At 41.5% G+C, this 114,090-nt stretch overlaps 2 long non-coding RNA genes across 7 annotated transcripts; one reads left to right on the top strand and one right to left on the bottom strand.

Annotated features, from left to right (window-relative positions):
- Positions 1 to 13,981: 13,981 nt before the first annotated feature.
- Positions 13,982 to 101,967, bottom strand: LOC132382513 (uncharacterized). The gene is made up of 4 exons (XR_009508372.1): positions 101,759 to 101,967; positions 99,699 to 99,826; positions 99,246 to 99,325; positions 13,982 to 14,312 (listed from the first exon to the last, which is right to left on the bottom strand). It is a non-coding gene; the product is annotated as an uncharacterized LOC132382513 (long non-coding RNA).
- On the top strand, positions 49,559 to 109,540 carry LOC132382511 (uncharacterized). 6 transcript variants are annotated; one of them, XR_009508368.1, is made up of 5 exons: positions 49,559 to 49,857; positions 69,964 to 70,092; positions 73,763 to 73,954; positions 103,921 to 104,013; positions 106,307 to 109,540. It is a non-coding gene; the product is annotated as an uncharacterized LOC132382511 (long non-coding RNA). The 6 variants fall into 6 exon arrangements; XR_009508369.1 differs by lacking the exons at positions 103,921 to 104,013; positions 106,307 to 109,540 and adding exons at positions 77,434 to 77,477; positions 81,990 to 89,010; XR_009508366.1 differs by lacking the exons at positions 103,921 to 104,013; positions 106,307 to 109,540 and adding exons at positions 77,434 to 77,477; positions 82,769 to 89,008.
- The last annotated feature ends 4,550 nt before the right edge of the window (positions 109,541 to 114,090 follow it).

Below are 114,090 nucleotides of genomic sequence, written 5' to 3' on the forward strand. Positions count from 1 at the left end.
CACTTTAATGAGAATCCAAAGGGTTATATGGAAAAAAAGATGCCAGGTTTAAAGATACACAAAAGTGAGAATTGAGAAACAAGGAAATGATAACAGGGAAGGAGAGATGTATTACCTGAAAACAGTTTGATATAGCAACCTGCTGAAAGTGCAAAACAAACAAAAGTAATGACCAATGTTGGGATATATGAAACACTGTTAACCAGAACAAACTTGATTAGTGTCAGTTGAGGACATTTGTAGATATTTTTTAAGTATTCGTGCATACAACTGATGATGGCATTTTGTCAACTCTTTGATATTCTCACAAAATAGGCACATCCCAAAATGTTGACTCTTTACTCTTTTCCATAGATCCTGCCTGAGCTGCTGAGTCCCTCCAGCATGTTGTGTGTGTTGCATACGATCTCTGGTAGGATGGAGTTCAGAATCAGAATCAGGTTTAATATTACCAGCATGTGACGTGAAATTTGTTAACTTAGCAGAAGCAGTTCAATGCAATACATATATAGAAAAAAATGAAATAAAAATAATAACAATAATAAAAAATAAATAAGCACATCAATTACAGTATACATATATTGAATAGATTCAAAAATGTGCAAAAGACAGAACTACTGTATAGAACATAGAACATAGAATAGTACAGCACATTACAGACCCTTTGGCCCACAATGTTGTGCTGACCCTCAAACCCTGCCTCCCATATAGCCCCCCCACCTTACATTCCTCCATATACCTGTCTAGTAGTCTCTTAAACTTCACTAGTGTATCTGCCTCCACCACTGACTCAGGCAGTGCATTCCACACACCAACCACTCTCTGAGTGAAAAACCTTCCTCTAATATCCCCTTTGAACTTCCCTCCCCTTACCTTAAAGCCATGTCCTCTTGTACTGAGCAGTGGTGCCCTGGGGAAGAGGCGCTGGCTGTCCACTCTATCTATTCCTCTTAATATCTTGTACCCCTCTATCATGTCTCCTCTCATCCTCCTTCTCTCCAAAGAGTAAAGCCCTAGCCCTAGCCCTAGTATATTATAAAAGTGAGGTAGCGTCCAAGGGTTCAATGCCCATTTAGGAATCTGATGGCAGAGGGGAAGAAGCTGTTCCTGTTCCAGTGAGAAAAGGGCATGCCCTGGGTGCTGGAGGTCCTTAATAATGGATGCTGCCTTTCTGAGATACTGCTGCTTAAAGATGTCCTGTGTACTGGTAGGCTAGTATCCAAGATAGAGCTAACTAGATTTATAACCCTCTGCAGCTTCTTTCGGTCCTGTGCAGTAAGTAGCCCCTCCGTACCAGACAGTGATGCAGCCTGTCAGAATGCTCTATAGTTGTACCATGGAGAAGTTTTTGCGTGTACTTGTTGACATGCCAAATCTCTTCAAACTCCGAATGAAATATAGCCGCTGCTTTGCCTTCTTTCTAACTGCATCGATATGTTGGGACCAGGTTAGGTCCTCTGAGATCTTGACACCCAGGAACTTGAAACTGCTCACCCTCTCCACTTCTGATCCCTTTATGAGGATTGGTATGTGTTCCTTCATCTTACTCTCCTGAAGTCCACAATCAGCTCTTTTGTCTTACTGACGTTGAGTGCCAGGTTGTTGCTCCAGCACCACTCCACTAGTTGGCATATCTCACTCCCGTACGCCCTCTCGTCACCACCCGAGATCCTACCAACAATGGTTGTATCGAGATGTGGAACTAGGAATGTTAACTTCTCAAAAGAAATTTTGTAAATGAATTTTTTTAATAGCATAGAAAGATGCTGTTAACATTTTTCATTTCCAGCATTTTTTGCAGGTTTTCTTTTGGACTTTCATTTTATAATGACTGTTGTAGATTCACAGATTATCAGGAAAATGTTTCTTCTCTGAAATGCGCTGCTGAACATTTTTGTTAGGAACAATCTGGATTTACAGTAATTCAGTACTGCTCAGGGTTGATGTGGATAAACCTATAAAGGCCACTCCCAAGCACCTGAATAGATATTCCCCCCACACACGCAATTGTATGTGACTGATACTAGTTAGAAACTGCTCAGCAACAGTCTTCTATCCCAATTATGCGGCAGAGAGTCCCAAATAAATGAAGAGAATTGTGTTAATTTTCTCGATTAGTTCCTGTTCTTTAAGATTTGTTCCAAATAAGTGGCTGCCCCGATTACCAATGGACCAATTAATGTGAATCCACTGTATTTGATTCTTTGGAATATTTTGGGGTAGAAGGTTGTCTTTGAAGATCATGGATGGATAAGGGAAGAAAGAGTAAGAAGTGTTTTACCTCATAGTAAGGCCAACAGACATTTTACCCACCGTAAAATCACATTCTCTTACTTTCAGACTTTCAGGAATTTTCTTTGACATAAGAAGAAGCTGATATTTTCTTCTGAGTCTGAAAAATTCAAACGAAGTGGATAGAACTGGCTCCAGGATTAAAAATTTTCTGTGAAAGCACAGTAGCTGAAATCATCTTCATTGTCGTTGATACCACTACTATGAAATGACTACCTTCTGTAGGTGAAGTGGATTAAGCACGTTCCAATTAAAATTGTCAATGAGTAGTCTTCACGTCAAGTCAGTGTTCTTTCAGAAACATCTGTGTCCAAAATGTGCATGCTATATTGATCATCATCATCATCAGTGACCACTTTCTTCCATTGCGATCTGTCGGCAGACAAACCTCTCACATCTCTGGCGGTGAGGCTGGTCCACTTCTTGATGTTGTTGATCCAGGTTGTCCTCTGTCTGCCTTGGCAGCAGCTTCCTTCTACTCTGCCTTCAAGCACAGGACATTCCAGTGTGTTGCCAGTTCTTGAGATGTGTCCAATATAGCGAAGTTTCCTTTGGATAACGTTTTCCAGAAGTATTGGTTTCATGCCAATCTTTTCTAGGATGAAATTGTTGGATCTCCTCTCAATGTATGATACCCTGAGGATCCATCAATTGGAAAGCATTTATAACATCCAATGTCCGACTCTATCCGAACACTGAATGAACATCTTAAACCTTTCAGCACAGATCAGCATGACAAAATTACCAGTCTGGAGATGAAGTTAGCTCATTAGTCCATAGTGGGTTTCTGAGGCTGATATTGTAAGGGTTCTGGAACTTCGTGAATATTTAACTGGTAATAATGTAAGGTACAAGTATAGCTTATATCCAAGGTTTTGCTACCAGGTGTGTGGCTGTAATGGATTTACAGTATGTCATTTTGTTAGAACTATGCATCACCATCACCTTCCTCCAGATCACAAAGGTGGGATTATTCCAACAGGTGCCCAAACCAGTACCAGTCCCATGACATGAGCCCAGTATAATCTTACGGTGGTTCTTTAGTCTGAGTCTATGGCAACTACCAAGAACCCATTTACACTAATCCTACTGAAGTTCTATATTATTCTTCTCATCTTCCCATTATCAACAGTGGGCCTTACTTAGCTGCACATGGCAGCTACTAACCTACCATTCTTCCTAGGGTTGTGGGAGAAAGATAAGGAAACCCATGTGATCTCAGGGAACGTGCAGACTCCACACAGACAGCAGTGGAGGTCAGGACTGAACCCAGGGCTGTGCAGTTATGGAAAGCTCTGCTTTAATAGCTGCTCCACAATGTAGACCATCATCGTGAATGGGAAGTCTGGGAATTGCGCCTGTAACACACACATCATACAATCAGTTGGCTTTGAATGGTATTTAGTTATTTATTGAGATCCAGTGCAGAACAGGCCCTTCCAGCCCTTTGAGCCATGCCGTCCAGCAGCCCCCAATTTAGCCTAGACAGGGGGCAATTTACAACGACCAATTAGCCTACCAATCAGTACATATTTGGACAGTGGGAGAAGACCGAAACACCCGGAGGAAACATGCACGTTCATGGAGAGAATGTACAAATTCCTTACAGGCAGCGGCTGGAATTGAACCTGAGTCGGTAGTGTAAAGCATTCTGCTAACCACTACGTTACTGTTGGTGTCCCAATGCCCACTCATTGTTACTGCCCACTCAACAGCCTTCCCAATCCCAGTTCTTTGATTTCAACAAAAACTACCCCAGCACCTTTCCTCTTTCCCCCAGCCCTCACCCAATCTGCACCATTGCTAAATCCTAAGGCATCATTGCTGGAAGTAGAGGAGTTTCTAATCTATTTGAATATTTCACTGTGAAGCCCGGTTTGTCTCTGTATAACAGCATTTCCAAGAGTGAATGGCTAAGGCAGACAGAACAGGAAAGAGATGACATTCCCATTCCCACTTGTTACCCAGTGAAACAAACAAATGAAAATTATAGGGAAGGATAGGATGTGAATTCCTGCAGGATTCATGACACATCTGCTCTTAATGTTAAAATTCACAGTCAATTTACATGCACCTGAGGGAGTTGCCAGTACTAATTGGGGTGCATGGTCCACTGCCATAGTAGGATATCGGTGTCTTCTGAGAGGAAGAGAAATGGCCTGAGGTCAAAGAGGAAGAGGGGGAAAAAACTCACCTTTACTTCTTTTTTCATAAAACAGGAAACTTTCTTTGGTTTCATATTATGAAACCCAGTTGCTGAGGGCAAACCGGGAACAAAGGCAGTCCTGAACTACTGGCATCATGTGGCCCCATGAATAAATAATGGCCTCTTTGATCTGACATTTGCAACCAAGCATGAAATGTAATTTTCTCCCTTATTACCTGACCTCCACATGGAGGTGTATATTATGTCAGTGCTCACTGGCATTTGAAGAGTGAAGACGTTTCATTTATTAAAAAGAGAAAAAGAAGTTTTATATAATCTGTATATACAGTAGAACATCGAATGTTGAACAGTACTACACAGGAACAAGCTCTTTGGCTCACAATGTTTTGCCAAACCAATTCAATTAGTAATCAAATGGCTGACTAAACCAATCTCTTCTGCCTACACAATGCCCATTTCCTTCCACTTTCCTGACATTCATGTGCTTATCTAACTCTCTTAGAAATCTCTAATGTTTCTGCCTCTACCATCACCCCAGGCAGTGCATTCCAGACACCCCCCACGCTATGTGTAAAGAACTTGCCCCCTCACATTTCCTTTCAAATTACCTCCTCCTAACTTCAATAGCATGCCCTCTGCTATTAGACTCCAAACTCTGGGAGAAGATATTGTCTGTCTACTCTATCTATGCCACTCATAATCTTATGAATCTCCAGCAGTTCTCCACTCAGTCTCCGCCGCTACAGAGAAAACAACCAAAGTCTGTCGAACCTCTTGTCATATCACGTGTCTTCAAATCCAGGGAACATCTTGCTAAACCACTTCTGCACCCTCTCCAAAGCCTTCCTACAATGGGCTGGCAGGAACTGCATGCAATACTCCAGGTGCATCCTAATTAGAGTTTTATAAAGCTGCAATATAACTTTTTGACTTTTGATCTCAATGCTTTGACTAATAAAGGCAAGAATGCCAAATGCCTTCTTACCACCCAATCAACATAAGTAGCTACTTTCAGGGAGCTATGAAGTTGGACACCAAGATCCCTCCGATCAACAATAGGTTTAAGGATCTTACCCTTAACAGTGCACTGTCTCTTTGCAGTTGACCTATCAAGGTGCAACACTTGACATTCGCCCACGTTAAACTCCATCTGCCATAACTCTGCCTTTATCTGCTACTGATCTATATCTTGCTGTATTATATGCCAATCTTTTACACTAGCCACAATGCCACCAATCTTCGTATCATCTGAAAACTTACTAACCTACCCATCGACAGTACATTTTCATCCAGGTCATTCATATACATCACAAGCATCAGAAGTCCCAGTACAGATCCCTGTGGAACACCAAGGGACACTAATCAATAAATAAATGTATATTTATATATATATCAAAAACAGCAACTGTATGCTCCCATTTAGGGCTTATGGAAGTCCCAAAGAACTTTGCATCTGATTAGATGTCTTTTGACCTTAGTCGCTGTTATGCAGGAAATTAAGCAGCCAATTGGCTCACAACTTCCAAAAAGCATCAATTTGGTAATAACAGATCTACTGGCTGTTGGTAATATTGCAGAAAGGCCTGGATCGATTCTGTGGAAATCTCTAGCTGGTGGAAATGGAGCTGGGGACTGGGGCATGGGCCTGGTGTGCAGTTGGAATTGAGGGTCCAGATGGGACTAATATGCGGTTAAATGGGATTAATGCATGATTCATGTAAATTGATGGTTGGTGTGGAGAAAAGTTAATAAATTTCACGACATAGGCCGGTGATATTAAATCTGATTCTGACTCAGTGGCCACAAGGACCTGCTTCCACACGGTATTTCTCTATGACTCTCTCTGTGAGCCAGGTTTGCGACACTGTAGCGTAGTGGTTACCGCAACACTTCACGGAGCCGGGTGTAAGGTCAAGGTTCAATACCTGCCTCTGCCTGTACGGAGCTTGTATATTCTCCTCATGACCTCTGGGTGCTCCAGTTTCCAGTTTATGGTTATGGTTAGTGAGTTCTGGGCATGCTATGTTGGTGCCACAAGCAGGAAGCCCAGCACAATCCTCGCTGATGCAAATGATGGATTTCACCATATTTTTGGACGCACATGTGACAAATAAAGCTAATAAAGATAAAGCTTATAAAGCTATGAAATCGGAGCTGCGCATTACAAGGTGGGCCAGGTGTGTGGGAATGAGCTTTCAAGTCAGGAATTCGGACGGAGTTGGGAATTGGAAAGCGAGCTGGGTGCAAGTTCAGTGTCTGGGGTCAGTATGTGGGGTCTACTGTATGGCTGATTTGGGACTCCTGAAACATGGGTTTGATGTGCCGGGATCCAAAGCTTGAGTAGGTTTGCTGTGGGAGTAAGGGAACAGGAATGTGGAGTGGTATGAGGTTGCAGCTAGTGACTGAGTGAGTAATAAGGAGGGAGGCAGCAGGTAAGGGTGAGATGGTCATAGCCAGTTCAAAATTAACAAGGCTATGGACCCCACACGGTCATCCTGAAGCACAACAATGAAGATCTTCAGTTTTAAATCCAAAATCTCATTACCTACATCTCAGAAGAGGAGGATATTCCAAAGATTCAGTCAACATGCCCATCTGCATGGTAGGTGACCTGTCCGACTGTGTTGTCTACAGAGGAGTCTCTCAACTCTCTGCCACAAGCAAAGAAATCTCAAGGCCCTCCTCAATCAGTGATGATGAAACTCACCAAGGTCTTCAATGAGTTAGCACATCCTTGGCTTACTGGAGGAAAAGCAAATATGTGAATCAAGACCTCAGACTTGATACAAAGTTCATGGTCTACCAGGCAACGCATATTTCAGAGATAGGTCTACTTGTTGCAGATATCTCAAGGCACCGGCAAAATACTACCAATGATGTCTTTCTAAAATCCTCCAGATTCATTGGAGGGATAAGCAAGCTAACATCAATGTCCTCTCCTGTGTCTACATGGAGAGCCTAATTATACTCAGACAGCTATGTTAGACATATTGATCACATTCTCAACAGCAGAGAGCTCAGTTACAGGATTAAGATCCTTGAATCCATGCAGAAGTGGCAGAGGGTGTGCAACTTTTCATAAATGGTATACACACACACACCTACTGTCCTATCTATGGCAGAGTCTGCAGTTCCCAAATCAGCCTCATCAAAGTCAAAGTAAATTTATTATCAAAGTACGTGCATATCTCCATAAACTACCTTGAGATTCATTTTCTTTTAGGTATTTACAGGAAAAATAAAGAAATACAATAGAACTTGTGAAAAACTATACTTAAACAAAGATTAACGAATAGCCAATGTGAAAAAAAGCAATTTATGAAAATAAAAATAAATAATACTGAGAACATAGAGTGAGTCCTTGGAAGTGAGTCCTTAAAAGTTTGCTTATCCCTTCATAGGTTGTGGAATCAGGTCAGAGTTGAGGTGAGTGAAGTTATCCAGGGTTGTAGGATAATAATTGTTTCTGAACCTGGTGGTATGAAACCTAAGGCTCTTGTACTTCCTATCTGATGACAGTAGAAGAGAGCTTGGCTTAGATGATGGGGGCCCTTGCTGATGGATGCTACTTTCTGAGCGACACTCCTTCTAAATGTGCTCAATGGTGTAGCTTGTAATGTTACCTTTCCATATGTTCCTCGAGCAGAAATTCCAGAAATAATAAAAAAAAACACTTCCACTAGGTATGAAAGACCATCACACTGTGATGTTGAATTTTGAAATGCAGAAAACCACATTTGTGGTCTTCATTTCTGTTGAAAACATCCCAGCTGCTGGGAGCTTCCCACTAGCAGCTGCAGTGCAGTCTTTCCGAGATCACAAGATCTGTCCTGTCAACCTGGGCGCCTCTGGAGATGGTTGTGTAACTGCACTCTGCCTGACATTGGAAGCAGAGTAAAGGTTAAACAAAATTGATTTTAATATTTGAACACCCAGCCAACCACATGATGAAAATTATATATTCAAAATGATTTGTGAGTTGATGTGTGAAATCTGATATATTCAATATTACTTTTGTATTCTGAAATGGCACTTTACATTATCCTCACACGTACTACAGCTTTACTACTGAGAACCACAAGGAGCACTGCACACATATTAAAGAGCAATTCCTCTCACACTGATTAATAATTGTGCCTTGCTTCAATTATACGAAAAAGCAGTTGCGTTGGTAAATTTCAGTTAGTTTGCCACCAAGGTATTATAATGACCCTCCGGATTCCTGGGTATTTTGCAGAATTTTTTTGAATCGTAATGATCATTCTGATTCCTCACTTTGCGCCATAGGAATGACTCTAAGCACAAGAGGTTCTGCAGATGCAGGACATCCAGAGCAACACCTACAACATGCTGGAGTAACTCAGCAGGATAGGCAGCATCCATGGAAGGGAATAAACAGGTTTCGTTTCTGGCCAAGTCCCTCCGTCAGGATTGGGAAGGTGGGGGGGGGGGGAGCGGAAGCCACAATAAGAAAGAAGGAGGAAGAGAAGGCGTACAAGCTTGCAGATGATAGGTGAAACCAAGTGAGAGGGTAAGCTGGAGAGGGGGCAATGAAGTGAGAAGCTGGTAGTTGGAATGGGTAAATGGCTGAAGAAGGAGGGATCTGATTGGGGAGGAGAGTGGATCATGGGAAAAAGGGAAGGAGGAAGGGCACCAGAGGAAGTTGATGGGCAGGTAAGGAGAAAAGAAGGGATAAGAAGGAAGCCAGAATGCAAAATGGAAAAAGAGAGATGGGGAGGGGGTAAAAATGACCAGAAGTTAGAGAAATTGATATTCATGTCATTAAAAAGCATTCTATCTGGGTGTATAATGGCTTGGTATGGCAACTACTCTTGGAAATGACTGCACAAAACCACAGAGGGCTTTGGACACAGCTCAGTGTATCATGTTTACCCCTCTATAGACCATACTTGTTGCTGCTTCAGTAAAGCAGCCAGCAAAATCAAAGATCCCACCCTCCCCAGATCATTCTTTTCACACCTACTTCCTACTTTCTTAGAGGTTTGCATGGATCTGGCATGACCACAAAATCTTTGACAAACTTGCGGTAGACACACAGAGGAGAGTTTTGTAACTGGTTGCACCATGACCTGGTATAGAAACATCAATCCCCAGGAATGGAAGATTCTACAAAAGGTTGTCTGTACACAGATGAAACCCTCCACAAGAAAGGAACTTCCATCATCAAAGACTCTCACCACCCTCTTTTCATTACTACCACCAGGCAGGATATCCAGAAGCCTTTAGTCCCACACTTCCAGGTTCTGGAGCAGTTATTACCCCACAACCAGCAGGTTCCTGAACCAGAGTGGATAACGTCATTCGCCTCTACTCTGTACTGATCCTGTGACTTAGAAACTCACTTTCAAGGACTCTTTGAAACTTCTGTTCTCAGTGTTATTTTTACTTACACAGCTCGTCTTCTTTTGCACGTTGGTGTTTGTCAGCCTTTATCAGTTTATCTCTAGTTTCTGAAAAATTTTATTCTAGTTTTTCCCTGTAACTGCCTGCATGTAAATGATCTCAAGGTAAGATGTGATAACATATACATATTTTGATAATAAATTTACTTTGAACTTTCTGTTGTTTTCTTATGTTCTTCTGTGAATATTGAGAAATGAAGAGTGATTTGAAATAACACAAACAGTGAAAAGCAAGTGTCAACCTCACCCATTACTACCTCACAGAGAGAGGGCCTGATCCTGCTGAACAATTGGGAATGGCCATAGTGATGGATTCCTCCAAGACGACCACAACCTTGTCATAGTTTAGAGGCTTGTGTGCCTTAATAACCCAAAGAGTCGTGTTGGCTGGAGTCAGGGCTTTATGCTTTGCTACTTGTTAGGGTAACCCATGCCAAACTGGTCAAAGGGCAGAGGGCAGACTAGTAGTGGTCCGCCAGTCCTCCAGGTTCCAGGGGTCAGCTCAGGGCTAACAACCTTGAGTGGTAAAACAAATCTGTTCCAGCAACAGCGATGAAGAACCCTGTGACATCTGAGTGCAACGGTGTTCCTGGGTCTCCATCTGGGACTTGCATGACTGACAGTAAACCGAGAGGGAGCCACGGACACGATGAAAGAAGCCCTGAACACCGGAGAGATGGAAGACCTTCACTGCTGCCCTAAACGCCAATGGCATAATGGGCAGTAAGTAGATAAGCTATATTGTGATGGATTCCTCTAGAGGGTAAAGGCAGAGTGGCCCACAGTAATCTGAGACAAATAGACAGATAGATATAAGGAACTAGGAACAGGTATATACCCAATCAGCCCTTCTATGAAATAAATGGTCTATGATCTACCCCCTAGACTGATAGACAGACAAATAATAGTTAGAGAATCAGATTGTTAAGAGGCAGACAATAAGGTTAATATATCACCCTGACCTGATAGAGGTGTATAAAATTATGAACAATTTCAAATGGGTTAATGCACATAGTCTTTTTCCCAGGGAAACATAATCAAAAAGTAGAGCGCAGAGATTGAAAGTAAGAGAGGGAAAGATTTGAAGTGGATCTGAGGAGCAATTTCTGCAGAGAGGACATTGGTAATATGGGATGAGCTGCCCATAGAAACAAGGTACAAAAACAATATTTCAAACGCATTTGGACAGGTGCATTGGTAGGAAAGGAATAGAGGAACATGGGCCAGATGCAGAAGAACAGGGTTAGCATTGATAAGCATCTTGCTTGTAATGAATGTGTTAGGCTGAAGGGCCTGTTTTGGAGCTGTATAAGATCAGCAGATAGAGTACTTCCAGTTACATTTAGGCATATATGTATATTTCTGTGGGGTGAATCTTATAGCCAGGTATGTCATCTGGGCTAGATGCATTTATGGATTTACCTTCCTGAAGGATGCCTAGTCATCAATCTCAGAGAGTGAAATTGTAGAGTCATTTAGAGCCCAGTAGGCTCATGTTCGTATGTAATAGTTCTCCCTATCAATCCATGAATAAAAGGCTTAAGATTCCAACTTACTTTTCTCTGGAAATCTTGTCCTTGAGCTTATTTTCCTGAAATATGCTTCCTTCTGTAAAGTTGAGTATGATGTATTTTTGTAGTCCGAATGGGAAGCATTTCATGGTGGAGCCATCTTTTCTATCATACTGGTATGATTGCACAGGAAGAATACTAATTTGTGATTATCAAAAATGATTTGCTTCATTAAACTTGATGCTTGACTCTGAGTGACTCCGAGGATTTTGTGTCAATAAAAATCAAGGTAGAGACTATTGATTTACATTGTTATTTACCAGGTCTTTAATTATTCCCTCCAGATACTCATGGGGTTCAAAGTTCAAAGCAAATTTACTAATAAAGTATGTATACTGTATCTCACTGTGAGATTCATTTTCTTGCAAGCATTTATGGGAAAATAAGGAAATACAATAGAACTTCTGAAACAATTGCACATAACAGAGACAGACAAATTTGGGGATCTGACGAGGTTAAAATCCAACAGGAACTTCATAGGAAACTTGAGGAAAACAAAATGAACAAAAGCAAGGTGTAGTAAGATCCTAACCAATCAGAACCTAAACATAATATTTAGAAATTTTCCCATACAGACCCAACAATCTCAAACCTGCTTCGATATGCTTGAAGACTAATCATCCTAACTTGGACAAATTATATGCAAGTGGTTCTGCAGATGCTGGAAGTCTTGAGCAAAACACACAAAATGCTGGGGAGCTTATCTATGGCCAGCATCTACGGTGGGAAAAAAAAGAGTGGAAATGTGAAGCACAATTGAAATGGCTCGCTATAGGGTGATCTGGTTCTTAAGGCAGACAGAGCAAAAGTACTTGATGAAGCATTCCCCCCAATCTGCATCGTGTCTCACTAACATAGAGAAGGCCACACCTGGAGTATTGGATACAGTAGATGAATCCAACAGGCTCACAGGAGAAGCGCCACCTCAGCTGAATGGACTGTTTTGGGCCCAGAATGAGGTTTAGAGAAGGATGTACCACTTAGCAATTAGCACAGTTCCATGCTAAGCTAACCTGATCAAGCCCAACCCACCCATCCCAACAAGGTTCCAGTGAAATGGAGATACTATTGATAGGACTGAAAGGACTTTATCTGTGTTCTACCATCTATGGATCTCTACAGATTAGTGAGGACTGTCTTTGATGAGATGTGCAATTGGGAATGAAAGAACTCTCCAATACATCTTTGTCAGCATGCAGTCTAGTGCAGGAAGTAGCTGACTTCATTACTTGAGACATGAATATGTTGAAGCAGGAGCATCAATTGAATCAAAAGAAAAGAATGTTCTTTTTTCTAAAGGCTGCCAAAGCAAAGTAGCCATCATCTTAGTATGGTTTAGTTTATCTTGGAAGGTCTCCTTTATCCATTAATGTCAATGCATAATTAATCTCCAAGGGTTGGAACAATTCCCCCATGAGTTGCTTTACTCGAGAACCCCAGAGGCAATCCTGAGCCACAATACTACTTCTTCATTGTGAAATTTATACTCTTTTCCTTAGAAGGTATAGCCATGGAGCAAGCAACATGATTCCCAAGTGTAGCTTCAAAGCATTTCCACCCAATGTTCTCGCCATGATTAATAGAGTTGCTATTATTGGATTTAAGTTGAGTACCCGTGTTCTTTGTACCTTGTGAAGGATGAAAATTGCCCCTGAAGGCTTTCTCTAAACACAATGCAAGACATAATAATGACTCATGCTGTCTACAACAAACTTGATTTTCGTCTTGCCCTCAAAAAGCATGGTGTCTTGCTTTGACTTTGTAACAATGCAGCTGCCCAAATGTAACTACTCATGATCAAAATCTATAAAGTCCAGCAGTTCCAAGAAGGAAAATTTCATTTATGTTACTTAAATGAAAAGGAAAAAGAAAAAAAGTCTAATTTTGTCCCTTAGAAAAATCCAGAGGTGGTCTCCACCCTTAGTCCTACATCCTGTTATCAGACATCTAGAGGTCAGCTGTTTGATTCACAGCAATAACTAAAATGTTGGAGGAACTCAGTGGGTCAGCCAGCATCTCTGGAGGGAAATGGATGTTAACTTTTTAAATCAAGGCCCCTCATCTGGGCTGAAAGATAGATAGGAAAGAAAAATGACCGGTGAGGAGCAAGTTACCTCAGACTGGAGATTTCAAATGGTTGAGTTTGCTGTGTCACTGCTCATGCCAGGCTGTGATGCAATCAGCCAATATAATCTCCACCATGCATCGATAGAAGTTTGCCAAAGTTTAATCAAGGAGAAATATACAGAAAGGTGCCAGAAAAAAAGGCCAGCAATATCAGAAAGCATCCCACCCAACCTGTTCATGGACTATTTGTCCCACTCCTTCAGGGAAGAGCCTATATAGCAACCATCAGACTCAAAATCACTTACTTTCCCCAAACAGTAAGTCTGATCAACACCTCCACCCACTAACACACCCCACCATCATATTATCATTTCCTATCAGTCATCTTATGTACAGACACTCCTGTACCTAGTATCACTTTATCTACAGTACATACAATCAACGCATGTTTATAAGGCATCTTAAATATTTACATTTATTGTGTTTTATTGTGTTCTTTATCTTGGTGTCTTTCTTATATGCTGCATTGCATCCAGAGTAACAATTATTTTATTATCCTTAACAACTGTACACTGGAAATGACATTAAACAATCTTGATCTTGATCTTGATGAGGAACTACTGACAGATGGAGTGTGTCTGGCCGGGAGGGTGCAATCACTGCCCCTCCCACTGCAGAGGGTCCAGCAAAGAAGCAGAGCACTGCATTGCAGAATTCCTTCCTTCAGTTTTCACAGTATGGCTGAGCAACTCTTCTCATTCTTGTTCAGAAGGTGCACAGCAAGGCTATTAACTAGAAGAATAGATCTAAATTAATTAGTAGCAATTTTTCATTCAGTGACTAGGGAACTCTTTCCCTTGAAGAGTGGTGGAGACAGAAGCAATGGCCACAATTAAGAAGCAACTGAATGAACACTTGAATCATTAGGTCCATTCATAAGACTATAAGACATTGGAGCAGAAGTAAGTCATACAGCCCATTGAGTCTGCTCCACCATTCCATCACAGCTGATTTATTATCCCTCTCAACCCCATTCTCCTTCCTTCTTCCCGTAATCTTTGACACCCTTACTAATCAAGAACATATCAACCTCCACTTTAAGTATGTCCAATGACTTGGCCTCCACAGCCATCTATGCCAATATAATTTTCTCCTCATCTATGTTCTAAAGGGACATCCTTGAGAGAGGCTGTGCTCTCTGGTCCTAGACTCCCCCACCATATGAAACATCTTCTCTACATCCACCCTATCTAGACCTTTCAGTATTCAATACGTTTCAATGAGATCAAGTGCTCTGCACATGTTAACCCTTTCATTCCTGGTATCATTCTTGTGAACCTATTGACCAAGAGCTAGAAAGAGTCGTGGTTTCTTGTGCCCCACAAATGACCAGGAGATGCAGAAGATTCTTCAAGAAGTGTTAAACTTTAATTTGCAAATCAAAGCTGAGACAGTCAGTGAGCTAGTCGCTGATTGCCCACCGATCCTTGTACATAGCATTTTTTATAGCAATCTCCTGGTTTAGTTGCATCAGCATATCCAATTGGTCTACAGTGTCTACAGTTGGGTATCACCAGTACATCAGTTCCCGACTTTCCATTATTGTTTCTACCCATTAACTTAATCATGTTCTAATCTACTTTTTGGGCCATGTGTTACCTCATCCCTGGCCACAGTTATCTCTTAGCTAGTCTCTCATTAACACACCATTATCTTCTTATTTGGCTACATTCTTAAGTTACTGATGTGCTCAATAGTACAGAGACAATATAGAGATTTCATTCTCCTACTAAATTGGATACATACATAGCAAATAGTAAATACAAAGCTGACTACATAATTTTGGTTACCCAGCAAACAATGCAACTTTTATACTCCAATAAAAGAAAGACTGATTTAACATTCACTTTTGGATGGCATAGATATAATCAACGCCATATCCTGTGACCTTCACCAAAGTGAATTCTTCCAAACTGCCAGAACATTCATGTGGGAAGTGTTACATTTGTGGCCGTGAATAATACACATGAGAGATGGAGAGGAGAGGAACAAATGTGCGCTGTTTATTTTGCTTGCAGGTCAATGACCCAGAATGCTCTCTCATTGCATTCAGTACATAAGATACAGCAAAGCTTGATAGCAATCTGTACGGGTAAAAATGTACATGAATACATCATGGGAAGAAGCTGATGGTTCTCTCCTTAGTAAAGTTCAGTGATGTAATGGTCCTATTCATATTGAGCATTTGTCAGCACCAGTGTCAACGTATTTATATAGACACTTTTATCATAGCAAAACATCCCGAGGTGAGTCATAGGAATGTTATCAAACAAAACATTGGAGCCAAGCCACATTTAAGTATTAGAGTAGGTGTGCAAATATTTGGTCCAAAGAGGGACGGATTAGGAGCACCTTGAGAGAGGAGAGAGGTGAGAAGTGGGGATTTTGTGGAATGAAGCATAAGGAATTTGGATATTGGAGTTTAGCAGTGATGACAGGGACACTGAGGGTCAGACATTGAGAACATGCCAGTCTGCAATATTCGGGCCCTTGCAGTGGAAGACCATCAAGATTCAGGCAGACTAGAGGATGCCTTTCACCAAGCTGAGTATTTTACAAAACAGTTGATGTTTGGTCCAATACTCATCCCTGAGAGCAGGTCCTGGGTTATGCAGCTTTTTGGGTTGAACCTTGACAAAGGACATCGCATCTTTTTCCCAGCCCTCTGTCAAATGCACTTTCCAAAACTAGATACACTATGACTCAACCACACAGCAGTCACCTTGAGACAGTGAAGGGTTGTTTTGAAACTCTGCCTAAGCATGAAAAATCTGACATGGAGGATTCCTTCTCACTAAGAGCCAGACAAGATTGAGAGCAGAGGCATTCTGCCAGATGTTTTTAATAATCTGCTTGGAGAACCACCCAATGTGACACGTCATTCTCTTCCTCTGCAAAGCCTTGAAGGCATTCTGAGCAAACCATGGCCTGACTGACTTGCGGTCAAAGGGGTTCTCTTGCACTGAGTCATCCATGATGGGCAGGTGGTGGAGCACAGTCCAACTTAATGGGATGTTATACAGGAAAAATGGTCTGACCCATACACAAAACACAGTGACAAGATAGCTTCTTAGTGAATAGTGACACTTTATATGTTTGTACCCCAATCAATGTACTGCTTTATACAATTACACACATTCAGGGTGATGGCCACATTTAATACATTTCTCTCCACCTCACTTCATAGATCTGTATACCACATCCTTATTCTTCACTTAAAGTTGAGGCAAGGTTGAAAGGTAAGGGTTGAAGCAACAGAAAGCCAACTACATCAACCACTCAAGCTCTACTAACCAACAAAACCCAGACAAAGTACTTCAGGATACTTGGAAACATTCAAAGGAGTCTTATTTTAATTCCTTACTTCATGTAAGATCATAAGACCATAAGACATAGGAGCATTGAGTCTGCTCCACTATTCCACCATGGCTGATCCTGGATCCCACCCAACCCCATAAAATTGACTTCCCACCATAACCTTCGACGTAATAACCAATCAGTAAACTATCAATTTTTAATTATCAATGTAAGATTGTATTAGCAGTTTGTCAGACATCATGTTATATAAAAAACTGCAAATGCTGTAAATCCAAAATAAAAATTATAAGATAGAGAGAGGCATAGGTGGGTAGACAGTCAGGGTAGAAATATTAACTCAGAATCAAAATCAGGGACATGCATTAAAGTTGAAAAGGTGAAAGTTTAAAGGAAATGTGTGGGCAAGATTTTTTACATAGAGAGTGGTGGGTGTTTGGAACAGGCTGCTGGGGGGGGTGGGGTGGGGGGAGGAAAGCACATACAATAATGGTATTTAAGAGGCCGTGAGACAGACGGATGAGAATGCAAGAAATAGATGGCGCCGCATGGATCATGTACAGGCAGAGGAGAAGTAGTTTAATCCAGCACAGACATTGTGGATCTATTTCCATGTGGTAATGTTCTATGGTCTACGTAGACAGAAAAGTGTTGGAATTCAACAGGTCAAACAGTACCTCTGTCAATGTTTCAGACTGGAGATCCTTCATCAGGTTCCATAATGGCACTTGATTTCAACATATTTTGATGGTTTTTTTTCAATCATTGTTATAAAAACAGGAGTCCAGCTCAAGATGATACTGACAGCTCCATAAAGAATTGAATGAGGGAGTATTGGAGGGATCAGATTTTGCCAGGTTCGCTCTGAAATATCACTACTCTGTGAACAGTTAACTTGTTAGCAATGAGAATAATGACAAACTCTTTTCTCTTCCTACAATGCAAGGGCACCACAAGCATATTTCTGCATTTTACTTCTTGTTCAGGTTCAGTCGATAAGATGCGGCTTGACCTTTATCACAAAATTACTATTTGGAGATGTTCATCTATGTGCTGCGATCAAAAATAATGCAAGTTTCCCACGTACACTTTGAATTTGAGGGTTATGTTAAGTAGAAATATCTTTATTTTTGATCCCAACAAACAGATGGGCATATACTAGCCTTGTTTTAGGGATCTCCCATGCCCTCGAGGGAGGAAAACAGTATATTACACTTCCCAATCATGCCAACTATTGTTTGAGTATGGTGGGTATTGGAGGACTGGAAGGCACCAATTCATAAAAGGGAATAATGTGATAGATTAAGTAATTTATAGAACGGTTTGTACTAATGTTCGTGTTGGGCAAACTAATGGAAAACATTCTGAATTACTGCATAAAGCAGCAATACTGGTTAATCCGACACGGCCAGTGTGAATCTGTTCATAAAGTGTCTTATCTAACAATTGAAATTATTGAGGGAATAATAAGGGGAAATGAAAAAGCAGCAGTTTTAATAAAGTCAGCATGAACATTAGCAAAATGTTTGATCAAGTCCCAGGAATGCAAAACAGAGAAAAGTATCTACATATCAATCAATCAATCAATCTTGAATATACTTGCAAGTCCATCTATCTGGAGAACAGAACAGTGATAACCTACAGTGGTAGAAAGTGGAAATGGACCAAACTGTCTAAACAGCTTTTTCTCCCGCTGCTTGCTGAACGGCATGGTTTTGTGTCAAAAGAATTTTATGATGACAGTAAGTCACACTGTTCGGTGGCTTCATGTAATCCTAAATAGCTATGGTAAAAATGGCAGTTGCTGAACAGTACCAATGAACTCTCGGTGGTTTGGACCAGTCTATCTGAAGGGCTTTCACTGCTAAACCTCACTCTTCACTTAGGAAGTGAGCTCTGATACAGAGTTTTAGAATGGCAACATGTGTCAAGCTACTTCCCAGACGTGCAACCAGTCATAGAGCACTACAGCTTAGAAAAAGACTGTTTGGTCCATCTAATCTGTGTTGACCTGGTCTTCTACTTAGTCCCACCTACAGTTCTTACACCCAGACCATAGCCCTCCATACCCCACTCACCCATGAATCTATCCAAACTTCTCTTAAATGTTACAACTGAGCCCACATCTACCACTTCTGCTGGTAGCTCGTTCCACATGCCCACCCCTCTCGGAGTGAAAAAATTGCTCCTCAGATTCCCGTTAAGTGGTTCACCTTTCATCCTCTACAATAAGTTATTTTCCAATTGTTCTATTTTCACCCAACCTGAGCGGAGAAAGCCTGCAGGAATTCACCTGTACCCTGCATAATTTTTGTGTAGCTCTGTAAGATCTCCTTTCAATCTCCTCTGCTCCAGGGAATAAAGTCTTAATTTATTCAACCTTTCCTTATTACTCAGGTCCTCTAGTCCCAGCAACATCTTTGTAATTTTTCTCCGCACTCTTTCAAGTTTATTGACATTTTTCCTGTAGGCATATCTTTCAGTCATAAAGTGAACCTTTACAATAGAATGAGACATTAGGGCAGGCAGGTAAATGTTTGGTCATAGATTTTACCCTGCAGCTTCAAGCTTCAGCACTGTCTTATCTAAATTGCTAAAGATCTGAGAGTAACTTAAATATCACAGACTGATTCATCCGGAGAAGCTGACACACACCCCAGCTTTAATAGAGTAGGCTGACTTTTACAGAAATGACCGAGATCTGTTTTTCAAGCACAGAGTGCTGTTCTGTGAAAAGTTTCAACAGCTGTGTTAGATTTGGAGAAACCTCAGCATTCCAGTCATTCAAGGCTTTTAAAAGCAAACTTGTTGATGCTGATCTTCTTCTCCAAGGCCCAAAAGTGGCGCAAAGTCCCACAAGTTTATTACCCCCCAGGTTAAGAAAAGTCAGATTAACATTTGAAGTCTGCCTCATCATTGGAATTGCAAAGGGCCACACTCAACGCTTCAACACATTCAACCGCAGTTTAGCATCTGTTTTTGTCAGAAAGAGTTCAACCCACCTTGAAGGGTTAATTATAACCAACAGATTAACAGATTTCTGAGAACCTTGTCCATCACATTGTATTTCATGTGCACTTGAACTTGAAGGAACAGCCTAAATACTCCAGAGTTTTATTTAACACAGTAGTGCAGAATGGTGCCAGATCCAAAGTCCAATGAGGAGCTTATTGGAGTTTAGAATTTCAGTGTAATTAAGTTGCTGACTTTAACACCACATGGTCATCTTCATCATATTTCTCAAAGCTTTCTCATGAAGTATGTTCATTAAAGGTTGCACTGTGAATAAGCAGATTCACAGCAGATATACAGGAGTGAAACTAAGCTGGACTTGTGACTCCGCCAGGGGAAATTTTATCATTAAGATAATTGCAGCATAATTACAGCAATTATGTTCAGTGCTTAAAGATATAACCATAGACTGGAAATACATAAAGTTGGCATGGGAATAAGGAAACCAGCAACTCTATACTTCAGTTTTTAAGATGTTGAACATCAAGTTTAAATGCAGAACTGAGCAAATTTCAGAAGTGAATATCCACACATTCCAATGTTTGATCCCTGGGATTATACTTTCATTATATTTGAAATGAAATTGAGAATCTCGTGCAGAGGAATTGCTTTAATATTGTTATTCTATGCAGCAGTTATAAAACTTTCAATATTATATACTGAATATATAAAGTCAAGATGGACTATTGACCTCACAATCTACCAGGTCATGACCCATGCACTATATTGCCTGCATGGTATTTACCCTGTATATATAACACTATATCCTCCATTCTGTTATTGCTTATCCCTTGAGCTACCTCAATGCACTGAAGTGGTGAAATGAACTGATTGGGTGGCATGCAAAACAAAGTTTTTCACCCCGCACTTCAGTACCTGTTACAATATTAACCCAATTATCAATCACCAAATTTCAGAAGACATACTATCTACAGGACCTTCAAAAGTGTGTGGTGTGGCACGACACCGAATGCTTCAGATAGGGAAGTTGAGAGATTCTAATGGTGCTCGCAGATATCCAATCTCTAGACTTGAAGCTGCATGAATCAGAATCAGAATTGGGTTTCTTATTGCTGACATGTGTCATGAAATTTGTTTTGAGGCGTCAGTATAGTGCAAGACATAAAAAAAATTGCTATAAGTTACAAAAAGAAACAAGGAGTGTGAGAGAGGAGTAGCAAATTGGCCATCATGGGCTCACGGGTCATTCAGAAATCCGATGGCAGAGAGGAAGAACTTTTTGAATATATCTTGACGGCAGAGAGGATTGTCTCCTTGGTGGAACTGGTTTACCACCCTCTGCAGCCTCTTGCAACCCTGCGCATTAGCTGCGATGTAACTAGCCAGAAAGCCCTCCAGTGTACATCTGTAGAAATTTGCAAGGGTCTATGGTTTCATACCAAACACGCCTTCTTAATGATTTCATCAGTGCGTTGGGCCTAAGGTTGATCCTCGGAGATGTTGACACCCAAGAACTTGAAGCTGCTCACCCTTTCTACCACTGATCCTTCAATGAGGATTAGTAAATGTTCTCCTGACTTCCCCTTCCTGTAGATCACAATCAATTCCTTGGTCTTGCTGATGTTGAATGTGGAATTGTTCTGCAAGGTTGTTGTTGTGACTCCACTTAACCAGTCGATCTATCTCATTCCTGTGCTCCATCACCATCTCCACTCATCTCATCATCTTCAGACAGAAGCCAATCCAGTCTCCAATTGTTACACCAACCACCTCCACCTGGCAGAAGTAAGGGAAGTCAAAACAAATGTTCAGTAAAATTAAGTTTTCCCCAGTGCTGAGGGCGGGGTGTGTACATGTTTTGTACCAAATGAATTATATTTGCCTTAATGGTCCTTCACTTTCATCAAGTTCTGTCTTCTTTTGCATTGCTAGTAGCCAGATCTTGAGATTGTCCAAGACACAGACTTCAATTAGGCACATGTGCAGCTAGGCACACGGGTTGTTCTTGGATGGACTTTCATTTCTAATGATTCAGAGCTTGTTCCAGAATCCCTGGAACCCCAGGAATTGGCATAACATACCCGAGTCTCTGAAACAAATCCTGAGAGTCACCAGAGCTGAAAGTAAGCTAGCCCAGTGTACCAGGAAGAAAGTGGTCAATGCAATCAATACAAATGAATTAAATCAGCAACATTAACGAGATGACAGTAGCTAAAAGAAGCGTATGTACCTTTCACCCATGTGCTTGCCCCACTTTATTCCCAAATCCGCAGCTAATAGCAATTTGCTAAAATACATTAAATGCCATCAACTTGATGAAACAAAATGAACACCTTACTGGTAGCTAGGAATTTATTCCCAGCCAGTAGTGGCAATCTCAACATATATGAGCAGCATCACATTGTACTTTGCCTCAAAATTCAGGTCTCTGACTTGCACGTTTAACAAATCCAACTGAGAGCAATTGTTGCCCATTCTCTGGCATTTCAGCTGTGCCCAAACCACACACCACATTTATCACAATAACCAAAGATAATGACTTGACTTCAAAGAGCAGTGCACTGAATATGAAGCTCATCAATATGTTCTGACTGTTCAAATAAGATGTCGTTATATTCTCTGTTCAGCCAACAGGGAGTCGACACAAAACATCGACAATTCCTTTTCTCTGCAGATGCTGCTCAGCCCCCTGAGCTTCTCCAGTACTTTGTTTGCTAATGCAGATTCCAGCAAGAGCAGCCTCCTGTGTCTCTGTCACAAAGGAAATGTCATGTCGTGAAGAACACTGTATAATATTTTTACTTATAAAGATATCTTCTTTCTCTGCCTATTAATTTTCAAAGTTCAAAGTAAATTTTATTATCACAGTACATATATGTCTACGTATACAACCCTGAGATTCATTTTATTGCGGTCATACCCAGCAAATTTATAAAATAATAACTATAGCAGGATCAGTGAAAGATCAAGTAGTGTGCAGAAGACATCAAACTCTGCAAATGCAAATAAATAATGAGAACACGAAATAACCGGATAAAGAGTCCCTAAAGAGCAGACCTTGGTTGTAGCAGTACCACAATGGATGGGCAAGTAGGTATAGTTATCCCTTTTTGTTCAAGGGCCAGATGATTGAAGGGGTAGTTATTGTTCTTAAACCTAGTGGTGCGAGTCCTGAGACTCATGTACCTTCTGCCTGATGGCAGCAGTGAGAAAAGAGCGTGGCCTGGGTGGTGAGGATCTCCGATGATGGATGCTACTTTCCTACAACAGTGTTTCATGTAGATGTGCTCAGTGGTTGCGAGGGCTTTATCTGCATGTACTGGGCTGAATGCACTTCATATTGTCATGACATAGATGGGAAGCATTCAGCCCATTGAATATATGACAACTCTAAGCAAAATGCAATCAATCGCACTCACTCAGTTATTTCCCACTAACCTTCTATCACCAGATGCCCATGATACCCTTCTACTTAACAATCAAATTCCCTCTGAACCTCCTACAAACCATCACACACCAAGCAAATGAGAAGAATCATTTAACACATCAGCCTGGGGTCGAGAGGACTCTGACACCCTCCTCACGTCAGGCTGCCACCAGAAGACCTCTACTGGAAAGGAGGGAAGGTCAAGCCGGATGCCACAAGGCAAATGTTGTATTGGGAGATAGGGTGGCTTATTTTTTCAGTGCATCCAAGTCTCGAGGTCCAGCCAATCAAATTTCCGCGGTAGTCTTTCCATTATGGTCAGATGCAACCTGGCTGGTGAGTAGCAATGGAAGGTGATGGCCAATGGACTGGAACCTGCAGGCATAATCCCTTGCAAATGGGTATTTATAGTAGGAAGGCGGGAGGTGAGGCCGTCTTTCCTCCCACTGAGCTGTCCTGGAATGACAATTCTAAGTCTTATCACTTGATTGTAAGCTCTAATGGTGAAGAATTCTGCTTGGTCTGCTTGGGAAACACCTGACAGGATCCATTATCTCCTTTTTTGCGCAGGGCCCTGGTGTATAAATGGCGGGCTGTGAACAGAAGGCAAATGAAAGCAGTGAAGATGGAAGGGACTAGCTTATAGGTGTTAAATTCCTAGTTTAATTAGTTTGTCACAATATCATGGGCCAATAGGCCTGTTCCCGTGCTGAACTGTTCAATGATCTGCGTTCTAGTAAAATGCAGGATAGACCCCAGCATTCTGCTGAATGCTCTCGGAAAGGTCAGGCAGCATCGTGGTATCGTACCTCCTGTCCATGGCCCTTCACAACTGATCAGAGTCGTTCAGGTGCCTCATCATTGCTGCGAAATGTTAACATTATTTACTGTATAACTTTACAGCTCTTATTTTCTCTGCTGTGTACTTCCAGCAATTCCTGTTCATATTTTCCAGCATTCATATATCTTGCCTTTTGCAGCAGATCCTCAGAATTGGAATCAGGTTTAATATCACCAGCATATGACGTAAAATTTGTGTTCTTTGTACAGAAGTACACTGCAACACATAATAATAGAAAGAGCAAACACAAATTACAGTAAGTATATGTAATATAAAATAATTAAAGTAAGTAGTGCAAAAATAGAAATATAAAAGTAGTGAGGTAGTGTTCATGGGTTCAATGTCCATTCAGAAATCTGATGGCAGAGGAGAAGAAGCTTTTCCTGAATCACTGAGTGTGTGCCTTCAGGCTTCTGTATCTCCTTCCTGATGGTAGCAATGAGAACAAGGCATGACCTGGGTGATGGGGTCCTTAATGATGGATGTTGCCTTTTTGAGGCATCGCTCCTTGAAGATGTCCTGGATACAACCAAGGCTAATTGCACATATTACATTGATGTGCTGTCACCATAATCTGCATGAATCCATAAACTGCAAGAATCCAAATGTCTTTCTGCATGTGGACCCAGCAAGAATTTAACAAGACACTATCAGAAAGTTGTGCTCCTTTAAGCAGTGATTATCTTGAATAGATAGGGTTCATGGTCATGTTCTTAGGTTGAGGTTGGAGATGGGTGGAGAAACCACTGAATGTGCAAAAATAGTTACCAAGGTACCTCAACTGAGCAAATGTACAGGGTAAATACAAAGGTTATAACATGGTCTTGTTAGTTCTTGAATCAGTGTTTGTTTTGCAAAGATACCCCGGAAGAGCCTCTAATACTCAATAAAAAAGATGATTATGGATACAGTTGTCATGTATCAAACTTAACTGAGACCAAATAACAAAGGGCGTCACAGCAACAGGTCTCTTAGAACCACTGACAACCAACTCCAGCGACTCAGATATGATCCTAACCTCTGAGTTTGCATGTCCTCCCTTTGACCTCATGGCTTTCCTCCCACATCCTGAGACATGCTGATTGGTAGGTTAATTGGCCACTGTAAGTTGCCCCTTGTGTGAGTGAGTTATACTTCCTGGGGTGGGGGTGAGGGGCAAGATGGAGAAATGTGAGGAGAATAAAATGGGCTAGGATAGGACTGGAGCAAAAGGGTGGTTAATACCAAGATGGATGCGGTGGAGGAAACAGCCTGTGCCCATGTTGACCTTTCTATGACTCTAGAACTGCTTAGCTGAGGTCTTTGGCACAAAAATTAAAATCTAATTGTGGAGTGAACTTTTTGTTCTGTTGACTGAGGGGTTTGAAGCAACACTTAAGCAAGTGCAGTGGTGTCTGCCAGCTCAGTCACCCTCAGATTCCAGTGCTGACTGTAATCGGAGCTCTTTCCAATTTGGGATGCTGCTTGTGAAGGAATATTAGAATCAAGTTTATTATCCCTAACTTACAGTATACGATGTGAAGTTTGTTGCACTTTTGTAGTAGTGTAAAGACATAAAAATTACCATAAATTAAAAAAAAGAAAAATAATGCAAAATAGGGAAAAACAAGATAGTGTTCATTGTTCATGGACCATTCAGAAATCTGAGGGTGGAGGGGAGAAGCTGTCACTATCTCATTGGGTGTGGGTCTTCAGGCTCCTGTATTTCCACCCTATTGGAAATAATGAGAAAAGGGGGTTGCTTAGTCATGGATACTGCCTTCTTTAGGCACTGTTTCTTGAAGATGTCCTTGATGGTGGGAAGCATTGTGCCCATGATTGAGCTGGGCTCTTTGCAGCCTCCTTCAATGCTGTGCATTGGAACCTCCGTGCCAGGACGCAGTGCAGCCAATCAGAATGCCGTCTGTGCTTCATACACCTGTAGGGATTTGCAAGAGGCAGTCAAATCTCCACAAACTCCAAACGAACTGCAGCCGCAAGCATTCCTTCTTTGTGACTGCATCAATATGTTGGACTCAGGAACTTGGAGCTGTTCATCCATCCTGCTGTTGACCTCCTTTGTGAGGACTGGCATTACGTTCTCCTTTAAGTCTACGATCAATTCCTTAGTCTTGCTGATGACGTGTGCATTGTTGTTGCCACACCAATATCAATAATTACTATTGTTGCCCCACTGAAAGTAGGGTGGAGTTGTGCGTGGTGGTTGACAGACAACTATTACCACTGATATGAATAATAAATACCTGACAGTTCAATTCCTTGGTATTTTTTATCTCAAGAACTGTTTTTAAAATTGACCCTTAAATGCTAGATAATGGGAGGAGGTTATAGAAGTTGCAGATAATAAACTGACAGTGGGCTGGTACTCATTATGAATACCCTGTACTGACAAAATGGAATCAGGTATTTGCTGGATCAATCCTCTCTACCCACACTGACTACAGAAGAGAGGGAATTGTCAAAATAATTGTCCACCATATCCAGCCTCCCAGAATACATAAACCTATGAGTAAAAATATAGTGGTCTCGACTGGGTGGCAGTGGGGGAGGGTTCCTTCCCATTAGTGAATAATTTGATGCCAAGCACATTGTTCTTAGGTTCTAAGGACTTTCCTCGATGTGTTTGGCTTGAATGGCCGACCTTAGCCTGGCAGGGCATTCTGCACATTGGCCCCTGAGTGGTAGACTATAATTGGGAGAGCTATATCTGGTATGGCTATCTGATCATTCCACAGCTCTGAGATCTTGCCTGTAATCTGAACCCAAACCAGGCATGCTGCTGACTCATAGTTAGCAACTCATATCTTCGAGGGGAGAGCGAAGCTCTGTGAATTCCACATTAACAATCTTACTGTCAGTCTTTCTCCTGTATATGTACCATTCTGCTTGTTAGCTTGTCACATGGATTTCCTCGATACATCTCCTTCCTTATGAAACAACTGCAACCGGCAGGAAAATCCAAGAACTGGTTCCAGATTTTATGTCAGGGAGGATGAGTGCAAAGAATTTCAGGATGTAAATTGTATACATTTCTCTGACTTTAAATGTACCTATTGAATCCTGTTGCAGTGCCCTGTTGCTACTAAGTCAAGCAAATCAGAAACACTTCATTGTCAGGTCTTGGTTGTGCTGGGAAGGGCAATGTTAGGGACTGAAGTTGAGCTCTCAGTGAGAAAGAAGCAACATGATCAGGACTCCTGCTCCTAGCTTCAGAGAAATCATGAGTCACAGTCATATTCTATGAAAAAGACATCAAATGTTCTTGGAAATGAGCTGGACACAGTCGCTGCAGTAACACAAATAGAGTTTTAGGAATTTTGCAGAATGTGACTGTGGTAATCCTGATCAAACAATGGACCATGTAACAACACTCTGCCCTCTTTACATGTAAAGTTTATAGGGAGACCGAGGAAAAGATTCAACGATGTGCTCAAAGACTCTCATCAGAAATGTAGCATCTCCGCCAGGATATCTAGGACTCCCTGCCCCTAGGGGAACTGAGAATCAACCAAATTGATGGGTTTGAAGTCATAAGTAAGGCTGACCCAAAGAGATAACTGCTTCTCTTCCATATATACTGCCTAACTTACCAAGAGTCTTCATTGCTTATGCTTTTATTTCAGAGGTTTTTGATTTTCTCTGCTGGACGTAATTTGACACAGGAAAGACTGCCTAGGTTTGTAACCCATCAAGCCATACAGCACAAAAGGAGACCCTTTGACCACCATGTTTGTGCTGGTCATCAAAAACCTTTCTTTGCCAATCCCATTTAGCCTTCTCTGCCTGGTGTTTCAAGAGCTTAGCTAAATACTCCCTAAATGTGAGAGTGCTCACCGCCAACACCACCTCATTTCATCCATCTTTGGGATGAAAAAAATATTCATCAGGTAATTTCTAAACCCCCAATTCCTTGCCTTAAACCTCTATTCTTAAGTCATGGATAACTCCGCTGAGATGAAAAGTTTCTCATCATCTATTCCATCTACGGTGGTGGGGTGGAAGTGTAAAGGAAATGTAAGGCACATTACCAAAAGAAGTGTAAGGCACTTCTTCCCTGCACTAGCCCGCGGGTCACCCTTGAGCAAGGTGTAGCACCTGCTTAGCCCCCCGATCAAGGTCATTTGAAGCCATGGGAGCAGGTGGTGGATGGTTGTTATGAGCAGCTGGTGCATATCACAAGTCCTGATTATGTGACCACTGATGCCAGGCAGAGAATCTCTGAAGAGTATTGATAATGGTAGAGGTCACCAATCTGGTCACTGCCTAGAAGAAGGCAATGGTTAACTACTTCTGTAGAAAAATTTGCTAAGAACAACCATGGTCCTGGAAAGACCATTATTGCCCATGTCTTAGACATGGCACATAACATAGAAACGTAGAAACACAGAAAACCTACAGCACAATACAGGATCTTCGGCCCACAAAGCTGTGCCCAACATGTCCTTACCTTAGAAATTACTAGACTTACCTATAGCCCTCTATTTTTCTGAGCTCCATATACCTGTCCAGAGTCTCTTAAAAGACCCTATCGTATCCGCCTCCACCACTGTTGCTGGCAGCCCATTACACGCACTCACCACTCTCTGCATAAAAAGCTTACATCTTGGCATCTCCTGACATCTTGATATCCTGACATCTCCTCTGTACCTACTTCCATGCACCTTAAAACTGTGCCCTCTCGTGCTAGCCGTTTCACTCCTGGGAAAAAGCCTCTGACTATCCACATAATCAATGCCTCTCATTATCTTATGTACTTTTGTCAAGTCACCTCTCATCCCCCGTTGCTCCAAGGAGAAAAGGACAAGTTCATTCAATCTATTCTCTTAAGGCATGCTCCCCAATCCAGGCAATAGCCTTGTAAATCTCCTCTGCACCCTTTCTATAGTTTCCACATCCTTCCTGTAGTGAGGTGATCAGAACTGAGCACAGTACTCCAAGTGGGGTCTGAGCAGGGTCCTTTATAGCTGCAACATTACCTCTCGGCTCTTGAACTCAATCCCACGGTTGATGAAAGCCAATACACCGTATGCCTTCTTAACCACACAGACAACCTGCGCAGCTGCTTTGAGCGTCCTATGGACTTGGACCCCAAGATCCTTCTGACCTTCCACACTGCCAAGAGCTTTACCATTAATACTTATCATATTTGACCTACCAAAATGAACCACCTCGCACTTATCAGATGAACAATTCCATCTACACCCCTCATAACTTTGTACACAGTAATCAGTCAAGTCCCACCTCGTATTCTCTGCTCCAAAGAAACCAAATCCAGCCTATCTAGTCTCTCCTCATAACTGAAGCCCATTATCTCTGGCAGCATCCTGGTGAATCTTCTTTCAGCCTTCTCCAGTGCAATCATATCTTTCCTATCATCAGCAGATTCTGCAGATGCTCAGAATCTTGGTGAACACACACAAAATGCCAGGAGAACTCAGCAAGTCAGGCAGCATCTATGGAGGAGAATAAATATTCTGGGCCAAGATCCTTCATCAGGACATGAAAGATTGACTATATATTCCCCTCCTCAGATGCTGCCTGACTTGCTGATGTTCTTCTTATCATGTGACCAGAACTGCACATAATTCTCCACCCATGGTTTAACTGATATTTTATATAACTATATATTATCCTCTTCCTTCTTTTATTCTTTGTCATGGCTGATGAAAATAGATATCTCTTATGCCTTAAAGTCAAGTTTATTGTCATTTGCACAAATATGCGCACGTGCAGGTGCGATGCAAAGCTTACTTGCAGCAGTGTCGTACAAGAAGCCTTCACAGGAGAAACGTAAATTAAGCAGAACACTGTAAGAACAAAAACAGATTGACTTTAGTGCAAACTGTTCAAAGTGTTCATAATGTTGCCAAATTGCAGTTGAGTTGGCCGGTTTGAAAACCAAATGATTGAAAGGAAGTAGCTGCTCTTGAACTTGGTAATGTGGGATGGCATGGTTCCATACTTCATGCCCAGTGGTTGTTGCAGACCAATGGCGTGGCCAGATGAGGACCTTTGATAATAGATGTTGCCCTCTTGAGGCAGCATCTCAGGTAGATGCCACCGATGGTGTGGAGAGATATACCGATGATAAATTCACCTGAGACTACTATGCTCTGCTACTTCTAACATTGCTGTAGTTTCAAATTGCATACCAGACCACAATACAACCTGGGCTTGGGTCCAACACACAGAATCAATCACAACGAAGGCATGCCAGCGGCTATTGTTCATTAGGAGTCTGAGAAGATTTGGTATGTTACCAAAGACTAGTGTTACGTACCCCGTAACTGGGTCACTTACCAGCAAAGACAGAGAGGTCCATTGAAGTCTGATGGTACTATTTTTAACAGTATTTATTGATAAAAATACACAAAAATAATATCAATGCAAACATACAGATAATATACGTCGTCAATACTAAATCTAAAAGCGCGGGTATAATAATAATCAATAAGAAATAGCTCTATCGTTGTCTAGGGGATAATGTATTGTCCGATGGAAATATAAAAGTCACTTCAGTTCATTCAGGCTGCAGCTTTTGGTTGGAGAGAGAGATGAATTTTTTTTTACTTGCCCGTTTTCCTTTTTATGATGTCGATCCTTCGAAATGTCGTCGGTGGTGATCTCTTCTTTAGCTAAGCCGTCTTCCGTGGTAAGGCCCCAATCCCGGGCACCGGAAAAGGACACACGTGGGCCCTCCACCAGCTGTCGCTATTAAACTTTGTCACAGGATTTCTAGCGTTTCTCCTGGTGCGTCTAAAGGGGTCGTTCCCCAGACCCTCTTTTATCCTTACTCACGGGGTCTCAGATGTCAATCAGGTTGGGATGGTGCCATCCCTCAACCCAGCCCACTTTGGTCATTCCCTGAGGGCTTCAAATAAATGGTACAGTACTCAATACACAATTCAGTCTCCAAGAGACAATGGCCATTTCCCGTAGCTTTGTATTGCTGAGGGGCCAGGACATTCCAAACCCCTTGTGGATTCTGCGTGTCTTTCTCTCATTTCCTGGGTCTCCTGACCTGAATTAATAGCGATCTTGCGATTCTCAAAAAGGAGGGGGCTACTTTGTACCCTTCGGCCCCTCAGAGTTGGGGCACAGGCGTAACACCCCCTTTCTTCAATGCGTTTTTACCATCAGTAAAAACGAAGTAATACAGAGTCTTACAGGATTTTAGAATCTAACACAATACAAAAGTTTTTTTTTCACTACAGAGTAATACAGTTATTCATTCAATTCAGCATCTAAACAGTTAACGATTACATTGTCACTTCCTTTAATATCTTAACATCTTGTATCTTACTAAAGTCTTGTAGCATCAGACTCCAATTTAATAACCACCTATTATTGAATTTTTTTTATTTTCTTTCCTTCAGCAAACAAAAACTAAAGAATTGTGACCTTAGCTTATGTGTATACTACAGAAGTTCATGCAAAATACTAATCTTTAGGTTACTTTCAAACTTAACAGTCAAGCTTCCATGGGGGGGGTTGTCTTTATTATTCACATGCTTTGTCAAAATCCCTTAAGACCGGCTTCTGCTATTTAAAAATGGCGTCCCACTAATCCTTGCCTCTTTTCCAGTTAATTCCCATGTGGTGAGCTTGTGCACCCTGGCGAAATAGGCTTTCGTCCGCTCCTTTCATAGGAGTTATTTTATCAACGATGTGTTCTAAACTTAGACCATTTTCCGAATTTCCACACAATTCTTTAATTTTACGCAAGTTGCTAGTTTTCTCTTCAGGATCCTTCAGGCGATTAGTTCTCAATGCCAGCGATCGCTCTTTGTTCAAACAGCATTTCGAATTCTGCGGTTTCACATCACACTCTGGAATAACAATAGCATGTGGGGCCCCTTTACCTTCCAACTCAACCTGTAATTGATTCACAGGCACCGTGGTACCAAGCCATTTTCTCTATAGCCTGGTTGCTGCGTCTGACATCAATCCAGACTTTAAATTTTCTTCATTTGATTTGGAAACTACACTTTTCCCTTTTCCTGCAATAATATTCACCTCACCACCTGTTATCTCCTCACTAACTTTTAAAATAACTTCGAGCACAAACTCTTGGGAACTCTCACTTCCCACTATTACCAAGGTTAACCCTTTCTTCACTGAACGAAGTCCATCTGACCCACAAGGACTGCATTCCTTTTCAACTGAATCAAATACCTCAGACTTTTTCTGAGCTCCATTACTAGGTTCAGTACCACGTGCATCCACATCTTGAACACACTCAAATGGGACATTTGCCTCTTCCAGGCTTTCAACGCCCGTACCCTGTTCAAATTCTAAATTCCCCTGATCCCCCCAGCTACTCTCTGGGCAACTCCCTTCCGGAGTAAACTCAACCCCGCGGGCTGAAACAACCTCATCTGCCAACCCAGCAGACTTCTTCAAGGTAAGGGCATCCTTTTCATCTAGGACTGCCCTCATTTCATTATCGGGAACACCTTTAGAATTTTCAACTTCTTCAAACAGTTCTGCCAAACCAGACAGATCATCCATGTCCAACCATGGACCTTTTAACAGCTTTATCTGTTTCTCATCTTTATTTCATGCCTCTATAAATTTTCTCCTCGCTGAGGGCAGGTTTACCTCCTCTCCCTTACTCTCTTTCACTTTACTACTCTTCGTTTTACCACCCTCTAAACCCTCGTGGTACAGGGTTGGTAAAAACGTCTCGGCCAAATCAAAACTGGCCAGATTTAAACTGCTCTCATTCTCAGCTGCCTTTCTCGACATGCTGCGAGTGATCGCACATGCGGGATAGATCTTGGAATCTAGGGGCGGGACCTCAACACTCACAGGCTGGCTCGTCAGCTTCATTGCTGACCAAACCTTACCACTGGCTAAATCATTACCCAGAAGGACGTCCGCGTCAGTTCTCGGGAATGCTGAGCGCACCCCCATTTCAACTGGTCCAGATACCAGCTCACAATTCATAATGATCCTATGCAAGGGCACTGTTTCTGTCCCTTTTCCTATTCCTTTCACAGCTACCATTCCCGTCTTGCGACCAAAATCCAGAACCTTACTGTTAATCAAGGACAGTTCAGCTCCCGTGTCTCTCCAGATCCGCACTGGAACTGGTGGGTCTCCCTCTCTCACAGACACGGTTCTGTTTGACATACAAGTCTCAGACCCTTCTTGTACTTTGTCAACCCTGGGCTCTCTTGTTGATTTACTGATTACCACGGCACATCCTATAGGGACTGCTGCTTTCCCTTTTCCTGTCTCCTTCCTCGGAGCAAAGCACCTAGATGGAATATGTCCCCCCCTTTCCACAATTAAAACAGGTCAAGCCCGAAAATCTCTGGCTGTCTTGCCTCTCCCCCTCAATCTTACCACTAGCTCCCGGCGGGACCTCTGCCTCAGCCGGTGGGCTTCCTCTATCGTTCCCACGGTCTCTCTGGTAACCTTTATTCGAGGAAAACTTTGTCTTGTGGGTTAGGGCATATTCATCTGCGAACCTAGCAAATTCGGAGATGGACTTATTTGGCTTCTCATTCAAATACATCCGGATATCCTCCGAAACACAACCTTTAAATTCCTCAATCAGAATTAACTCCCTGTGTAGTGTTCTCGCTTGGGTGTAACAGAACGCCGAACTAAACACCGAGATAAACCGTTGTCAATGAAGACAGGATCACAGTAAGATTAACTGTTTACTGTTCACTCTTCCATATTAACGTATGGTGACAACTGTTGATAAAACAATACAAGATTTGTACAGCATTTGTTTCCTTCTTGATATTACATTTACATCGTAAATACTTGCAAAAGTAAAACTACAACAACTACATTACATTAAAGTGCAGCATAGTCAGAATCTACCTATGCCATTGACTGCTTTAAATACACTTCAACGCAAACTATTCGCAACTCTTTAACTAATGAAAACATAAACCTTATCGACCGTCGTTACTTTTAACAGGATTGGCGTTAACATTTTAATTCAACATATCGATTATCTCATGACTTACGGCGTTGCTCTCACTATGTTCCTAGTGCGTAGAAAGACAACCTTTCTTGTGCTGGACTCGCACATGTGTGGCCCCCACCTTCCCGTTTCTCCAAACCGGTATTTTCCCGCAGGACGCGGCGAAACCGGATGTGACATCATTGCATGCCATGATATATCACAGACAACGAATTTACTTTAAACAATCCTAACTTTAACTAGAATGCTAACAAACGAATTACTACGTGAAAATATTATAAACTAAATAACTGCCATAAAGGCAACACACCCTGAGACGCCAAAAATCCTTTTCCGCTGTTTCTGCTGTACACCAACGATCCAAGAGCACACCCTTCTCATAGGCAAACTCGGCATACGTCTGATTCCACCCTTTCTTTAAATTTCTGAACTTTTGTCTATATGCTTCAGGTACCAATTCATAAGTCCGAAGAATGGCCTCGTTTACTTTGTCATAATTCTCCGCCTCTTCCTCCTCCATGGACAACGCTGCATATGCCCATTGTGCCTTCCCTTTTAACACACTTTGTAACAACGCCACCTACTGCTCTTTGGGCCACTTCTGATTCACTGCCACCTTTTCAAAAAGCAAGAAATAACTATCAACATCCGTTTCTTCAAACGGAGGTACTAACCTCAACTCCCGACTAACATTAAACCGCTCCTCTCAGTCTGACCCTTGAACTCTTTGCTCTTGCCTTAACTTCTCCATGACCTAGTCATGTTGCCTCTGTTTCTCTTTCTCAGCTCTCTCCCTCTCTTTTTCAGCGGCTTCCAGCTGTTTTAACTGAATTTCATGCTCTCTTTGCTTCTCAGCTCTGTCCTGCTCTTTTTCACCTCTAAATCCTTTAGCTGGAGCTCATGCTCCCGTTTCACCTCTAACTCCTTTAGCTGGAGCGCATGCTCCCTTTGTTTGTCGGCCCTTTCTTTTTCTCTCTCGGCCCTTTCTTTCTCCTTCTCAGCTGCTTCCAGCTGCTTTAACTTAATTGCATGTTCCAACCATAATTTCTCCAACTCTAACTGAGCCGTCCCACTAGCTGGTATCTTTTCAGGGATATTTTCCAATATCTCAGCTGCAAACACATTCTTCCCAATATAATACTGAGTTATGGCCCTTCGCACCTCCCACTTTTTCATTGACAACCTCACCTCTGCAAGGTTTAGTCCCTACGCCATATTTATCAAGTCCGATTTGGTGGCCGCCTCTAGCGCCTCCAGAGTCGGGTTTTCTATAAATTCATCCACGTCCATCTTTGCTGGTTTCCCTTCTGGCTACCCGCGTACCAGATCCAAGTTTGGACTTACAAGCCCGATTCACTGGCCTCCCAATTTGGTATCAAATCCCGAGATGAGAACCCCAAGTTGTTACATACCCCCGTAACTGGGTCACTTACCAGCAAAGTTAGAGAGGTCCGTTGAAGTCTGATGGTACTATTTTTAACAGTATTTATTGATAAAAATACAAAAAAATAGTATCAATGCAAACATACAGATAATATACGTCTTCAATACTAAATCTAAAAGTGCGGGTATAATAATAATCAATAAGAAATAGCTCTATCGTTGTCTAGGCGATAATGTATTGTCCGATGGAAATATAAAAGTCACTTCAGTTCATTCAGGCTGCAGCTTTTGGTTGGAGAGAGACGGATTTTTATTTTTACTTGCCCGTTTTCCTTTTTATAATGTCGATCCTTCGAAATGTCATCGGTGGTGATTTCTTCTTTAGCTAAGCCATCTTCCGTGGTAAGGCCTCAATCCCGGGCACCGGAAAAGGACACACGTGGGCCCTCCACCAGCTGTCGCTATTAAACTTTGTCACGGGATTTCTAGCGTTTCTCCTGGTGCGTCTAAAGGGGTTGTTCCCCAGACCCTCTTTTATCCTTACTCACGGGGTCTCAGATGTCAATCAGGTTGGGATGGTGCCATCCCTCAACCCAGCCCACTTTGGTCATTCCCTGAGGGCTTCAAATAAATGGTACAGTACACAATACACAATTCCGTCTCCAAGAGACAATGGCCGTTTCCCGTGGCTTTGTTTCGCTGAGGGGCCAGGACATTCCAAACCCCTTGTGGATTCTGCATGTCTTTCTCTCATTTCCTGGGTCTCCTGACCTGAAGTAATAGTGATCTTGCGATTCTCAAAAAGGAGGGGGCTACTTTGTACCCTTCGGCCCCTCAGAGTTGGGGCACAGGCGTAACACTAGCAAATTTCTATAGATGTATATTCTGACTGGTTGCATCACTGCCTGGCGTGGGGGCTCCAATGCCCAGGGTTGAACGAGACTGCAGAGCGTGAAGACTCAGCCATCTTCATTATGGGCACGGGTCTCCCCAGCACTGAGGACATCTTCAAAAGGCAATGCCTCAAGAAGACAGCATCCACCAAAAAAGACCCTCACAATTCAGGACAAGCCACCTTCTCATTACTGCCTTCAAGGAGGAGATGTAGGAGCCTGAAGATGCACACTCAATGTTTTAGGAACAACCTTTTCCTCTCTGTCATCAGATTTCTAAATGGCCCACGAACCTATGAACATTGTTTCACTATTTCCCTTTTCACACTACTTATTTCTTTGCTTGTCTTTTGTAACATAGTTTTTTTAATGTCTTGCAGCACACTGCTGCCACAAAAGATTTCACAGTGATAATCAATCTGATTCTAAGTTTCATCAGTACTTTATCAGTACAGAAGTTTGTGAGAGAGTTTGAAGTCATGCCAAATCCCCTTACCTTCCAAGGAAGTACAGATGCTGGCATGACTTCTGCCTTTAAATATACCTGTGGGGTTGCCTTCAGAGATCCTTTGACATGAAAACCAAAGCTCCTCTATTTCTTGGTACATACCACTCATCGTGTATATCCAAGCTATAGGATCAGAGTCAGAATCAGGTTTATTATCACTGCAATATGTCGTGAAATTTGTTGCAGTACGATACAATACATCAAAGTTACTGTATATTACAGGAAGAATATTAAAAAAATAGATAAGTGAAGCAAAAAGAGAGCAATATAGTGAAGCAGTGGATTCATAAATCATTCAGAAATCTGATGGCGGAGCAGAAGAAGCTGCTGCCAGTATGCTGATTACTCTTCCCTTACTTTTTCAGGAATAAATGCCACTGCGTAATTTCTCAGTGTCAAGGATTAACCTGTCCATTTTGAAAAGTGTCTTTTTTTGCTGAAGTCAAACTGTGCACTGTTCAGCTAAATGCTGAAGCACATAACCCCAGTGCACAAATGTTCCTGGGCAGTTAATGAAGGATAACCTCCAGGGCAGTCAGCTTTGCTTTACATGGTGACTAGAAATAAATCCTTTAAGTACAAGTACTTTAAGTTTGGGACCACTTGCATAATGCACCTGCCTTGATTATGCCTTTCGATGCTAAGATAATTAAGAGCATAATCAAGGCACTCAAATGCTAAATGCAGTCACAGGAGCTCAAATCAATTGTATTCAAATGCCTCTTAGTTGTACTAAAAATAGGCAGACCTGACTGCTTGACTGATGTACCCTGAGTCCTCAAAATGTTGTCAACAAGAACTTATGTGAAGCTCATTATAACATGGTACTTGACGCACTTCAAGCCTTTACTGCTAGTTAGTTACAAAAGGACATCTGTCATTCTCTTAGGAAGGTATGAAAATGGCCAGCTGGACAAACCTATTGGTTTTAGCAGCCTATTCCACTCAGCTGTGGGACCTTCCCAACTTCCACACACACCCTGAACTTTGTCTGCAACATCACATTGAACAGGAAGTTCAGGTTCCCTCCAAAACTCTTCAGGAGTCTCAAGGAGAAAGACCGAGCTGTTACTGACGTTTCGGACCACGGCCCTTTATCAGGTTGAATGAAGAGTCTTGGTCCTAAACATTGACTGTTTATTCCCCTTCATCAATGCTGCCTGATGCCGAGTTCCTCCTGCATTTTGTATGTGTGTGTTGTGCAGGATTTCCAAAAACTGCAGAATTATTTGTATCTAGAGATTCTAATGCTCCATATTGACGCATCGGATGCATCATTTTTCACTTCAGGATTGAGGATGAGTGGCTTCCACCCTGGTTTTGAGGGTTCTGATGTGGCTACAAATGCAATGTGAAAGCTCAGGTTGCCATGGATGGGGCAGGATCTGGCTGACGGAGCTGGACAAAGGGTATTCTGTGAGGATGAGATGTATTACATCCACTTCCACTTCTTACACAGGGCTACTGATATGTGGCCCAGAGGTTCTCAATGCCAACCTGAATGCTCCTTCTCCACGGAGCGTAGCCAAGGGTCCGAGGCTCCCAGGAGCTGGTGAGATGTTCCATTTCTTCAGGGAAGCTATGAGCACCATTTTGAATCTTTCCTCTGTCTGCCCAGTAATCTCTTCTCAGAGCAGATTCTGAAATAGAGTGCCCATTTCAGGATTCTGGTGCCGGGCATACAATCCAGAATCAGAATCAGGTTTATTAACCCTGCCATATGTTGTGAGATTTGTTGTTTTTGTGGCAGTAGTAAAGTGCAAGACATAGAGTATTACCATAGGTTACAAGAAGAAGTATAAATAAATAAATAATGCAAAAGGTGGAATTCATGGCTTCATGGACTGTCCAGAAATCTGATGTTTGAGGGGAAGAAGCTGTTCCTAAAATATTGAGGTTGTGTGACTTCAGGCTCCTGTACCTCCTCCCTGATTGTGGCAACGAGAATAGTGTATGTCTTAGGTGATGGGAGCCTTAATGATGGATGCCACCTTCTTGGGACATGGCCTTCTGAAGATGCTCTTGATCGTGTGGAAGATGCCCATGATGGAGCTGGCTGTCTTCAATCCTCTAGTATTTTTCCAATCCTGTGTGCTGGATCCTCCATGTCAGGTGGTGATGCAACCAGTTGGAAAGTTCTCCATGGAGCATCTGTAGAAATTTGCCGGAGTCCAACATTGGCCTGCTTAAGCATAACATTCTGACTTTCTGTAAGGCTCTCAACTGGGAGAGGATGCCAATGCTGCTTCACTTAATATGTAGTGAAATTGGAAGAGACATCACTGGTGCTAGTTCTTCAGTGTCTAGCGGTACATGCTGTAGGGTAGTCTAGCTGGGTGCATCGTCCCTTTTGCTACTGCTAAGTTTCACAATCAAAAAATATCCCTCACTGTGTTCCTGTGGACATGGAGGGTGTTAGATAGGCTGGGAGCTGTTCACATCTTCCCCTTGGTGCCCCCTCCAACGAGCCAAGCCTCACTGAGAACTCGAGGCCCGTAACCTCTGAGCAGTCCCCCAAGTCCTGAAGCCTAGGCTCCTCCGTGGAAGCCCGAACCAGGACCACAAGGAGACACCTGGCCTGGTGCCCCCTTCCCTCAAGCCTGGCTTGCTACCCTGTTCCAGTGGTGGTTCCATAAGGTTGGGTGGAATGGCCATGGAGTGAGTGGAGGATTCAGAGGCCTGTGATAATGGCGGGTGGGGATCATGGTAGATCCGAAGGTTCAAGTCTGCAAGGCAGTCATTGGCTTCAGGGAGCTCTGTGACTGAAGAAGTGGGTGCAGGATGATGGTGGGGTTTAGGCCCAATTTGTAACCAATAACTGACTTCCCTGGATGTCCTGCGAGTGGCCAGCAGTGGCTGCTCTTGAGACATCCTGCCTTAAGCTTTCGTGCACTGTGGAAATGATTCTACCTCGGAAAAGAAATCAAGTTATAAGTTAACAGAAAGAAGCTTCATACAACTTGATGTCTGTTTGTGGGAGCTTACTGTGTCTGCTTTTCCTGCACTCTAATGACGACTGCACATGAGGATGTATTGAGGCAGTGAAGGGCACTACTTAAATGCAAGATTGTTTTTCCAAGGCAACATTGTTAAAGTTTGGTTCCTTTAATTTTTTGCTCCATCATACCTGTCTTTTACAGACGGTGCAGCTGTGCTGTATTGGGTCTGTTTGACTACAGATTCAGTTCAAAGTGTGGTCCAGACTGCTGTACACTAAGAGAAAGAGGAGCAGAAAATATCTACCAGAAATGGACTCTATGTCAAAGTCAAAGTGATTTTTTTTCTATGTATGTATATGCTACCAAATATGCTACCTTGAGATTCATTTTCTTGCAGGCATTTAGAGGAAAAAAAAGGAATTCAATAGAATTTATGAAAAACTATACGTACTGCCTGTTATACTGTTGGCATTCAGGGCAGCAGTGAAGGTCCTCCATCTCTGGCAGTGATCAGGGCTTCCTTCATCATGTCAGTAGCTTCCTCTCAGTTTTCACTACTGTCAGTCATGCAAGTCCCACGAGTGGATTCAGGAATACCACTGCACTCAGTTGTAGAAGGATCCTTCATTGCTGTTACCATAACAATTTTGCTTTACCAGTCAGAGTTGTTAGCCCAGAGCTGAACCCCCCAAACCTGGAGGACCAGTGGACCACTCTTAGTCTGGCCTTTACCATTTGACCTGTTGGCCATGGGTGACCCTACCAAGAGCCAAAGCATAAAGCCCTGACTCCTGTCGGCATAGCTCTCTGGGTCATTGACGCGTGTAAGCCTCCAAACCCAACGGCAAGGTTGCGGCCCTCTTGGAGGTGACAAACAACCAACGTGGAAAAGACAACAGATTGAGCAAATAAATCGTTCTGAGAACACGAATTGTAGGGTCCTTGAATGTGAGTCTGTAGGTTGTGGAATCAGTTCAGTGGAAGTGAAGTAATCCAAACCAGTTCAGGAGCCTGATGGTTGTAGGTTGTTGATGTCAAGGCTAATGGAAGTCCACAGATCCCAGGGATCAGCTGTGAACTATAACACGTTTAAGATCAAAGTAGATACATTGGGTCTGTCATTACTAGATAGTTTTGGACTGTGGGGTCTGTTTATAATTAGCAGAGCCACACTTAAATCAAATTTACTGTTATGTGCACAACTATAGCAAGAGACAGTATAATTTGTTAACAACAGCGTCCCAGCTGTGTAGGTACAGACAACACACAGGGTATAAATTAGGCATAGAATTACACAACAGAGTGAAACAAGGCTGTACAAAAACAAGACATAAAGACAAGTCCATGACAGTGCCAGAGGTGGTCCGTAGTGTTCTGTTGCTGAGGTAGTGTGAGGAGGTTGTGCAGGTGGGTTCAAGAATGCAATGGTTGTAGGTGAGTAGCAGTTAACTAACATGGTGCTGGAGAGAGGTGACATTATGCAGGCAGTAGAACACTTTTATATTCATTTACAGGGAATTTGGGTAGCTGGCAGTTAAACACTGAAAACAAAACTGTTCATCACTCAGTTACTCAGGGCCACTTCACGCGAGTTCCAAGTAGATCCTCGAATGGGGGCTTTTGATTTCTCCTGAGATAAACAACTGGGTTAGTTCTTGCTGTCCTAGTACATTAGCAGGCAGAGCACAGACTGCACATAGCAGGTATACGTGTGTGTGTTTGCCCAGTGGGCGACAGAAACATAGACTGACTACTGAAGGACAATGGGAGCCTCAAGCTGAGGTGTGGACCAATCAGATGATGGAATAAATCTACACTGGTATTGACTGGCTAAATCTGGATAAATCGCGAAGCCTTTCTTAAAACTGCTTAGTGGAATTCCGGTAATGGCTAGAATCGACAGAAATACCCCTGTGGCATGGTGTGTGGATAATTGGACCTTGGCTCTGTTTACCTTGTTTAAAGTAGGGAGAGAGGGAAGGAGAGGGAGAGGATGAAAGACAGGGAGAGAGAGAGAGAGAGAAGAGAGAGAGATAAAGAGAGACGAGAGGAAGAGAGAGAGGGAGAGAGAGGAAAGAGTGAAAAAGAGAGCTAGAAAGAGAGAGAGAGAAGAAATAGAGAAAGTGAGAGAAAGAGAGAGGCAGAAGAGAGAGAGTTAGAATGAGAGATGGACAGAGAGAGGGATAGGGATAGGGATAGAGATAGAGACAGGGATAAGGATGGACATCGGGATATAGAGTGGGGGAAAGGGATAGGGAGAGAGATAGCCATAGGGTTAGAGAAGGAGATAGATAGATAGATAGATAGATAGATAGATACATGTGATGTAGTCTTATTGCAACCAAATTTTGGCCAAACTCTCCCACAGGTGGCTAGGAATCTGTAAGTTGAAATTCTCTCATTGGGTTGCTAATAAACGATGCAAAAGAATGGCATTACTATTTAACTTTTAAGTTTATCTTCAGCATTTCATTTATTATTCAAAGTTGAGATCTAGAACTCTCCATTTGCAACACAAATAACATCCATCATCTTCAAATGTAATTGGAAAGGTAAGAAGTTCACCAGGTCTGGGCTGTTAGGTTACTAGGGTTGCCAACTCAAAGCATAGTGATTAAGTAGTTTACAGCGGATCAAAATAACTCAATCCTTTACTCAAGTGTGTGTGTGAATGCAATGCGAAACTCTTGTGGCAAAGTTGTTCTGCGGTTCATGTACCATTACAAAGTTCATCTGAAGAGCACCTTGCCCCACCATTTAATAGATTGGTATTAGAGTATAACATAGGCGAAAGGGTGCTTCAGTCTGTTTCCCTGGGAGATACATTCAGTGCAATCATATTTTCTTGCAGCCCAAAGAAATACCAGCTTTCAGATTAAATTGAAATTAACAATAATTAAACTTAGATCTCCTCTGGCATTTCACTGATAAAAGCTTGACTTACTTTCAAGTCGACCATTGAGAAAGTAAAGTGGATAAGTATTATCAGAAAGGTGCTTGGAATGCAAACAGAGCTATTTTAAGGGTCTGGATGAAGTCTAAAGTCTAAACTCAAGTTTATTGTCATATGGACGAGTGTAAGTATGCACAAGTGTAATGGAAATCTTAATTGCTGCAGTGTCACAAGCACAGAGCATCAGCATTCTCGAGAACAAAACACATAATTAAACATCAATTATACATAACTGCTACAATTTTGAAGACTGAAAAGAATTTTAGACACCTATTTCATCAATATGCTGATTGACTTTCTGTATATTTTTATCAATTTTTGTTCTTATTTCATAAATCCAGCAGCCATATATATTTTGAAATCTATCATATGGATCATTGAATTAATTGGTCCAGTTACCAGAGATATTTGAACTTAACACTTCGATTGCTGTCACTTGTTTATCTTTCAACTAATTGTTGTATTCTTCACACAGTGAAAAACTATACAGTGAAGTCAAAAGAAAATAAGCATATTGGCTTCCACTTGTCAGAGACATAAGAGACTGCAGATGCCGGCATTTAGAACCATACACAAGATACTGGAGAAGCTCAGCAGGTCAGGAAACCCTCCATAGAGGGTTTCCACACCCTCCATTGTGTGATGTGGGAGTATAGAAAAATAAGAAGTGACTTTATTGAAGGATTTAAGATGCTGAAGAGGCCTGACAGAGCAGGTGTCTAGGATATTTCTTCTTGTGGGGAAATCTAAGTGGCATTGTTTTAGAATAAAGATCACCCATCCTTCGAAGCTGAGATAAGAAGGAATTTCTTCTCACACGAGTCAATCCATCTTCGGAAGTTTCTATCCCAGAGATTCATGGAGGTTGAACCATTTAAAATATTCAAAGTCTTTTGCCCCATTAAGGGTTAATGGGAAGAGGATAGTGGAGTTGAAGTCAAGATCAAATTACCTCCGATCTTATTAAATGGCAGAACAGGCTCAGGGGTGAGTGGGAGGATCTATATGGTAATTTCTCCCCCTATTTTAAAAAATATTTTTTGTTGCACTCTGGAAATTTCTGAAACAAGTCTTCTCATACAAAGTCAAAATGACTCTTTGTAACTTAATGTGAATGGGTTTTCAACCCAAGGCATATGGGATGGCACTTTTACAGCATAAGTTCCAAGATGCTGCAGATGGACAGGAAGCCTTGTGCAGTACCAACATGTACAGCACAATGTTCCACTTGCCAAGGAGCTGCTGACACCAATGTTGCTTGGCTTAGCCTCTTGCATGAATAACCAACATACTCAAATAGAATGCAAAGCTACACTTAGGTGGATGAATTAATATAGTGCTTTACGACCAATATAATTAGCATCGGAAGTTTTTCTAATAATAAAAAATAAATTCTTTGTCAAAAGAGGATATAGACAAAAATTTAAAAAGAACTGCAGACATGACATGACATACAGGAAGCCCTCAGCAGGTCTAAATCAATGGAAAAAGAAATAAAGAAATAAAGTTTCTATGATATTAATGTACCTATTGAAACGTCATTTGTAGTTCTTTTCTCGTTAATCCTAGATTATTATCTCCTCGCTCTAGGACAGGGGTTCCCAACCTTTTTTTATGCCTTCGGCCCCTACCATTAATCGTGGGGCCTGTGGACCCCAGGTTGGGAAACCCTGCTCTAGGTATTTCTGCCTGTCAATAGCAATAGGATCTTGAACAAGTGGTGCATGAAAATCGGAAGATTTCTATTTTATCATATGTTGAGGAGACATACAGTTTATTGTAGCAGAACAGAAAAGAATTACAGAAAACAGAAAACAGAAAAGAATCAATCCTGATGAAGGGCCTTGGCCCAAAGGGCTGCCTGACTTGCTGAGGTCCTCCAGCATTTTATGTGTTGCTCTCGATTTCCAGCATCGGAAGAATCTCGTGTGTTTACATATTTTGCTTTCAGAATACTGTGTAGAGGCATGAATGTCAGCAATATGCAATTATTCTTTTCCATTGGTTGATTTATCAGAAGGGGGTTTTGGGGTTCTAAAGTTTTTCTGTCATTCATTCTTTTGGGTTCTCTTCTGTTTCGGGGGATGCCTGTGGAGAGTTAGAATTTCAGGTTGATGGCGTTTATGTTCTCTGATATTAAATGGTACTATTGAACCATTGAAATAATTTAACTTTGTTGAACAACAAAAGCAATTGTGCCACAGTTGTGAAACAGAGAAGTGGACCATAGTGTTGAACAGTCGCATTATCAAGCAAAAAGTGGATTTGATTACCTTGTTGGTCATAGTAGAATGCTCTGTATTAGGATTGTTTTGGCTGAAAATTTACCCTGAAGCATTCTGTCAAGAAAGCTAGAATGGTAGCCTACTGTGGAGCATAAAACCTCCCCAGAAACTCTACATCATTCCAGTAGTTGTACAGATGTTCTGTCATGTGTTAAAAACTGCCCTAGGGTTGGGGTGGTTTGTAAAATCCTGAATCCAATTGAAGATGAAGACAGCAAGACCCAGATAGTCTAAACAAACTCAAATCCCCAGGCCTACTTCCAGCTCCATAAAATAAAACTCTGCCTATTTATGTCAGTATAGCTGGCTTGGTGCACCTGGTAGGAGCCCTGGCATTGTGAGTTTACGAGACTACTCTGATTTTAAGATTATAAAGTAAATGCCAGTGAGTCTCTCAGCTCCCAAATAAGCTGCATGCAAAATTTTCTCATATTTATGTCCTGACTGACAAACTTCTTTAAGAACCGCGAAATGCTTACTTCAAAGTACAAGGTCATGGACACTAATAAGGTGAGGGACTATAAAGTGTGGGGCAGTAAAAATTACTCATCATTCACGCTTGCGAAAGGGTCAAAGCTGGATTGCACAGTGTCACTTTTTTTTAAGTTAAGTGGAAAATGGTAATTTGGAAGCAAATGCCTTCCCACCCATACAATGGATAATTTTTGCCAATAATATCAGCAGGTAATTTATTGTAATCAATACAGTCAATGACTGGTGAACTCCAATGTTGATCAGTCTTAGGGACTATCCTGCCATGAGTGACTGTGATTAATGTGATAAGCACGGATTTTATATGGAATTTCTCCACCCAATGCAATTTACTGGGAAAATTATCCTGACTTTAATAGAAGAGGTTGCTGTAGTTTCTCCTTTCTCTGCTCCCTAAACGGATTCTGATTTCAGAGTAAATTTACTTTGTTTGCTTTCTGAGCACTTGTTTACCAGAAATTAATGGTGCAAAACTTTTTCTCTCAGGGTGAGCCAGATTAACAAGTAAAACAGCTTCTGAAGGTCACAAAGAAAAAACACATTTTATTTTAGCTGCACATAACTGTAAATAACCAGAGTTCTCTTCTAACCGTATTTGAAGACACAAATACAAGAACATTGCTATTTCTTCACCATCTTCTTATTGCTCCCTCTCAATCTTTCCACTGCTTCATATATTGCTGCAAAACTGGTTCAAAGTTCAAAGTTCCAAGTAAACTTATTATCACAGTACATACATGTTACCATATACCATCCTGAGATTCAATTTCTTGCAGATATTTACAGGGAAAAAAGAAATGCAATAGAACTTTATTAAAAACTATACATAGAAGAAGACTGACAATGTGCCAAAGAAGACAAACCATACAAATAAAAATAATACTGAGAGCATGAGCTGTGAAGAGCCCTTGAAAGTGAGTCTATAGGTTGTAGAATCCATTCAGAATTGTGGTAAATGAAGTTACCCACGCTGGTTCAGGAGCCTGAAGATTGTAGGATAATAACCGTTCCTGAACTGTGTGTGTGGGACCCAAGGCTCCTGTACCGGCTCTCCGATGGCATTAAGAATGAAAAGGGCATGGACTGGATGGTGGGGACCTTTGATGATCAATGCTGCTTTCTTGTGACAGCATTCCATGTAAACATACACAATGGTGGGGAAGGCTTTGCTGTGATGGACTGTGCTGTGTCAATCATCTACTTGGGCATTGGTGTTTCCATACTAGGCTATGATGGAACCAGTCAGGATACTCTCCACTGTGAATCTGTAGAAGTAGATCAAAGTTTCCGGTGATGTTCTGAATCTACACAAACATCTAAGAAAGGAGAGGCGCTATTGTGCCTTCTTTATGACGACACTTGCATACTGGTCTCAGGACATATTCTCTGATATGTTAATGCTGAGGAATTTAAAACTACCTTCTCTGATTCTGTCTCCCTGATGCCGAACGACATACAATGCAGAAGGAACACAACTCCTCTTGGATTACCAGCCCTACCCAGCAAACACCTCCATTGTGGCAGAGCCTAAAGGTCCCACATTGGCCTCAGAACACACCTCTTTCTCCCTTATTAGAGAGAGAGAGAGAGAGAGAGAGAGAGAGCGAGAGAGCCTGTGGTATGTTGAATACCAGGTGAATGAGAGGTCTTCAGGGTACTGCAAGACTGTATCATTGCTGTTGCTTTGCTGCACACTTGAGTGCTCGATGGTGGGGTCAATGCTTTTTTTTTGCCAGTTGGGGAAGGAGGATCGTTGCTTACTGCCGCTTATGTGTGGGAGGGAGGTGAGCTTGGGGGGTGGAGTTTGGGGTTCTAACAGTTGACTGTCATTCATTCTTTGGGGGCACTCCTCTGTTTTTGTGGATGGTTGTGAAGGTAAAAGCATCTCAGGATGTATATTGTATACATTTCTCCGACGTGAAATGTACCTTTGAAACAGCAGCGAAGGGGAAGCAAGTCAAGAAGAGAAGGAAGAAGAATGTAGAAGGGACAGCGGGAAGTTTGCTTGCACACACACACACACAGAGGAAGACGGCAATGACTGAGGGCTAGATTTGTGGGCATGCTAGGTATTGGAGCATGGCAACAATTGTGGGCTGCCCAGAACAATCCTCACTGACTTGATTTGACCTTAATGATGCATTTCACTGTATGTTTTGATGTACATGCGACAAATAAAGCTACATTTTTAAATTATCTTTTATAAATATTAGCCAAAACAATGGGGGAATAATTTGCCTTCTCTTCAAAATAAGGCCAAAGTGTTTTTTTTATTCTGGATGGAACCTCACTTCGTCGCCTCGCTGGAAAAATGGCATCTCTGACAGTGAGGCAGACCCTCAGTTCTGCATTTGGTGTGGGGTTCTGACTTCCTCAAACGATGAACCTGAACCATCCCATTAAAGGCCGAGGAGTGACCCACTAGCATATTGTGTGTGAGGATTGTCCTTGCACTATCTTCGTGGCCTTGCAAAGATCTTCTTGGCACATAGTGTCTCTTCATGACTGTTGGTTCTAGAGAGGTAGGAAGGAGGAGCTGCCTAAGATTCTTCACTTGGAGGTCAGTATGTGCATTTCACTATGGACTGCAAATCTGGGGCCAGAAGGGACTCTGGGACAAATGCCAAACACAGGGGACTGGATCTTTATAACTTGGTATCAGCCTGGCCAAGAACGAGTGGTCACTCTCTGGGGATCAGAGGGTGAATCAGACACTTTGTGCTTATGTTCCTGGAGTTCAACATAAACCTGGAACCTGCTGACTCAAAACCAAGTCACAGCTGATATGTTATTATTGGCTCAGCTCGAGGCGAAGCTCTTAGAAATGCACTGATGTGTTTCCACTTGAAAAGAATTATGTTCATGGAGGTTATGAGCTAAGTCATTCATTCCCATGTCAAATTAGGGACTCTACTGGTTAGTCCTGAACAGACAATACTTTGGAAAGTTTCAGAGGGTAGAACAAATAATTCATAAAAAAGCAGATAATTTATTTAAAATGTAAACTCTAGCTTGGCATATCAGATGATCTGCTTGCCCATTGATCATTGATCTCAAATAGTTACATCTGACTAATTTCACTAAATCTTGTTGAGTCATAAAGGGAATCTGATACTTAAAATATCAGCCAATGTTACCTTCTGATCTGCACCCTCCTCCCCCATCCCCAACCAGTGAGCTTTTCCGTTTTCAAATAATCTTCCTCAAGGTTGACATGTGGCAAGTATCTTAAAGTATCCAGAATGTCTGTCGATCGCATTGTGTTAAGCAAAGACGACATGTAGGCTTTCAGCTGTTGTGTACAATCGGACGGGTCTAACTGGACTGCAAGGGCATCTGAACACCGGGGCTCAGAGCTCAGCCTGAACTAGGATTACAGTGTAACTGGTTGCCGGAACAGGGCCCAGTGACCTGTCAACCAGAGAAAATGCCAGACCCTGGACCCATCTTCTGGGCTCGGGTCCAGATACAAGCCTGTATCCAGCCCGAGACCCAAAAAGTGGGCGCGGATCTGTCGCTATAACGATGAAGTTGGTTTGGTTCATTGGTTTACTATTACCGTATGTACCAAGTGAAAAGTTTGTCTTGCACGTGGTTTATACAAATCAAATCGTTGCGCAGTACATTGAGCTAAGATAAGGTAAAACAGCAACAATGCAGGATAAAGTCAAAAAGCTCCCGATAAAGGGCAGTACGGGTAAACAATAAGGTGCAAGATCATAAAGGGGCAATTGTGAGGTCAGGAGTCCATTTTACCGTACAGTGCAGAGCTGGTTACACTGACCTCTCACTACGTAACACTGGGATCAAATGTTAATGCGTACAGACCCTGTAACTGGGACTAGAATACAGTAATAGTGGCTGCAGGGTGGTTGCTATGCAACACTGGGATCCAGTAAAACACTGAAATCCAATGTGGATGGACATGGACCTGTGTTTAGCAGTGAGCACAGCTCTGTCAGTGAGTAACAGAACTGGTGGGTAAAGATTAGCGACTGTGTAATACTGAGGTGGGTACTTGTAACACAGCTCTGTCGTTGAGCGTGTTCTTGCATTGTTTGTTCTGCCCACCTGGTAATGTCACCTTTGCGGTGGAAAGTAACTACTTTGTCAATGGGACGCTGGATATGCTGATGATGAGACTTCCTCTCCGGGGGTGTCGGAATGAACTTTGGGCCTCAGTACTCAGGATCGTGGCTTGGGAAGGACATCTGCCAATGGATTTGGAGGTTTTGCAAAGACAGCGTTGGTGGTATCTCTCTAGTCTTTGAGGTGGCTACTGTTAGTAGATCAGAAACGTGGAGGAGAATAGGAATATATGTGTATGTGTATATATATATATAGAGAGAGAGAGAGAGAGAGAGAGAGAGAGAGAGAGAGAGAGAGAGAGAGAGAGAGGAGAGAGAGAGAGAGAGAGAGAGAGAGAGAGAGAGAGAGAGAGAGAGAGAGAGAGAGAGAGAGAGAGATCCATAAGATTAACCACAGTAATATCATCCCTATATCTTTTATGTGTGGCAATTGAGGAATTTGGAACCAAGGCAGCTTAATGTGCAGCTACTTATTAGCCAGACTCTAATGATTCACTTTGTAAGATCAAGGTTCCAATAACCTCCTCCTGTGCTCCTTCGTAATCACTGGTTTGCACATTTGGACTATTGATCTCCGAGGGTTTAAAAAAGATTTATTCTGTCTTGCTGCTGACTAATAAATCCTGAACTAACACCTAGCATTTTTAGCAGCATAGGCGTAAGTTATACAAATATGAAGTGGAATATTAATTTAAATCAGGGTTCCCAACCTATTTTATGCCATGGAGCCTTACCATCAACCGTAAGGGTTCATATATTTCCATATCACTGTAATCAACGTAGACAAGTGGTTTGGGCCCTGCTTGTGAAGAGTACCAGCGGTGATTTGAGATCCACTTGAGGCCAGTAAGTGTGACCTTTGTACATAGTGGCCAAAGTAAAACTTGGTGAATTAAATAAAATGCAGGAAAGCACTTCTGCATCAAATTCTAGGACACAGGAGGAAAAATCTGAGGATAAGAGAGGAAAGGAGAGGGGAAACAGTCCCATTGTGGGCGTGGCAACCTGTCTACCCTGCAGCTTCTGGGTTGAGAAGTGATTTGGGTTTAATCTGGAGTGGAGTTAGCCTAGCATGGCCCTTGAATGAAAATAGTCAAGAATCCCATATATCACCAAAATATTCTGGTGCCTGGTGCTTTACAGTACCAGAGACCTGGCTTCAATTCACACTGCTGCCTGTAAGGGGTTTGTACGTTCTCCCAGGGACTACGCAGGTTGCCTCTGGGAGCTCCGGTTTCCTCCCACAGTCCAAAGGCGTACTGGTTGGTAGGCTAATTGGCCATTGTAAATTGTCCCACAATTAGGCTAGGGTTAAATTGGGGGATTGCTTGGTAGTGAGGCTCGAAGGGCCAGAGAGGCCTACGCCGGCTGTATCTCAACAAATAAAATAAATAAATAAATGGACAAACTTACAGATGAAAAATCTGCAAATCGTGTTGTCAAAGGTGTTGACAAAATGATGATGTGGATTAGGTGCAGAAGGAGGACTGTAAGCCTCTTGAGCTTGCTCTACCATTTAATAAGACAATGGGTGATCCAAGCTAACCTCAAGGCATATGACCCTTTCTTCCCCTTGCTTACTGAGAATTTATTTAGCTTTGCCAATGCCTTGACATCCCTTTGAGGATGAGAGTTTCATAGACTCATGCCCCTTCTGAAGGAAATAATTTTGCCTCAACTCAGCTTAAATTGGCAAACTCTTATTCCTAAATAGTGATTCTCTGGTTCTAGATTTTTTGACAAGGGGAAATGTCCTCTCCATGAAGACCCCTGTCAAAACCTCTTGGGATCCCACATGTTAAAAAAACTCTAGTAAACTCCAATAGATCCAAGCCCATCCAACCCTTGCTCAAAAGACAACTTGCCCATTCTAGAAGTTAATTTAGTGAACCATTTCTGAACAGTTTCAAATACATAAACATGAGAAAGTCTGCAGATGCTGGAAATCCAAAGCAACACATACAAACTGCTAGAGGAACACAGCAGGTCAGGCAGCATCTATGGAAATGACTAAATAGTCAATGTTTCTGGCCATGACCCTTCTTCAGGACTCAATATATGAACATCCTTTCTTGTATAAGGACTTAAATACTGTAAATAATGCTCGAGATGTAGCCTCACTAAAGCAGTATTAAACTGAAACATAACCTCCCTACCTTTGTATTCAGTTCACAAGCAATGATGACACATGGTCTTAGCTTTCCTAATTAACTTGCCTCTACATTATGGCCCTATCACCACTGCATAGCAACCATTCCTTTGGAAGAGTTTAAGAACCTGACTGGTTAAGTGTTCTGTGCAATTGTATATGTTCCAGAGTCCCAGTGCACCCTGTGTATTCATAGATCAGTAATGCATCTATATTGTTATATTATACAGCAATGCCTTACACATTATTCAAGCTGCAAACATCATTTATTGAGTCAGAGATTCCAAGAGCTGTAGGTCACAAAAAAACAGGCTCCTTGGCTAACTATCAAATATCTAGATGGATCCTGTTCCCCAGTATTTGGTCTGTAGCTTGCTCTGCCTTCAAACCATTCAAGTTTTTGTCTGTATAGTTCTTTGATGTTGTGTTACTGTCTCTGATAGCACATTCCTGATTGCAAACCAAGAATCCTTTCTTCCATCATTTCTAAACCTCTTACCCTTCACCATAAACCTATCTCCCCTAGTCACCACAGCTCTGACAAAATGTTTCCTCCTATCTGCCCTCCCTTCTGTCAAGTCTCTCCACAGCCTCCCCCACTCAGAGTAATTCAAAGTCAGTGAAGTTTATCTCTGCTATGAAGAACAATTTTAACCATGCTGCCAAGGCTCTGCACTCCCCATCATATCTAGTGATAATTATCAAAAAAATTAACTTTATTTGTCACATCTACATCAAACCATTGAAACGTACAGTGAAAAGCATCCATTGCGTCACCAACCAACACAATCCAGGCATGTGCTGGGGACACCACACAAGCGTCACTGCGCTTCCTGCGCCAATATAGCATGCCCACAACTTACTAGCCCTAACCCGTCCATCTTCGGAATGTGGGAGGAAACCGGAGCACTTGGAGGAAATCCATGCAGTAACAGGGAGGCGTACAAACTTCCTACAGAGAGCAGAGGAAATTGAACTCCGATCTTACAGCTGGAGCTGTAAAGGGTTCAGAAATAGAATTAAGTTTAATATCACCAGTGTATGTCATAAAACGTGTTGCTATATGGCAGCAGTACAGCACAATACATAATAATAAATATTGTAAATTACAGTTTGTGTGTATATATAGATATATATATATATATATATATACGGTAACAACATTCATACACACATATATGTATGTGTGTGTGTGTATACAGTATATACATATATATAGACACACACACACACATACAATCACTGTAATTTACAGTTATAAATATGTTGTTACTTCCTGTGCCTTGCGGCACATCAGGTGGCAACTTTGCTGCTACTTTAGTATTTTTGTCTGTTTTGTGAGGTCAAGTTGCTAGCTTGATGCTCAGCCCAACACAGATGGAAAGAGTGCAAGGAGCCGGCAGGATTCGAACCAGAACCACTCGCCACGAAGTCCGGTGTGGATGCTGCCACACCACTGGATGGCTTTATATATGTATATATGTTAAATAAGTCATGCAAAAAGAGAAAAAAAGAAAAAAAACTAGTGAGAAGGTGTGCATCAGTTCAATGTCTATTTAGAAATCTGACGGCATATGTGAAGAAGCTGTTCTTGAATCGTCGAGTGTTCACTCTCAGATTCCTGCACCTCCTTCCTGATGATAGCAATCAGAAGATGTCACGACCTGGGTGATGGGGGCCCTTAATGCTTAATGATGGATGCCGCCTTTTTGAGGCATCACTCCTTCAAGATATCCTGGATGCTGGGGAGGGTAGTGCTCATGATGGAGCTGACTTTCTGCTGCTTATTTTGATCCTGTGTAGTAGACCATCACCCCCTTCCCCCCCCCCACCACCATACCAGACAGTGATGCAGCCAGATAGGATGCTCTCCATGGTACACCTGCAGTACTTTGTGAGTGTCTTTTGGTTAACACAACCACAAAGCCACTGTATAGGACAGGGGTCGGCAACCTTTACCACTGAAAGAGCCATTTGGACACGTTTCCAACAGAAAAGAAAACACTGAGAGCCACAAAACCCGTTTGACATTTAAAATGAAATAACACTACATACAGAGTTTTTTTGCCTTTATGATATGTATAAACAAACTATAATGGGTTGCATTAGGGTGCCTTTCTGTAAATCTCTGGCAAGCACTGTCAACATGCGCTCGAATGCCAAAACATTCTCCAACATGTGCAGGGCTGTGCATCCTTTCCCCTGAAGAGCTGTGTTCAGCGTGTTCAGGTGCGCTGTCATGTCTACCATGAAGTGTAGCTTTTCCAGCCACTGAGGCTGTTTCAGCTCAGGAATGGTGAGCCCTTTGCTGCCCAGGAAAGTTTTCACTTCTTCCAGACACGCGACAAAGCATTTCAGCACCTCCCCTCTGGACAGCCACCAGACTTTGTTGTGCAGCAGGAGATCAGAATATGCGCTTTCCAGCTCGTCCAGTAACAAACGGAATTGACGGTGATTTAAACTTTTTGCCATTATTTTATTGACAATCTGAATGACAACATCCATTACTTCTGTGCATTCCGGAGGAAATGTTTGAACACACAGTGCCTCTTGGTGCAAGATGCAGTGAAAAGTCAGCAGCTTTCTGTCCAGTGACTTCTGCAGTAAAGCCACAAATCCCTTGTGCGCTCCTGTCATACTTGGTGCCCCATCAGTAGCTACTGATAACAGGTGGGTGGTCTTTATTCCTTTGGCTCTTAAACAATTCAAGACAGCCTCACAGATCTCCTCCCCCTGTGTTTGGCCTTTTAGAGGTACCAACTCAATCATTTCTTCCTGTGGCCCGGCAGAGTTTACATACCGGCAGAACAGCGCTATTTGTTCAATATCACCTTTGTCTTTAGACTCGTCACAGGCAATCGAGTAGGCCGCAGCTGAATTGATGTCTTTAATTTGCTGTCTTTTCTGCCATTTTTATGTTTCTTTCTTTGACAGTCTTTGCAGAAAGGGGCATATGCCTGATTTTCTGCACAATTTCACTCTTGTTTTTAAAGTCCGTGAATAGATGTTCTGAAATCTTAATGAAAGATTCTTTTATATATTCACCATTTGTAAACTGCTTCCCGTGCCTGACTATTTCCTGAGCAGCAACAAAACTAGCATATGTAGTTGATTTTCCAGACTTCATCCACTTCTTGAAATGATTTTTGCTCAGATCAACCTTCTGCATCAGTTCCGAAATGGCTTTTTTTCTCTCATCTCCATCCGGATATTGTTGAGCAAAGGCTGCGTGTTTATTCCGGAAATGTCTTGCGACATTTGACTTTTTGTTGTTTGCTAGTTTCTCATTGCATATTAAGCATACCGGTAAACCTGTCTCGTCAGCAGTAAAAGCAAATGAATCTGCCCACGTATCATTAAACGTTCTGTTTTCTTCAGTCACTTTTCTTTTTTTTAGAATTCTCCATAGTTAGCCTACCTTGGATTGAAAAATTAAAGAAATCGCGCACTGGCGGGTGTCAGGCATTGGCAGTGGTGACATATATTAATATCGACATAAAACACGTTTTATTTAGATTGTACAAGATCACCATAATCTTCAAATTTAGAATTACTTTTCAAAAACTAACAAACTAACATAAAATACATTTTAATTAAATACTCATCATTTATTTTCCAAAGCCACAGGGAGCCGCAGCACAGAGATGAAAGAGCCGCGGGTTGCCGACCCCTGGTATAGGAGAATGAGGATTTAAATTCCCCTGGAAAACAATTGCACCGATTTTAGTCATGCAAAGTAAACACCAATTATTCACTTACTGCTTTTTGTTATAGGTTTCATGCACAATTTAGACTGAAAATCAGGTTTGCAGACTGAGCTCTTTTGAAACTTTTACAGTTTTACTAGCCATTTTTTTGGCTTGTATTTGCATTTTACTGCAGACTCCACTGAGCTTATTTAGATTTAATCACTTAGTGCAGGATCAAAAGTCAAAAGGGATAATAAAGCGATGGCACTCTTCCAGAGATGTAAAATAAAGCATTCAAGAGTTGCACAACTTACATTTGTATTAATTTAGTGTCCAATGCAAAATTTGTGTTTAACCAATTTATTGAAATTCTTCTGAATCAGAAGTCGTGCAGTTTATTGTTTTGTGGCAGGAGTTCAGTATAAGGTATAAAACAGTAAGTTTTACTGTAATGCTGAGACACATCCTAGGATGTGCTGGAACCCATCATCAGTGATGTAACCCGGGGGTCATCGGGTGTTTTGGGTCTTTCACCATTAGCCGTGCTCTCCAGACAACCCAGCCAAGGTTGATCAGGCCCTGGCTTGTGTCCAGCAGCGTCGGTTTGCGGGTCACACCTCATGATCTGTAGCCACCTAGACGTTCGCTCAGCAGCCTCTGTGACGGTCCTGACAGCCCTTTCCCTTGCAGCCCTTGTAATGCCAAGGAGAAAGTAGGTTTTGCACAGTGAGCAGCCAGTAAAACCTCCACACCCCTCCTCTATGGGCTCACAACGTACCCTCCACCCCTGTCTCAGGCACAGCTCTACCTGCTCCTTGTATCTGGCCTTCTTATTCTCAAAGGCTTTCTCAGTCTGGTCTTTTCAAAGCACATGGTTTTCAAACCATGACCACCGGCTTCGAGGTTTCCGATAGACTGACCATGTCAGGCTTCAGTGATGCTGTTGCAATGAAGTCATGGAACCTTAGTTGCTTGCCAAGATACTTTCAATAGCCAGTCAGATGCCGTGGCAAGCAAGGCTGCTGGCAATGTGGGCTGAAGCAATGGTTGGTCTCCAGCTTTGACAAAGGTTATACAACAAACAAGTGAATGGCATTGCAAAAGAGAAAGAGTGAGTTTGTGTCCTATTGTTCAAGGACTGTTCAGAAATCTGACAGAAGAATGATGGATAAAGCAGATGATGAGCAAGACTTCGTTTCCCGACTTAGATTGAGGAACCACAACAAAGGTTATTGTGGAAATTAAAAGTTGATGGTTTCAAAGTTTCGAAGTACATTTATTATCAAAGAATGTATAAATTATACAACCTTGAGATTTGTTTACTTACGGGCAGTCACAAAGAAAGAAACCTGAAAGAACCCAATTTTAAAAAAAAGACCACCCTCCCCATGCACACTGACAAAAAGAAAAAAATAACAAATCATGCAAACAATAGGAACAAGCAACAACAACAACAGCATTCCGAAACAAATTGAGTCCTTAGATTCAAATTCCCGGAGCAGCCTGGAGTAGGCCCAAAGCCTCAGTATTCAGTTCATCAGATAGAGGGGCCTGCTTGGATAAGCTACTGGAGGAGCAGTTGCTAAACTTGCTAATGCCACGAAGACCGTTGGAAGTACATTGTGACAAGGACATAAGTACGCTACAGAGCAAAATGTATACATGTAGATATAAGTGGGCCATGAAATGGCAGTAGGCGTATAATGTGGGAAAAAAATTAAAAATGCCCATCATAGTTGTGTTTCTGGAATTTTTAGAAAATATATCTAAATGCTGAAAGACAGTAGGACTTTGGTTAATAAAAGGAACTGAGAATCCTAGTGTATGATTCACTAAAGGACAGCAAATAGGGGAAAAATAGATAATTAAGGATGCTAGAAAAATTGGAGGAACAGAGTAACAAAGCAGGGAGGTTATTCTGCAGTTTTGTGGCAGGCTGGGTGATTGTACATCTGGAGAAGTCTGAACAGTGACTATGTCCAACTTTATGGACAAATTATGAACATTTTGGAAGCAGTTCACTGATTTACTATAACCAAGAGACACAAGAGACTGAAAATCTAGAGCAACACACACAGGCGTTGGGGGATCTCAACGGGCCAGGTAGCATCTACAGAGGGGAATGGACAGCTGATATTTCAGGTTAAGACCCTGCCAACTCTTGCTTCACCCCTTCCCTCCAACTTTTTATATTGTCTATCTCACCTCTTTCTTTCCGGTTCAGACTGAAGGTCTTAACCTGAAATTCTGACTTTCCATAAATGCTGCCTGACCTGTTGAGTTCCGCCTGTGCATTGTGTGTTACTGGTTGTGTTACAACCAGGACCTGGGATGAGCTGATCTCTAGTGAGGGCAGGTTGGACAGGCAAAGTTTGTGTCCAGTGGAAGATAAAAGAAAGACAAAAAGATTGAAACATATAAAATTCTGAGCAGTCTTAACAGGGAAGAGGCAATGAAAATGTTTCCCCCTCTGCAAAAAATCTAGAACCAGGGCTCACAATTTTAAAATAGAAGTTGCCCATTTAAGAAACAGATGAAGTATATTTTTCTGTTGGGGATCATGAACCTTTGGAACTATCTACATCTAAGGAAGGTGGAAGGTCTTTGAAAGTTTTTTATGGCAGAGGGAGATAGGTAAGCAAGGTTGCCACTTACAGATAGTGTAGATTACAATCTAATTGGCCATGATTCTATCGGATTTTATATGTTGAGTGCACGACAGCTGCTCCTAATTTCAATGTACATGAAAAATCCTCCAAAATGCTAATACATCCCTTTCTTTGGAAATCTGTGGTTAAGACCACAGATCTGTTGGTTATATTTAGGCATTTATTATTCTGGTATTGAGTCTCGATGGAACAATTTCTTTCATACCTATCCATGCCAATATCTCATTGCTTGCCATCTACCCTTCTACAATATGCAAAAGAGATAACCACTGTCGTTAGCTTGTAAAATCTAAATTTTCTTTATAAGCTGTAAAGGGCCAAAGAGCTGAGAGTGATTGTGTGCCAATGTTGTTATCCTAGAGCAGTGGACTCTGTGTGTCCTAATGCTATCCCTAGAGTGCACACTCATTAGTGGGATAAAGGAAAGCATTAAATGTTAAGTAGCTGTGTATGGAAACTCCAAAGAAGAAGTGGTTGTTTAAAGTTTAAACACATTCAATTTAAATTTTATGGAGACAATAAAATATGTTTTAAGTGTCATAGCAATTTGTCTTGTGTTAGTCCCATTCTGACAGAGGGAGATTCCTAAACTCCATAGCTGTGTACAATGACTGCAATAAGAGAACTAACATCACCAAAGCCTTAGTCGTCAAGTTGCAAGATGCAGTCAGCTCATGTTTGCTCACACATGAAGGCTGAATTCTAAACCACCATTGACCCACTCAATGAAGCATACAAGAAGGTGGGTCTTACACTCAATTTTAATGATTTGCCCACCAAGTCCACCCCAAGCATCAACCACCTTTTTACACAAAAGCAGCATTGGCCTTGTTTTGTTGGTGCCCCACAGCAATAACCTCGCACTTAGCACCAGTAAGACCAAAGAATTGATTGTGGACTTCAGCAAGGATAAGACAAGGGAGCACGCTCCAGTCCTCATCAGGGATCAGAAGTAAAAAGGGTGAACAATTTCAAGTTTCTGGGTGTCAACATCTCTGAGGATCTATCCTGGGCCCCACATATTGATGAAAGTACAACGACACCACAGTGGTTATATCTTATTAGGAGCTTGAAGAGATTTGTTATGTCACCAAAGACACTCGCAAATTTCTACAGATGTACCATCGAGATCATTCTAACTGGCAGCATGCAGTCTGGTATTTAACTTTTTAAATTTTAATATGTATACTTCTTACTGTATTTTACAGTTTTCATTATGTATTGCAAAGTACTGCTGCTGCAAAACAACAAATTTCACGGCAGATACCCCTGATATTAAACCAGATTCCGATAATTCTTGCCACATTCCCATCAAATCCCCCATACCCAACCACTCAGGCAGACACTGAGAAATTTGCAATGGCCAATTAACCCACCTCTGGGATGTGGGCGAAAACCGGGGCAGTCAGGAACTTTAGGCCAGTTCTTTCAAAGAACCGAGATCAGGACAATGAATTGAGTGGTCTCTTTGTCTGATCCTACATCGTAGTGCTTGATTAAAAATAAGTAAACTCTGAGCACAAGCTCTTTAGTTCTGATTATGTTCTTATTTCCAGATTACTGAGCAGCTGATAGGTTTCCCATTTATAGTCGTGTGTAAGCAAACTGTCCATGTAAGAGATTTAAATAGGCTCCATACATCATGTGAAACACTGCACCTATATGTAATATCTGTACCTATCTGCACCTATCTGTATGTAACGGGCCAGAAATCTGTGCCTAGTTTGACTAAAACTAAATATGAGTTTGCCTTTTAACAGCACATTTCCAATCTCTCAGGTCATCTGCGTTGACCAGGTCCTGTATAATCCATGTTTAATAAACTCTATCCTTGCAACCTGGCTGAGAAGGTACATCCACAAGACTAAAGCCCTCTACCACCCTGGAGAGACAAGAGATGATGGAATTTGGAGGAAAAAGAACCCACTGGGGATCATGCAGCATCTTCGGAGGGAAATGGAAGTCATGTTGTGTCTATGGAGGGAAATGGAGGTCGTGCAGTGACACTCTATGGAAATGGAAGTCATGCAGTGTCTGTGGAGGGACAAGGAGGTCATGTTGTCTCTATGGAGGGAAATGGAGGTCGTGCAGTGACTCTCTATGGAAATGGAAGTCATGCAGTGTCTGTGGAGGGACAAGGAGGTCATGTTGTCTCTATGGAGGGAAATGGAGGTCGTGCAGTGACACTCTATGGAAACGGAAGTCATGCAGTGTCTGTGGAGGGACAAGGAGGTCATGTTGTGTCTATGGAGGGAAATGGAGGTCGTGCAGTGATTCTCGATGGAAATGGAAGTCATGCAGTGTCAGTGGAAGGAAATGGAGGTCATGTTGTGTCTATGGAGGGAAATGGAGGTCGTGCAGTGACTCTTGATGGAAATGGAAGTCATGCAGTGACTGTGGAGGGACAAGGAGGTCATGTTGTGTCAATGGAGGAAAATGTTTCAGGTTGAATTTCTCCAGCATTTTATTTTTTACTTCTCTGCCTCCCTGGTTCCACTGTATGACAACACCACTGACAATAAAAGTTCATGGCAAATCTCTGGTGAACATTGACCAGATCCTATATCTCAAAAGATGAAACATAGCAGCACTTTCAGTGTGCCAAAGGGTCTTTGGAGGTTAAGAACTCAGACCTGGCACAAAACTCATGGTCAACCAGCGGACCCAAAATGTCAGCCTTGAGTGTTCTTTCCATAGATGCTGCCTGATCTGCTGAGTTCATCCAATATTTTGTGTGTGCTATTCTGGATTTCCAGCATCTGAAGAATCTCTTGGGGGTTTATGATCTGCTGCTCCACTGCAAAGCCTCTTTGAGGGATGCCTACCCTGAAGAAGTTTAAATCTTCTCCTTGACGGTTCAGTGAGACCCTCTCTCACTTCTCCCCCTTTGTGATCCCTGCTGCCCTCCGACTCTTCGCCAGCTTGTACTCCTTCCCCTCCCCACCCCTGCCTTCATATTCTGGCTTCTTCCTCCGTCCCTTCCAGTTCTGATGAAGGGTCTTGGCCCGAAACGGCAACTCTTTATTCCTTTTCCATAGATGCTGCCTGATCTGCTGAGTTCATCCAATATTTTGTGTGTGCTATTCTGGATTTCCAGCATCTGAAGAACTTCTTGGGGGTTTATGATCTGCTGCTCCACTGCAAAGCCTCTTTGAGGGATGCCTACCCTGAAGAAGTTTAAATCTAAAGCTATCCTTTTAATTTCACAATTGATTACTCCTCGTAATCTGCATTTGAACGGGTCTTCTTTAAATGCTGTGCTTCTCCAGCATTTTGTACATGTTGCTCTAGATTTCCAGCATCTGCAGAATTTCTCATGTTAATGTTAGTGACGATCCCTCCCCGCACCCCTTCATGCTTCACTACAAGGTAGTTGAAAGATATATTAATGACTCTGTAAAATGATCTAAGTCCTCTAGAAGGATAAAAGAAACAACAGTAGTGTCTTCTCCCAGACCAACAAAGAGTCATAGAGTAATAAAAGAGTACAGCAGAGAAACAGCCCCTTCGGCCCATCTAGTCTGTGCTAAACCATTTAAACTGTCTACTCCCATCTCCAATACTCCGGACAGGCCACCTGGTTCAAATGTCTGACATCAGGCTCCCTGAAGTCTATCACAGGATGAGATTACCTGAGGAAGAGAAGATCCAAAGATGTGCTCAAGCTTTTGCGTGGAAATGCAACACCACAACACCCCCCACAAACCATGGTCAATCTTAGAAACCTCTAGCCACAACACTGCTTGTACACTAAAGCTATCCTTTTAATTTCACAATTGATTACTCCTTGTAACCTGCATTTGAACGGGTCTTCTTTAAAAGACTGGCTCATGCTTGTATTAGTGCCTGCTATTCCCTCAATTTTTGAAGGATGTGCTTTGATCTACATCATTATGTCTTGTTGGACCTCAGCAATCATGGCCTCACCCATCATAGTTTATAACTGCATCCTATCCATCTCTCTGCTACCCTCCTTTTGACTTCAAGTCAATTTGCTTTCTCATCTTCTCAGTTATGATGAAGAATCTTTGACCTGAACCATTAACTCCATTCCCCTACCCACCATCTGTGATCGTTTGTAGGCAAAGAACGTGTGGTCTGTCCCACCTGCCCCATACAACTCGTGTTTTCCCCACCACAAGCTGCACAAGTGTCTCTGGGATTGATGACCACTCCACTCACAAAACTCAGCTAAAAGGAGAAACATCTGAGAAATTCCTGGGCCTTACAGCAGCATTTCTCGTGGTTAATTAGACACAAAGTAGAATTTTCACTTCAAGGAGAACTTTAGACAGTTAAAGACTCGCCCTAGCTAGATTATACTTATTACTGAAGAGTGAAGTATTGAATTAAGCTACTTGGCTTAAGATTTAATTGTAGAGTGCTTTCAAAGTTGAGAATTGGAGCCATTGATCTTCGGTTAAATGCTGACAATGCAGAACAGAACCTACAGAGGAGAACGACTCATTATATGAAAAACAAACTGAGACTGAGAGAGACTAAGGGAAGACTTAATTGTTTGCACATTAAAGCACAACTTATTCTGGTTAAGGTGTAAGGTAAATCCTAGCACCTTAAAGAAAATAAAAATACTGATGAGTGTGGTAATTTGCTTGGCACTTTCCATTTCAGTAATCTTTGCTTTTGCCAAGACAGGATGTCGGAAAGTTCTGCTTTGCCAATAAGTGACTTTCAGAACATCTGCCACTGTGAAGAGGCCTCTTGGGAGAGTAGGTTTTCCACAATGCAGAAACCCTTATTTGACCATTCAATGTTAATCATCAAGGTCTGATGGTGATGAAAGGTCTGATAGTCACCCTGAAATGTACACTGTTTCTCTCCTCATATATGCTATCTGATTTGTCAAGTATTTTCAACAGTCTCTAATTTCATTGATGATGATGATGATTGTGCTGTCTTTACGACAGTTATTTAGTTTATAATATTTTCGCTTAGTAATTCATTCAATAGTATTTTCTAGTTAGAATTAGAAGTGTTTAAAGTGTATTCATTGCATGTAAAATATATCGGCATGCGATGACGTCACATCCGGTTTCGCCGCGTCTTGTGGGAAAACACCGGTTTGAAATTAGCGCGAGGGTGGGGGCTCACCACGAGGCTCACCTGAGCAGAAGCTGTTTGCAGGCATGAGAAATCATAGTGAGAGCAACGCTGTAAGTTAATAGATAATCGATATATTGAACTAAGATGTTAATGCCGATCCTGTTAGAAGTAACGACGGTAGATAATGTTTATGCTTTCGTTAGTTAAAGAGTCGCGGATAGTTTGCATGGAAGTGTATTTAAAGTAGTCAATGGAGCAGGTAAACTCTCCCTGTAAACTGCACCTTAGTGTAATGTAGTTATAGTCACCTTTGCAAGTATTTACACTTGAAATGTGATATTAAGGAAGGAACAAATACTGTATCAATCTTGTATTGTTTTATCAACAGTTTTCACCATATGTTAATGTGAAGAGTGAACAGTAAATGGTTAATCTTACTGCGATCTGGTTCTTATTAACTGTGGTTTATCCGGACGTTAAATTCGGCGTTTCGTTACACCCGAAGGAGAACGTGACAATGATAATAATATTAATAATAACAATACTGTAATAATAATAATAATAAGTACTTTATTTATCCTGATTGGGAAATTCTTTTGTTACAGCAGCAACATTTAAAAACACACTTAGCAATAATAATAAAAATATTAACTAATAATGAAGTAGAGAATAATAATATTTTAATAATATAATAATAATTTACCAATGTGTAGTAGTGCGCAATAACAATACATGAAACAATAAAACAGAGACTATCGTACTATGATGTGTGTTCTCCTGTTGAACTGTTGCACATGCTTATTGCACTTGGTAGGAAAGATTTTCTGTAACGATCCTTGTGACAGTGGAACTAAATGAGTCTTTTTGAAAGGGTGCTTCGCTGCTTATTCAGTAGGTCATGGAGAGGATGTGCCTGATAGTTTAACATGCTGCTTTTTGAAAGTGAGGTTAGCATGGCACATTGTCAGCTTTCAGAACAAAGGGTTAATATTGATGGATCTGTGTGTATTTCAAATGGATTATGGCAAATTTAGATGTTCTCTGGCTCGTGATAGAACTGGATGAACCCTGGATGGTAAGATTACGTCAGTTCAGCATATACAGTGTATGATGATTGTTCTGGAAATACCCTCGATAGTGACAAGAATCCTTTTGCATTATGGCTGGTAAAGGAAGGCAGGGAACTCAGCAGGCTGTTACATGGCTGATGGGAGGGTGCTAACTGAAGGCAGGAGGTCACAAGGTGAACCAAAGTTGAGAATGATTAATAGACGTCAGTATCTGGAAAACAGAAGATGTAAAATCCTTCCACCCAAATCTCAAACCTTAGAGCACCAGCCAGGGATACAAGAACAAAATTCCGCAGAGACTGGAAAACCGAAGTAACACAGTTTGAGAAAAGTTTATTGACCTTAAATATTAACCCTGTTTATTTCTCTCTGCTTGCATGCTGTTTGACCTGCTGGGTATTTCCCATACTTCCTTATATTTACATACCACCTGCGGCCGACAATAAGCAAGCCCTTATGCACAATGTCGTCTGCAAGCAAGAAACAGCACATCCCCATGCATTTCAAATTATGGCCAATGACTTCAACCAGGCCTCTTCGAAGAAGATCTTGCCCAAGTATCACCTGCTTGTAACCTGTTACACCAGAGGTCCCAACACACTAAGCTGCTGCTACTAAGGAATGTCTATTGTTCCTTCTGTAGACCGCATTTTGTCAAATCAGACCATTTGGCTGTACTCCTGCTACGTGGATACAGGCAGAGCCTAAAAGGCAAGGCTCTGGAGATCAATACATCTATGAGGTGCAGAAGGCAGAGGAATGCTTACAAGATTGCCTTGAGTCAGTGGACTGGACTGTGTTCAAGATCTCATCTGAGGATCAGAATAACCACACCAGGGTTGTAACAGACTCATTGAAACAGCTGTGGATGACAAAATCGTTCAGGATTTTCCCAATCAGAAGTCCTGGATGACAATGAAATCCAGAATCTGCTGAGAGCCACATCGGAGGCATTCAAGTCTGGAGATCAAGAATGCTACAAGAGGTGCAGGTACGATCTCCAAAAAAGCCATCTCTCAGGTGAAGTGGAGATTCCAGACTAGACTGGAATCAATGAGGGATGCTTGACAGTTGTGGCAGGGTTTGAATGCCATAACATCCTACAAAGTTAAATCCTGTGACACAGGGGACAGCAGAGCTTCACTTCTAGTTGAGCTCAATGCCTTCTATGCTCACTTTGATCACCAAAACAGGGAAGAACCATCAAGCACCCCCATTTCTCCTGATGATCCTTTGGTCTCAGTATCTGAAGTTGATGTGCAGGCTGCCTTCAAGAGAGGAAAGCGTCCAGTCCGGATAGAGAACTTGGCCGAATACTGAAGACCTGTGCTGACCAACTGGCTGGTGTATTCACGGATATCTTCAACGTCTCACTCTGGCAATGTGTAGTAATCACCTGCTTCAAGCAGACTTCAATCATACTGGTGCCCAAGAAGAATGTGGTGACTATCACCCAGTAGCATTTACATCCGAAGTAATGAAATGTTTTGAGAGGCTGGTGTTGAAACATATCAGCTCCTGTGTGAGTGTGACTTGGATATGCTCCAATTTGCCTACTGAAGCACCAGGTCTACAGCAGATGCTCTCTCATTGGCTCTTCACACAACCCTAGAACATCTGGATAGCAAAGATGCAAGCATCAAGATGTTCTTTATTGATTACAGCTCAGTATTTAATACCATCATCTCGCCAAAATTAATCAGTAAACTCCAAGACCTGTGCCTCAATACCTCTTTGTGCAATTGGATCCTGAATTTCCTCACTTGCAGACTCCAGTCAATTTGGACCAGCAAAAACATCTCCTCCACAATCTCCATCGCTTGACACTTATGTCTGTGTGGCTAAGCACAGCTCCAACACTATATACAAGTTCGCTGATGACACCACTATTGCGGGCCATATCAAAAGAGGTGATGAATCTGCATACAGGAGGGAAACTGAAAAATTGGCTGACTGGTGTAATAACATCCTCTCACTGTCAGCAAGACGCAAGGAACTGATTGTAGACTTCAGGAGAGGGAAACCAGAGGTGAATGATCCAGGAATCATTAGAGGATCAGAGGTGGATAGGGTCAGTAACTTCAAATACATGGGTGTTACTATCTCAGAGGACCTGTCCTGGACCCATCGTATACATGAACTTGCAAAGAAAGCACAACAGTGCCTCTACTTCCTCAGGAGTCTGCAGAGATTCGGCATGCTATCAAAAACCTTGACAAACTTCTATTGATGTGCAGTGGAAAGTGCACTGACAGGCTGCATTATGGCCTGGGATGAGAACACCAATGCCTTTGAGCAGAAAGTGCTACGAAAGGTAATGGATTTGGCCCAGTACATCACAGGTAAAGCCCCCCACTCACTGAGCACGTCTATATGAAATATTGCTGTAGAAAAGCAGCATCCATCATCAGAGACCCTCACCACCCAGGCCGTGGTCTTTACTCACTGCTGTCATCAGGTAGAATGTACAAATGCTTCAGGACTCACACCACCAGGTTCAAGAACAGTTACTACCCCTCAACCATCAGGCTCTTGAACAAAAAGGGATAACCACACTGATTCTATTTCTGGTGTTCACAAAGCCAATGGTCTCACTTAAATGACTCGTTATCTTGTTATTTCGAGCTTGTTATTTATTGCTATTTATTTATATTTGCATTTGCACGGTTTGTTGCTCATTGATGTTGTTTACAGTTACTGTCTATAGATTTGCCGAGTATGCCTACAGGAAAAAGAATCTCAGGGTTGTACGTGGTGACGTGTACATACTCTGATAATAAATTTTACTTTGAACTTTATATTAGTTTTCATTACCGAACAGGATCTTGAGCTCAGGATCAGGAACCTGGTGTGGCTCAAACATACCTGTTCTGAAGCTCAGCCCTGACAATCACCACTCAAAGTTTGAAGCAAACTTATTCCCGAAGTACATAAATGTCACGATATACACCCTTGAGATTCATTGTCTTGTGGGCATAATAAATTCATAGAATTATAACCATAACAGAATCAATGAAAGACCGCACCTACCTGAGCATTCAACCAGTATGCAAAAGACAACTGACTGTGCAAATACAAAAATCATATATTAAAAAATAAATAAGCAAAAACATGAGATGAAGGGTCCTTGAAAGTGAATCCATAGGTTGTGGGAACATTTCAATGATGGGGCAAGTGAAGTTATCCCCATTGATTCAAGAGACAGGGGGTTGAGGGGTAATAACTGCTCCTGAACCTGGTGTGTGAGTTCTGAAGCTTCCGTTTTCCCTCCTGATGGCAGCAGTGAGAAGAGAGCATGTCTTGGGTGGTGGGTGCGAGCTCACCCTGGGCTTATTACTGTTATCCCACAACCACAACGAGAAGCCAGAGAGGTAACGGGACGAAGGCAGCCGGGAAGCAGAGGACACCAAGCTCTTTCAGCATTACAATCAGAATCAGATTTATTATTGTGAAATGTGTTGTTTTATGGCAGTAATACTGTGCAAGACATTAAAATTACTGTAAGTTCTAAAAATAAATACTGCAAAAGATAAATTATGAGGTGGTGCTCACAGGCTCATGGACCACCCAGAAATATGATAGCAGAGGGGAAACTAAAATATTGAGAGTGGGTCTCAGGCTTCTGCACCTCCTCTCCAGTGGTAGTAACTCAAAGAGGGCACGTCCCAAATGGTGAGCTTCTTTAATGATGAATGCTGTCTTCCTGAGGCCCCACCCCTTGATGGGAGGAAGGGTTGTGCCCAAGATAGAGATGGCCGAATCTGCAATGCTTGTTATCCTGTGCAGGGAGCTTCTGTACCAGGCAGCGATGCAACCAGTCAGAATGATCTCCACCCTACATCTGTAGAAGCTGGCCCCACGTCCTGCCCTCAGCTCTGTGAATCAGGCTGCATAAAATCATCAGAGGATGTTCTCCCTGACCACCCTCCCCTGCTTTGATCGTAACCACTGAAGAGCAAATGGTGTCCTTGTTCACCTAGCAGTTTTAAATGATTGTGGTCACCATTCACTTCAAAAGTTCTCATGCACTTCCAACCTGAATATGTTGTTCACTCTTCAGGCCTGTTTATCCTCTTTCCTCACTTTCATGCAATAACCCTTCTGGGACTGGCTTTCAGCACAACTTCTACAAGGAACGCCACAGATTAGAAGGTTGCGAGCACAAGTCCCACTCAATTGTAATACAGCATTGTCCAAAGAAGTGTTAAACTGTCATTCCATCTCACGTAGGTGTGAGAAATTCCCCTCCTGTAAACTGAAGAGGAGCAAAGAATTTCTCCCCTATGTCGACTTGAATCAACATTTCTTACAATTGCAACCACACTTCACAAGTATATAAGACTATAAAATAAAGGAGCAGAATTAGTCCATTTGGCTCGCTGAATGTGCTCCGGCATTTCATCATGGCTGATCTATTTTCCCTCTCAGCCCCAATCTCCTGCATTCTGCCCGTATCCCTTCACATCCTGACTTAGCAAGAATCAAAGAATCATTGGCTGTTGAATCCTTTATGTCATTTCAAGGCCATAAAACGTGCATTATGAATGCATGTACTTCTTCCTTCATTTGATTAACATGCAAATCGTAACATAAATGCAAATATGGACATTCATATTTGTTCATTTCGCCGGCAGTCAGCACAAGCTCAGTTATAATTAAAGCTTCAACCATTTTCCTCTCAAACAGGTTAATTGCGACTTTCTCAAGAGAAAGTGTGTAGGATTCCCCCAGTACATCCTCGGGTGTGTTGGCTGCTAATACAAATGACACATTTTACTGTATGTTTTGACGTGCACTTGACAAACAAACTTGAATCTTGAGATTTCAAATGGCTGTTGAATTGCTATTTACCCATACAATGATCTTTGAACAGACAAGACTGGGTGGAGTCTGCCCTTGTACCTTGGATTCATTTTTGGCTGGACGTCACATGAATCCATTATGTGACTCTTGCAAGAGAATAGCGATGCAAATAAATAGTTGAGGATTTCACACCATTTTATGTCAGGCAACATGGGGTGCTTTTTGGAACTCGGCAGGTAAGGTAGCATCCATGGATGGGAATAAACAGTTGCTATTTTGGGTGGAGGATGAAGGGTTTCACGGATGCTGCCTGACCTGCTGAGCTCCTCCAGCACATTGCGTGGACTGCCTTAGATTTCCAGCACCTGCAATACCTTTTGTGTGTACAGGATTTTTTTTTGATATTCTATGGCAAGATTTTCCCTTGTTGATGCGAGGAAATCTGCAGATGCTGGAAATTCAAGCAACACACACAAAATGCTGGTGGAGCACAGCAGGCCAGGCAGCATCTACAGGGAGAAGCACTGTCGATGTTTCCAGCCGAGACCCTTCGTCAGGACTAACCGAAAGGAAAGATAGTAAGAGATTTGAAAGTAGGAGGGGGAAGGGGAAATGTGAAATGATAGAAGACCGGAGGGGGTGGGATGAAGCTAAGAGCTGGAAAGGTGATTGGCAAAAGGGATACAGAGCTGGAGAAGGGAGAGCCTAGGGAGAAAGAAAGGGGGAGGGGGGAGCACCAGAGGGAAATGGAGAACAGGCAGAGTGATGGGCAGAGAGAGAAAGAAAAGGAGGAGGGGAGAAAACTAAATATATCAGGGATGAGGTAAGAATTGGAGGAGGGGCAATAACGGAAGTTTGAGAAGTCAATGTTCATGCCTTGTTGATTTGGTTTCTAGGTAAAACAAGATGACAGTGTACAGTGACTCTGCCAGCCAAACTACAGAGGACTGGGCATTTCCTCGGTCAGAATCAGAATCAGGTTTATTACCACCGACATATGTCACGAAATTTTTTTGTGGCAGCGGGTGAGTGCAATACATAAAAAACATAAATTACAATAAAAATAAAATCAAATAGTGCAAAAGAGGGATAGTGAGTTAGTATTCGTGCACCGTTCAGAATCTGTTGGCAGAGGAGAATAAGCTGTTCCTAAAATGATGAGTGTTGAGTGTCACCTTCATGCCAAGCAAGTCCTGCCATAATTGAACAAAATCACACATAATTTGTACATATTCTTCACTCGTTGCATCTCTCTGGAGAAGAAATCTTGTTTTTATTGAGAAAGGTTACTGCCTTTTGAATCATAAATTCTGCCCCTGCCTCTACTGTAAAATACCATGTCCTTTTCTTTCTATCATCATGTACTGCTAGCACGAAGTTAACAAATTTCACAACATATGTTGGTGATATTAAACCTAATTCTGGGGTTGTTTAGGTTCGATTTGGTAAATTAATGCCCGCCCATGGGGCGTGTCTTGTTTGTTTTCGGCTGAACATTACGGGTAGGCTGTGTTGACAGCAGAGTGTGTCGCGCCACTTGCGAGCTGCCTCCAGTACATCCTTGGGTGTGGAGGTTGTTAACACAAATGTCGCAGCTTTGTTTTGATGCACAAGTGGAAAACAAACCTGAACTCTGTCCAAAAGTCCTTTTGGGCTCCGCGTTCATGTCGAGGTGGTATTTGCACTTCACAGCTCGCTGCAAAACCAGTCTTTCCAATATGTTAATTGTATTGAAATGCCTGTGGATTTTTTGCTTATTTTCTCTCTGGCTTCTTCTCTGATGAGCTGTAGAATTCTTAATTTCGTGTGACTTTTCAGGAAGTGCAGTGTATGGAATTTCCCCACACTGTACACCTGGCGATAGAAGGTGCATCCAGCTGCAAACACAGCTGAGGAGTTGAGTGAAACTCTGCATAAATAGGGTGACCTCACAAGATAATACCACATTATCCAGGGCAGATTATGCTGTGGTTTATAGGGTGTGTCACTGATGATGTGTCAGGGCTAGAGGCTGTTGCCTGGAATCCGGAGGAAGTACTGAAAACATAGACAGAGACAAGAACGGAGGGTGTGATAAGAGGACAAAGAGGCTAGCGTAGCTTTCAAAAAGAGAACATCCCATGGCAGCTGGAGCAGGTTTCAAATGGAACTGCCGGCTACCATTTCAAATAAGAGTAAAGATTTCAGATAAGATTAAAGGAAGCAGCACACATCTGAAGTCCCCGGTCTCCTTTAATACAAAGGACCTCCACCTCAGACAGTTTCTATCTGCTGACACTGCGTGGAACTGGGTCACAAAATATCAGTAAGACCCAGGACCTGATTGTGGACTTCAGAAAGGGAAAGGCCGGAGAACACACACCAGTCCTCATTGAGTTCAAGTTCCAGGTAGCCAACATTTCTGAAGATCTATCCTGGTCTTAACATATTGATGTAATGATGAAGAAAGCATGCCAGTGGCTATATTCCATTAGGATTTGGTATGCAACAAAGATTCTAGCAGATTTCTGCAGATGTGCTGTGGAGAGCATTCTGACTGGTTGTATCGCTGTCTGGTATGGAGGCTCCAACTCACACAGTCAAAAAAAGCTACTGAGAGCTGTAGAGTCAGCCAACAACAACAGGGCACTAATCTCCCCACCTTCAAGGTCCTCTTCAAAAGTCAATGCCTCAAGAAGGTGGCATCCATCATTGAGGACCCACACCATCCGGGACATGTGCTCTTCTCAAAACTATCTTCTGGGAAGAGGTAGATGATCTTGAGGATGCACGCTCAATATTTTAGGAACATTTTCTCCCTCTCTGCCATCAGATTTCTGAATGAACCCACGAAGACCACCTTCAACTCATGAACGGCTCCTTGGCCGTCTTGAGCAGACAGAGGTGGCCTTCGCTGAGCTGATGGTCTTCCAGCAGCAGCTGATGTTTGTCTCAGAGCGTGTCCCTGTGTTCCACAGGCGCTCCACAGTTCTGACTGTGCTTCAGCCCCAGCATCCAGCGTGGAGGGAGGAGGGGTCAGTCTGGGACCTCCTTGTTGGTCTACTCTTGGAGCTTGCTAATGAGGCCACACACAGGTCCAGTCTGCAGATCACCGGGGGCTCTGTCCACATCGTTATCCCATGACTGGGTGTCCCTGGAGAGGGGACACGAGTCCATGGCTTTTGAGAGATCTTCAAGCGAGAGCATACGTCACAGGGAATATCATGAACCCAAACAACAACATCTTAATTTGACTGTTCTGTTGGTGCTGTATTACAAAACAGAGGGAGTTATCCTCCGACACAAACAGAGATAAGTTTCAGCAAATGCACTGGTCTCTCCCCAGGAAGTTCAGGCAGGGTTCTCTCATTTGCACTGTCTGTGCTCATTGTCACAGTGTGAATGTGTGCAGCCAGTACTTCGGGGAGCTTGCCGCTAACATCAGCTTCATAAAGTTGTGCAACGTAGAGGAGGAGCAGTGCTGTAAACTAGCACAGTGCGCGAGATGACTGCGGCATGCTCAGCGTTCTGCAACTAGGAACTTGCAGAAAGACTCTAATTTTGTGAATAAAAATACTCTTCCCGGAAACAGACTTCATTAACATTGACTTTTATGATGTTATTTTGCAAAGGCCTAAAATTAGTGCAAATTACTGAAACAGAAGACACAAACAAAGAAGGAACAATGAGGTAGTGTTTTATAGAATGTTTGGAAATGTGATGGTGGAGTGGAAAACACTGCTTGTGGGTCTTCAGGCTCCTGTAACTCCTGACAATGACAGTAATAACAAGACAAGGGCATGTTCTGGATGGCGAGATTCCTTAGGGATAGTCCGCAACTTCACGAGGCACCGCCACTTGTTCCTGTGATGGTACTGGCTGAGTCGACAGCCCTCTGTGGCCTCTTGTGAACCTGCGCACTGGGGCCGCCACACCAGGCTGTGACGGCATGAGCCTTGACAAACTCACCGCATCCCTCTCCAGAACGTAAGCACAAGAGATTCTGTAGATGCTGGAAATCTTCAGCAACGCGCACAGACTGCTGGAGGAGCTCAGCAAGTCAGGCAGCACCTATGGAGGGGAATAAACAGGCGATGTTTAAAGCCGAGACTTTTCAGCTCAAAACGTTGACCATTTAATCCCCTCCATTGACGCTGCCTGATTGGCTGAGATCCTCCAGCATTTTGTGCACATTACAACTCTTTCCGCAGCTTCTTGGCAAATGTCTCAATAGCATTTCAGCATAATCAAACCTGGTATTTATCACCCAGCCACCAATTTCTTCAGGATTAATTTAACAATTTGACATCAGTTTTTCCAGTCCGATGTTCAGTCAGCAATACTTTAAAGTTCAACTCCTGCATACTTTAGCATGCACTACAACTGCCTTAAGCTCTCAAACTACACTCTGAAAACTGTAATCTTAATTTTAATGCCTTTTCTCCACTTTGCAACAATGCAGAACACAGCTTTCACTGAAGTGGATACCACTCCATCAATAGACTCTGTATGCTATCAGTTTTGGAGAGTTAATACTTCCTTTCTGAACAGGCATTAACCTAGAACTACCTTAGGTCTTAATTCAAGAGCAAAATTCCTTTGCCCAAAGCACTGCAATCATGAGGTCTGTGTACAGTGTTAATGAACCGGACCAGATGACATCGATCTGACATTTTCGGAAGACTTACAAGCTCATTTATTCTCTCTTCCTCCTAGGTTTCATTTGTTTTCCAAATTGTGTAACGCTTCTGGCTTGGTCATTCTCATCTTTGAGAGGGCCAGCACATTCAAGATCCGAAATGGCACATTTGTCACTCACAGACTCAGTTTCAGGGTCATCATTTCCTCAAAGCAAAATTGAAGATATAGGAAACCGGAAATTAAAATGGGATTCACTCAACAAGTCAGGTAGTATCTCTACAGATCATTGAGTACATTTACAGAATGGATAGAAGTTTATCATTTCCCAGTTCTGCTGAAAATTCATTGGGTTAAAACTTTAACTTTGTTTCTTCATAGATTTTACTTTACAGATCCATAATTCCTTGAAAGTGGTGTCACAGGTAGAGAGATTCACAAGGAAACCTTTTGGCTCATTGGCCTTCATAAATCATAATATTGAATACAGGAATTGTGATGTTGTATTGAAGTTGTATAAGACTTTGGAGATGACTAATTTGGAGAATTGTGTGCAGCTTTGGTCACGAACCTACAGGAAAGATGTCAATATGATTGAGAAAGTGCGGATAAAATTGTGCTAGGGCTTGAGGATTTGAGTTATAAGGAAAGGTTGAGTAGATTAGGACTTTATTCCCTGGAATATATGGAAATGAGGGGAGATTTGATAGAGGTATACAAAATCATGAAGGGTTTTGAAAGGGTATAAGTAAGTAGGCCTTATCCACAGAGGCTGGGTGAGACTCGAACTAGAGGTCATAGGTTAAGGGTAAAAGGTGAAATATTTAAGGAGATCCTGAGGGTGAACTGCTTCACTCAGAGGCTGGTGAGAGTGCGGAATGAGTTGCGAGTGGAAGTGGGGGGTGCTGGTACGATTCCAACATTTAAGAGAAATTTGGATAAATACTTGGATAGTGAGATATGGAGGGCTATGGTCCAGGTCTGGGTCCCTGGGACTAAGCAGAACAATGTTTCAGCACAGACTAGATGGACCGAAGACCATGTTTCTGTGTTGTGGTGCTCTACTGTTCTTCCTGATCTGCTGAGTCTTTTTAATATTCATGTATCCTCAATTGCTGCTTATGCAGCTGAGCTGTCCTTCATAGAGCCAGCGTGGATCTGAGTTATGGTGCACTTCCTTGCATATATTCTAGTGAATGGTGTGTGTCAGTTCTGTATCTGATTCTAAGTGCCTGTGATTCTGCAGCAAGGAAGTTTTTCATTGCACCCGTACACACATGTACTTGAACAGGTGACAGTGAACATGACTTTGACTTTGAACTGTTAGAAGTGCTTGAAAGATCTGACCACAAGTTTTCACTCCCAGCAATTCTCCATCTAAGAAAGGGGCCACAGAAGTACACTGCCCAAGGCCTGTTGGCTTTCGAGATCCACTGTGACTTGACAGATGCTTCCCAGGTGTCAGATGTCATCTGTTCTGCACCCTGCCCCAGTAAGTGTGGAGGGGCAAGAATCTACTGGCAATTGTAGGCTGAATTGTAGGTTTCTGAGCACCTCTCCACCCAGCCCATAACTTCACTGAGAAACTTATCAGAATCAGTTTTATCATCACTGACGTATATCGTGAAATTAGTTGTTTTGCAGCAGCAGTTCAGTGCAATACATAAAATATACCATTATTTAAAATAAGATATTAAAAATTTAGAAAGTAGTGCAATAATTGAACAAACTTAGTGAAGTGGTGTTCATTGGGTCATTGCCCATTCAGAAATCTGATGGTGCAGGGGAAGGAGCTGTTCCTAAACATTGAGCATGTGTCTTCAGGCTCCTATATCTCCTCCCTCATCGTAATAGTGAGAAGAGGGCATCTGGACGGTGGGGCTCCTTAATGACAGATGTTGCCTTTTTGAGGCATTCTCCTTTGAAGGTGTTCTCAACGGTGGAGCTGGCTGAGTTTACAACCTTCTGCGGCTTTTCCCAATCCTGTCCATACAAGACAGTGATACAACCAATTAGAATGTTCTCCCTGGTACATCTGTACAGTGTAGAATTTGTAGCCATTGAAGCAAGCTGATCCTCATCATTGGAATTAGAATTTTTTCCACCAATCCGAGATATTTCTCCAGAGCGCTGCATACTCTGGTCCCTTGGCATTGTCAAAGATCCCTCCCATTTGTTCCATCACACAGGACCATTAGGACAAGGACTGTTAGGATGGGAAACAGTTTCTTCCCGCAAGCTGTGCGACTACTGAACTCCCTGCCACCACACAGGTCTCATCACGTATGAAGTACCAGTAGCATATAATGTTACAGGGAGAAGACAGGAGAATGGGATTGAGAGGGATAATAAATCAGCCATGATCAAATAGTGGAGCAGATTTGATGGGCCAAATGGCCTAATTCTGTTCCTATACCTTATGGTCTTATTATACTGTTTGCATTTCAACTTATGTTGTAAATGCACATGCTAAATGTCAATCTCTGGAACTTATTATTTGTTAATTTATTTGTGCTAATATTACTCCATACATTGTGTGTGAGTCAAATGGCTGAGTTTAGCAGAGAATAGGTCTGTGATTTTGAACCATCAGCAGATTGTATTTGAGAGGAACCTTCCTGTGAACAACAGTAACAATTATTAACCGAGCTTAGTTTATTTCACTTGCAGTCAGCATAAACATTAAAACAATGCCCAAAGCTGTCAGTTGAAGCAATGGAAAATGTCCAGAATCTGCAGTTATTCAAATGACGCATAAACCACTTGTTAGTTTGCTTATATAATATGCAAATCTAGGGCATAATGTTAATTATTTGTTCATTCATTATAAGATAAGCCCAGATAACCTCGACACATTAAACAAGCGCCACATTCACAAAACCTTCTGAGCCACTAATTACAAAATAATCCTTTTATTCAAGGTTTTACTGTATAATTGAGGATAAACTATGCAACAACCCAAACTGCACTGGGTAACGTTTAAAGGGAAAGCAGAGTGGGACTGACTGCACTATGGTCACTGTCGTGTGTGGGGCTTTTGATAGAATCAAAATCAGATTTAGTATCACCAACATACTGTATGTCATGAAATGTGTTGTTTTGCGGCAGCTAAATAAGTTGTCTAAATAAACAACTTATTTATATCTAAATAAGTTGTGCAAAAAGACAACAAAAGTAGTGAGGTAGTGACCAGGGGTTCATTGTCCATTCAGAAATCTCATGGTGGAGGGGAAGAAGCTATTCCTAAAATGTTGAGTGTGTATCTTCAGGTTCCGGTACCTCCTCCCTGATGGTAGCAATGATAAAAGGACGTGTCTTGGGTTATGGTGGTCATTAATGACGGATGCTGCCTTTTTGAGGTATTGCCTTTCAAAGATGTCCTCAATGCTAGGGGAGCTAGTGCCCATCAAGGAGTTAGCTGAGTTTGCAACCCTCTACAGTGTTTTCTGATCCTGCACAATAGCCCCTCCATACCAGAGAGTGATGCAACCAGTTAGAATGCTCTCCACAGCGCATCTGTAGAAATTTGAGAGAGTCTTTGGTGACATGCCACGTCTCCTCAAACTCCTAACGAAATATAGCCGCTGCTGTGCCTCTTTTGTAGCTTTGTTGGGCCCAGGATAGATCAGGATAGGACAGTTAATGGTGCTTTGTTTACATTATTGCCCACATGATACTAAAAAAGATTGTTCTTACAAAGTATCTGCAAAAAAATCCAATAATTGTACAACTTCTGATATTGTATGCAGATTCGCTCTTTACCGTCAGTTGCATCCTTCCTGTTCCCGTTCAGGTACAGTGACATTTCTTTAGCACATTTTAACAATGGGCTATGTTTAACATTCCAAAGTTAAATAATGGTTACAACCTAACTTCATCGCCAGTGTGAAAGTCCATTGTACAGGAGATAGCATGTGTGTGCGTTCTAAGGCCGTAGCACTATCAAAGATTTATGAGATGATTAGAACCACTTGGTGATAGCATTGTTCAAGCAGTGATAGTTACCAATAACTTCCAGTAAATCTCTGTTTTTAATAATGTGGGTGGAGTCAAGATAAAGTACGTGACAAGGTTTGTTCAGTGCAATGTAATCTCAGGATGCAGCTTCACTGAAATACCTGTACTGAGTAGCTGAAGTATGCGCCTGATAACGCAAGTGGCAGTGATGTGTCAGATGATGTCGAGAGAACATTGAACATAGAACAGAACAGCAGTTAATAGACCCTTTGGCCAACAATGTTGTGCGAACCTACAGTGCCTATAAAGAGTATTCATCCCTTCTCCCTTGGAAATTTTCATCTTTTATTGTTTTACAACATTGAATCACCGAGGATTTAATTTGGTTTTTTTGACACTGATCAACAGAAAAAGACTCTTCAGTGTCAAAGTGATTCAGAGTCAATGCAAAAGATTCAGATATATCTATCGCATGTATGTTGAGACATACAATGAAATGCATCTTCTGTGTTAGCAATGAATACACCTAATGATGTACGGGGGGGTGGAGCCCACAAGTATGGCAATATATTCTGGTGCGGGGACATAGCATGCCCCATTAATGCCAGGCAGAACAACACAAAACATAACAAACACAACAAGCAACAACACAGCAAAAGCAAAACAAGCCCCTTTCCTGCCTCCCACCCACACACACACACAGACAGTCCGTCAACCCCAGGTCACACCGCCAGTCTCCAGTCTTCAGTCTCCTAGCTTTAGACTTCGGGCTTCAACTTCTGGATTTCTGATCGACTTCCGGGCTTCAATCTTCAGTGTCAATCTTTGAACTAGCCGATGATGGGACCCCAAATTCCAGTCACACTGACCCACTGATTTTGCGTCTCCTGTGACCCACCGACCCTAACACCCGCTTATGTCCTTTGTCGCCCATCCACGCCACTGGCCTTTGAGCATGAAGTGGAGGCCTGAACTCTGGCTGTCCTTCATCCCATGCCGTCAACCCTGGCCCTTGAGCACGGAGTGGAGGCCTAGGCTCTGGATGTCCTTTGTCCCCTCTCTGCATCCGTTGTCTTCGAGTGTGGAGTGAAGGCCTAAATGCCGATGTCATTCATCATCCATCCACACCACTGGCCTTTAAAAGCAGATTACAATAACCATTCCTATGTCCTTGTTTATACCATGGCCTAATCAAAAATCATTAAAGGCCAGAAGAATTTGGCTTGGTTTTTAGCTTCCAAACTATTCACAAGAGCTGCAACCCATCCTCCTCTCTACCTGATCCATGACCCACTTCCTAGTTAGGCATATCAGTTGATGCAGATTGGTGGCCCACTGACTGAGGAGGGTCGCCTCTGAGAAGCGGGCTGACATCTCCAACGCTCTGGAATTACGTTGAAGGAATGTCAGATGCGGAAAACTGACTGACCTCTGGTTTCTAGGCACATCATTTCATTGTAGCCAGAAAATTTAGTCTATACCTTCTGCAACGTTTGCTGAAAGAAGGCAACAACCCCATTATATAATGTACCAATATAAGCGATGAGAAACAAGCTGTACTTATGGAAAGTCTGAAAGTTTGGCAGGGTGGAGATACGTCTCCTCCAAAGTAGTTGTAAGGCACTCCTTCCCTCTGCTAGCCTGCAGGTCACCGTTGGGCAAGGTGTAGCAACTGCTTAGCACCCCCCAATCAGGGTCATGTGAAGCTATGGCAGCAGATGGTGCATGGCTGTATGAGCAGCTGGTGCATATCACAAGTCCTGGTTATGCGACCACTGACGCCAGGCAGACAATCTCTGAAGAGTATTGATAATGGCTGGGGTCACCTGTCTTGTAAAGACACTGCCCAGAAGAAAGCAATGGCAAACCACTTCTGCAGAAGAAATTGCCAAGAATAATCATATTGCTAAGTCCACCCCAGGTGAAAGGTTTTGACCTGAAATATCAACTGTCCGTTTTTCTCCACGGACACTGCCTGACCCACAGAGTTGTTCCAGCCGTTTGTGTTTTTAATCAAAAGTAATGTTCATTTTATTAATTAAGGTTATTTGTAACGGTCAGTTGGAATATTCAGATCTGAGGAGAAAACAGCACTTCATGCTTACTTCAAACATTCAAGTCATGCCATTAAGTTATGCCTCTGAACTGCCCTACCCTAGTAAATTTAAGTGCTTTCTCAAAAATAGATCTTGGTGTACTTTTTTCAATGCTGCAATCTAGCAATGTGATTGGCTTGTCTGTTCAACAAGATGACTGGTTTGTCTGTTCAGCAATGTGATTGGCTTGTCTGTTCAACAATGTGATTGGTTTCACCTGTCCAACAAGATGATTGGTTTGCTTGTTCAGCAATGTGGTTGGTTTGCCTGGTGGAGAAAGTGATGAGTCTGAGTTGTGATCAGGTGAGTTCCAGTGGTGACTAAGAGAGGAAGTGGGGATAGTTGGGGCTGAAAACAGATGCTTGAAGTGACCTAGATGGAGGCCAAAGACCTATATTTATGATATTTGCAATTTCCATAATGCAATTATTTAGATAGGATTTTCCTCGTTGCTTATGTGTTAGGGAGGGAAAGGAAAACAAAAGCTAAAAGAAGAATACCTGTAAGAATCAATGGAAATAGAAAGCAGATACTGGAGCAACATTCATAGTGTTGGAGTAACTCAGCAGGTCAGGCAGCATCTATAGAGGGAAATGAACAGTCGATGTTTCAAGCTGGAAGGAAAGGGGCGGAAGCCAGAATAAACGGGGAGGGGGAGGCGGAGCGTGAGTTGATGGGTGATAAGTGAATCTTGGTGAGAGGGGAAGCCGAGAAAAGGGCAATGTGAGAAGCTGAGAGATGATAGGTGGAAAAAGTAAAGGGCTGAAGAAGGAGGAATCTGATGGAAGAAGATAGTAAAGCATGGAATACAGGGAAGGAGGTGGGGAACCAGAGGGAAGAGGTGTAGGTGATAGGCAAGTTATGTGAGCAGAGGAGGGAAGAGAGAAAAGTAAAGGGGCCACAAGGATAAGCCACAGGAGTGGGCAAGGTGGTGGATGGGGCAAGAAGGAGGGAGTGGTTGCCACTAGTTAGAGAAAGTGAAGTTCATGCCATCAGGTTGGAGACTACGAAAACAGAATATGAGATGTTGCTCCTTCATTCTACACCTGGTTTCAACGTGACAGTAGAGCAGACCATGGACAAAATGTGAGTGTGGGGATGGGAAGTGGAATTAAAACGACTGGCCACTGTGAGATTCTGGCTATTGTGATGGACAGAGGGAAAGGTCTATGAAACAGTGTATTATGTAGTCCATGCAAAACTGATATTTACAACACATTAAAAAATCCTATATTTACGTGCTGCAAATGACTTTGATAGTCCATTATACTCAAAGGCCATTGGAAAGCTGGGGTGTAGGCATTATTCAGTTGCACAACAGCCCTCAGGAAGAAGCTGTATTTCAGTCTTACTAGTTTGGCTAAGATGTTTCTGTATCTCCTACCAGATGGTAGAAGATTTAACAGTATTCAGGATGGGATGGGTCTTTAATGATGTTACGAGCATAGTGGTTCAGATATGGAGAAGCAGGATAGATCTTTGGTCATATAGAAAAGTCATAAATTTGAGAATTATGCTTGTAAGTGTTATAATTTATAACTAATTAAAAGATATTAAGGACAATTCTGGAACTTAGGATGACAGTGTAGCTTCAAGCTACTGTGTGGCTGATAAGACACTTCAGGAAAATCTGGACTAACTTGTTTGTCCTTTGAGGAAAGATGTTGTGTTTTGGGGAAGAGAATTCATAGATATAATCTTAGCAAAAATGATGGGCAAGAGGACCCGTGGCAATATCCCAGGATTATGAATAATCTTTTAAAAAGCAATCTCCATCCTTATATGAACACAGGCATTAATGAACATGCTGTGCTTCTATACTAAGTTTCTGGCCTTCAAGACTGATGAATTAGCACATGTAGAGGGCTCGGATCCTACAGGAGGGAATGCCAGCAGCTGCTGTTCAACTGAAGAGCAGCGTATAAAGGCATGATTTGACTGGCATTGAACCAGCAGTACGGCCTGGCCAAATGAGGATATGCACATTACTGTGGTTATTAAAGGTCATTAAAAAGCTCATGTTAAATCAGTCTCTTTATGAAAGCCTGCACCTTTCCCACCATTGAAGGAGACTGACATTAATTAGTGCGCTTCTATAAAAATCAAACTTGGCCAGAAAGTTTCTCAGACGAAACACACTGCACCCATTACGGTCTTTGCATGTCAAAGGACTTCTCAAACCATAAAAGTTTTCTACTTTATTCAACTAGATAATCAGTTGTGGGCTAACCATTCTGCTTTCAATTTATTAGTGCTTGAGAACTTGCCAGAGGACCTCAATTGTTGTACATGTTCGATTTTGCCAAAATGTCTGGCGTGTTTCACCTGCTAGGAATTTGCTGAAGCTTCAGATAAATGACGTAGTTCATGAAGACTCATAAAGAATTGTCATAATTGCTGTCTGTTAAGCTTAACTATAACACCTATCCTGCTGTTATAAGGCTCTTGAATGTACCTCTTGTACATTTAAAGATGAGCTCTTGACCTGATGAGAGGTCTTGGCCTGAAACAGCTACTCTTTATTCCTGTCCATAGATGCTGCCCAACCTACAGAGCTTCTGCAGCATTTTATGTGTGTTACTCTTGTCCACACTATTGACTTCATCCTGGCCCTTGCACCTTATTGTCTACCTGCAGGACACTTTCTCTGTAACTGTAACACCTGAGGTAGTACAACTTCTCCCTTGTACTACCTCAAAGTTCAACCCAAATTTATTATCCGATGCATACTGTGTATGTCACCATGTACCTGTTTTGAAATGATCTGTACGGATTGCTCATGAAATTAAGTCTTTCACAGGATCTCAGCATATGTGACAGTAATAAGGCAATACAGTGTGATTAGTTATTTGTTGGGGTAAAACACTGACCTCAGGAACTTGCAATAAACGTACAACAGAGTACTGGATCTGCATAATAGTCTGCTTCTGAAATTTGATTAGTTCTAAGCTAAAATTTCAAATTAAATTTATTATCAAGATATGTTCTGTGCACGTCAGCATATGTCATCTTGAGATTCATTTTCTTGCAGGCTCTCACAGTAGGACAAAGAAATACAGCAGAATCAATGAAAAACTACACAAAGACTGACAAACTACCAACGTGAAAAATATAAGCTGTGCAAATTCAATAATAATACTAATAATAATATTAATAAATTAATAACAAAATACTGAGAATATGAGTTGTAGAGTCCTTAAGTATACATATATATTTGTCTGGTTGTGTTTTTACTAATATTCTATTGTGTCCATATATGTGACGACTGAGCCTCTAAGCCATGGTATCACCTAGCAGATGTTGGGCATTGGGTTTGGTTGAGAGTTGATCTTGGTGACTGGAAGGTTTGAACTATATACGTGCATATTCTGCGTCACTGTATTTTACTGATATTCTATATGGGTTTGTTGACTTGTATGTGTGAGGACCGGGCATCAAGCTCCAGTGTCTCGCGGTGGGGTGGGGGGGTTGTTGGGACTCCTTTATTCTGTGAATATGCTCTTGTGTCTGACTGTTGGTAATGTGTTTTAGCACCTTGACCCCGAGGTAATGCTGTCTCATTTGGCTGAATTCATGAGTCTTGTGTATGGTTGAATGACAATTAAATTTGAATTGAATTGAAAGTGAGTCCATAGGTTGTGAAATCAGTGAAATTATCTACACTGGTTCAGGAGCCTGATGGTTGTAGGGTAATAACTGTTCCAGAATCTGGTGGCATGGAACCTAAGGCCCCTGTACCTCCTGCACGATGGCAGTAGTGAGAAGGGACTGGGGTGTCCTTGATGATGGATGCTGCTTTTCTGTGGCAGCAGTCCTTGTAGATGTGCTCAGTGACGGGACTGCAATGAGGCAGGGGTTCCCAACCTGGGGTCCTTGCTTAATGGTATCGGTCCATGGCATAAAAAATGTTGGGAACCCCTGCTTTAGAATCAGTAGAAGTGAATTTCAAGAGTGGAATACCATTCAGAATTATAAGTATAATGTGAGTTCTTAGCATATTGTGTATTGTGCCCTGGTCAAGCTCTTCTGGTAGAGTTATAATACCTGCATCTAGCCAACAAAGTGGAAAATTGCCAAGGTATCCACAATAAGCAGAAGTGCTATTATTTCCCATCCCCTATTAGTTCATTCTTAACCATCATTAAAGAGATGAAAGATGCTGTTGGTTGTACGATCAGGCAGCTCTCAATCATCAATAACCAATTCACCAAAGCAAGTTCTGAGTTGAGAACATCATTCCCCAGCTATGATGCACACATGGACCAAAGAGCTGGATTCTGGAGATGAGGGGAGAATGAATGCCCTTGACACAAGGCAGCGTTTAACTGAGCTTGGCATCAAGGTGCCTTCCTAAGAGTGAAGCCGAGGGATATCAAAGGGAAAGCATTAGTTGCTCGAAGGAAGAATGACTGTGTGCTGCTGGAGGTCCATCACCACATCATTACAGGAAACTTTTAGGGCAGTGTGCTAGGCCCAACCATCCTCAGCTATTTCATCAATGATCTTTCTTCTATCATTCAGGTCAGAAAGGAGGATTTTGCTATTTTCAGTTCCATTCACAACTCCTTGGCAAATGCCTACATGCAGTGAGACCTAAGCAATTTTCTGGCCTTTGGAAGAGGCAAGTGATTATGAATATTTCCAACCAGAGAGGATTGAACCAGCTACAATTGTCATTCAGTGCTATTATCATCATGGAGTCTCCCATCATCCATATCCTGGAGGGCACCATTGACCTGAATCTCAACTGGGCCCAGCCACATAAATGATCCTGGAGACAAGAGCATGCCAAAAGCTGAGTACCCTCACAAATCACTCACCTCCTGAACTCTCAAGGCTTTTCTACTACTTACATGCCACAAGTCTGAAGCATGATTAAATACTCTCTACATGCTATATATGTTGAGCTGCAGCACATATCAAGAAGCTCCACTCTGTGCAGGTAACCCAAGGTACACTCCATAAATTACTGTGGAATTTCATTCCTTTTTCCACTGGTACTTCTACAAACTGCACAGATGTACTGATAACACCTCTCAAATGCATGACTTCTACAATCAAGGACCAAAGCAACACTCATGTGGAAGCAACCCCACCTTCATATTTCCATTCCTATTTCCTACCATTCTGACTTTGAAATACATCATGCACCCAACCCCATACCCAGCAGCACTGCAGTAGCACTCTCAGAAGAATTACAGTTTCAAGAAGATGGCTCACAACCATCTTCTCAAGTGCAGTTGAGGTTCGGCAACAAATGCTGAGTTTGACGGCTATGTCCAGGCCTTGAAAATTAAATTTAAACACTGACTGAGGACAATTTTCTGTCTTTCCTTTTTTAGAATAGTCTGTTCAAGAGCAAACCCACAAACTGTGCAAAGCACAGATGCATTCAGAAAATCCTTGTCATAAATTCTCGGTTCAATTGCTGTTTGAATTTTCATTGGCTCCTAGATATAAAATTGGAAGTGAAAGAAATGCATATGTATTAGATGTCAGTCTTTCTGATCAAATAGGAATAGGCTAATCCCTGCACTATCCCTTATGTTACTAAATTAGTTTGAAAGTAGCTTCTGAGAAAGCTAAATATTAAACCAAGTTCCCTTTTTCAAGGCAGGGCCAAAAAGGTACTTGCTTTTATATAAAGCCTTCCCTTAAAGGTGATTGAGGTATTTTGTAAATATAATTGCTGGTGTACTGTGATGAAGAGCCGATAATCTGTTTTAATGGCATTTGTTGAAAGATAGAAATAGCACACCTGGACTTTGAAATTGTACCACGAGATCTTTTAAGTCCACTTGTGAAGGCAGATGGGGTCTAGGTTTGCTGTCTTTGAATCCCAGAGCTCCCAAAAAGGTTATAGCATGAGAGGAGGCTATTTGCCCATTAGGTTGTATGTGAGAGCAAAAAGAGAACTGGGTTCACAGTAAAGCCCTACTGGGTTTACCACACCAAACATTCTGGGAAAAATAAATGCAACCCAGAGCAATTTCGTAGGAGGTTTAGCACACTAAGTATTCTGGGAAATTTAAATTTATACACCAATTGAAGTCTTCTGGCAGATTGTCGAGCATTAAATGATTTTAAAGCAGTGTATTTTGGATCCGAAGTACCTGTTGTGTTGAACTATTTTCCTCAGGCAGCTTACGGTTCTTTTCCCAATCATGTTCATTCAGCGTGCTATCGTTCTTGTGCTAATGGGAACAGTTTTCACAAGCTATTTTGTACTCATTTTTTTCCACTGGCTGACATTTGTATTTCGAACATGGTCAGAAGTTGGAGATATCACTCCTCCATTGGGGATTTCTGAATAATTTAATATAATACTGTGCAAAAGTCTTAGGCATATATATATATATATATATATATATATAAACTGGGGTGCCTGAGACCTTTACACACTGTTGTATATTGGTTAAAATAGGAAGTGGTTAGAAAATAGAAATAAGACTACTTAGTTTTGTATTAGCTCAGTAGTAGACGAGGGGTGATTGATAAGTTCATGGCCTGAGTTAGAATGAGTCAATTTTTGAAAACCTAGCACTTTTATTTTTCAACATAGCCCCCTCCTACATTTACACACTTAGTCCAGCAGTTGTGGAGCATACGGATCTTGGACCTCCAGGAAGTGTCCACAGCAGGGGTGATTGATAATTTCGTGGCCTAAGGTAGAAGGAGATGAGTTATATAGCTCTCGTTACATGTACATGCAATTCAGCTCTTTGAGTGATCATGCAAAAAGTTTGAAGTTAATAACTCATCAGGGTGATAAGTTTGTGGCCTAAGGTAAAAGGAGATGAGTTACTAACTTCAAACTTTCTGCTCCATCATCAAGAAACTTCAGCATCCAGGCCATGCTCTCTTCTCGCTGCTGCCATTAGGAAAGAGGTACAGGACCCTCAGGATCCACACCACCAGGTTCAGGAACAGTTATTAATCCTCAACTATCAGGGTATTGAACCAGAGGGGATAACTTCACTCAAATTCACTCGCCTCATCACTGAACTATTCCCTCAACCTATCGACTCACTTTCAAGGACTCTTCATCTCATGCTATTGATACTTCTTGCTTATTTATTTATTATTATTACTTTTTTCTCTTTCTTCCTTATATTTGCACAACATGTTGACTTTTGCATATTGGTTATTGTCCATCTTTGTGTGTAGTTTTTGATTGACTATTGTGTTTCTTTGTATTTTCTGTGAATGTTTGCAAGAAAATGAATCTCAGGGTTGTGTATGGTGACATATATGTAGATTGATAATAAATTTACTTTGAACTTTGAATTTTGAATAGTGCCACAATGACCTCTAACTCAACAGCAGCAACAGACTGATTATTGACCTAGCAGAAGAAGCTGGAGGTCTATGAACCAGTCCTCATTAGGGGATCAAAGGTGGAGAGGGTCAGTAACTTAAAAATGCCTTGGTGTTATCATATCAGAAGACCTGCCCTGGGACCAGCATATAAGTGACATCACAAAGAACGCATGACAGTGCCTCTACCTTCTTTGAAGTTTGCCTAGATTTGTCATGCCACCTGAAACTTTGACTAACTTCTATAGCTATTCAGTGGAAAGTATCCTAACTGGCTGCATCACAACCTGGTATGGAAACACTGCTGTCCTGGAATGGAAAAGACTACAGGAAGAGGTGGATACAGCCCACTCCAAAACAGGTGAAGCACATTTACATGGAGCATTGCCACAAGAAAGCAGCATCCATTGTCAAGGACACCCTCTATCCAGCCCATGTACTCCTCTCACTACTAAAACCAGGCAGGTGGTACTGGAGCCTTTGGTCCCACACTACCAGGTCCAGGAACATCTATTACCCTACAAACATGAGACTCCTGAACTTCACTCACCCAGTTCTGAACTGATTCCACAACCTGGAGCCTCACTTTTAAGAACTCTACAATTCATGTTTTCAGTATTTTTTTTTATTTGCAAAATCTATCTTCTTTTGCACATCGGTTGTCAGTCTTTGAGCATAGTTTTCATAAATTCCATTGTATTTCTTTATTTTCCTGTAAATGCTCAAAGAAAATGAATCTCAAGTTAATATGGTAACATGTACATATTTATAATAAATATACTTTGGCTGAGATGAAACTGAGGGAGGTTTTGGTTCTGATTTTACTGTGATTCAATCAACATTCACTGCCATTACACAGTGAAAAAGATAGCAACTTAAGTCATTTGTAATTCAAGATGAATATTTTCTCAGATGGTAATAATTAATGTAGCCCTTCTCATGGTGGCATTGTTTGCAACCTTCTACAATGGAATTGTGTGAAATAAACATGTGAATTACTGTGAGCTTGTAGTATTCATAAGCTAGCTCTACTGTAAGATAGCTGGAAAATTCTATAATCTATGACATGCACCAGAAATGAATTCATTATCACTTATCTGAACTTACTAAAAATAATTTTGTTCTCATCTTGGAATTTTTTAACATATTTAGAAGTAATTTTACTTTTTAAAGATATCATTCTTACAAAAGATTATTTTCAATTGCTCAGATTATAAATCGAAAAAGTGTTCCTGTCTATGTTTGGTGCACTGAAAAAGATTAAACAAAAATTTGGTTAAAAGTTGTCCTTTTTCCTTCTGATGTGAAAATTTTAAAGCCAACTTGACGACACTATGTTATACAGGGATCCCAATGAATTAAATGATAGCAGTGTACATCAACAAAAGAACATTTTCACTACAGAGATGAATGGATCCCCTATCATTCTAGCTGAGAAAGTCGTTCCTCAATTCTTCTCTAACACTTCCATTGCTCTAAAACTGAATCCTCCAAATTTACGACCTCTGCAAAGAAAAGTTTCATGTTCGCATAACTTTATATACCATGACTACAGCCCCCATGTTCCAAAGCATGTTAGCCCAGCCTAGAATCTCTTTTCATAACTAAAATTCTCCTGCTGTGACAGCATACTCATCAATCACGTCCATGTTGTAATATGGTGACTGGCGATGAACATGTAGAAATATCTCAAACATCACAGCGATGAGAAATATGTACAACAAAAGATTGCCTGTAGTCTTGCTTCCAGCTAGAACAGTTCTAACGATTTGGAATTAGGGAAACAACACACCCACTCTTTGCTTCTGAGAAGCTGCTTGTCAGTAAAGAGTTGATTTAAATGTCAATCAGCATCTTTTCAGTGGAACACAGAGAAAAATGTGAGGAACTCGGGGGGTCAGGCAGTATTGAGTGGTGGGGGTGGGGGGGGGAAGGAATGATTGAGACCCTTCATCTGGGCATTCCTGCTTCAGAAGTTTAAAGATTTTAGATGGGAACAGGCCCTTCTGGCCCCACAAGCCCCCACTGCCCAATTATGCCCACGTGACCAATCACCCTACTAACTGGTATGTCTTTGGAATATGGAAGGATCATCCAGAGGAAACCCATGTGAAAGAAGAAAGGAAGAACATACAAACTCCTTACGGACAGTGACGGGAATTGAACAAGGGTCACCTGGCACCGAAGAAGCATTATGCTAACTACTATGCTACTGCGCCATGCCTATTTGAAGTTGGAATTATGGTCCTCTGTGGATCTTTCAGTTTTAGTTTCCAATTTTCCAGCTTTCTCTGGTTATCACAATTCGCCACTCCCCTCCCTTTTTTATTTTTGTTTTACACTTTGATTTTAACTTTGCCTGTTTTTGTTCAATCCTTTGAGTTGAGTTGATCGTTTGATCAATCTTGTTGTGTGTAATTTGTGCCAACCTGTGTTTATCCAGTGGCAAATATTGGACCAAAGAAGTGGACTGTGCTCTGAATGTCCACACGTCAACGAGTACTTCAGTTCCAGTTAGAAACATAGAAAACCTACAGCACAATACAGGCCCTTCAGCCCACAAAGTTGTGCCAAACATGTCCCTACCTTAGAAATTACTAGACTTATCTATAGCCCTCTATTTTTCTAAGCTCCATATACCTATCCAAAAGTCTTTTAAAAGACCCTATCATATCCACCTCCACCACTGTGGCCGGCAGCTTATTCCATGCACTCAACACTGAGTAAAAAACTTATCCCTGACACCTCCTCTGTACCTACTCCCCAGCACCTTAAACTTGTGTCCTCTTGTGGCAACCATTTCAGCCCTAGGAAAAAGCTTCTGACTATCCACACAATCAATGCCTCTCATCATCTTATACACCTCGATCAGGTCACCTCTCATCCTCTGTCACTTCAAGGAGAAAAGGCCGAGTTCACTCAACCTATTCTCATAAGGCATACTCCCCAATCCAGGCAACATCCTTGTAAATCTCCTCTGCACCCTTTCTATGGCTTCCACATCCTTCCTGTAGTGAGGCAACCAGAAATGAGCACAGTACTCCAAGTGGGGTCTGACCGGGGTCCTACATAACTGCAACATTACCTCTCAGCTCCTAAATTAAATTCCACGATTGATGCAGGCCAATACACCGTACGCCTTCTTAACCACAGAGTCAACCTGCGCAGCTGTTTTGAGCGTCCTATGGACTTGGACCCCAAGATATCTCTGATCCTCCACACTGCCAAGAGTCTTACCATTAATACTATGTTCTGCCATAATACTTGACCTACCAAAATGAACCACTTCACACTTATCTGGGTTGAACTCCATCTGCCAATTTTCAGCCCAGTTTTGCATCCTATCAATGTCCCTCTGTAACCTCTGACAGCCCTCCACACTACCCACAACACCCCCAATCTTTGTGTCATCAGCAAACTTACTAATCCATCCCTCCATTTCCTCATCCAGGTCATTTATAAAAATCACGAAGAGTAAGGGTCCCAGAACAGATCTGTGAAGCACTCCACTGGTGACCGACCTCCATGCAGAATATGACCCGTCTACAACCACTCTTTGCCTTCTGTGGGAAAGCCAGTTCTGGATCCACAAAGCAATGTCTCCTTGGATCCCATGCCTCCTTACTTTCTCAATAAGCCTTGCATGGGGTACCTTATCCAATGCCTTGCTGAAATACATATACACTGTATCTACTGCTCTTCCTTCATCGATGTGTTTAGTCACATCCTCAAAAAATTCAATCAGGCTCGTAAGGCACGACCTGCCCTTGACAAAGCCACAGTGACTATTCCTAATCATATTATACCTCTCCAAATGTTCATAAATCCTGCCTCTCAGGATCTTCTCCATCAACTTACCAACCACTGAGATAAGACTCACTGGTCTATAATTTCCTGGGCTACCTCTTCTCCCTTTCTTGAATAAAGGAACAACATCCTCAACCCTCCAATCCTCTGGAACCTCTTCTATCCTCATTTATGATGCAAAGATCATTGCCAGAGGCTCAGCAGTTTCCTCCTTCGCCTCCCACAGTAGCTGGGGGTACATCTCATCCGGTCCTGGTGACTTATCCAACTTGATGCTTTCCAAAAGCTCCAGCGCATCCTCTTTCTTAATATCTACATGCTCAAGCTTTTCAGTCTGTTGCAAGTCATCACTACAATCACCAAGATACTTTTCCATAGTGAATACTGAAGTAAAGTATTCATTAAGTACCTCTGCTATTTCCTCTGGTTCTATACACACTTTCCCACTGTCAAACTTGATAGATCCTATTCTTTCATGTCTTATCCTCTTGCACTTCACATAATTGTAGAATGCCTTGGGGTTTTCCTTAATCCTGCCTGCCAAGGCCTTCTCATGGCCCCTTCTGGCTCTCCTAATGTCCTTCTTAAGCTCCCTCCTATTAGCCTTATAATCTTCTAGATCTCTAACATTACATAGATCTCTGAACCTTTTGTAAGCTTTTCTTTTCTTCTTGACTAGATTTATTACAGCCTTTGTACGCCATGGTTCCTGTACCCTACCATAACTTCCCTGTCTCATTGGAACGTGCCTATGCAGAACTCCACACAAATATCCCCTGAACATTTGTCACATTTCTTCTGTACTTTTCCCTGAGAATATCTGTTTCTAATTTAAGCTTCCAATTTCCTGCCTGATAGCCTCATAATTCCCCTTACTCCGATTAAACGCTTTTCTAACTTGGCTGTTCCTATCTCTCTCCAATTCTATTGTAAAGGAGATAGAATTATGTTCACTATCTCCAAAATGCTCTCCCACTGAGAGATCTGACACCTGACTAGGTTCATTTCCCAATACCAAATCAGTTAGGTTGATCTTGTTCCTGGGAAATGATTGGCTACTAGGGTCCCGATGAAGGGTTGACTGTTTATTCCCCTCCTTAGATGCTGCCTGACCTGCTGAGTTCCTCCAGCATTTTGTGTGTGTTGCTCTGGATGTCCAGCATCTGCAGAAACTCTTGTGTCAGTGGCCTGCAACTTTCTGGATAGACTCATCCTGAAACAAACTCACAGCTTCATTTAAAAGGGAGGAAGTAGAAAGAACATAGATTCAAGAATTACAGTCCCAGGAAACAGGTTTGAAACAAGCTTGTGGGTCTGAGCCAGTTGATGGAGAATCAATGGGTTTTCTGAAATGTGGTGCTTTGCTAGTTACCAGAAGGCAACATGCCCAAAAATGGCACAAGTTATTGATCACTGGAAATATGTAAAAAATAATTTAATGTGTTTGTAATCATCAAGTTGACTGCCTAGGAGTGCATTTAGAGGAATACTGCAGCAGTTTGTAAGAGATTCATTGATAAACCATAATGGGATCCTTTACAGTGACTGTTTTTTTCTGATGTGCAAATGTGCCATCTAGTGACACAATTGGAAGAGGACTTTTCTCAAGACAATGAGAACCACACATTGTTATTGTGTACTGTTCAACAACAACATATAAATATTTACTGAATCATTTGTGTATAAATAAATGAATTGATACTCAAAAGATTTTTGAGATTGTTTCATATATTTTTTTGCCGTGCAGTACTCCACAGAGCAGTAAGTACTCTGACAGTGAAAGTTTATGACCAGACTCTGGAAAATATGGACCACTTCTCACATCTCAGGAGTCACCTTTCAAGTGAAGGCATGTCCAAAAACTGAAATTCAGCATTGCCTTGCCAGTACTGAATTCAACCTTTTAGTTTCTTGTCCACCTCTCACATTTGGACACTACTCTTTTTGGTTTTCACATTACCCTGAATTGACATGCCTGCAGCTTATAACAACTTTGATCCCTGGTCAAATGAAAAAATGCAGTTTGAAGATTGTGACCTCAGAACTGGTACAAAACTTGTGGTTAACTAGGCAGCAGTGATCCTTGTCCTCCCCAAATGCTCCTGAGACCTGGATATCCCAGTGCACTAACATGAGAAAATCTGAAGATGCAGGAAATCCAAAGCAACACACACAAAATGCTGGAGGAGACCTCAATGCACTTGTAAATTAGGGCCAATGGTTTTTCCACAAAATCCTCCAAATTTACTGGAAGGCTAAGTGGACCAATATCAATGTCCATTTCTAGGCCAATATCTCCAACATTAAGACACTAATAATACTCAGTTGTAATACACCCACAAAGCACTAGAGGATCTCAGCAGGTCAGGCAGTACCTATGGAGAGGAATGAACATTCAGTGTTTAAGCTCAAAATGTGAACTGTTTATACCTCTCCACCGCTGAGACCTCCAACAGCGTGTGTTTTTCAAACTTTCAGACATTTGCAGACCCTCTTGTGTTTATGATGCTCAGGGGGTTTCCAGTAGACTGGCCACATTGGCACTGGGCATGTGAGCAGTCCCCCAAAGCGGATACTGTATTCTGAGCTCTCTCATGGGGAAAGATTATCAGTACACAGAAGAGGGGGGGGGGTATGCTGAAAACATCCCTGTAAAAATTGCAACATCCCCACTGATTCTTGGGAATCCCTGGCTCTTGAGAGCTCAAAGTGAAGAAGGAGCATTTGTGATATGATGGGAAACCCTGACTCCATTAATTGAGAGCACACAGAAATCCATTGTAAATGATAGCAGGAACACATTTCCTCTCAAATTACCTCCTGCCATATCTATGGAAGCCAGTGGCTCCATGTATATTTCATCAGTCACCTCAGAAACCCCCAAAAACAGAGTGAAAACAAGTCATTCCTGCCTATGAAGAGGAGAATTATAGCAAACAGCAATTGTTCAGTAAGGTAAGGAAGAACAGCAGTGTGATGTGGTGAGTAAAGACCCTTCATCAGAACACATCCTGAATTACAATTTCAGGGCCCCAAACAGTCCTTCCAGGTGAGGCAACACTTCACCTGCGAACCTCCTGGAGTTGCCTATTGTGTCCGGGGCACCAGATGCAGCCTCCTCCCCTTTGGTTGAGACTCCTCGTAAATTTGGGGGATCGTTTTGTCAAGTACCTGCACTCCATCTGCCATAATCAGAAGTTCTCGATGGCCAAACATTTTAATTTTGATTCCTATTCCCTTTCCAACATGTCCGTCCAAGATGAGGCCAGCCTCAGGGTGGAGGAGCAATACCTTATATTTCTTTTGGGTAAAGTCCAGCTTGGTGGCAAAAATGTCAATTTCTCCTTGCAGGAAAAAAAATCCCTCCCCTTCCCCTCTTCCCCACTCAGGCCTTTTATCTCTTGTCCCCTATTACTTCCTCCAAGGTCCCCTCTTCCTTCCCTTTCTCCTTTGATCCACTCTCCTCTCCTATCAAATTCCTTCTTCTCCACCCACCTAGCTTCACCTATCACCTTCCAGTTAACGTTTCTCTCCACCCACCTTTTTATTCTGGCATCTTCCTCATCAATCCTGAGGAAGGGTCTCAGCCTGAAATGCCGACTGTTTAGTCATTTCCATGGACGCCGTCTGACTTGCTGAGTTCCTCCAGCATTTTGTCTGCATTGCTTTTGATTTGCTTCCTTTGTTCCACCTCCCAAGTTTTTCCGCTTTACCCTAAATTAATCTGCTTACAGCTTATAAAAACGATGATCTAGTGGTTAAAAATGCCTAATGACAAATAACTGCATTCTCTTGTGCTTGCTAAGTGGAGAGAAGATTGTGCTATGAACAATAGCAGGAAACTCAGAAAACAAAGCAGGAACTTCATTGTCAAAAATGTAATTATCTGATTATGTCACATCCCAGAATGCAGCATAACATAATTCACAATATCCACGTGAATGAAGCCTATACTTAAACATTTAACCACATTTTTCCTTTTTTAAAAAATTGATATTCCCACAGTTCATTTCCTGTATTTTGTCATTTGCATCTCAAAAATGACCATTTTTGCATCTGAGTCACCCATAGCTGTTCGAATTATTGGTGGTTGGGCAGACCAGACTCACAATGCTGGATATTAGATGTTCAGAGTGAAGTGAACCATAGATGTGAATACCTCTACAAGGAAGTATGTTCTCTAATTCTAGTTCTTACAGACACAGCAGAGAGTAAAGTCTTGAGAGTCATGTGACACTCTCTCTCCCATGTTGCTCAAATCCAGCCAGTGAAGCTGTGAGATCTGCTTTGCTTTCTGAGACCCCCATTCTTCTTCACCAAGTCCTTTTCTCTTTAGTTATCAAGCACAACAGAATCCAACAATGGTGAAGCCAGTAGAGAGGGTGCGTTCTTAGTTTGTGGATTGGATTTAGCATTTTAAAATGTACCAATTTCTAACTGTGGTGTAAGAAAACATACCCTGTTTTTGAAATGCTCTTTCATCGAAAAATCACTTGCATTTAAAGAAATAATTTATAGGACTGGCATGGAGGAGTCAGATGGAGGTAGTATCCAATCAGCCCTTGTGATTCTGTGAAATCTGCACATTCTTTACGTTTTTCCACAAAAGGTGCATAGTTGTCAACTGAAAGTAAAAATAAATCAACCTCCAACTCCATTTAATCCCATTTCCTACTCGCTGTTAATCAAAATCGGAATCAGGTTTAATAGAACCAGCAGATATTGTGAAATCTGTTGTTATGCAGCAGTAGTACATTACAATACCTAATAAAACTGTGAATTATAGTAAGAAATGCATATTTAAACAAAAGTGGTGACATGGGTTCAATGTCCACTCAGAAATCAGATGGCAGAGGGGAAGAAGCTGTTCCTGAATCATTAAGTATGCGCCTTCAGGCTTCTGTACCTCCTTCCTGATGGTAGCAATGAGAACAAGGCATGACCTGGGTGATGGGGGTCCTTAATGATGGACGCCACCTTTTTGAGGCATCGCTTCTTGAAGATATTCTGGATGCTGGGGAGGCTAGTGCCTGCCCATGATGGAGCTGACTCTTCCTTCATGGATATCAAGAATGTCCCTTAATATGATATACTGGCCCTTTTCTCAATAAAATCATTTGCCTGCTAAAACTGGGACAGTTCTCTGTTCTCCCTGGTTTCCATATCTCACTCACATCAGAAACGGAATCATCCCATTCTGTCTGTCAGTGTTATGAGCTCCAACATGTTGTGTTTCATGCTACTTACATTGAGGGCACTGAAGAATGTGGAAAACATTTTAATCAAGCATTAAAATATTTGTCTAAAATCATTAAACAGGATCACATTTCAAAGCAACCTGAATTATATGGCATTCCTATAGGAAAGTATGCCAGAAGCCGAACTAACTGCACAGCACATCACTCCTGTTTCAGTCAGTTCTTTGAGTTGGAGGATGACTTATCTCCACTCTGGGTCTGTGTGCTCTGTGGAGGATATTAAGGCCAACGTGATGATCACAGACACCAGGGAGGGGTGGTAGCGTAGCAGTTAGCCAACACTTTACAGCAGCAGTGGTAAAATGAGGGTTTAATTCCCGCCACTTTCTGTAAGGAATTTGTACATTCTCCCTGCGATAGTGTCAGTTTCCTCTGGGTGCTCGAATTTCCTCCTACATGCCAAAAAAATCTTCAGGTTGGCAAGTTGCGGGGATGCTATGTTGGCACCAGGTATATGACGACGCTCTTGGGCTGCCACGAGCAAATCCTCGGAAGGTGTTGGTCATTGATGCAAACATTTCATTTGCATGCATGTTTTAATGTGAATGTGACAAATAAAATCTTTCATCTTTAATCTGTGTCAGTGGTGGCTGAAGGGAAGTATCATCTGCTGCTAACACAGGACCTCTCCACTACTGATACTTTTGAGGTCCCTAATACCATCCTGACTGCTCTTTCTGCACTTTGTGCAGTCAGGGGCCAAATATTCCCAAGTGGACGTGGGACTGTATTTGTTTAAGGGGTTTAAATTACTTCCTCCTGACCAGAAGACAATGAATTTTGTGCCTGACTGGAGGAGCTGATTTTTGAATACCCTTTCTCTTAATGACAAAAGGCTGTCACATTGAAGGTGGTGGTGAATTTCATCATCTCAAATTTAGCTGCCTGTAGAAACTTGTCTGCATATTATACTTGTTCTGTGACTCTGAAATAGAACCATTTTCAGTGAAGAATGGTGTGAAGTAAAGCTGTGTCATTGCCCGTAGTGCATCTTGCACTTGGCATAACGTTGCATCTCATTTCCAAGAAACATCAAGTGAGAATGACGCTAATCTTCAGAACTAATAGAAAGCTGTCAAACCCACAGCAACCACAATCCAGAAACGAAGTTACACAATATCAGCAATCGAACTGCAGTATGCAGCTGACACTCATGTTCGCTCAGGAGTCAAGTCTGTACAATCATTGATATTTTCCTCCTCTGCTCTGGGAAATACTCTTCCACTCGTGAAAATAAATTGGGGTGTCATTGCAGCGTAGCAGTTAGCGCAAATGCTATTACAGTGCTGGTCCCAGGTTCAATTCCGTCGATGACTGTAAGGAGTTTGTAAACTCTCCCTATGACTGCACGGGTTTCCTCTGGGTGCTCTGATTTCCTCCCATATTCCAAATATGTATGGGGTAGTAGGTTAATAGGCCATATAGGTGCAATTGGCAGAGTGGAATCATTGGGCCAAAAGGGCCTGTTAACGAGCTGTATCACTAAAACAAAAGAACCTAGAGTAACAGAACTGTATGCACTAAGCACAGCTCAGTGAAAGTACTCATTTCCAAGAAAGAGAATAATGGATTGAATCTGGACCCCAGTGTTTTGATCTGATAATATTAGCTGACCATGCAGAACTAGGAACATGGCACATTAGCAGATGTGTAATTTTTAAAACCTGGGTGAATGTGCAAGAACCATGATTTTACTGAAGGAAAAGCAAGGGAAAATACCTGATGCTCTGTCCAATATTTATTCATCAATCTCCATCAGTGATTCCCGAAGAGGGTGCTATCACCTTCCTGGAGGCGGCTGGAGACAATAAGGGGAGGGTGGAGTGGCACTAGGTAGCAAGGGGGCAGCTGAGGGATTATAGGCTTTATTTAAGGAATGAATTACTTAAAATGAATAGAATATTAGAATAGTGTAAAATTAATATTGGCCCTCCCTCTCCCCCCCTTAGATCCCTATCTGAAAAAAACAGAAAAGAAAAAAAAAGAAAAAGAAAGAAAGAAAAAAGATAGAAAGATTGCCTGGATATCGGAGGATCCCCACATGCTCCATGGAATTCAAAATAACTTTAGTTTTTATTTTCCCCAAATAACTTATAATTTTATCTTCAAAGGACCTATGTACTTAATCCTATCTTTTGTAGATAGGGGAGCCAAATTTTCAAAAATATATTCATTTCTTAAATTATAAGTAATTTTTTCAAGTGGAATGCAGCTATATATTTCATTATTCCAATGATACATAGTTAAATATGAATCTGATTTCCAAGTAACTGTAATATTTTCACTATTCTAATACTCTATTCATTTTATGTAATTCTCTTAAAAATTTAATAAGTAAAATTAAAAAAAAAGAATTAATTACTTTGAACTAATCAAACACACATGCAATGTTTCCAATCAACACCAGTGCACGGCAGGAATATTTTCCTTTGGAGAAATTGGTCTAAATGGGGTTATAACAGCAACGGGTTGACATGGGCGGTGTCATAGTGAGTGACGAATCCCTGGGCCAAAGTTGCACATAACAGCAGAAGTGGGATTGGTAACTGAGGTTATGGACCAGTGTGGGGATAGGACAGAGAGACAGGATAAGAGAGTGAACATAGGGAAGGGCAGTAGTCATATATTGAAGGATTTTTTTTTATCATTAAAGGACCCAATGGAGAAGGGCAGGGAATTGCAGAGTGGGTTAAGAGTTATGGGTCCTGAAGTGAGGGGCTCTGATGGTTTGCGTGCTTATGGAAAGCCCTATACAACTGGCAAAGAACTTACTCTTCCAGCAGTAAGGGAGGTTCTGAGTTTGGTTTTGCATAAGTCACCAGACCAAATAATTAAGGCGATTCTGCTCAGTGACAACTCTGTTCAAAGACGTATAAATGATATGTCTGAGAATACTGAAGACACATTGTGCAACATATGTACTGTAGGACAACAGAATTTTCTGTGCAGTTAGATGAGTCAACATTGCCAAGCAACAAATCTTTGTTTCTTGATTGGGTTTGCTTATAAAAGATAAAAACATGGTTCAAGAGTTGTTAATTGCAAGGGACTAGAAACAGATGTGAAGGGGGAGTCAATATTTTAGGTTGTTGAGCTATTTTTCAAAGAGAAGTACATTTCACTCACCAACATTCTTGCTTGTGAAATAGACGGGGCACCACCAATGACAGGATGCCACAGTGGGGTTATTACTCTGTTGGAGAAAGCTGTACCTAACATAATTACCATTCACTGTATAGTTCACAGACAAAAACTTGTTGCAAAAAATCTGTGATCAACTCCACTAATCATTAAATACTGTTAGGACAGTGGTAAATAAAATCAAGTCCCATCCTCTCAATTCTGGACAACTTGAACACTTACTTGCTGTTGCACACATAAGTCACATGGCTCTCAAAAGGAAATAACCCGAGATGCATTTATGTACTTTTTGAAACTGTGATAAAATTCTTCGCAGACTCAAATGATTCATTCAGTAATCAACACAAGAATATTAGGCATGATATTGCTTATTTGTCAGTTATTTACCAATTTTAATGAGATCAATCTTCAGTTGCAAGGAAATTACGTGAATCTTACCAAAGTCATATCAGCTGTCTCCACTTTTCAACATTGGCTGTCATAACCTTTTCCAGTTTCCAAGCCTCTCCAAGTTGGAAGAGAAAGAAAGAATACCTGATGATGATTTTCAAGTACACTGCGCCCACCTGGATGAGTTGAATAAAGCCATGTCAGAGAGATTTCAGGATCTTCTCTTGAATCAAATTCCAGATTGGGTAATAAGTCCATTACTGAACAATTGTAATGAGGAATTAACAGGAAGGATTGAGGAAGAACTGATCTCATTACAAAATGACTGCAAGCTGAAGCTGAGGTTCACAAAATAATTTAAAGGCTTTTGGCTGCAGAAAGAAATCTCTGAACACTATCCTGCACTGTGGAAAAAGTTTAACATGTTCCTTATTGCCAGCATCATATTTCGTGAAGCACGATTTCAGTGCAGTCGCTCAACTTCTTTCAAAGCAACAAAACAGACTGCAAATTACTGAACAAACACGAGGAAATCTGCAGCTGCTGGAAATTCAAACAACACACACAAAATGATGGTGGAACACAGCAGGCCAGGCAGCATCTATAAGGAGAAGCACTGTCGACGTTTTGGGCCGAGACCCACTGTCAGGACCCACTGTCGACGAAGGGTCTCGGCCCGAAACGTCGACAGTTCTTCTCCTTATAGATGCTGCCTGGTCTGCTGTGTTCCACCAGTGTTTTGTGTGTGTTGTGTAAATTACTGAATATGGGGATCTGAAACCCCTTCTGAGTGCCATTCAGCCTGACGCTGAGAAACTCTATCACTGTACCAAGCTTACCCATTTCATTGAAAGGTGAAAAAGCAATGAAGTAGTGAATAGTTGGACCACTAATGTACACTCAAAAATTGTTGATGAAAATCATTTTTAATGTTATTCAATAATTTCATTTGAAGCTTTAAATGAATTTGAATATTATTTGCAATTGTTTGCCACTGTTTTGAATTTGCAGTTCCTGATATCCTTCATTGTGCATCTGTAAATCAAATTTCCTTATAGTTTTTATGTAATGGCCAGAAAGGGAAAAGAGAGGTACTGGGAATGTTGTTGGGGAGCCAAAGGGTTGGTTACCCAAAATTGTTTCGGAACCACTTACCTACAGTTTCTAAAATAGGGCAACACAGTAACATAGCAGTTAGTGCAATCGCTTTACAGTGCTAGAGATCACCCATTGGGGTTTGATTCCTGCTGTTGGCTGCAAAGAGTCTGCATGTTTTCCACATGACCTATTGGTTTACTCTGGGTGTCCCAGTTTTATCCCGCATTCCAGAGGTATAAAGTTAAGGTTAGTGAGTTGCCAGCATGCTATCTTAGCGTCTGAAACATGGCGATACTTGTGGGTTGCCCACGGCAATTGCCACTGATTTGATTTGATGCAAACAATGCATTTCACTATACATTTTGATGTACATGTGACAAATTAAGCTAATCTTTAAAATCATTATCTAATCATTATCACAATATTAACTGTTGAGCATTGGGTATAAATTCAGGCCAGATTTCCACATTACAGCAGCGCCCACAGTTTAAAGTCTGCTAGATTGGCTGTTGACCATTTTGAATGCCCTGAGATTTTGAAAGGTATCATTATCTATGCAAACCTTGCTCCCTTACTCCACTCACATAATCCCCACTTTAGGCCAGTATTTGCCACATTTATCTGATATGATCAGACTACCTAGAGATACCAAGAGTAAAACACATTTGAAAGCATTTGCTCTTGCTGTAGACATGTTTTGTAAATGTATTCATTAACATTAAACGAATACAAAGATGGCTCTGTATCCTGTTTATAATGCGCTTACAACATAAAGATCTGTAGACTGATATCTCAGGTTCAGTGCTCATCCAACATGGACTTCATTCATAAAGAAAATGGTGTGAATTAAAGTGTTATGGAACTATACTAATTCGTGGAATTCATTCAAGAACAATGCAGAATCTGTGTGGGGGCAAGGGTGAAGCAAACTGTGATCAGTTCCTATTTTTCTTTTAGAGTCACACTAGATAATAATCTAAAGACAACATAAATTCACACATGAAACTAACCCCTTATTCACTGCTGAAAAAAGATGGGTGGAGCTGTAACAGCTTATTTGCCAATGTAATCATCGCTAGGAATTTCCTGTTGATTCATTGTGGTTTCTGCTGCAATGGTTTCCTTCACAATTGGGTTACAACTATATTGAATGAAAGAAATATTTCAAAGGGAAATTTCTTCTCAGAATTCCACCCCAAAAAATGGAAACAGCCAATAAGTAAGCCGATGAGAAAATCTTTAACTTATTCCATCTCAAAGATCTTCATTATAATAATCATTTATTTTCTGAATACATCGAAAATAATCACCACCATGATGAGGACAGGATTTTCAAAGTTGCCTGTAACAGAATAGAATCCTAGTGTAGTGAGTACAATTTAACAATTGAAGTGATTGTTCATGCTTGCTTTAATTTCCTCTCTCTTACAGCTACTGCAAAGTATTTTATTAGATTTGTAAGGAAAGGTGCACAATGGTTGATTGTTATTGCCACAAATTCTTATGCTCTTGACTGTTTCATAGTGTTTCCTCAACAGACAAAGCCAGTCAACTATTCCAATTGCCGGCCTATTAATTCCATCTTGTCAAAATTCTTACTTTAATATATTTTTATTTTCAGAGATGGAGGCAAGGATGCAGGTTTTTTTTCTAGTTAGCCACAAAGAAAAAAATATATCCTAACCCCCATCTCTGAGTTGGACTAATTACTACAGCAGGGTATACTGGTACAGTGATGGACAGCACTGCAGAAGATCTCCAACATTCAACCATCTTCAGCTGAATCATCAATAACCTGCATTCACATTAAGATCAAAAGGGGGAATGTTCATCCAGAATTGAACAATGTTCAACTCCCTTCACAACTGATCTTCATGTGATGCAGCCTAGGCTCGCAGACAGCCAGGTCGGAATAATACTCAGGCTTGGCATGGTAAATGTAATATTCTCACCACAGAAGTGCTGGCCAAGGACCATCTACAACCAGACAAGGTTAATTTGCTTCCAAGTAAGCATGGAATTGTGAAGGGACGAGTTCAAGTTTAAACAAAGTAGCTGGTGAATTTAAAGAGCAAACACAAGGAAATCCGCAGATGCTGGAAATTCAAACAACACACATAAAATGCTGGTGGAACACAGCAGGCCAGGCAGCATCTTTAGGGAGAAGCGCTGTCGATGTTTCGGGCCGAGACCCTTCGTCAGGACTAACCGAAAGGAAAGACGAGAGGCCTCAGGAGAAAGGGGGGGGGGGGGACACCAGAGGAGATGGAGAACAGGCTGGATGGATTCCAGCTCAGGTTGGGGAAACAACACCTTATATACCGGCTGGGTAGCCTCCAACCTGATGGCATGAACATTGACCTCTAACTTCTGTTAATGCCCCTCCTCCCCTTCTTACCCCATCCCTGACATATTTAGTTGTTTGCCTGTTCTCCATCTCCCTCTGGTGCTCCCCCCCCCCGCCTTCTTTCTCCTGAGGCCTCCCGTCTCATGATCCTTTCCCTTCTCCAGCTCTGTATCACTTTTGCCAATCACCTTTCCAGCTCTTAGCTTCATCCCACCCCCTCCGATCTACTCCGGTCATTTCGCATTTCCCCCTCCCCCCACTACTTTCAAATCTCTTACTATCTTTCCTTTCGGTTAGTCCTGACGAAGGGTCTTGGCCCGAAATGTCGACAGCGCTTCTCCCTATAGATGCTGCCTAGCCTGCTGTGTTCCACCAGCATTTTGTGTGTGTTGTTGTTAGCTGGGGAATTTAAGTTTGATAAAGGTCATTGTGAAACTAAGACTGTTACTTCACAAAAAAGCCTGGTTCATCAATCCCTTACACTGAAAGAGATTTTACCTTGCCTGCCTTATTCACTTACAGATCCAGAACAGTGCGGTCCACTGAAATGTCCCAGCAAGGCATTCAGTCCTAGTGCAATTATTACCCAGTTACACCCATGACCTCTGAAAAGACTGTTAGAAGTTCTTGACTTGTGAATCTTCTTGGTAACCAAGATGGTTTAAAGATAATACTTCCTTACAGCTGAATAAATTATAACAAAGTATAAACTTGCATTGATAAAAATGGGAGAGTGATCTAACTACTCTGGACTAAATTCTTTATTTCTTCATTTACAAATCGTGGCAAGTGCTAATATCTATTATCCATTATTAACTGCACCAGAACTGAGAAGGCCAACTACAGTGATGGGTCTGGACACAGAGACCAGGACAGCATGCCAGGTTTTAGAAAACCAGATGGTTTTATAACAAGCTGGTAGGTTTATGGTTACCAAGGCTGAGACTTTTCTATTCTCAATTTAGTTAATTACTTGAATCAAAATTCTGTAATTGCCATGGTGGAATTTAATCAAAGGTGCAACTTTCTAGTTGTTAATACACTATTTATTAACTTAATCACAATGCTTCCGTTAATCCTTAACAATACCACTGTATTTCCTTTCTCTTTTCCTTTTTTTTAGAAGTTTAAGGTTAAGGTTAGAGTGTCACTGAAGACTCTAACAAATTTCTACTTAAGTTTGTTCTGTTGGAAGCTATTCTGACTGGTTGCATCGCGGTCTGGTGCAGAAATTCAAATGTGCAGGAATACAAGAAGCTGCAGAATGTAGTGGACTCAATTCAATGCACCCCTCTCCCCACTATCATACATGACACACTGCCTCAGGAAGAAACATCATTTTCTCCAGGGGCTCCAGTTTCCTCCCACAGTCCAAAGAAATACAGGTTAATAGGTTAATTGGTCATTGTAAGCTGCCCTGTGATTAGGCTAGAGTTAAATTGGTAGGTTGCTGGGCCATGTGGTTCATTAGGCCAGAAGGGTCTGTTCTGCTCTGTATCTCTAAATGAAATAAATAAATCAACCAACCCTGGTATTTTCTCACAACTACCATTGGGCAGGAGGTTCTGAAGTCCAACACCACAATGCTCAAGAACAGCGACCTCCCTTTAGCCATTCAGTTCTTGAACCAACCTGCATAACCCAACCTTCACTACCCAGTTTAGCAACATAACAGCCACTTTAACCACTTTGCACTAGAATGAGTTTTGTTCTTTTTGTTCTAATTCTGCTTTCTTGTAAAAATGTTTTTTTGTGTGAATACTCCTCATCCAATGTTATGTGCCAATGATGCCTGTTGCTCAACTTTGATGTTATTCCTTCAAAGCCTGTTTCTATTGTCAAATAACCAGCTTCCAAAAATTTATGAAAGCTATCACTACATCTTCATTTATTTGTGAATTATGTATTCAAAGAACATCCTGTGACATCTGGAAAAATTGAAGCAATCTAAAGCTATAGTAGAATTATCATATGCATTTGCTGATTATCTATTAGAGGGTAAAGTGAGCAAAACCTTATATGAAAGATTTATTATCTGTGGATGATGTTCTGATTTATTAGAATGGAACTTATATATATTCCAAGAGAAACTAAAGTATTCCCTGGAATCTAGATGGTTTTGTTTTTGGTACTGTTTTTGTGCACTTTATGCAGTCCAGTGTAGGTTTATAGTCTAGTATAGCTTTCTGTGTTTTTTAATTACGTAGTTCAGTGTAGTTTTTGTACTGTGTCATGTGAACCATGGTCCTGAAAAACATTGTCTCAGTTTTACTATGCACTGTACCAGCAGTTATGGGTGAAATGACAATAAAAGTTGACTTGACTTGACTTGGTTAAGGGACGACTGGATTGAAGTTTCCAAAAGATCAACAAGAAACAATAGTTTGGAGAAACCAAAGGTATTTTGACTGGCTGGGTAGTGTAGAAAATGGGGGAGGGGTGAGGAATGATCTAACAATGAAGCTTTTTGAGGAATGAACTTATGTAACATTTCCATTTACAAAAGCTGGTTAAAGTTTTGAATTATTTTCTACAAACAAAAATTAAAGCTGGATACAAGTACTTAATTTTAAATCTGATTGATTTGGTTTTGTTAACCAAATAGATCATAGAATATAGGGCAATGAAGGGTACAAGATTAACAAACTCAAAAAGGTTTCAAAGAAATATAGCAAAAAGATAGTTTGAGAGAGTATTTGACCAATTTTGCCTTAAAATGTTGAATCTTAATTTAAAAACAAACTATTGTCAACACTAAGGAACTAAAGTATACAATTAGTTCCCTTATCTATAGGTGGGATAGGAAGGAGCTAAATCGAAACAGTATTACGTACCTTACGAGGCAAGAGAAAGAGGCAGTGTTCTGACTAATCTGTACAACACTGCCATCTGGAGGCTACACAGACAACTACTATCACAGTCCAAAGTTTGATTCTCAAGGTCATTGAAGAACAGGTTTCACTAGAAAATGGAGGACATAGCATAGAGCAATACTAGTTAAAATTCTGCAGTCCCATGTAGTATAAACTGCATTTGTTTCATAAACCAATGTGGTAAGTTGTGAGGAACACAATCCCAGAAAGCTGATTTTAAAAATTAGACAAAATTATACTTAAGTCATTATAAAAGTCACTGTGATAAATATTGTACTGATACCAGTTGGAGATGCTTCTGAATTAATTCTACCTGCCTTTCTTGTTTCTATTGTCAGGAACTGCCAGCTATCTTCTACAATCCGTGTAACGGAAATTGGGAAGGAGAACAACTTGAGTTTTCTACCTACAAATGAAACTTGCATAATTCCCGATCCATATGGAGAGTGGACTTTTCAGTTTATACATCCAAACTCACACAGTGGCTGTCTGCACGGCCCTAGAGCACATGGACTCTAATGTTATGTGACAATGAATGTCTGGGGGATGCTAGTTCTATTAAAAGTAAGTTTGATTTAAACAAGCTATATAAGAATGGCAAGACTAAGAAAGAAAAATACAATGACCTTTGGAACCAATAAAGTCCTTTTGAATGTAATAGCTGTTGTAAGAAATACAATAGTCAATCCTACAAAATGATAAAAGGAAATGACCAAACCTTTTTTTAATACTGAGTAAGATTAATAATGGCACAGTAGCGTAGCGGTTAGCACAACTCTCCACAGCACCAATCTGGGTTCAATTCCCACCGCTGCCTGCAAGTTCTTCCCATGGCCACATGTGGGTTTCCTCTGTGCTCTCTGGTTCCCTCCCACATTCCAAAGACGTTTGGTTATGGTTAGTAAGTTGTGGGCACGTTACTGTATGTTGGCGCTGGAATTGTGGCACAATCCTCTGTGATTTGTCTTGTCAAAGGACACATTTCACTGTGTGCTTCAATGTACATGTGACAAATAAAGCTGGACTTTTAAAAAGTCTTTAATGGAAAGTCAGCAGAGATAACCTGAAAAAGCAATCAAGCAAATGCTGAAAACATGAAACAAAAACAATTGATGGAAGGTCATGGACAGAAAAGGTTAATTCTACTTCTCTCTCCACTTAGGCTGTCTTACTTGTTGAGGATTTTTAGGGCTTTATTTTTATACATGGGATAACTTCCCTACTATTCTTGAATAAAGTGCCATAGGATATTTTATTTATAAATGAGTCAGGAGACGTGGTCACGGATAAACACTTCAACAGTGTCCCCTTGATACTTCAACGCCATCTCAGGACTGTGCTGAAATGTCAGCTTAGTTTTTTTAAACATCATTGGAGTTGGAATTGGAACAAAGCCCTTTGGTTCAGAGGAAAGAATGGTATCAAAAGACAAACAATTAAATCCTGCAAAACTACTGATTCCAGTTATGCTTACGTGAGATACCACCTTCCTCTGCAATAACGTTTTGTAAAACCTTTAACAGGAAGTATTATCTTAAAACCACAACTTTCATTGTAAAAACCTACCCATTATTAAACCAGGCTCACCACTTTGTTAATTCCACATTATTCCACCAAACAGTCATTGCAAATGATTGCTACTATTTTATTCTCTACCCAGGTATTACAGCATATACGTAAGCAAGCTTATTGCAGACCTTCTCCTGTCTTGTATGACTGAACATTATACAAGTGTGGTTTAGGCCGGATTCCCTACCCCATGTGACATCACTTTCCAACCAGTTATAGAAAATTCCTCATTGATATATATGGAAACCATATTTAAAATTTCAAAGTACATCGCTACATAATTCAAAGGAGTTTCTGTCATTGTACACAGTGGGAAAAGTATCATAGGTTTTAACTGAAAACTGACTCGTAGCCTTTCAAAATAACAAGGAAAGCGTTGTCGCCACCTGTACTGTATTCATCAGTAATAAATCACAGTCTTTTCAATAGATTTGCAAATAGAGTATCAGTGTTTCAAAGCAACTATGGTTTTAAACATCCAAAAAATTATGGCACACACACATCAGTGTCTCCTTACTGCCTGTATTATTTTTCCAATAATTAGACTCTAAATTTCGATTTTTCAATTTTACAAACTACTGGTACTATTTCCCTGGGTGTACTGGAAATGGCCAATAACAATCAATCCTAAAATCACAGCACTTTTTTTAAAAACAAAGTATACTACATGAAAATTACCAATGATGCATGTGCACCATATACAGAATATACACTGTGATCACTTTATTAGGTAAACCTGCTTGTTTCTGCAAATATCTAATTAGCCAATCATGTGGCAGCAACTCAAAGCATAAAAGGACCAATAGACTAACACAATACCCTTCAAGTTCAGTTATTATTCAGATCAGATATCAGCACGAGGAAGAAATGAGACTTTGACTGTGGAATGATTGTTGGCACCCGACAGGGTGGTTTGAGTATCTCAGAAACTGCTGATCTCCTGGGATTTTCATGCACAACTGTTTCTAGAGTTTACACAGAATGGTGTGGGGAAAAAAGCCCAAAATAACATCTGGTGAGTGGCAGCTCTGTGGGTGAAAACATCTGGTTAATGAGAGGTTAGAGGAGAATGGCCAAGCTGGTTCAAGATGACACTAACTCAAATAACCACATCAGAAGGCCATCTCTGAATGTATAACACATTGAACCTTAAAGTGGATGGGCTACAGCAGCAGAAGACCACACCAGATTCCACTCCTAGCTAATAAAGTGGCCAGTGAGTGCATATTCCTGGCTAAATATTCAACAAACTAAATTATAGACATCAACAAGCCTATACGGCTGTTGAAACACTGATGTTAACTCTGGCAACCATACATTTGTTGTTTCTGCACAAACTCCACTTGTAGATAATTCATGGCATAGAAAAGAGCCATTTCACCCATCATTTCCATCCAGGCTAGTTACTGCCTGGGTCAAGAACTTGCCAATGAAAGTAACCTCATCCTGCTTGACGTCTAGAAAAAAAACTCACGAGGAAGGTTGGAAAGTTCTCTACTTCCCCATTTGTTTCACAGATCACATGAAGCTTGCTGATATTTATCCCAATCTATTTTTAAAGGGGAGCTAATGAACTTAGAAATCTCAAGGTCACAGGCAGCTGAGGAAAGTAGTCATGAGTGTAATGAGTGTGACCCACAGAACAGAGAATCTTTGTTCTTTAATGGGCATGATGACACAGTCTGTTGGCATTCTAGCACACCATGCTTCATAAGCTGGTGGAATGCAGATCCTGTGCTTCCCTACAAATACTTTCTCACACATGTTTACAGTCTATTATTCTGCCTACTAGGTTGACAGGCACAGTAGGATCTATTGTGCATTTTTTAAAAAAGGTAATCAATAAAAAAACTCTGTATAACTATACTAAAACTATCCTTTTGTTCTTATTATAACAATAAAACGAGCAAATGCTGCCGCCCCTTTCCAATTCTGGCATTCGATTGATACCAAGGCACCTAGAAAAATCAATGAAAGTATAACTGAAATAAAACCGTATAATGTTACCTGAATCTTGGGTCTATATGATTGTTGTGTGTCACATGAGTATTCAGGTCCAATAAATCTAGTGTCAGTTACATGTCAGAATAATTAGTTACTTGATACTATTTTTCTATTAAAAAGTAATAAAAATGGTTTGATCTGATTTCTGATTCATTGTTATGCTGTAACTTGTTCTACAGCTACCGATTTTTTAAATACTCATCTGAATATTCTTGGTTTAAGGGTTACAACATACTTTACAAAAGAGTGAAACCTTTAAGTATCTGCCATCTGTATTTGCTGATAATTTACTGTAACGGGTTCAAATTGGGAGACCGGTAGGATGTTTGGATAATTTCATTAAAATCCCTAAAGTAGATTAGTTTAAAACATCTTGGAAGTATAATTGGTGAGCCAGTTACCCAAACTCCATCATTGATGGTCCCAAGCCCGGCTGCAAAAGGAGGAGAGTTGATTATAGGGTTGGCAACTCCATCCCATAAAAGCCCAGTGCCACAGAAACGGCAAAAGAAGCTCCAAAGGCCTAATTCCTGGGAGAGGCAGGACCTTTGACAGGCTATACCTGGGGAGAATGGTCCAGAGCCAAGGAGTCCAATGAGCTTTTGAAAGGTTTAAGAAGAAGATTCACCAGATTTTACCATCCACCAGGAGTCAGGGTGGTTGTGAGGCTCCACCATTATCATCGCTACTGCAGGTTCAATTTTATCACAAGCAATTATCAGAGAATCAAACAGGTTCTTCTTTGCCACCATGACAAAACACAATAAAAAAAACTTTCATTTCCATATGAACCATTTTTAATACTCACTGCATAGCTCAGACATGACGTTAAGAAACAAATTTGCCTTCAGTATTATTTGCATAAACAAATTCTTTCTTGACTTACAGTGTCAAAGGTACTGTCGGTGACTACTCATTTTAAACGAAAGGCAAGGGAACAGCAATTTCAGCACAAACAGATTAATGGCAGAAGTTTAATTAGACCAGCCTAATTAAGAACACTGTTAAAAAAGCACAGTCTGATTACTGAGAGGAACAGCTCATGCTCTGACAGTTCACAACTGCTCAATCAACTACAAGTACTGGAGGAACAACTCAAGAGGCTTGCTGATGGTAAAGCCAAATTCCTACTGTATCAACTATAAGCACACTTGTCCAACAACTTTTTAAAGCCTTGTCTGATATCAAAGCAAAGGTTTTACTACCTAGGACTGCAATAACATTGTGGAAACATCAAAGTGGCACCATCTCAACCACCATGTTTTCTGCCAATCCTTCATCTCTCTTGGTTTGCTCATGGTGTTGGAATTCCTTGCTTAATACCATTCCAAGAGCACTACAATTACAAGAGTTATATTATGGCAGTTTAGGAAAGCATCTGAAGAGATTGCTGAAATGTTGGTAAACTATTATTACAATGCTTAGTTAAAAATAATCTCACTTGACCCAATTGCCCCAAAAGTACAGTAAAAAAAAAGGATTCATTTGAGGTCACACTAGACGTGTTCTATTCTGCAAAGCATCAGAATTTCCATATTTATTTGCAAATCTTGAAGGCTGGTCATCCTTTTCAAATCTACCTTTTAAAGCTCCATTACCAATACTGGAATGTGGAAAACATAACCCAGATAAATATGCAGACTCATTGCATGAAACAATATCATTTGTGCCTAACTAAACATAATTTTCAGTCAGTTATACTTTGAAAACAGTAAACTTAGTTGAACAAATCTGTTTTATAAACTGCAAATAAAAATAACCAGCTTGTAGTCATGTCTATCATAAAACACTTGGTCATTAAGTGAATGATTCAAAGTGAAAAGGTTAAAATCCTCTAAAGTTGGTCAACATCTTTGTGCTATATTTTGATGCCATATTCAATAATGGAATCACCTATATACATACTCTCACAGATGAAAGGAACATGTTTCTACAGATGAAGTCACATATATGTATCATGAACACAGTACTTTAGTTGCAAACAGGCCTAAAGCACTGCATCATTTCAGTACAGCATATAATCATTTGGATTCCATTCACATTTTATTGCACTTCCATGGAGGCTGGTTGTTTGGATTACCAAATCCATTTACTATAATCTCTTTGGTTACACTTTTGACCCCTCTCACACAATAATCAGAATCAGGTTTATTACCACCAGAAGTGTTAACTTAGCAGCGGCAATACACTGCAATACATAATATAGAATGAATAAAATAAATAACCAAATCAATCACGGTAAGTATATATGAGTATTAAATAGATTATATAATCTAATATCGATTATGGCATTTGGATCAGTCAGTGATTGCTCCCAATGGAGGCCACTGTTCAGACCAGGCGTGAGTTTTGAGTCACCGAAGGACTGTTCGATGTTCCAAGATTTATGTGATCGGACTGTACTTTATATTGGTCCCCTCCTGTTCTTAGGTGTTTTTTTCTGATTGGAGGGTGGGTGATCTGTAAGTTCTTTGTGTGTGAGTACGGGGGGGGGGGGGTGGAATAGAGGGTTTTGATGCTGCTGTCACTGTTCTTTTTTGTAAGTAAGGGGGTTGGTTGCTTTTTCTCTCTGCAGGGGAGGGGGGGGGTCGGGTTTGTATTATTGCTGTTTTTTTCCCTGTGGAGAGGGGTCAAGGATTGTTATTATTGTTGCATTTTTTTCTGTGGGAGGAGTGGGGGATCCTGGGGTCTTAAAGCTTTGATTCTTTTACTTTTTCCATGGGTATTTCATGGCTATATGGAGAGAACAAATACTAGAGTTGTACTGTACATGCATACTTTAACAATTAAATGAACCTTGAACCTTGATTAAAAATAGCACAAAACAGAAGATATATAAAAAAATGTGAGGTAGCATTCATGGGTTCAATGTCCATTTAGGAATCGGATGGCAGAGGGGAAGAAGCTGTTCCTGAATCGCTGAGTGTGTGTCTTCAAGATTCTGTATCTTCTTCCCAACGATAACAACTAGAAGAGAGCATGTCCTAGGTGATGGGGGTCTTTAATAATGGACATTGTCTTTCTGAGGCACTGCTGCTTGAAGAAGTCTTGAATATAATAGAGGCTAGTACCCAAGGCAGAGCTAATTTTACAACTTTCGGTAGATTTTTAAGTCCTGTGCAGTAGCCCCCCCCCCCCCCCCCCACCCCCACCCCCATCCAAACAGCAATGCACCCTGTCAGAGTGCTCTCCACAGTACATCTATAAAATTTTTCAAGAATTTTAGGTGACAAACCAAATCTCTTCAAATACCAAGTGAAATATAGCCTCTGTTTTGCCTTCTTTATAGCTACATCAATATGTTGGGACCAGGAACTTGAGATTGCTCTCTCTCCACTTCTGAAACTCTATCAGGATTGGTTTATAATCTCTTGTCCTACCCTTCCTGAAGTCCACAATCAGCTCCATCGTCTTACTGACAGAGAGTGCAAGGTTGTTCATGCAACACCACTCAGCTAGCTGGTATACCTCGCTCTTGTACACCCTCTCATTTCCATCCGAGATTCTGCCAACAATGGCAGAATTTATCAGCAAATTTATAGATGGCATTTGAGCTATACCTAACCACGGAGTCACAGATATAGAGGGAGTAGAGCAGTGAGCTAAATACACACCCCTGAGGTGTTGCAGTGTTGCGAGGAGATATTATCGCCAATCCACAGAGATTGTGGTCTTCCAGTTAGGAAGTCAAGGATCCAATTGCAGAGAGAGGTACAGAGGTCCAGGTTCTGTAACTTCTCAATCAGGACTCTGGGAATGATAGCGTTAAGTGCTGAGTTATAGTCAACGAACAGCATCCTGACATGGGCGTCTGTGTTGTCCAGGTAGTTTAAAGCCGTGTGAAGGGTCATTGGGATTGCATCTACCATAAACCTACTGTGGAGATAGGCATATTACAGTGGGACCAGGTCCTTTGCTGAGGCAGGAGTTGATTCTGGCCATGATCAATCTCTCAAAGCATTTCATCACTGTAGATGCAAGTGCTACTGATCATTAAGTAAGCTCACACTACTCTTCTTAGGCATGGTGTAATTCTGGCTTTTTTGAAGCACGTGGGAACTTACAACCACAGCAGTGGGAGGTCGAAAATGTCCTTAAATACTCCAGCCAGTTGGTAGGCACAAGTTTTCAGAGCCTTACCAGGTACTCCATCGGGCCCTGCTGCTTGCGCGTGTTCAACCTCCTGAAAGACAGTGTCACCAGGTGCAGCAGGAACCTTCACAGCTGTAATTTTATTCTCCCTTTCAAAGTGGGCATAGAAGGCATTGAACTATCTGGTAGTGAAGCATCGCTGCCATTCATGCTACTGGATTTCGCTTTGTAGGAAGCAATATCCAACAAACCCTGCCAGAATTAATGGTTGGAATGTTCATTTTAGATTCATTCCTTTTTTAAAATCAAAGGGACAAGCCAGTGGGAGAAAAAAAAATCAGACAAGAGTAGGACAAGACTTGTAAAAATTGTAAGGAATAGCTTTTACTTCAATAACCAAAGACCGAGTAGAAAGGACTGAGAGGAAAGGAAGAATAGAAAACAAGGAAAACTATAC

The sequence above is a fragment of the Hypanus sabinus genome, chromosome 28 (genome assembly GCF_030144855.1).
Source record: "Hypanus sabinus isolate sHypSab1 chromosome 28, sHypSab1.hap1, whole genome shotgun sequence".
Taxonomy (NCBI): domain Eukaryota; kingdom Metazoa; phylum Chordata; class Chondrichthyes; order Myliobatiformes; family Dasyatidae; genus Hypanus; species Hypanus sabinus.